Source organism: Schistocerca americana, chromosome 6 (assembly GCF_021461395.2).
Source record: "Schistocerca americana isolate TAMUIC-IGC-003095 chromosome 6, iqSchAmer2.1, whole genome shotgun sequence".
Lineage (NCBI taxonomy): Eukaryota > Metazoa > Arthropoda > Insecta > Orthoptera > Acrididae > Schistocerca > Schistocerca americana.
In genome coordinates, this window is record NC_060124.1 from 483,282,700 (window position 1) to 483,426,878 (window position 144,179).

A 144,179-nucleotide genomic window follows, 5' to 3' on the forward strand; every position below is an offset into this window, starting at 1 on the left:
CGGATGACACAAATCCCGGAATATTGGTTGCCTGGTGAAGAAACCAGTGACAAAACTGCTCCCGATGTGGAAAGTTCTGTCGCTAGTAAGCTCTGCACACGATGTAAGTGATAAGGGAAGTAACAGTCGTCATGGAGAATGTTCCACTCGGTCGTCTCGCTTACCCTGTACTGGCGGGTCAACTGCCTGGCACTCACACGACGGTCGACTTCCACAGTGTTCACCACATTTTGCTCCAAGTCTGGTGTCCGGACATACCGGATACGTCCTTCATAATTTCCTGTTTCCTGAAACGACCCTGTCTCAGACAAACGGCGAAACACTGTTGCAAACACTGAATACTGTGGTTGTTGTCGGTGGGATAGGTCTCCCGATACAACGCTGTTTCCATCGCCCGTTGCCATTTGCCTTACCGTAAGTAAATACCATGTCGGCAAGCTCTCGATTCGAATACGGAACAACTGTGTACAATTCTGTATCAATTCTGTATCACATCCACTACAAGGAGAGGGCGCTAGGACATGACGTATGAGGAATAATACCACCATCTAGCCGACCGTGGTGGCAGAGCGATTCTAGGTGCTAGAGTCTGGAACCGCGCGACCGCTACAGTCGCAGGTTCGAATCCTGCCTCTGGCATGGATGTGTGTGATGTCCTTAGGTTAGTTAGGTTTAAGTACTTCTGATGACCTCAGAAGTCAAGTCCCATAGTGTTTAGAGGCATTTGAACCATTTTTTTGAACCACCATCTAGGAGGAAACCATGCGTACTATAACTATGGCTGCATGACACAGCGCATATTAGACCGCAGTCTCTGCAACAAAGTATGGTTGAATAAGTGGTCTCTAGCATGGAAGCCACGCATTTCCGGACATAAGTTCATTAGAGATTTTTTTTAAACTGATGTCACAATCGAGTGCACCCGTAAATGTCCTGTGTAGATCTTCATCATCATCATCATCAGCCAATTCAATCATTAAATGATGTGGCCTCTTCGAGTCGTGGATTCAGGTAGGCTTTCAGCAGTCTTCTCCAAGTGGGACGGTCTTAGGCAGTTCTCTGCCAGGTGTTACCAGCGACCTTCTTGATGTCTTTGTCCCATCTGTCTGGTGGTTTTCCTCTAGGCCTCCGGTGCTCCCTCGGACTCCACTCCAGTACTAGCTTCCTCCATCTGTTGTCTTTTCTTCTTGCGACGTGGCCAGCCCACTGCCATTTCAAGGAACCTACTGTCTCTAAGATGTCATTAACCTTCGTCACAGACCGGATGTCATCTGCCCTTTTCCTGTCCTTTCTTGTATAGCCCAGCATTGATCTCTCCATGGCTCTCTGTGCTGTCCTAAGTTTCCCTTTTGTAAATGAGTTCAGTGTCCATGTCTCTCAGCCATACGTCATCAAAAGGAAGAATGCATTGATCAAATACTGCTTTCTTCAAATTTACTGGCGTTTTTGATCTGAATACTTTTGAATTCCTCCCACATGCTTGCCAGCCAAGCTTGATGCGTCGATAGGTTTCTGGCCTTATGTCTCCCTTCATATTTATAATCTGGCCAAGGTAGACATATTCACTGACCTCTTCTAGCAGACTGTAATTTAATTTATTACATTGTGGTGGTAAGTTCCCATGGGACCAAATTGCTGAGGTCATCGGTTCCTAGGCTTACACACTACTGAATCTAACTTAAACTAACTTACGCAAAGGACAACGCACACAGCCATGCCCGAGGGAGGACTCGAACCTGCGACGGGGGAAGCCGCGCGAACCGTGGTAAGGGCCGCGCGGCTACCCCGTACGGTGAATTTATTACGTATTATAACACCTGAGATGTGTCTTCTGTGAAATAATCTCATGATAAATGTGTTTACTTGAACTATTTTGACCTTATATTCATTGATGATGGTTTAAGACCGAAACCAGTTGCTTAATGTTTTCAATAAAACAGCTGATAGTCAAATATGCATTTCATGAATTACATACTGTTAACAGTCACCTAACAAAACTGTCTAAATATTTCTTTGCTTTATTGAGGCTTGATGTCATTCATGTTACATCAATATTTTCCATGCGTGGAAAATGGGTGACTTATAAACTAATGGTTTTAAGCATGCTGTTATTATGGTGACTTTTATAAATTATTGTAATGGAACTTTTTAGCTGCTGAGGAAGTTGTTGAGGTACATCCGTTTAGCTGTTTAAAACTATATGTTGTCTTAAACTGACTGGATGAGGGTTATGAACATTGTTGTTTTCTTTTAATGGGAGTTTTTAATGAAGCAGAAGTGTAATGTAATTTGTAGAAAAGTACTGCAGTCAACCTAGTCCTTCCTGTCACTTGTTACGTAGCAACAATGAAATTATCTTATTTAAAATAGCGCGACAGATTTCAAGAATAGAAAATATTCGAAGCCTAGCTTACAAAAGTTGTGATCTGAAGGGAGGCTCTACACTCGTAACTGGCCAACCGCCCACTATTTCCTTCTGAAGTATATCCGCAACGGATCAGAAACCCTAATTCTTTGATTTCTAGGAAAGTAAGAGGTTCCTGTCGTATGGGTGAACAAAATTTCCTTATTCCACGAGATCTTGAATTAGAATCGAGTGACGTCGACTTCTTGGCAGGATAGTTCGGCTGGCATGCCTTCTGTTTTCTTCATGTTAGCTATAGACAGGAGACTGTTGGTACCGGTAGATAAGTACCTAAGAACTGGCACTGTGGCGCATTCGCATAGGTCGTGGATGTATGTCGAGTTTAGCGCCCATCATCAAACATCGTTCCATGTGAGGCGTCCAGGTCCACGTGTAACGGCCTTATTACAAGCTCGCCCAGTGTCTAATTATGGTCGTCACAATTAAAATAAAGTGAAGTGGCAGTAATAATCATGCCATATAGCCAGCGGCATGATGGAAATCTTGCATTTGGTGGCCACTTCGACGACTTGAGTATCCCTGACCCAACGCCACCTGGCATATCCACACTGCCACCCATGCAATCACTAACTGGCCCGATTTCGCTTAATTTCGGAGATAGGGCGAGAACCGGTGTTTACAAAGTATCAATGCCGTTGGCTGATTCAGTTGCCAAACACGGAAACTTGTCAGTCACTAAAGATAACACTAGGCGTAAATTTGGCATTTGTGAATAAAGCAGTCATCCAGTATAACGCTTTATTTAAGCGAAAACGCTGTCAAGATTAATTAGATGATATGACAAAGAGCTAACGGAAGTTATTCCGTCTGACAAGTTTCTGAGAAATGCTTTGCACTGTTGAAAGAGTTCTTTATCGAGAGGCTAAATCACTCTATCAGTTTCGTATGAGATCCAAATTATATTAACAGTCTTCTCATCGTCCTCCCAAAGACAAAGATGTCGTTATATCCAAGCCAAGAGTCCAAAAAAAGCAATGAATTATTTTCTGCTACTGGTAAGAGGACGTTTGGTATCCAGTACTGAAAATTATTCTCCCCCGGTTCGCACGCAGTTCTTGCAAGAGACCTGACTGATTCGCTCTATATACAGTATTTTAAGGGATAACAAGATTTGTTTTCATGTCAGCTGCGAATTTCTCTACATATTACCGATTAATGAAATCTCCTTTACAGATTCACTTTAAGTTAATTTTGTAATTCTGTGCTTTTCTTTTCTGTGATATTTCCTAAATATTTTTAACCAGCTCTGAGAAGCGTGGAAATAGTAATGTTCATCTCACTGGTAATTCAGAATGACCAGTCTCGTAGGTCTCCGTCGGTAATGACGCACTGACTCCCCCGAGCAGTCATAATTATTTCGAAAACTACTTCTTTCACACTTTTACTAGTTTCATTTTGGCGTGTATCTTTTACTTCATGTAGATCTTTCTTTGCATTTATACAAATCACGTTCAGATTTTACGAAACGAAACCGACTTTGCACACCTTAACTTTAAGCGTTTTCTCCCTTCTTTGTTTACGAGGATACACACTTTGCGATGAAAGGTGGAAATGATGGCTGTCTACCATTTTTAATTTCTCAGTGACCCGATCAGTATCCAAAGATTTATACTAGTTCTTGCCTTTTTACCTATTTGATTCTCTGTTCATTGGCTGTGATTCCACGAACAGCAGATTTAACATTGACGAACGCGCCGAGAAATAGTACAGCTTTAGCAACGCTATATCTTGGGTTTTCTTAGTTGGTACTCTGTTCACAGGAGATTTTACCGATCCCTTGGTGCGGCAGCACTCTCGACGCTGAACTGTGTCGCTTTCCTGTCAAGCCCTTTCTGAGCTACAGGAGGGAGCTCAAAAAATGGCTGTGAGCACTATGGGACTTAACATCTGAGGTCATCTGTGTCCTAGAACTTAGAACTACTTAAACCTAACTGACCTAAGTACATCACACACATCCATGCCCGAGGCAGGATTCGAACATGCGACCGTAGCGGTCGCGCGGTTCCAGACTGAAGCTCCTAGAACCGCTCGGCCACACAGATCGGCACTAGAGGGAGCCAGTCTAACACACGAGCGCACGGATTCCGTCGCCGAATCCCAACACATAAACACGACAGCAGTATATGTGCCAGTCATTCGTCCTCAATTCCCATAAGTACGTCCCCCCCCCCTTTGATGCGCAAGAAAATCAGAACAGTAATGTCTATTTATCTGTGGAAAAAGAGAATGGATGATGGCTTAGTGAGTCTGCTTTTGGTTTTGAATGACAGAGCTATTATGATACAGTGGGAAGAGCACCCGTCCCTATTGACCTCGATGTCGATGGGACATTAAATCATAATCTCCCTTCCATCCTTTCGGAAGAACACGCCGTGTTGTATTGTAGGTATGTACATCCATACAAAATTTCAAACATGTCAATCGAAATAAATAAAATGCCCTTTTCTGCATTAAAAGAGAGGAAAAGAAGTGTGAAATTTCCAGGAGAGAGAAAATGTGCTCTACACGATTGGGACCTTTCCTAACTCTATGGATACGATTCAGCGACGCACTAAGTCGCAGAACTACGAGTTCTGCAGTCCATTTGGCATGCTGTACAATTATACCACAGGTTGAAGCGACGAGAATTATTTTGGTGGAGTCCTAGACTGCTAAAACATTTATTCTACCGGGAAATTTGAGGCCGGTTTTTGGAGGTGTCCAGCATTCATGTATTCGTATAATGCTCCTAGACTTCACTTTGAGGCACCATCCAAGATAAATAACTCTAAAAACAAGTTTTGTACAAATTACGTTGTGCCAGTCGACAGCCGGCCGCTGTGGCCGAGCGGTTCTAGGCTCTTCAGTCCGGAACCACGCTGCTGCTACGGTCGCAGGTTCGAATCCTGCCTCGGGCATGGATGTGTGTGATATTCTTAGGTTAGTTAGGTTTAAGTAGTTCTAAGTCAAGTGGACTGATGACCTCAGATGTAAAGTGCCATAGTGCTCAGAGCCATTTCAACCATTTGAGCCAGTCGACACTGAAAAATAGAAATCATGAAATTAATGCAATACTTGCATTTATGGGAACAGACGTGAAGTTCTATAAGCAACGGAAGTTCTACAGACGCCATCAACGTTGAGTAAGATTTTTAATGAGGGTTTACTCTCTGAATCTTGTCTTCGAGGATAATAATGTGACACTTTTGTTGATAGGCTGAAAGATTTCCTCAGTCACTGACTTCTTTCCCTATTTCAGATTTTTAATTTTCAGCTTCAAACTTACATTGAGCGAATATGAGAACATTGTTTCTGTGAATATTTTCTGGCTTTATTTCACAATTCGTTAGATATGCTAGATTTAACCATATGGGGATGTAATTTCTGATCGTTGTATCAAAAACATCGCATATTAGTAACACAAAGAGAAGTGCTTTGGATATATTCTTAAATATGCTTACCTTTTATGTACCAAAGTAATTTACCTTAAAAAGACAAAGTAGATAGATATCACTCTTTTGAGATATAATAAGTTTTGCGCACATCGTATCAAATTTAGTTCTTGGCCATAAAACATTTTCAAATTAATTGAATCAGTTATACAGAAAATGCAAAGTTTTAAATCTCGCATCCCTCCCCTCCCCCCCCCCCCCTCCTCCCCCGCCCGGTTTGAAGAATTTCTGTTGACGCCCACATACGTACTTCGTGCCAGGCTAGTATGGTACCCTTCTTTCTAGGCACTGAAATCTTGAACGCGTTACAGAAAACCATCTAGGATTACACTACGCAAGGTTACCATCAGAAATAATAAGCGTGTCATATTCAGAATCGTTCTCTGAATCATGACTCTGTATTTTACCAAATTACTCGTGATACATTTCTGCCGACTTTGATATTTCAAAATTTTCGCGTATCTCGCAAGAAGAAATCCATATTGCTGAAAGTGTGCAACACTATTTATTGTTGTGTAACTTCATTACGAATTCTGTCTCAGTAACAGAGTATTCATCATTCTATGAGCAATACGAAAATAAATTTAAAAGTTTGTGTCAATCCATACTCGAACTCGCAACCTACGCTTTCGTGGGCAATGATATTACCTGCTGATCTATCCCCCCTCTCTACCCCACGCAACACAGCTTTCTTACTTTTAGAATTTCACAAAGCGCTGCATTCCTAGTCGGGCTAGAACTGCTGGAAGCAAAGATATTCCGGAGAAATGGCTGAGCCACAGCGTAGGGTCCTTGCGTCGAGTCACCTTCTGACTCAGAGTTTCAATTTGTTAGGATGTCTGAAAACATCGCAGAGTTTGGGCGATTCGTTTTGAACCAGACAGACGGAAATAGTAAGTGCCACATCGTGAACCACCAGTCCGATACCTATCAAATCCTGTACATCATCAACACCGATATGCGATGTGACCCTCTTGGGCACGAATACGTCCTTTAATTCGCTGTGGCGTGGGAGCAGGGAGCCTCAAATGCGATCTTGAGGAAGCTGTTGTCATGCCTGAAACTGCTGTGTCAGTTGATTAAGACTGCTGACCAGAGGCTGCTATGAAGGTATAGACCAACATCTTCCCATCGAATCCCAGACAAGCTGTGTGGATGACAGACCAGGGGAGCAGGTAGGTCATTAGGGGATATATAGATTCCTCAAGGGGACTTTGTTGTGAACTGTAGTGCGGGGTCTTGCGTTATGCTGCTGGAAAATGCCGTCTGGTATCCTGCTCTTCGAGGATACGACAACAGGATTTACCGTTCTTGCCACGCAATGGTGAACGTTCAGCCTCCTTTCAATAAATACTAAACCAGTCCCGTAGTCACATCCAACAGTTCCTCCAACCACGATCTCAAGAGGTCTCGTGAATCACCTGACCATGTCGTCTCCACGTTAGTCTTTATCTGACTGCTGACACCGCTTAATATGATAGACTGCAGCAAAATGTCCCAGTTTGGCTCCAAGCCATTAGAAGACACTATTTGTTACGGCGTCAGCGCTAATTGACACATAGCAACGGAAGATCTCCAGTTTCCGGCAATCTGTTCACCGTGGTTCGTGATGACATTCTGCCTGTAATATCTGCCGAATGTCAACTGTTGTCATTCGTCTGTTCGTCATAACCACTCGAACAGACCTACAATCTCCTAGTGGCGTAGCCATGCTGAAAGGACCTGAGTCCTGACTCAATCTCGAACACGTCACCACTCGACGTGACTATTTACAGCCGTATTTTCGTTATACTACTCCTATTGATAATAAATTATATTTGGTCACGAGAGGTGTCAATGTATTCATCTTAGAAAGAGCTTACTGTTACAATATCCGCTATCTGTGCCACACCACTGAGACTATAAAAAGTATATTTTCTGAAGTCAACGACATTGTAGCGATATATCTTATTGCAGCTTGTTAAAAAAATTTGTGGTTGGTCTTCAAAGCTTCCACAAGATTTTCGAATATTTTCGTAACTTCAGCATTTCGGCGAAACACTCACTGTTCAATTATGAAGTTTGATCGAGTGAGTTATAATTAAATAACCAAGCAAATACTTAAAATAGTAAACATCTTGTAAGAACAACGTACGTAGAACAGAACTGCTCACAGTTTAGTTGCTAATGTTTGGCAGCACAAAACATACACATATAGTATCACAGAGGCAAACTACTGTACCGTATTTACAAAGTTCGCTCCACAGCGCAGGTTTTTTTCTTTCACTTTTTAAATGGAAATGGCTCCTCAGATGGAAATATGTCGCATAATTTTTTATTCTGCTCCCTTGTATAGCAACACGCCGTGCTCTTCAAGAGTGCAAAAATGTTTCCACATACCTTGCGTTAGATATATAGCGTAAACATTTCCCTTGTGTTTTTTCAGCATTCTTGTTTTGTCTCCTTGTAGCAACACTTACTACACGACGAAGCTTCCTCTACGTTTTGCAGCACACATTGTTGGAAGACAAAAGGTAAACTTATGTAGACTATGTAGCTTTCGCTTCGGTCTCTTGTTGTGCGTCGGTTGACCTTGTATGTGTGTGTGCGTGAGAGAGAGAGGGAGTGAGGAAGAAGGGAGGGGAGAGAGAGAGAGAGAGAGAGAGAGAGAGAGAGAATAGAGAGAGAGAGAAAGAGTTAATGAAAAATGAAAACATTTGTAGACAGTGGAGTATTAATATAAGTATTTTCGGACTATCCTCGTGTTTTCTGTCTTTATGGTGGATGCTTACTTTCATCATATCTTGTGCATATGTTTGCTGATCACTTATGGCTCTCACTGGCGTTAAACGCTCTTTCAACTCATACAGATACTTGCAGTTGTTTGCGCATCATAAGCTAAGGTACAATCCTGAGCTTTAGAGAGATAATAACAGCTTTGCCATGTTCTTCTTTAGTATCTTGCGAAAGGAACTAGAGCTATGCACACCATGTATTTATGTCAGTATCTCAGAAATAGCAATGCAGAGAAGTGGAACAGTTAACCTAGGCCTGTTAGAGGTCTATGAGTGAAAGTAAGTGCTATTAAATCTCTACGTCATTAGCAATGGAGCAGCACAACCAAGAGAAATCGCTCTAAGCGCTATGGGACTTAACATCTGAGGTCATCAGTCCCCTAGACTTAGAACTACTTAAACCTAACTAACCTAAGGACATCACACACATCCGTGCCCGAGGCAGGATTCGAACCTGCGACCGTAGCAGCAGCGCGGTTCCGGACGGAAGCGCCTAGAACCGCTCGGCCACAACGGCCCACAACCAAAAACTTAACGGTCTTTCACTAACTATGCGACACTGCTGATCAATATTCAACATGCGCATCACACAAATTTGTCGCCTATTGCGAATCGTTACCTTTAGGCTGGTATCAATTTTAAATACAGCTGCAAGACAGAACCCACATGTATCTTATCTGTCAAAGTCATCGTTGATTGTTCTTATTAATAAACTGGCCGCTATCTGACTGTACCTTAAAATATCAGCATTCATAGAGAGACACCGTTACATGAATTGGGACCACATATCTATGAACATCACAAGGCGTAATCCACAGCGTAGCATTTACGACCCGGTAAAAAATTCAGCGTTTTGAACAGCAATGAAAAATAACTGTCTCTGTTGCACCTTAGCATCATAACATGTATTCCATTTACATTCACAAACGGCAAATATTTTGTAATAAAAATTTATTTTACTTACGATACTTTGAATTGGTCACAAGCATGTAACTGTACGACGGCAAATAATGAAAAAAAAACTGCTTAAACACTGAGAAACAGGATCACTACATGAGGGAGCAAAAGTTCCGTATGCACTTTAAGAATATAGCTACATACTTAGTAGCTCATCTGCTTCACAGCATAAAAACACAATTTCGTATACTCCTTAGCCTCAACCACGTCTACGACCATTCTTTGCTCGTGTACTGTATACAGGATGTATCAAAGAGAATGGCACAAACTTGCACGGCTGAAAGTACACGATAATAGAAGCACACATATCAAGTAAACATGGGATCTAAAACGCATACCGTAAGAGCTATGAGATATTTTTTATTTTCAATAGTGTGAAACAAATCTCGTCTACTGCAAGCTCTTTGCTTTCGATATTTAGGGAAATGGTAGTATTGAACAAAATAAGAAAAAAATGTCCAGTAAATGCTCAAACATGCATACCTTAAAGGTTATGAGCACTTGTTCGTTAGAAGAGTTGTTTTCCAAAGTACCGAAGATGAACAGGTGCTCATAGCTGTTAAAGGTATGCATTTGAGAGCACATGTTTACTGGACATTTCTTTTCTTATTTTGGTCCATACTACCACTTCCCAAAATATGGAAAGCAAAGAGTTTGCAGTAGAAGAGATTTGTTTCACAATATTGAAAATCGAGAATACCTCATAGCTCTTACGGTATGCGTTTTAGAACCCATGTTTACTTGACATTTGTGCTTCCATTATCGTGTACCTTCAGCCGTTTAAGTTTGCGCAATCCTTTTTGATACACCCTGTATAAGAGTATTTATAGAAGATTGGGCGCCATTAGCAGATAATATCGTGCAAACTCCACAGTATAATTTGTCCAGTAGATTTATGTACGATTCTGCTGTTAGTATCTCGAAGAAGCACACAGTTCATGTTGTATACTGACGACCTGACTGACAATATTAATGGTAATCTCAGACGATAAAGTTATTTGCATCTGTCTAAAAAAGGCTGTACAAATATTCAGATTTCAGTGTGATGTACAGTTTGACAGCTTGCTATAAATGTCCAGAAACATAAAATTGTGCACTTCACAAAATGGAGAAACTTTGTATCCTATGACGCAAAATCAGTGACTCATAAGTGAAATCGGTTAACTCTTACAGAAAACTGGGTGTAATAATTTGCAAGGATATGAAACAGAACGATCAAGTAGGCTTAGTCGTAAGTGAAGCAGTTGGTAGACTTCAGTTCAGTGATAGGATACTGGGGTATTGTAGTCACTCTAGAAAGAGGGTGCGTGCAAAACCCTCGTGCGACACATTATAGAACATTGCTCAAATGTGTGAGTCCTATACCTCACAATTGGTCACAGGTTTGTTTGACCAGTGCTTAAGAATGACGAAGATGCTGGAAAATTGTACTGACAGACTCTGAAGACAGACGCAGGCTACCCGGTGAAAGCATACAGACAAATGTGGTGCATATATCCAGGCTGAAAATACAAATGGAAATTTGTACCAAGGCCAGGATTCGAACCTGGGACTCCCGTTTACTGGGCAGATGCTCTAACCACTTTTTTTTTAATCTCATTTTGTTCGCTTTCGTTCGTTGCATCTGCTCGGGGTGGACGTCGTGACATCCGTTTTAAGTTCGTTGTTGATCTATTAACTCAGTATTTTTTTATTACACAGGGCAACTAACCCTCTGACCGAACACGCTGAGCTACCGTGCCGGCTAAACACTAGGCCACCCTGGCACAGTGGCATGGCACAGTTGGACGGCCTACCCTAGAACGCCTCTCCCCTCAATCCAAATTTCCATTCATATCTCAACCAATTTGGTATTCCCCCGTAACTATTTACCTACTTACAGAGTTTCAAGCCTTCAGTGAAAAAACTAGGGATACCACCAAGGGATTACATTAGTTTCATCGCCTACAGACGCATATAAGAAACAGTTCTTCTGAGGCTCCATAAGTGAATGGCACGATAAGAAGCCCTATTAAGTCACACAATGGGAAGTGCTCTCTGCCAGGCATCTCACAGTGGTTCGCAAGGTATGGAACACATTTAGCTATACAATTAGATGCAGCGCTTTATAGTTTCTTCTACAGACTATAATGGTTCCCTCCCGGTTTTCTGTTACGTTAGAATCGTGATGACGAGAAAATTGCGCGTGTCATAAATCAGACCTCCACATTTGTTTCTGAAAATTGTCAAAGTAACAGCAGCTAGGCGCCACAGATAGCGGTGTGGTGATCAGCGACATACGGCTTTTACGCGCAATGCCGTGCGCATGTTTATCGCAACAAAAGTTAGCGCCATAATTGTTTCATTTTTCGTTGACAACCAGCGTTTCAGTTAGTCTGTAGTTGGTATAGTAATGTTTGCGCTAGCCAGCTGCATGCACGCAAGGCGCCTGACACCTACGCTACATTATTTTCCATTTGCTCCGGACAACAAATCTGTTCCATTAACAACAGAAGCAGCTGCTCGACTGTCGTCTGAAAAATTTCTATTTTAGCAGTAGTATTTTTCATGATCTAAAAACGTATTCTGGCGCATTTGTATCAAAAATGCAGAACACTACTGCTAATACAACAGGACTTTCCTTTATCTTGTTACTTTCAGGTCAAAAATATGCTAGTAAGATTAGGATTTAGCACAAGATTATCGCCTTAGTCACTGTAGATCGGGTGCTAGTTCTGTTTCCATAAGGATAACGAACTGATTTCTCATGAAATGATTCAAGAAAATTTTCTTTAATTTCATAATTCACTTCTCTTTATTCATGAATCATCGCCATGAATTCTAATATGGTAGTACTATTTCACGTAACATTTCTTGCAATCAACCAGGAGGGCAATATTCATACATACTATAAAAACTGATAAACACACACACACATGCTTGTTCATGTGTATGTATACAGGATGAGTCACAAACTATTGCCACCTAGAATAACTCCGAAAGTACGATAGTAGATGAAAAGTTTGTGTCACAAATGTTGCATGGGACAACGGGTGCCATAATATGACGCTAGTTTTTTGATGCTATGTTGGGTTGCGCCGTAGATATAAAGTTCTTTTTTTTTTACATAATGGGATGCTACATTTTGGTACTTATTTTCAGGTAGCGGCTATCGAGACGAATCCAATGATGTGTAACAGTAAGGTCTTTGTAGGTCAGCGAAGGTCACAAAAATGACATGAACGTCCATATACAGAAGGTGTTCGAAGTGATGACCATTGGTATCAATGCAGTGCTGCAATCTTCTTATCATAGATTGAGTGGTATTCAAATGGTTCAAATGGCTCTGAGCACTATGGGACATAACATCTATGGTCATCAGTCCCCTAGAACTTACAACTACTTAAACCTAACTAACCTAAGGACAGCACACAACACCCAGCCATCACGAGGCAGAGAAAATCCCTGACCCCGCCGGGAATCGAACCCGGGAACCCGGGCGTGGGAAGCGAGAACGCTACCGCACGACCACGAGATGCGGGCTGAGTGGTATTCCTTAGCACTTCGGCACTTATCGAAGCACATGCTCTGACAATTTTCTCTCGTATATCGTGAAAATAGTAAATATACGCCGAATACGGCGTATCCATCTAACGTGCTATTGACATATAAACACCATTCGATGGTTTCGCAATACATCATCGAATCAAGCGAATGTGAATGATGCACTCCTGTGGAGGACAAGTCGATATGCTTCTCATTTGCGGAGAACGCCACAGAGTGATGACACATTTATTTATTTTATTTTATCTACTGACGAGGCTACATTCACGAACCATAGAAATGTTAATTATTGGGCAACTGAAAATCCGTGTTGGCTGCGGCAAGTTTCACTCCAAAAACCGTGGTTGGTGACTGTATGGTGTGGGATTCTGGAGGACAGAATTATAGGCCCCTGCTTCATCGAAAGAAATCTTAATGGTAGGAAGTACACCACATTCCTGCAAGAAACGTTAGGTCTGTTATTGGAAGAAATACCTTTAGCAACAAGGAACAGAATTGGTGCCAGGCACATTTTTCGCTGATGGATAGAAATTAGTTGCAGAGACAATTTCCATATCGTTGGATTGGGCACGGAGAAGATGTGTCGTGGCCGGCTCGTTCGCCAGACTTGACGCCTCTGGATTTTTTCTTGTGGGGTTTCATAAAAGACAATGTTTCAACTACACCTGAAGATATGTGAGAGAGAATTGTCAGAACATGTGCTTCGATAAAGGCCGATGTGATAAGGAATACCACTTAATCCATGATAAGAAGTTTGCAAAACTGCATTGATACCAATGGTCATCACTTCGAACACCTTCTGTAAATGGACGTTCATGCCACCTTTTTGACCTTCGTTGACCTTCAAAGTCCTTACAGTTACACATCATAGGATTTTCTCGGCAGTCGCTATTAGAAAATAAGTACCAAACTGTAGCACCCCATTTAAAACAAAACGAAGTTGACCTTCATATCTCTGCAGCGACCCCACCTTATAACAAAGAGCCAACGTCACATTATGGCCTCCGCTGTCCCATGCAACTTTTGTCCCACAAACTTTTCAGCTCCTATCATACTTTCGCAGTTATTCTTGGTGGCAATAGTTAGTGACTCACCCTGTATATATGTATGTATTTACATTTCACATCCACTCCAAAACCACTGGACCGAGTTCAACACCATTTGTCTGCAAACAATCGCTGTGGTAGTAAGAACCATCTACCTACAAAAGGGATGAGGTGAAAAAGTACTGCAGCGAACGACGCGCGAATAGCCACGTTTTTGTCCTCCAGTATTTGAGAATGAGAGCACTCACTAAATTGCAACAAACTTTACACGTAATTTCAAACCATTACGAACCTTTTACTCGCCGACAACCACACAAAATTATGAAAGGGAAAAAGTTTATCGCTTTCTACATTTTCGCTGTTTATGCAGTGGAACTGCCGCACCAGGCATGATGTTTTAATTTTTACATCTCTACTACTGACTATTTTCGCGATCCATTTTGCAGATAGTATTCACTTATACCACTGAATGTACGTGCAAAATTATATCATTGTGCAATACATAGCGAAAGAGACAAGATGTCGTAAACACTGAGATGCGTGAAAAGCTGCCACACAATACACGACATTAAAATTTATTACTTCTTTCTACTGACTCCATTCACAACACATTTCGCAGACAGTATCCACATATGCCGCTGGATGTACCAACAAAATTATGTAACTGTACGTTGCATAGTTCTAGAGATACGACATCATAAACATTGAGCTGCGTGAAAACGAAAGTGCATGGCGTAATTCGCTGTGTGTACAAGTATGTGTGAAATATGTTACATACATGTGAAATTTATGTGACGTGTTTACGGGAGCAAAGCCACGAGTAGGAGGCTCCTTCTAAACTCCTGGATGGATGTCGGTCAAACATGGTACACATACTACTTTCTATCTGGAAAGAAATACTGTGGGGTAAGAACCAGCAACCTCCTATTGGGGTAGGGTGATAAAGTGGAAAGAGAAAGAGGTAGGAGGACATGGACAGAGAGAGGCGGTGAAGTAGAAGTTGGGCACCAATGTGGGGGAGGGGGAGGTGGACAGAGAAAGGAGGAGGGAAATATGGACAGCAAGGAGAGGACCTGGGCAGACAGAAGGAAGAGGGGGAGATGGACAGAGAAAGAAAAGATGAGGAGATAGAGGGTGGAGGAAGAGATGGACAAAGAGAGAGAAGGGGGAAGTTGATGGGGAAAGAGAGGGGAGAGGAATAGATGGGCTTAGAGGGGAAAAGAGGAGACGGACAGGGGTGAAAGGAGCAGATACACAGAGGAGAATGAAGCAGATGAAGAAAAGAGCAGAAGATGGACAGAGAGGGAGGGGGGGGGGGGGGCGGGGCAGAAGATGGACTAACAGAAGATGGACTAACAGAAGATTTAAATAAATACATACCAGGGTACTCAGTTAGGGTATAAATATTTTTTTCTGCGGTTTCTTTAAATATCGTAATGATCAGCGTAGTGTGATGATAAAACTATCGCGAAAGGATTATTTTTGGCATTTAAGTCCACGACCTGTTGGGAGAGGAAAGCAAAGGGAAGTCAGGTATGCTGGCCACCGAGTCGCTCGCTAGTGAAGCTAGAAGTCGAAGGGTTGGACGTAGTCAGACAATTCATTTACGCTGGATGAGCTAGGTACAACCGGACAATAAAAAAAACTGCCGTTGTTTCCACCTAGGGTCCTGGGATTCATTATTTTATAAGGGGTCTGTTTCGCTTGGCCTTCTCTATTCCACTGTGGAGAGTTTCACTTATACATAGACATCGCATTTTAATGATTATATTCTACAGACTTAAAATATTTTAGGGATTGAATTTCTTCTCCAAGAGGTTTCATTTCGAATGGAAATATTTTAGATGCCCTGGAACATGCTTTTTTGTCTCTTCATGCAGTATTTCGCTTCAACTACTTAAGTGATAATAATAATAATAATAATAATAAATTAACTAACGAGCATGGACAAAAAAGGAATAAAGAGATTTTTTCACCATTATCAAAATATCTAGCGGCGGAGGACACTTACATGCTTAATTACGCTGACTTCATCTTGGCCATTGGTTGTGAAAGTGCGCTAAATAGAGGTAACTTTCAACAGGGTGGAAAAAACAAAAGTGGCTCAGAAAATACGAGGGTTGTAACTTCAACAGTGACAACAATTTATTTACACCTCGTAAAAAATAGATACCTGTTTCAAAGATTTACTGACCTTCAAAGTAGTCATGAGCATTGTGTATAACCCGTTGCCAGCGATGTGGAAGTCGTTAGTTCAAATGGCTCTGAGCACTATAGGACTTAACTTCTGAGGTCATCAGTCCGCTAGAACTTTGCACTACTTAAACCTAACTAACCTAAGGACATCACACACATCCATGCACGGGGCAGGAGTGGAGCCTGCGACTGTAGCGGTCGCACGGTTCCAGACTGTAGCGCCTAGAACCGCTCGGCCACTCCAGCCGGCTGTGCATGTCGTAGGATACTCTTAGCAGTGCCAGTTGTACTGACAGTTCGAGCGGCGCCGTTTATTGCCCGACGAATTTGTAGCAGTTCTGAAGCGAATTCTGTGAAGTGTTTCCTTCAGTTCAGAAATCGAGTTGACCTTACGAGGGTTTAAATCACGGGAGTGCAGTAGGTGTTACAGCCCTTAGCAGCCCCATCAGTCAAACAAATCGGTAACAGCTTGCATTGCACGTGCTTGAGCATTGTCCTGCAAAATGGTGGTCAGGTCCTGCATAATGTGTCATCACTTCTACCTGTATGCTATTCATTTTTGGAACACAACCTTCGACCAGCTTAGAGACAGAAGTGATGACACTTTCTGCAAGACCCGACTATCATTTTGCAGGACAATGCTCAAGCACGTACAGCGCAAGCTGTTACTGATTTATTTGTCTGATGGGGCTGCTAAGTGCTATACCACATACTGCACTCCCCTGACATGAGCCCTCGTGAGGTCAACTCGATTTCTAAACTGAAGGAAACACTTCACAGCATTCGCTTCAGAACTGCTTCAAATTCGTCCGGCAATGGACCGCGCCGCTCCAACTGTCAACACGACTGGCACAGCTAAGAATATCCTACGACTTCCACATCGCTGGCAGCAGGTTACACAATCCTGGTGACTACTCTGAAGGTCAATAAAATTTTGAAACCCGTAGCTATTTTGCTGTAAATAAATAGTTGCCACTATTAAAGTTCCAACCCTCGTATTTCGTTCACCTTAACACAGGCACCCCCCTTCTCCCCCCCCCCCTCCAGCACCCATGAACCATGGACCACAGCGATACAGTTAGCCGTACCGTAGGGTAGGTGCAGCCACTGTAGCCACAACGGAGGGGTATCTGTCGAGAGACCAGACAAACGTGTGGTTCCTGAAGAGGGGCAGCAGCCTTTTCAGTAGTTGCAGGGAACAATTGACAGGAATGGGGAAAAGAAATACAGTAGTAGAAGAATGGGTATCTTTGAGGGATGAAGTAGTGAAGGCAGCAGCGGATCAAGTAGGTAAAAACACGAGGGCTAGTAGAAATCATTGGGTAACAGAAGAGATATTGAATTGATGAAAGGAGAAAATATAAAAATGCAGTAAATGAAGGAGGCACAAAAAAGTACGAACGTCTCAAAAATGAGATCGACAGGAAATGCAAAATGGCTATGCAGGGTAGAGGCCAAATGTAAGGATGTAGAGGCTTATCTCACTAGGGGTAAGATAGATACTACCTACAGGAAAATTAAAGACACCTTTGGAGAAAAGAGAACCACTTGCATGAATATCAAGAGCTCAGATGGAAACCCAGTTCTAAGCACATAAGGGAAAGCAGAAAGGTGCAAGGAGTATATAGAGGGTCTATACAAGGTCGATGTTCTTGAGTACAATACTATAGACGTGGAAGAGAATGTAGATGACGATGAAATAGGAGATATGACACTACGTGAAGAGTTTGACAGATCACTGAAAGACCTAAGTCGAAACAAGGCCCCGGGAGTAGACAACATTCCATCAGAGCTACTGACAGTCTTGGGATAGCCAGGCCTAACAAAACTCTACCATCTAGTGAGCAAGATGTACGAGACAGGCGAAATGCCCTCAGACTTCAAGAAGAATATAATAATTCCAATGCCAAAGAAGGCATGTGTTCACAGATGTGAATATTACAGAACTATCAGTTTAATAAGCCACGGTTGCAAAATACTAACACGAAGATCATTTTGGATTCCGTAGAAAGGTTGGAACACGTGAGGCAATACTGACCCTACGACTTTCAACGTTGTGTACAGTTCTGCCACTGGGCACAAGAGAAATTACGGGACGATTACAGTTTTTCTGCATGCGTTCTATTCAGCGACGAAGCATCATTCACCAACAGCGGTAACGTAAACCGGCATAATATGCACTATTGGGCAACGGAAAATCCACAATGGCTGCGACAAGTGGAGCATCAGTGACCTTGGCGGGTTAATGTATGGTGCAGCATTATGGGAGGAAGGATAATTGGCCCCCATTTTATCGATGGAAATCTAAATGGTGCAATCTATGCTAAGTTCCTACATAATGCTCTACCGATGTTACTACAAGATATTTCACTGCATGACAGAATGGCGATGTACTTTCAACATGATTGATGTCCGGCACATAGCTCGCGTGCAGTTTAAGCGGTACTGAATAGTATGTTTCATGACAGGTAGATTGGTGGTCGAAGCACCATACCACGGCCCGCACGTTCACCGGATCTGACGTTCCCGGATTTTTTTCTGCGGGAATAGGGTTCAAATGGCTCTGAGCACTATAGGACTTAACATCTGAGATCATCAGTCCCCTAGAACTTAGAACTACTTAAACCTAACTAACCTAAGGACATCACACACATCCATGCCCGAGGCAGGATTCGAACCTGCGACCGTAGCGGTCGCGCTGTTCCAAACTGAAGCGCCTAGAACCGCTCGGCTACAACGGCCGGCTCTCTGCGGTAAAAGTTGAAGGATATTTGCTATCGTGATCCACCGACAACGCCTGACAACATGCGTCAGCGGATTGTCAATGCATGTGTGAATATTGCGGAAAACGAAGTACTCGCTGTTGAGAGGAATGTCGTTACACGTATTGCCAGATGCATTGAGGCTGACGACATCATTTGGAGCATTTATTGCATTAATGTGGTATTTACAGATAATCACGCTATAACGGCATGCGTTCTCAGAAATAATAAGTTCACAAAGGTACATGTATCACACTGGAACAACCGAAATAAAATGTTCAAACGCTCCTACGTTCTGTACTTCAATTTAAAAAAACCTACCTGTTACCAACTGTTCGTCTAAAATTGTAAGCCATATGAGTAGGCAAAATGCAACAGGGAAAAACAATATTAATGTGCTAATAGTAAACTGCGGGAGCGTCTACAGAAAGGTCCCAGAACTGCTCTCATTAATAAACGGTCACAACGCCCATATAGTACTAGGGACAGAAAGTTGGCTGAAACCAGACGTAAACAGTAATGAAATCCTAAACTCAGATTGGAATGTATACTGCAGAGACAGGCTGGACAGTGAAGGGGGAGGCGTGTTTATAGCGATAAGAAGTGCAATAGTATCGAAGGAAATTGACGGAGATCCGAAACGTGAAATGATTTGGGTGAAGGTCACGGTTAAAGCAGGCTCAGACATAGTAATTGGATGTCTCTATAGGCCCCCTGGCTCAGCAGCTGTTGTGGCTGAGCACCTAAAGGATAATTTGGAAAATATTTCGAGTAGATTTCCCCACCATGTTATAGTTCTGGGTGGAGATTTTAATTTGCCGGATATAGACTGGGAGACTCAGACGTTCATAAAGGGGGGCAGGGACAAAGAATCCAGTGAAATTTTTTAAAGTGCATTATCTGAAAACTGCGTTGAGCAGTTAAACAGAGAACCGACTCGTGGCGATAACATATTAGACCTTCTGGTGACAAACAGACCCGAACTATTTGAAAAAGTTAACGCAGAACAGGGAATCAGCGATCATAAAGCGGTTACGGCATCGATGATTTCAGCCGTAAATAGGAATATTAAAAAGGGTAGGAAGATTTTTCTGTTTAGAAAAAGTGACAAAAAGGAGATTTCAGAGTACCTGTTGGCTCAACACAAAAGTTTTGTCTCAAGTACAGATAGTGTTGAGGATCAGTGGACAAAGTTCAAAACCGTCGTACATAATGCGTTAGATGAGTATGTGCCAAGCAAGATCGTAATAGATGGAAAAGAGCCACCGTGGTACAACAACCGAGTTAGAAAACTGCTGCGGAAGCAAAGGGAACTTCACAGCAAACATAAACATAGCCAAAGCCTTGCAGACAAACAAAAATTACGCGAAGCGAAATGTAGTGTGAGGAGGGCTATGCGAGAGGCGTTCAATGAATTCGAAAGTAAAGTTCTATGTACTGACTTGGCAGAAAATCCTAAGAAATTTTGGTCTTATGTCAAAGCGGTAGGTGGGCCAAAACAAAATGTCCAGACACTCTGTGACCAAAATGGTACTGAAACAGAGGATGACAGACTAAAGGCCGAAATACTAAATGTCTTTTTCCAAAGTTGTTTCACAGAGGAAGATTGCACTGTAGTTCCTTCTCTAGATTGTCGCACAGATGACAAAATGGCAGATATCGAAATAGACGACAGAGGGATAGAGAAACAATTAAAATCGCTCAAAAGAGGAAAGGCCTCTGGACCTGATGGGATACCAGTTCAATTTTACACAGAGTACGCGAAGGAACTTGCCCCCCTTCTTGCAGCGGTGTACCGTAGGTCTATAGAAGAGCGTAGCGTTCCAAAGGATTGGAAAAGGGCACAGGTCATCCCCGTTTTCAAGAAAGGACGTCGGGCAGAACGTCGGGCAGATGTGCAGAACTATAGACCTATATCTCTAACGTCGATCAGTTGTAGAATTTTGGAACACGTATTGTGTTCGAGTATAATGACTTTTCTGGAGACAAGAAATCTACTCTGTAGGAATCAGCATGGGTTTCGAAAAAGACGATCATGTGAAACCCAGCTCGCGCTATTCGTCCACGAGACTCAGAGGGCCATAGACATGGGTTCACAGGTAGATGCAGTGTTTCTTGACTTCCGCAAGGCGCTCGATACAGTTCCCCACAGTCGTTTAATGAACAAAGTAAGAGCATATGGACTATCAGACCAATTGTGTGATTGGATTGAGGAGTGCCTAGATAACAGAACGCAGCATGTCATTCTCAATGGAGAGAAGTCTTCCGAAGCAAGAGTGATTTCAGGTGTGCCGCAGGGGAGTGTCATAGGACCGTTGCTATTCACAATATACATAAATGACCTTGTGGATGACATCGGAAGTTCACTGAGGCTTTTTGCGGATGATGCTGTGGTGTATCGAGAGGTTGTAACAATGGAAAATTGTACTGAAATGCAGGAGGATCTGCAGCGAATTGACGCATGGTGCAGGGAATGGCAATTGAATCTCAATGTAGACAAGTGTAATGTGCTGCGAATACACAGAAAGATAGATCCTTTATCATTTAGCTACAAAATAGCACGTCAGCAACTGGAAGCAGTTAATACCATAAATTATCTGGGAGTACGCATTAGGAGTGATTTAAAATGGAATGATCATATAATGTTGATCGTCGGTAAAGCAGATGCCAGACTGAGATTCATTGGAAGAATCCTAAGGAAATGCAATCCGAAAACAAAGGAAGTAGGTTACAGTACGCTTGTTCGCCCAATGCTTGAATACTGCTCAGCAGTGTGGGATCCGTACCAGATAGGGTTGATAGAAGATATGGAGAAGATCCAACGGAGAGCAGCGCGCTTCGTTACACGATCATTTAGTAATCGCGAAAGCGTTACGGAGATGATAGATAAACTCCAGTGGAAGACTCTGCAGGAGAGACGCTCAGTAGCTCGGTACGGGCTTTTGTCAAAGTTTCGAGAACATACCTTCACCGAAGAGCAAAGCAGTATATTGCTCCCTCCTACGTATATCTCGCGAAGAGACCATGAGGATAAAATCAGAGAGATTAGAGCCCACACAGAGGCATACCGACAATCCTTCTTTCCACGAACAATACGAGACTGGAATAAAAGGGAGAACCGATAGAGGTACCCAAGGTACCCTCCGCCACACACCGTCAGGTGGCTTGCGGAGTATGGATGTAGATGTAGATGTAGAGTGTGACTATTACAGCGCCATCTATCACAAAGCGAAAAAAGTGTTCCAGCTAAAACATTCACATTTGTTTTCGTACTACACGAATATGTAATAAAAATTGGGGTTCCTCTTTAAAAAAACGCAGTTAATATCCGTTTGACCTGCGGCAGCGCCATCTAGCGTGCCAACCATAACGCCATCTTGTTTCACCCTTCAAGCTAGACAAGTTTCGTTCTTTGCAGTTTTTTTCGTTTTATGCTTATTTCGCGAGATATTTGGCCCGGTCACGATCAATGGACCACCCTGTATATGTATCAGATGGCGTTTCTATAGGCACATAAGGGCACTTGAGTATTCGAATGCAACGATTTGTCAAAATTTCAAATCAGTCCACGTAGTAATTTCGGAGCTTTGAGATTTTGAAGAAACGAACATCTACGTTTATAGTACGAATACAGAATAATACAGAAGTAATACAGGAGATGTAGGCGTTCCTAATCGCAATCCTACAAAATTTTTTCGCTGATTGCTTTGAAATTTTTCAACACGTTCCACTGCTATAGGCGCGTGTTTTTATTTACCTATTTTAAAATATATGTAATATATATATTTATACAAATTTAATAATAGGGAAACGTTGTTACAAAAAAACTCAAAAAGTGACATATACAGATATTGTACACCATGTATTAAACAATTAGGTACCTAAAAGAACGTCCATATTAGAATTCAACATTGTGTTAAAATTTCAAAGCAATCGGTAAAGAACTTTCGGAAATTAACGATTTTGATCAAAGCAACATTTACATTTTTATGTATACAGATTTAGAAAAAAATTTCTTATTATTAATGAATCTAAGCGGCATAACTGAATTGCCTGAATTTGATGGTGGCGGTGTCCGTGTGTGAGATTATCCTCCTGCGTACGTAAATCCCAAGTATTAAGTTTATGCAGTCCTACATTCGTCAACCAGAAGATGGCTGGTTGTGCCTAGCACGCAGATAAACAATCAGGATCCGAAACGCATCCTGAAGTTTTTCACTTGACGCAGCTTATACAGCGGAGAAACACAGTGGTGCTTCACTCTGCACCCGTACTACGTATTTCATTCCATTCCATAGACACTACGATTTTTATATGGTAGTCTGTAGTCTCTTCCTCCACAATAAGTGTCTTGGTTCTTAATCACAGCACCACTTCGTTTGGTACTTTTGGAACAGTCTCCAAAGGTAGCAACTAACGAATTCAGCGAACGAAACCTAGGAAAGCAGCTGCATGGTCCTGACAAGAGGGAACATCAGTATCAGAGCAAATTTCTCTGGACATAATATATGCCTCCAATTAATAAAGAGGAAGGACATTAACACCTGCTGTACTGCTAACAGTTTCAGATTTGCTTTTATGACGCATCTACAAATTGTATTTATTTTGTAGCAGGACTTAATGCGATGGTGCGCTGTCGAAATGAGCACTCCCTTAATTAGACTGCACAGTTTCATTGGTTGTGACATCACTGTCCGGTGGACAATTTCTCGTGGCGTAGTTTACAGTGGGACGAAAGTTAATTCATTTATACGGCACGGTAACGAGTTTCCGGGCGCTGTAGGCATGATTATTGTCCTTCATTGTCCGTTTATGTTTCATCCGGAACGTAATGAGAGATTGAGATGAAATTGGGGGGAGGGGGGGGGGGGGGCACATGAATTAGGTCACCTCGTTGAAATTCGCTGCTGAATAATGTCCCGTAACAGCATCACTGAATTAGTACAACAAATCTAGTTACCCTCTACTGCTGTACAGAAACTGCACAAGGCAGAACAAGTGGTAGTTCAGCAAGAGGTATGTGTGTAAGTGCAAGCGTACTGGCGCCAGCTAACGCGCGAGCACGTGTGTGTGTGTGTGTGTGTGTGTGTGTGTGTGTGTGTGTGTGTGTGTCTATGCATCTGAATGAGCACTATGGGACTCAACTGCTGAGGTCATTAGTCCCCTAGAACTTAGAACTAGTTAAACCTAACTAACCTAAGGACATCACAAACATCCATGCCCGAGGCAGGATTCGAGCCTGCGACCGTAGCGGTATTGCGGTTCCAGACTGCAGCGCCTTTAACCGCACGGCCACTTCGGCCGGCAATTGGTCACAGGTTTGTTTGACCAGTGCTTAAGAATGACGAAGATGCTGGAAAATTGTACTGACAGACTCTGAAGACAGACGCAAGCTACCCGGTGAAAGCATACAGACAAATGTGGTGCATATATCCAGGCTGAAAGTACAAACGAAAATTTGTACCAAGGCAGGATTCGAACCTGGGACTCCCGTTTACTGGGCAGATGCTCTAACCATTCTTTTTTTTTTTTAATCTCATTTTGTTCGCTTTCGTTCGTTGCAGCTGCTCGGGGCGGACGTCGTGACATCCGTTTTAAGTTCGTTGTTGATCTGTTAACTCAGTTTTTTTTGTTACAGAGGGCAACTAACCCTATGACCGAACACGCTGAGCTACCGTGCCGGCTAACCACTAGGCCACCCTGGCACAGTGGCATGGCACAGTTGCACGGCCTACCCTAGAACGCCTCTCCCCTCGATCCAAATTTCCATTCATATCTCAACCCATTTGGTATTCCCCCGTAACTATTTACCTACTTACAGAGTTTCAAGCCTTCAGTGAAAAAACTAGGGATACCACCAAGGGATTACATTAGTTTCATCGCCTACAGACGCATATAAGAAACAGTTCTTCTGAGGCTCCATAAGTGAATGGCACGATAAGAGGCCCTATTAAGTCACACAATGGGAAGTGCTCTCTGCCAGGCATCTCACAGTGGTTCGCAAGGTATGGAACACATTTAGCTATACAATTAGATGCAGCGCTTTATAGTTTCTTCTACAGACTATAATGGTTCCCTCCCGGTTTTCTGTTACGTTAGAATCGTGATGACGAGAAAATTACACGTGTCATAAATCAGACCTCCAAATTTGTCTCTGAAAATTGTCAAAGTAACAGCAGCTAGGCGCCACAGATAGCGGTGTGGTGATCAGCGACATACGGCTTTTACGCGCAATGCCGTGCGCATGTTTATCGCAACAAAAGTTAGCGCCATAATTGTTTCATTTTTCGTTGACAACCAGCGTTTCAGTTAGTCTGTAGTTGGTATAGTAATGTTTGCGCTAGCCAGCTGCATGCACGCAAGGCGCCTGACGCCTACGCTACATTATTTTCCATTTGCTCCGGACAACAAATCTGTTCAATTAACAACAGAAGCAGCTGCTCGACTGTCGTCTGAAAAATTTCTAGCTTAGCAGCAGTATTTTTCATGATCTAAAAACGTATTCTGGCGCATTTGTATTAAAAATGCAGAACACTACTGCTAATACAACAGGACTTTCCTTTATCTTGTTACTTTCAGGTCAAAAATATGCTAGTAAGATTAGGATTTAGCACAAAATTATCGCCTTAGTCACTGTAGATCGGGTGCTAGTTCTGTTTCCATAAGGATAACGAACTGATTTCTCATGAAATGATTCAAGAAAATTTTCGTTAATTTCATAATTCACTTCTCTTTATTCATGAATCATCGCCATGAATTCTAATATGGTAGTACTATTTCACGTAACATTTCTTGCAATCAACCAGGAGGGCAATATTCATACATACTATAAAAACTGATAAACACACACACACACATGCTTGTTCATGTGTATGTATACAGGATGAGTCACAAACTATTGCCACCTAGAATAACTCCGAAAGTACGATAGTAGATGAAAAGTTTGTGTCACAAATGTTGCATGGGACAACGGGTGCCATAATATGACGCTAGTGTTTTGTTGCTATGTTGGGTTGCGCCGTAGACATAAAGTTCTTTTTTTTTTTACATAATGGGATGCTACATTTTGGTATTTTCTGGTAGCGGCTATCGAGACGAATCCAATGATGTGTAACAGTAAGGTCTTTGTAGGTCAGCGAAGGTCACAAAAATGACATGAACGTCCATATACAGAAGGTGTTCGAAGTGATGACCATTGGTATCAATGCAGTGCTGCAATCTTCTTATCATAGATTGAGTGGTATTCAAATGGTTCAAATGGCTCTGAGCACTATGGGACTTAACATCCATGGTCATCAGTCCCCTAGAACTTAGAACTACTTAAACCTAACTAACCTAAGGACAGCACACAACACCCAGCCATCACGAGGCAGAGAAAATCCCTGACCCCACCGGGAATCGAACCCGGGAACCCGAGCGTGGGAAGCGAGAACGCTACCGCACGACCACGAGATGCGGGCTGAGTGGTATTCCTTAGCACTTCGGCACTTATCGAAGCACATGCTCTGACAATTTTCTCTCGTATATCGTGAAAATAGTAAATATTCCCCGAATACGGCGTATCCATCTAACGTGCTATTGACATATAAACACCATTCGATGGTTTCGCAATACATCATCGAATCAAGCGAATGCGAATGATGCACTCCTGCGGAGAACAAGTCGATATGCTTCTCATTTGCGGAGAAAGCCACAGAGTGATGACACATTTATTTATTTTATTTTATTTACTGACGAGGCTACATTCACGAACCATAGAAATGTTAATTATTGGGCAACTGAAAATCCGTGTTGGCTGCGGCAAGTTGCACTCCAAAAACCGTGGTTGGTGACTGTATGATGTGGGATTCTGGAGGACAGAATTATAGGCCCCTGCTTCATCGAAAGAAATCTTAATGGTAGGAAGTACGCCACATTCCTGCAAGAAACGTTAGGTCTGTTATTGGAAGAAATACCTTTAGCAACAAGGAACAGAATTGGTGCCAGGCACATTTTTCGCTGATGAATAGAAATTAGTTGCAGAGACAATTTCCATATCGTTGGATTGGGCACGGAGAAGATGTGTCGTGGCCGGCTCGTTCGCCAGACTTGACGCCTCTGGATTTTTTCTTGTGGGGTTTCATAAAAGACAATGTTTCAACTACACCTGAAGATATGTGAGAGAGAATTGTCAGAACATGTGCTTCGATAAAGGCCGATGTGATAAGGAATACCACTTAATCCATGATAAGAAGTTTGCAAAACTGCATTGATACCAATGGTCATCACTTCGAACACCTTCTGTAAATGGACGTTCATGCCACCTTTTTGACCTTCGTTGACCTTCAAAGTCCTTACAGTTACACATCATAGGATTTTCTCGGCAGTCGCTATCAGAAAATAAGTACCAAACTGTAGCACCCCATTTAAAACAAAACGAAGTTGACCTTCATATCTCTGCAGCGACCCCACCTTATAACAAAGAGCGAACGTCACATTATGGCCTCCGCTGTCCCATGCAACTTTTGTCCCACAAACTTTTCAGCTCCTATCATACTTTCGCAGTTATTCTTGGTGGCAATAGTTAGTGACTCACCCTGTATATATGTATGTATTTACATTTCACATCCACTCCAAAACCACTGGGCCGAGTTCAACACCATTTGTTTGCAAACAATGGCTGTGGTCGTAAGAACCATCTACCTACAAAAGGGATGAGGTGAAAAAGTACTGCAGCGAACGACGCGCGAATAGCCACGTTTTAGTCCTCCAGTATTTGAGAATGAGACCACTCACTCACTAAATTGCAACAAACTTTACACGTAATTTCAAACCATTACGAACCTTTTACTCGCCGACAACCACACAAAATTACGAAAGGGAAAAAGTTTATCGCTTTCTACATTTTCGCTGTTTATGCAGTGGAACTGCCGCACCAGGCATGATGTTTTAATTTTTACATCTTTACTATTGACTATTTTCGCGATCCATTTTGCAGATAGTATTCACTTATACCACTGAATGTACGTGCAAAATTATATCATTGTGCAATACGTAGCGAAAGAGACAAGATGTCGTAAACACTGAGATGCGTGAAAAGCTGCCACACAATACACGTCATTTAAATTTATTACTTCTTTCTACTGACTCCATTCACAACACATTTCGGAGACAGTATCCACATATGCCGCTGGATGTACCAACAAAATTATGTAACTGTACGTTGCATAGTTCTAGAGATACGACATCATAAACATTGAGCTGCGTGAAAACGAAAGTGCATGGCGTAATTCGCTGTGTGTGCAAGTATGTGTGAAATATGTTACATACATGTGAAATTTATGTGACGTGTTTACGGGAGCAAAGCCACGAGTAGGAGGCTCCTTCTAAACTCCTGGATGGATGTCGGTCAAACATGGCACACATACTACTTTCTATCTGGAAAGAAATACTGTGGGGTAAGAACCAGCAACCTCCTATTGGGGTAGGGTGATAAAGTGGAAAGAGAAAGAGGTAGGAGGATATGGACAGAGAGAGGCGGTGAAGTAGAAGTTGGGCACCAATATGGGGGAGGGGGAGGTGGACAGAGAAAGGAGGAGGGAAATATGGACAGCAAGGAGAGGACCTGGGCAGACAGAAGGAAGAGGAGGAGATGGACAGAGAAAGAAAAGATGAGGAGATAGAGGGTGGAGGAAGAAATGGACAAAGAGAGAGAAGGGGGAAGTTGATGGGGAAAGAGAGGGGAGAGGAATAGATGGGCTTAGAGGGGAAAAGAGGAGACGGACAGGGGTGAAAGGAGCAGATACACAGAGGAGAATGAAGCAGATGAAGAGAAGAGCAGAAGATGAACAGAGAGGGAGGGGGGGGGGGGCGGGGCAGAAGATGGACTAACAGAAGATGGACTAACAGAAGATTTAAATAAATACATACCAGGGTACTCAGTTAGGGTATAAATATTTTTTTGCTGCGGTTTCTTTAAATATCGTAATGATCAGCGTAGTGTGATGATAAAACTATCGCGAAAGGATTATTTTTGGCATTTAAATCCACGACCTGTTGGGAGAGGAAAGCAAAGGGAAGTCAGGTATGCAGGCCACCGAGTCGCTCGCTAGTGAAGCTAGAAGTCGAAGGGTTGGACGTAGTCAGACAATTCATTTACGCTGGATGAGCTAGGTACAACCGGACAATAAAAAACACTGCCGTTGTTTCCACCTAGGGTCCTGGGATTCATTATTTTATAAGGGGTCTGTTTCGCTTGGCCTTCTCTATTCCACTATGGAGAGTTTCACTTATACATAGACATCGCATTTTAATGATTAATTTCTACAGACTTAAAATATTTTAGGGATTGAATTTCTTCTCCAAGAGGTTTCATTTCGAATGGAAATATTTTAGATGCCCTGGAACATGCTTTTTTTGTCTCTTCATGCAGTATTTCGCTTCAACTACTTAAGTGATAATAATAATAATAAATTAACTAACGAGCATGGACAAAAAAGGAATAAAGAAATTTTTTCACCATTATCAAAATATCTAGCGGCGGAGGACACTTACATGCTTAATTACGCTGACTTCATCTTGGCCATTGGTTGTGAAAGTGCGCTAAATAGAGGTAACTTTCAACAGGGTGGGGAAAACAAAAGTGGCTCAGAAAATACGAGGGTTGTAACTTCAACAGTGACAACAATTTATTTACACCTCGTAAAAAATAGATACCTGTTTCAAAGATTTACTGACCTTCAAAGTAGTCATGAGCATTGTGTATAACCCGTTGCCAGCGATGTGGAAGTCGTTAGTTCAAATGGCTCTGAGCACTATAGGACTTAACTTCTGAGGTCATCAGTCCGCTAGAACTTTGCACTACTTAAACCTAACTAACCTAAGGACATCACACACATCCACGCACGGGGCAGGATTGGAGCCTGCGACTGTAGCGGTCGCACGGTTCCAGACTGTAGCGCCTAGAACCGCTCGGCCACTCCAGCCGGCTGTGCATGTCGTAGGATACTCTTAGCAGTGCCAGTTGTATTGACAGTTCGAGCGGCGCCGTTTATTGCCCGACGAATTTGTAGCAGTTCTGAAGCGAATTCTGTGAAGTGTTTCCTTCAGTTTAGAAATCGAGTTGACCTTACGATGGTTTAAATCAGGGGAGTGCAGTAGGTGTTACAGCCCTTAGCAGCCCCATCAGTCAAACAAATCGGTAACAGCTTGCATTGCACGTGCTTGAGCATTGTCCTGCAAAATGGTGGTCAGGTCCTGCATAATGTGTCATCACTTCTACCTGTATGCTATTCATTTTTGGAACACAACCTTCGACCAGCTTAGAGACAGAAGTGATGACACTTTCTGCAAGACCCGACTATCATTTTGCAGGACAATGCTCAAGCACGTACAGCGCAAGCTGTTACTGATTTATTTGTCTGATGGGGCTGCTAAGTGCTATACCACATACTGCACTCCCCTGACATGAGCCCTCGTGAGGTCAACTCGATTTCTAAACTGAAGGAAACACTTCACAGCATTCGCTTCAGAACTGCTTCAAATTCGTCCGGCAATGGACCACGCCGCTCCAACTGTCAACACGACTGGCACAGCTAAGAATATCCTACGACTTCCACATCGCTGGCAGCAGGTTACACAATCCTGGTGACTACTCTGAAGGTCAATAAAACTTTGAAACCCGTAGCTATTTTGTACGTGCTGTAAATAAATAGTTGCCACTATTAAAGTTCCAACCCTCGTATTTCGTTCACCTTAACACAGGCACTCCCGTTCTCCCCCCCCCCCCCCTCCAGCACCCATGAACCATGGACCACAGCGATACAGTTAGCCGTACCGTAGGGTAGGTGCAGCCACTGTAGCCACAACGGAGGGGTATCTGTCGAGGGGCCAGACAAACGTGTGGTTCCTGAAGAGGGGCAGCAGCCTTTTCAGTAGTTGCAGGGAACAATTGACAGGAATGGGGAAAAGAAATACAGTAGAAGAAGAATGGGTAGCTTTGAGGGATGAAGTAGTGAAGGCAGCAGCGGATCAAGTAGGTAAAAACACGAGGGCTAGTAGAAATCATTGGGTAACAGAAGAGATATTGAATTGATGAAAGGAGAAAATATAAAAATGCAGTAAATGAAGGAGGCACAAAAAAATACAAACGTCTCAAAAATGAGATCGACAGGAAGTGCAAAATGGCTAAGCAGGGATGGCTAGAGGCCAAATGTAAGGATGTAGAGGCTTATCTCACTAGGGGTAAGATAGATACTACCTACAGGAAAATTTAAGACACCTTTGGAGAAAAGAGAACCACTTGCATGAATATCAAGAGCTCAGATGGAAACCCAGTTCTAAGCACATAAGGGAAAGCAGAAAGGTGCAAGGAGTATATAGAGGGTCTATACAAGGTCGATGTTCTTGAGTACAATACTATAGACGTGGAAGAGAATGTAGATGACGATGAAATAGGAGATATGACACTACGAGAAGAGTTTGACAGATCACTGAAAAACCTAAGTCGAAACAAGGCCCCGGGAGTAGACAACATTCCATTAGAGCTACTGACAGCCTTGGGATAGCCAGGCCTAACAAAACTCTACCATCTAGTGAGCAAGATGTACGAGACAGGCGAAATGCCCTCAGACTTCAAGAAGAATATAATAATTCCAATGCCAAAGAAGGCATGGGTTCACAGATGTGAATATTACAGAACTATCAGTTTAATAAGCCACGGCTGCAAAATACTAACACGAAGATCATTTTGGATTCCGCAGAAAGGTTGGAACACGTGAGGCAATACTGACCCTACGACTTTCAACGTCGTGTACAGTTCCGCCACTGGGCACAAGAGAAATTATGGGACGATGACAGCTTTTCTGCACGCGTTCTATTCAGCGACGAAGCGTCATTCACCAACAGCGGTAACGCAAACCGGCATAATATGCACTATTGGGCAACGGAAAATCCACAATGGCTGCGACAAGTGGAGCATCAGCGACCTTGGCGGGTTAATGTATGGTGCAGCATTATGGGAGGAAGGATAACTGGCCCCCATTTTATCGATGGAAATCTAAATGGTGCAATCTATGCTAAGTTCCTACATAATGCTCTCCCGATGTTACTACAAGATATTTCACTGCATGACAGAATGGCGATGTACTTTCAACATGATTGATGTCCGGCACATAGCTCGCGTGCGGTTGAAGCGGTACTGAATAGTATATTTCATGACAGGTAGATTGGTGGTCGAAGCACCATACCACGGCCCGCACGTTCACCGGATCTGACGTTCCCGGATTTTTTTCTGCGGGAAAAGGGTTCAAATGTCTCTGAGCACTATAGGACTTAACATCTGAGGTCATCAGTCCCCTAGAACTTAGAACTACTTAAAATTAACTAACCTAAGGACATCACACACATCCATGCCCGAGGCAGGATTCGAACCTGCGACCGTAGCGGTCGCGCTGTTCCAAATTGAAGCTCCTAGAACCGCTCGGCTACAACGGCCGGCTCTCTCCGGTAAAAGTTGAAGGATATTTGCTATCGTGATCCACCGACAACGCCTGACAACATGCGTCAGAGGATTGTCAATGCATGTGCGAATATTGTGGAAGACGAAGTACTCGCTGTTGAGGAATGTCGTTACACGTATTGCCAGATGCTTGAGGCTGACGACATCATTTGGAGCATTTATTGCATTAATGTGGTATTTACAGGTAATCACGCTGTAACGGCATGCGTTCTCAGAAATAATAAGTTCACAAAGGTACATGTATCACACTGGAACAACCGAAATAAAATGTTCAAACGCTCCTACGTTCTGTATTTTAATTTAAAAAAACCTACCTGTTACCAACGGTTCGTCTAAAATTGTAAGCCATATGTGTGTGACTATTACAGCGCCATCTATCACAAAGCGAAAAAAGTGGTCCAACTAAAACATTCACATTTGTTTACGTACTACACGAATATGTAACAAAAATTGGGGTTCCTCTTTAAAAAAACGCATTTGATATCCGTTTGACCTGCGGCAGCGCCATCTAGCGTGCCAACCATAACGCCATCTGGTTTCCCCCTTCAAGCTAGACAAGTTTCGTTCTTTGCAGTTTTTTTCGTTTTACGCTTATTTCGCGAGATATTTGGCCCGGTCACGATCAATGGACCACCCTGTATATGTATCAGATGGCGTTTCTATAGGCACATAAGGACACTTGAGTATTCGAATGCAACGCTTTGTCAAAATTTCAAATCAGTCCACGTAGTAATTTCGGAGCTTTGAGATTTTGAAGAAACGAACATCTACGTTTATAGTACGAATACAGAATAATATAGAAGTAATACAGAAGATGTAGGCGTTCCTAATCACAATTCTACAAAATTTTTTCGCTGATTGCTTTGAAATTTTTCAACACGTTCCACTGCTATAGGCGCGTGTTTTTATTTACCTATTTTAAAATATATGTAATATATGTATTTATACAAAATTCATAATATGGAAACGTTGTTACAAAAAAGCTCAAAAAGTGACGTATACAGATACTGTACACCATGTATTAAACAATTAGGTACCTAAAAGAACGTCCATATTAGAATTCAACATTGTGTTAAAATTTCAAAGCAATCGGTAAAGAACTTTCGGAAATTAACGATTTTGATCAAACCAACATTTACATTTTTATGTAAACAGATTTAGAAAAAAAATTTCTTCTTATTAATGAATGTAATCGGCATAACTGAATTGCCTGAATTTGATGGTGGCGGTGTCCGTGTGTGAGAGTATCCTCCTGCGTACGTAAATCCCAAGTATTAAGTTTATGCAGTCCTACATTCGTCAATCAGAAGATGGCTGGTTGTGCCTAGCACGCAGATAAACAATCAGGATCCGAAACGCATCCTGAAGTTTTTCACTTGACGCAGCTTATACAGCGGAGCAACACAGTGGTGTTTCACTCTGCACCCGTACTACGTATTTCATTCCATTCCATAGACACTACGATTTTTATATGGTAGTCTGTAGTCTCTTCCTCCACAATAAGTGTCTTGGTTCTTAATCACAGCACCACTTCGTTTGGTACTTTTGGAACAGTCTCCAAAGGTAGCAACTAACGAATTCAGCGAACGAAACCTAGGAAAGCAGTTGCATGGTCCTGACAGGAGGGAACATCGGTATCAGAACAAATTTCTCTGGACATAATATATGCCTCCAATTAATAAAGAGGAAGGACATTAACACCTGCTGTACTGCTAACAGTTTCAGATTTGCTTTTATGACGCATCTACAAATTGTATTTATTTTGTAGCAGGACTTAATGCGATGGTGCGCTGTCGAAATGAGCACTCCCTTAATTAGACTGCACAGTTTCATTGGTTGTGACCTCACTGTCCGGTGGACAATTTTTCGTGGCGTAGTTTACAGTGGGACGAAAGTTAATTCATTTATACGGCACGGTAACGAGTTTCCGGGCGCTGTAGGCATGATTATTGTCCTTAATTGTCCGTTTATGTTTCATCCGGAACGTAATGAGAGATTGAGATGAAATTGGGGGGAGGGGGGGGGCATATGAATTAGGTCACCTCGTTGAAATTCGCTGCTGAATAATGTCCCGTAACAGCATCACTGAATTAGTACAACAAATCTAGTTACCCTCTACTGCTGTACAGAAACTGCACAAGGCAGAACAAGTGGTAGTTCAGCAAGAGGTATGTGTGTAAGTGTAAGCGTACTGGCGAAAGCTAACGCGCGAGCACATGTGTGTGTGTGTGTGTGTGTGTGTGTGTGTGTGTGTGTATGCATTTGAATGACCAGAGAGCAGCATGTGACCTTAATGCTGCAGCTCGTTTCACTTAGAGGATGGAATCTAAACTCGCGCGTAAAGCAGTGTGACGGTAGAAGGCCTGAACTGCATCTCCTGACTTTTTGTTACGTTTAACATTTAGGAATAAAACATGTTTACACAATTTGAACTGTGATTATTGAACTGCTGTTGCCGAGTACAAAGGGCGATGTAACCGATTGCTTCAACAAAAATAAGTAATACGTTGATCGATACCTGGTTTGATATCAACAGGTACCGATGTTATGCAATTGAGCTACAATTTTGAGTCATGAGTCCTCTGCCTAGTTTTTATAAGGTCCGTCTCAAATTCCTCTTAAGTGCTAACCATCTCAGTCAATTGTACCTTCCGTCCTCAACTAGTTGTTGGATCTATTCCAGTCTCTGCTTTGCTGTATAGCTTTTACCTTCAACGGCTCCATCCAGTATCATGGTTCTTTTCTTTTTTGCGTTGACCCACAGTCCAGGATTCACTACCACATAATGCTGTTCTCCGATCGTCCATTCTCAGAAATTTCTTCCTCAAATTAAGGTCTATGTTTGAAGAAGATCTACGCTGAGGAATGTCCTCTAGCCCTGTGTTTGTCTCCTTTTTATGTCCTCGTTGACTCCTCCGCCACGTCTTACTTTCCTTCAAAGGTAGTACAACCCCTTCCCTTTACTTTGTGGTACCCAGTTTTCGTATTTTTACAGCTAATCTCATTTCCGCTACTCCTCATTATTTTCGTCTCTCTTCCTTTTACTCTCAAACCATATTCTGTAATCATCAGATTGTTCACTCCTTCAACACATTAAGTAATTCTTCTTTACCAGGGATGGCAACCTCCGTCATTCCGTTTTCGATGTATAAATTGAAGTACAGGCCAAGAACTGCACCTCTGTCTTACACGCTTTTTTAATAGGTGCACTCCTTTCTTGGTTTTCCATTCTTGTTGTTCCCTCTTGGTTCTCTTATATTACTGGTTTTTCCCTAAAACTGAGCCCTAATTTTCTCAGTATTACGAACATCTTGCACCATTTTACAATGTCGAACGGTTTTTCCAGGTTTACAAATTCTATGAACATGTCTTGACTCCGTTATCCGACAGTTCTGCTTGTCCCTCTGGCGTCTACATCTTCCCGAAAGCAAAACCCGATCGTCATCAGTGAATTATTCTCGTCAGCAATTAGATTCATGACCCGTTGAGCTGACTGTGTGAAAGTTCTCGCACCTATCTTCCCCTGCTGTCTTCGTGATTTTGTAGATGATAATATTTCGTATGTTTGTTCATATGTCTCCAGATTCACTGAACTGCCTAGAGTAGCCGTTTGGTTGCCACCTCCCCATGTGCTTTTAGAAATTCAGAAGAAATGTTATCTAAGCCTTCTGACCTGATCGCAAGTCTGAAAAAGACCTGTTGAAATATGACTGTACTGACTCTACCGTATATCCTGTGTCTTTCATGTCAACCCTCATTTCTTCTTTATCACGTCATTAGACAACTCCTTCTCACGCACAGGCCTTCAGTGTACTGTTTCCACCCACTCGCTCTATCCTCTTCGTTTAAAAATGGAAGCCGGCCGCTGGCGCTACAGTCTGGAACCGCGCGACCGCTACGGTCGCAGGTTCGAATCCTGCCTCTGGCATGGATGTGTGTGTTGTCCTTAGGTTAGTTAGGTTTAAGTAGTTCTAAGTCCTAGGGGACTTATGACCTCAGAAGTTGAGTCCCATAGTGCTCAGAGCCATTTGAACCATTTTTAAAAAAATGGAATTCCTCCTGCGCTCTTGGTTTCAATTTCACCTATGATTATTTTGACTCCATCCTACTATTATCTTATTTTCGATTTCTTCACAGTTTTAACGCAACAATTTTCCCATAGCTTCCCTGCACTTCGTATTTACTTCATTTCAATGTACTCTTTCCTCCTATACGCTTGCTCCTCTGCACTTACCAATTGAATTCCCATTGTATTTTTAATTCTACATGCTGACCCATTTCTTTTTCGATTTCTTCAAAATTTTTGCAGCCGTTACGACTTAGCTTCTCTATGACTTGGAGCTGGCTGGATCTAAATCCAAATAGAATGCTTTCATCATTACGTCACTTCACTTGGAGGGATAAAGCTACGAGGCTAGACACGTAGACACTCAGTCTTACGTGTAACGCTGTAGTTCCTAACTGGTTCCTCAAAGCATAACCATAGATATACTGTACTCATACAGTCGCTGGTTATCATTTCGAGTGACAGCAATTTATCATTATTCCAGTGCTATAGCCGTAAATGTGGCACGAAGAATCCTCAATACACTGTACCATGAAAACTACCAACTGCCACGGAATTTGCAAATTACAGATTAACAACAGTGACACATACATGGAACAGACGGTAGAAAACTTTCGAGGGTAATCCAGATAATTGTTGCATATTGTGATGGCCCAGAAACCATGTCGTCCTCCCTCCACGATGACCAAATTTGTGATTTAAAAAGCTGTTCCCCTCCTACTCCTGTCCTCCCTCCTGCACCTCCAAAGTCAAACAAATGAAAACGGTTACACCATGTCTGAGCGACAGCAAAGTGGCGCGAGGTCATTAGAGACGGAGCTGTAACTGGACAAAATTGTGAAAGAAAATCTGGGGTGCCGTTTCCAAGGATTCACCCAGCATTCGCAACTAGCTATTTGAAACATGGGAAATGACAAAAATGGATGGACGGAAGCGGATTTACACCATGATAGCCCAGAATAGGACTGCACTGTTCTTAATCACTGGGTCACCTCGCTCAGTGGCTGGTGTGGTGCAAATGGCGAATTCTGCTAGGTTCCTATCAGAATATGCCGACGAAATATGTCAATTACAGGAATCACAAACACCCTCTGCCCAGCACTGAGGCCTGTGTGTGAAACACAGAATAATCATGTAGGTGTAGATGTAGATGAAGGACAAATGAGCCACGTACCACACTTGTTATACTGACGTCGGATGCCAACGCGGCGCGAGTCTGTCCTTGCCCCCTCCCACATGCTCTGGGTGAATGAGCTGTCGCACAGTAGTGGGCGGGCGGCCTAGCAACTGTTTCGCGGGGAATCACCGCACAGTGATGTAACGTGATAACGCGGAAGAGGTCTCGTCCCGACGTGAGCAGCTTAGCTGTTTACCATCTGCTGGCGGTGAGGGAGTAGAAGCGGTAACAGCCGGCAGCGACGCGAAATACAGTCAGCAGGCGTCCCGGCGGCTTAGTGGGTTTTAAAGACCCTGCTGACACGTTCATTACGTATTCCACGCTCCGAGGAACACCTCTTAATCCTTAAACACCATGTGATATTTATTTGTCACGCACGTTCCACTCTTTACACACGCGCATGCATGCTAATATACCGCGAACATTCACAGCTATTCTCTGTTGATCCATTGTGAATATGGGACAACGGATGGTCAAGTACTTGACAATGAAATTCGCCAGTAGCCGTGCAGTTGAGAAGTTACTTTATTTTTACTACCAGTTTCGGCATCCATTATGCTATCTTCAGGCTCCATATACATCTATCAAAAATGAACGATATTGGTATACTGGGCCATATGTTCCTGGATGTCGTGGTTGCAATCAGGTCTTCGAAGGAAGCACGGCTTAGAACTCAGGAGCCGATCGGTGTGGCCGTGTGGTTCTAGGCTCTTCAAATGGTTCAAATGGCTCTGAGCACTATGGGACTTAACTACTGAGGTCATCAGTCCCCTAGAACTTAGAACTACTTAAACCTAACTAACCTAAGGATATCACACACATCCATGCCCGAGGCAGGATTCGAACCTGCGACCGTAGCGGTCACGCGGTTCCAAACTGACGCGCTTAGAACCGCACGGCCACACCGGCCGGCTCTAGGCTCTTCAGTCTGGAACCGTGTGACCGCTACGGTCGCAGGTTCGAATCCTGCCTCGGGCATGGATGTGTGTGATGTCCTTAGGTTAGTTAGGTTTAAGTAGTTCTAAATTCTAGGGGACTGATGACCACAGATGTTAAGTCCCATAGTGCTCAGAGCCATCTTCTTTTTTAGAACTCACGACAACCAGGAACACATACCCCAGTATGACAATATCGTTTATTTTTTAGAGATGCGTATGGGGCCTGAAGATGGCATAATGGAATGCCGAAACTGGTAGTAAAAATAAAGTAAAATAAGATCTCATCTGCACGGCTGTGGCGAAGTCATTTGTTAAATTCGCAGCTATTGGTTCAGAGTCATGAAAGTACGCCACAGTGCCTCCGAGTCTGGATACAAGATTACTGCTCAAATTCTGTAATCTGTCATATCCTTATCAAGGAGTAGTACTCCGAGGCGATGTGAAGCGGGACGAACACGTGAAACGCTACGTTTTGACAAATCGCAGCTCCATCCTGTAGCCGGTTTCTGGAAAACAAAGCGTTCTCCTGCGAGACGTCCGCAGCTCGTGGTCTTGCGGTAGCGTTCTCACTTCCCGCACAGGGGGTCCCGGGTTCGATTCCCGGTGGGGTTAGGGATTTTCTCTGTCTCTTGATGAGTGGGCGTTGTGTGTCCTTCATCATCATTGTCTCGCAAGTCGCCGAAGTGGCGTCAACTAAAAAGGACTTGCAATACGGCGGCCGAACTTCCCCGCATGGGGCCTCCCGCCCAACAATGCCATACGATCATTTCATTTCATTTCCTGCGAGACTGGGCCAGAAACCGGAACCCCTTCGGTCGTTGTTGCGTAAACCGCATGAACAACGACTCACTTGTCTGTTGAAATCCTACTTCCTTATAGTTTTTCAATTAAAAGATTCAGAGCATTTCTTTGATGAAAGCTGTTCCAGTTTAAGTTGGTTTCTTCGCCAGTCACCAACACTAACTTCGCCGACACCATGTTCGAGACTTTTTTTTATTGTTTCTCCTTTATCAAGTCGCTTCAATGCTTCTAATTTAACATTTAACAGCACAAAGAAAACGAAACACAACATTGTACTTTACCGACAGTAACAAACATAAAACTCCACTTTCAACAAAAGTATTGCTCGTATAAACGATTGAAAACCAGGGGAAGCGTATGGGTGGTGTCACTGATACATAAACAAGGAAGGGTATGTTTACGCTGCAACCTCGTTGCTTCCTGCTCAGCGTGATTAATTACAGTACCGTGCAGCTCGTCAACGTCAAACGCGACACTGCTGCAGTGACCTGATGTCGCCAATAACGGCTCGAATTTTGCGACATTCATAGATGGCCGCGCTGCGAAAGACACAACAGCCTAACATCGCCTGGCGAGAGTCGTAGCGAGCAGTGGGCGAGCAGGCGTTGGCGCAGGTCCAGTGGATCGGACTGATGCAGTGGGTTTGTTTTAACATCAACGGCATATTCCAGTGGCGAGCATCAAGGTGGCAGCATAAACGTTAACTAAGTACGCGTACCACAGATTTTTTGTTTATTTACCAGGTGCAGAAGTATGAAATCGGAATTTCCCTATAGATGGTGGTAGCCTTCGGTGTATGGCCCGTGAGACCGCATCTGCAGCGCCATCTGCTTCCTGTGACGGCAAAAAGGAACGTAGAGTATATCTGTTTAAAAAAGCTCATGAAAATATCTTCACGCCATTTTAAGAGACAGCCTTCACCCCAACCGGTTTCTGTGGCCGAGCGGTTCTAGGCGCTTCAGTCTGGAACCGGGCGACCGCTACGGTCGCAGGATCGAATCTTGCCTCGGGCATGGATGTGTGTGATGTCCTTAGGTTAGTTAGGTTTAAGTAGTTCCAAGTTCTAGGGGACCGATGACCTCGGATGTTAAGTCCCACAGTGCTCAGAGCCATTTGAACCATTTTTGAAGTCTTCACTCCTTCCGATCTGATCATGTAAGCGCAAAGAAGTTGTGCAATGATTTCAAAGAGATAGTATCGACAGCAATTGAGAGATATGTACCACAAAAACTAATAAGTGATGGTACTGATCCCTCGTGGTACACAAAACGGATCAGATTGCTGTTAGAGAAGCAACGAAAAAAACACGCCAAATTTAAAAGAGCGCAAAGTCCCCAAGAATGTGCAAAGTTTTACAGAAGTTCGAAATATGGCGCGTACTTCAATGCGACATGCTTTTAATAATTTCCACAACGAAATTCTGCCTCGAAATCTAGCAGAATACCCAAAGAGATTCTGGTTATAAATAAAGCACGTCAGCGCCAAGACGCAATCAATACCTTCACTGCGCGATAACAACGGTGAAGTCACTGACGACAGTGCCACTAAAGCAGAGTTATTAAACACGGTTTTCCGAAACTCCTTCACCAAAGAAGAAAAAGTAAATATTCCTGAATTCCAATCAAGAACAACTGACAAGAGACCGAGCGAGGTGGACTCGCATTCGGGAGGACGACGGTTCAATCCCGCGTTCGGCCATCATGATTTAGGTTTTCCGTGATTTACCTAGATCACTCCAGGCAAATGACGGGATGGTTCCTTTGCAAGGGCACGGCCGACTTCCTTCCCCGTCCTTCCCTCATCCGAGCTTGTGCTCCGTCTCTAATGACCTCGTTGTTGACGGGATGTTAAACACCAATGTCCTCCTCCAACTGACAAGATGAGAAACATAGAAATAGATACCCTCTGTGTCGCAAAGCAAAATGGTTCAAATGGCTCTGAGCACTATGGGACTTAACATCTGAGGTCATCACTCCCATTGAACTTAGAACTACTTAAACCTAACTAACCTAAGGACATCACACACATCCATGCCCGAGGCAGGATTCGAACCTGCGACCGTTGCGGTCGCGGGGTCCCAGACTGAAGTCCCTAGAACCGCTCGGCTACAGCGGCCGGCGCCGCTAGGCAGCTTAAATCTCTTAATAAAGGCAAGGCTTCTGGTCCAGATTGTATACCAGTCAGGTTTCTCTCAGAGTATGCTGATACAATAGCTCCATATTTAGAAATTGTATACAACCGCTCGCCCACAGAAAGATCCATACCTAAAAACTGGAAAATTGCTCAAGTCACACCAATACCCGAAAAGGGAAACAGGAGTAATCCGCTGAATTACAGACCCAAATCACTAACGTCGATTTGCAATAGGGTTTTGGAACATGTACTGTGTTTAACATTAAAAGTACCTCGAAGAAAACGACTTATTGACACAAAGTAAGCATGGATCAGAAAATATCGTTCTTGCGAAACACAACTAGCTCTTTATACTCATGAAGTAAAGAATGCTATCGGCAGAGGATGTCAAATTGATTCCATATTTTTAGATTTCCAGAAGGCTTTCGACACCGTTCCTCACAAGCGTCTTCTAACCTAATTGCGTGCCTACGGAATATAAGAATTTTTAGCATATTGCAGCCCCTTCAGCAACTGCGATTGACTAATGTTTTGAAGAATCAGCCTCAGTTGCTCAAATTTTCTGGTCTTTACCAGGTTAGGTTGCCAACGTATTTGCCGCTGCCAACCGACCGCGTAGTGAAGAGACGCCGGGGCTGGACTTCAGTTAAGTAGTTTTAATTCGACATGGTACCACGGTACTACAGGTTTTAATTTTAATGTTGACTGTGCCTTACTCTGGTAGGATATAGTAACTTTATAATTTAGCCGAAACCTGGTAAAGACCAGAAAATTTGAGCAACTGAGGCTGACTCTTCAAAACATTAACCTATGGAACATTGTGCGACTGGATTCGTAATTTCCTGTCAGAAAGGTCATCGTTCGTAGTAATACAAGAAAGTCATTGAGTAAAACAGAAGCAATATCCGGTGTTCCCCAAGGAAGTGTTATAGGTCCTCTATTGTTCCTGATCTATATTAACGACAAAGGAGACAATCTTAGTAGCTGTCTTAGATTATTTGCAGATGATTACCGTCTTGTAAAGTCATCAGATGACTAAAACGAATTGCAAAATGTATGGTCCGAAAAGTGTCAGTTGACCCTGAATAAAGTAAAGTGTGAAGTTAGTCTCATGAGTACTAAAGGAAATCCACGAAATTTCGATTACGCGATAAATCACACAAATCTGAGGGCTGTAAATTCAACTAAATACTTAGGGATTACAATCACAAATAACCTAAAGTGGAACGTTCACATAGATAATGTTGTGGGTAGAGCAAACCAAAGACTGCAATCAACTGTCAGAACACTTAGAAGGTGCAACAGGTCTACTAAAGTGACTGCCTACACCACGCTTGTCCGCCCTATTCCTGAGTATTGGTGTGCGGTGTGGGGTCCGCATTAGGTGGGACTGACGGATGACGTCGAAAAAGTACAAAGAAGTGCAGCTCGTTTTGTATTATCGCGAAATAGGGGAGATAGTGCCACAGACATGAATTAGAGTGGCAATCATTAAACAAGGCGTTTTTCGTTGCGACGGGATCTTCTCATGAAATTTCAATCACCAGTTATCTCTTCCAATTGCGAAAACATTCTGTTGGCACTCGCAGAAGGGAGAAATGATCATCACGATAAAATAACAGAAATTAGTTCTCGCACAGAAAAATTTAAGTGCTCGTTTTTCCCGCGCGCAGTTCGAGAGTGGAACGGTAGAGAGACAGCTTGAAGGTGCTTCATTGAACCCTCTGCCAAGCACTTAATTGTGAATAGCAGTTTAATCACGTAGATGTAGATGTAGATGTAGACAACGAATGTCAACACACAGTAACCCAAGTTCCATACATCGGTATTTGTTTCAAATCCATAAACATGTCGAGTTTTGTGCCTACGAACTACGATTTGCGGACAGCGTTGATTTTCTGTTATCATTTGACAAAACTGCTGCAGAATCGCATCGAATGCTTCTCGAACCTTTCGGTGAACATGCTCTTGGGAAAACACGGTGTTTCGAGTGGTTCTAAAAATTAAAAAAAATGCTGATTTTGACTTGAGAAACGACGAGCGCAGGAAACCACCGAAAAAGTTTGAAGACAGCGAATGCAGGCCTTTCTAGACGAAGATGGTACTCAAACTCAACAGAAACTCGCGGAATATTTGAACGTGACGCAGAAAGCCGTTTCTCTTCGGTTGTAAGTTATGGGAAACGTGCAGAAAGTGGGAAAATGGGTTCCGCATCAACTGAATGAAAGACAGCAAGCAAATTGAAAGACCACTTGTGAAATGCTGCTCACCAGATACAAAAGAAAGTCGTTTCTCCATAAAATAGAGACAGGTGATGAAAAATTGATATATTTTGAGAATCCTAAGCATCGTAAATCATGGATGAAGCCAGACGAACCATCGACATCCAGTGCAAGACCAAATCGTTTTGGAAAGAAGACGATGGTCTGCGTTTGGTGGGATCAGAAGAGTATCATCTATCATGAGCTGCTAAAACCTGGTGGAACCGTTAACACAGATAGCTACCAACAGCAAATTACCGATGTAAATCGGGCACTATGTGAAAAAGGACCGGAATATGGAAAAAGGCAACACAAAGTCATATTGCGCCATGATAACTCCCCATCACATACAGCAAAACGGGTCAGGGAAGCGATCGAGGCGTTCAGTTGGGACATACTAGGGCATGCGGCTTATTCCACAGACTCGGATCCGTCCCATTATCATCTATTTGCAATTTGCATCACTGGGACACGCTCTCGCTGAACAACGCTTGAATTCGTGACTGGTTCGCTTGAAAGAAGACCTTTTTTTTGTTTTTGATCTTTTTTTTGTGTTGCATCTTAGCCAGCCAGAGAGGTGGGAGAAACATATAAATAGCAATAGAGATTATTTTGATTGAAAAATTGTTTATCAGTTTCAAACAACAGACGTGTAATTATTGCAGCCAAAGTCCGGTTTCCTACTTCTACACCTAGTATTCGTTTACGAGGCTCAAATTTTCGGGATTCTTGAAATATCGACACTCTGCTCTACCGGTGTCTAGCGGCGAATCGTGACACTAAGGGTCGATGCATATTAGACAGCACGTAACATGCTTGGCAACACGGCTGAAACCAGCTATCGACACAATTATGGCCCTTCGCAAGCAGATGTTTATCGTACACCGCAGACACGTAGTATTTATTGTCGAAGGTGTCGTGGTATAACCATGGGAGCAAGCAAACAGAAAAAGGAGCGATCGTCCAACTTCTCTAAAGACGAAAACGATTTGCTGCTGGCAGTTATGTAGGGCCAATATAAAGACATAAGTGAGCGAAAAAAGTGGTTAGTTTACTTCAACATACCTTCTTATGTTCTGTTTATCAATGCATTTGGAATTGCAGTAGCAGTTTAAGGAGGCGATCGGTAGTTTAAAGTTTAACACGAATTGCGTAGTTACTGCAACCCGATCCCAAAGAGAACAAGTAAAAGTGATGTTGAATCGTTATTGGCTACAGTCAAAATTAATTGCAAATATTTCTAATTTTCCTTTCCTACTCTGGTGCTAGGTGTCTATAAAATGCCTTTGAACTAATCACATAAATTACGAGTCGTCTTCCAAGAGCTGTTATGAGATTGATCATTTAGTACAAACGGTAGCTGGTAATTTCCTTAACATAACGTCGCAGATCGAAAAAAAGCATTTTGAGCATGAGCGGCGCGGAAAGGCGTAGTAAAATATTTACTTTCCATTTTTTGTGTTAATAACAACTTTTTTCATTATTTGAGTTGGTATCTGCTAAAAACAAAAGCGATGAATCGCAGTTCCACTACACTATAAACTGACGATTAGAGTTGAGCCTGAATTTGAACCGTCAATTTTCGCCAGTCAAACATGATCCGATTTTACGACGATATGATCTAGCATTAACGTTATACATCAAAATTTCCAGGTTCAGTTTGATCTGAGGTCATTTTCTGTCTTAACCTAAGGTTAAATGCTTTATACAATCGGCTCTAAAACAGCACTAACGACACAAATCCTGCAGTGCACAGTCTGAACATTGTTCCTACAAGTTTGGTACCCATACAGTAAATACTTATCCGTCTACACTGGCTCAAGTATCGAAGGTTTAATTACAACCTCATCCTGTAGTCTCTACATAATGGAAGAGTTACAGCAGGACACTTATCCTAAGTTCCTTCACATGCTTTACAGTTTATCAGAACGCTGACAAACACAAACACACACATACACATACACGTTGTTAGCGATCAGCAATAGACATGTATCTAATCGCTATCCGTTGTATTGTTTATCCAGTATTTCTCGTTTTTTTCATTAGTTTGACACTTCTCACTACAGTCGCCTACGAACACCTAACAACGCCCTTATACTAGGCCGTCTCCTGCGGAAGGAGACAGGAACACTACCGTGTTTATGGGACTCACAAGTAATTAGGAGGGCCAGGAAAAGGACCCGGCTTCGTGACACGGTTTTTCTGACTGTAGCGCCGTCTGTCGGCTGCACTAATGCAGTAATGAGATGTACATGCTCCCGTAGCTACTCCTCATATATCCCACATAGCTGCCTACTGTGAGAATACAACGCCAGCGCGCTAACAGTCCGGTTTCAGCAGAAGGGAACTGCCGCCTTACGTGCTTTTAACGACCGAGCGAAATGGCCCGTCTGTTACCGCCCTCTGGTCGCATAAAGAAAGACGGTGGTTCAGAATAAGGTTTTCAATGGGTTCCTTAATCGTTTAAGGAAAATATCGGCTGGATCTTTTGAGCCAAGTATGCCATTCTTTTCTTTCTCCCGTCCTTACCCATTCCGACTTAGGGCTCCACTATAATATCCTCGTTGCAGTCGGGGACTTAAATCTTAAAGTTCTGTCATTTATTTTCGCTTTAAACGCCACCGTTTCCTGCCGTCGGTGTGTTTTAACAAGTTCTGCAATTCCTGATGAGTTTAATACGCATTAATCGGCACGAATATCAATGTTGTTGCATGCAGTTTGTACTTCATGTCGTTTGGTCAGCTGTGGAACTCGCACAGTACGGTGGATTCTCTCTCTTAGAGCAATTTATTTGACTATAAACGATAGGATTCCTCTTAGGTAACAGCACAGGCTTGCGTTATCGTGTCATCGTATTACCGTGGACAATTTGCTAAAATTAGATTCAGAAGGCGGCATTCCTTGTAGTCTCCTGTAGCGGACGCTCGGGTAGGTTTTCACAGTGTCCCACAATACTGTGGTCCGTACGGAATGATCTTCTCCTTGATACCGGAAGGGGATATAAGGATAAAAATACACATTTTAACACAGCACTACGCTCAAAATGATCTTTCCGCTCAACTGCTTCCCGCTCTTTTTCAGACATTACGTGTCCGCCGAAATACACTTGTGCCTGCGATATTCCTCCTATTGCCAACTTAAGAATCTTGATGTAACACCGCTCCAGATAGCTGCCCAATGGGACGTATTTTTAATATACGTCTCCAAGTACTAGAAACCGTTTAACTACTCAAATTATAATATTAATTGTCATGAGTCAGTAATATTGGTCAAACGTTACAAGTTTCAGTTGAACTGGGCAAGAGAGCCGAATTGTGTTCAACAAACGACTGAAAAAAAACTTTCTATGAATGAACAAAACATACGGATCATCCAATTTTATCTGTACCGTACCACCAGAAATTTTCATCTAACACTAATTACTGGGATTGGTGGCGGAAAATTTTCAGCGTGAATAGAAAAATTCAAGAGTATCACCGGAAATTAAATGCACCTTCAAGAAAATAATACGTAGTAATTATTATGTTGATTAAACGACGGTATCGATTATCAGTAAAGTCACTGAATCATCATCCGCTATTATAATTGACAACATTGAGAGGATAGAAGCTGAAAAAAGTAACAGAAGAATAAAAGTGCTTTGGATTTCGCTAAGAAATAAAGGAGTCGCAGTTAGCAATAAAGTGACAATGTAACTCGAAAGGGAGACCATTGTGTATTGCGCCGTCGTCCACTCCTGGGACGCTGTAGCATCTACGCTTGTACGATGGCGTGGTGAAAATTAATGACGAATTCATTTTTTTGTGTGAAAACTCTTAAAGCTTTTTGAATGACACAGATTCATTAACATTGCACATCTTTATTCCTCATGCCTAAATATTTATTTCTCAGGATTGTCACCCTGGCGATGAACACATTCCTCCCAAAGAGAGAGCAGGTTGTTGAGATCGTCACTGTAGAATGTTTGACATTGTTGACGGAGCCGCGAACACACCTCTGCTTGCACTACTCCTTACTGTCAAAGTAAAGTCCTCGAAATGTTCTTAAAGTTATGGAAATAGGTGAAGATTGGAGTACTCAAGTGACGACTGCATGGAGCGTGATCGATGACAACGAGCCCAAGGCGACGCACTGTTGCAGATGTCGCTGCGCTCGTATGTGTTCTGCCATTCTCCTGTTGAAGGAGATAGTATTCATTTGTGGACGAACACTTCCAGTTTGTGGTTTCAGTTTTATGAGAGTCTCGCCGTACGCTGCAGAGATTGTTAGTGCGTGTAAGCACACCTTGAACATCCTACAACATCGTGAGCAGGACTTAGCCTGCTGTGGTGGCATGGTGATCCTTTGTAGCCGAACTCCATTGATTCTCTCTTGTTTTCGCGGTCAAAATGGTGAACGCAGCTTTCATCACCAGTCACAGTGGTGTTAAGGAATCTATCACCTTCACGCTCAAAACGCAAAAGAAATTATTGACAGATGTCCAGTCTCGTCTGTTCCGTAACAGGAGTGAGCATTCGAGGCACCCAACTACACACAGTTTTCTGTACCGCAGTTTTTAAATGATGGCCTGTACACGTTCTCGTAATATGCCACAAAGCAGTGTGTGTCTTATCTGAAGATTTTCTCACAGGAGTTCATCATTCCGATTGCGATGAATCTCGTCGGTTGGCGTTAGGACTTCTGTTATTTTTGAAAATATCACGAATCCGATGTATCGATATTTAAATGAAATATCATTACTGGCTCCAGAAATATCGACAAGGTAAAAGCATCGACGTACCTGCCTGTAAAAATATCGGCTGCAGATTGTAAATATACTACTGGTATTGGATTTGTATATTTAACTACTGATTTATTATTAAATAGTCTGTACATCAACTACTAGCTGTCTGCTTATCCCCCCTAAGAGCAACAACTGAAAACGATGCACGTTCACGCATCCCGATAACCACTTTGCTAGTAATGGTAACCGCATGTAAGTGGCACAGTAAAAGGTGTCTGATGGGTCCATCGTTCGGTTTCGTCACATATCGGATTTGTCCGGGGAATACTTCAAGTCGACTTCCCTGTGTTTTTCATTTCCGCAAGCGCCGGCGACGTGGCAGTTGCAAAGTCAATATTGTGTGATGAAGTTAAACGATGCAGTTTCTGTTGGTAGCGCCGAGCGCCAATTACCTCGGTATTTCCCCTTTCAGGTCTCCGCCCTCCGCAACGACCAGTATTGTTGTTATAGAGTTTTGTTCATCATTTTCAGCGACTGTTTTTGAAGAATGTCAATTCAGCCTTACATTACTGGTCTCCGAGGTCACCAGACCTAACTGTGATTATTGCTTTTATAAAAGTCTCTGCTTACGTGCCTCCGTTACCAACAAGAATGAATGAACTGAGACATCGCCCAACAGCAGCTGTGGAAGCTGTCGCTCAAGACGTGCTCGCTGTAGTGTGGGAACAATTTGAATACTGCATTGACATATGCCGTGAATCTCAAGGGGAGCATATTGAACACCTATGAAATGGAATGAGAAAAAGTTTTTTGAGTTTCCCTTTCATCAAAAAACACAATTTACTGTATGTATTTATTAGTTTCAGAAATATAGATGTGCCAAATCGGATGTTTCTTTTTGATACAGCCTGTCCTTCGTGAGTTGTATGTGTGCTGTGTTTCATTTTTTCTTTCATGCGTCACTCGCTTCTCGATCTGTCTGTGTCGTGACAGTTGATTTATTGGCAATGTGGGTAACTGATTCAACTGAGATAAAGAAGGAAGGAAAGAAGAGTCATTATTTACGGAAATAGTTCTGAATGAACATTTCTTAAATACGTATCGTTACCCGTGTCGTAAGACATCCCTGTCAAAGTAATTTGAATTGAGAACGGCAGAATTCTCCTCAATACGCCTTGTGCGGTAATCTGGAGAAATCGCAACTCTCAACTGCGTTAACCCTGGTCGCCAGATGCAATAGAGAATGAGAACACGGTTCATGAATCACCTAGTACGTCAAAGAGTATGTAGAAAGTGCTTTTAACAATTCAATAAAATCTTTAATCATATATTATGGATTTTGTATTCCCAAAAGTATAGTTATATCTAATACCAATAAAAACTTCGCAGAAATCCGTATAAAAAGTTTCTACATATCATATTTTCATACTTCTAAACTGTGAAACGAAACTTGTAATCAATTAGATACTACAGGACGAAGTAATTAGCACGGTAAGCCGTCACAAGTTGAGCTTTTTTATCCCAAATAAATCATTTTTAACAAAAAGCGCGGTGGCGTTAACTGCTATCTGCAGAACATAAATCGCCCCACTGGTACTGTTGGGATATGTGTAAGATCAGAGTTGGCTATTCTAAGTCCGGATTATGTTCTATCAAATTATTTGCAGAACATATTTTTTTCTGTAATTGTAGTTTGCCTGCGGTAGAGTACATTACTGTTCAGAGACTTTATTACCTGACATAGGTTCTTATTATTCTGTTTAGTGTTTATATAAATCATATACGTTAATTGAAAGAAAATATCAAAGAAATAATACTGAGAAACTGAAATTTATTTTTCCTAATAGCTGCAAATATTAAACTTAAACGAACTTCGTTTAATTTCTCAAAAGGAACTGATTTCCAGTCTACTGTATCATTAAATAAAAAGCATTAAGGATCATTTACATCATAAAGCAAAATTCTTACGTTATTTTTTTGAATATCTGCGTATTTATATCACTGAATTTCGCTGTGTTGAGTTGTATTTGGTTTTTGGTAAGTGTATTTCATTCTTTCTTCTTAATATTGTATCGCCAAGCGTTTTCAAGCAATAATCTGAAGAGCGAAAAATTCTGCCTAGTGTAAATCTATTACGATAAGTGCTAATATGTTGGATCGTCAGAGCAATTCCGTACGCAAATCTGTTAAAATTTCGGTAATTATATTACGGGGTTTTTGTATGGGAGTTTTCCAAATTACTTGGCAACATGATTCACGGTAATTAAATTTGATTACTAGCAGGGTTTGTTTCTGTGCCGCAAAATTACCTAATTGTAGTGTATATGCTATCACGGAATACATACACCATGGCGACGAGTAATTTAATTTTTCTGTAGGGTTTGTCCAGTGAGACCAACTCCCGTTTCCACTCGGTAGGGTTCATGTTCTTTCATGCAAATTATTTTTATTAACACTTTGACTAGTTTCATCTTCGCTTTTGGTGACCACTATTACTAATCAAAAGATTAACAAACTTAACGGAAAAATTTTGATAACCGAGTATGGAGTCTTCAGTATTCTTAGCAGAGACTTGCAGTTATCCACATTTTGATTCGGCTTTAGGCTTATGCGGAATGGATTGCTTCTTCCAAAAATGGAGAGGCTCGTGATTGCACGATCAAGTGAATAACAGACTGACACAAAGAGATGATTGAATACATCAACACTGCTGTTATATAAACAGCAGAGGTTTGTCTTTGTAATTTTTTTTTCTCTTCTTCTTTCGCGAGGAATTTATACTGATGTGGTCAAATGCACAGGAAATGACTCGATAAAGCCGTCGTTCAAAGAGTGATACCAAATTTGGTATTAATTTTGTACTGACAATCGGCGTACCATTCGTGTGTAGGATGGATAAGGTGAACGATACCAGCGCACTTGGTCGCAGAGGGGTGGTGGGAGCCCGACGCATGAAACACTTAATTTATGCGGTCGTGCTGACGCGGCATTTTTCACGTGACGCTGTGCAGGCGGAGCGTAACGCGAGGACATCGCTTTGGGAAAACATCCGCCGTCAGAGTTAACGGCCGTGGGTCGGTGAGTGTTGGTGACAGGGACCGCGGTCGATAATCAGGGATGGTCTGGTAGAGAGTACTGCCTACGTTCACTTTCTTGCAAATGATTCGAGTCCCCATCTGTAATTCCTCAAATGCACAACTCCCGTGGACACACCTACTGTGCCGGCCGCGGTGGCCGTGCGGTTCTAGCGCTCCAGTCCGGAGCCGCGCTGTTGCTACGGTCGCAGGTTCGAATCCTGCCTCGGGCATGGGTGTATGTGATATCTTTATGTTAGTTAGGTTTAAGTAGTTCTAAGTTCTAGGGGTCTGATGACCACAGCAGTTGAGTCCCATAGTGCTCAGAGCCATTTGAACCATTTTTGAACACCTACTGTAGTTATTTTGTACAGGGGGACACGAACTGTGCTTCATATGATTACTGAGGTGGATAACAGGCATAAACTTTATGAAGTGTATTTTTATTCTTATAATTAGCCTCCACCACAAATAAAAGCAAGTAACCTTTCAGCAGCGCTTCTCGCTCCGGCCTCAGTTAGTACCACAAACCGACAGACTAATTAATTTGACGCATCACACACAGAGTCAACAAGCCGATTTGTCTGGTTCTCCTAAAACTCGTATCCACTGTAGCATACACTGTAGACATACGATAAGTGTTTATACTGAAGTCAACATTTCGTGGTAGGGATGGTGCACTGTGAGCGGTACATTAAATGTTCGTAGCTTACAGTGTAATTGATGACGGAAATTAATTTGTGTATTTTTTGTAATCCGCACCCCTAAAACCTTCACAGAGATCACAGCTGAAAAGGAATCCTCTTTGCTTCTGTCTCCGGCTCTTCGGCCAGCGTTCGTCTGATGATTTAACTGACGTTTCGACAGCGCGAGTGGCTGGCATTGTCAACGCTTCACCCTCCATTGCCTGTGGTGAACTGGAGCCGAGTTCGCGGCCGCAGACTATATGTAATTGGCGCGCCAACGTCCGAGGGCTTCTCCGCAGTCATTTCCGGTGCAGTCCTACTCTTGTTACCTGTGACGGTCGTTCGCTGCAGTACGGGAAGCCAGGATCCATTTACCTGAAAGCTTTCTTCTTTCTTGTTCAAGCTATTCCCGTCTTTGTGTATTTCTACAGCTTCTCTGAACAAGAAGGTGTGATTGTGCTTCACCGACACGGCAGTTCTGGCTGTAGAGAAGCACTATCACATCCGCTTCTTCAGAGAAGCTGTAGTAATACACAAACACGGCAATAGCTTCAACAAGAAAGAAGAAAGCCTTAAGGTAAACTGATCCTGGCTTGCTGTACTGCAGTGAACGACCGTCGCAGGTAGCAAGAGGAGAACCGCACCGGAAATGATCGCGGAGAAGCCAAAAATGGTTCAAATGGCTCTGAGCACTATGGGACTTAACATATGAGGTCATCAGTCCCCTAGAACTGAGAACTACTTAAACCTAACTAACCTAAGGACATCACACACATCCATGCCCGAGGCAGGATTCGAACCTGCGATCATACCGGTCGCGCGGTTCCAGACTGAAGCGCCTAGAACCGCTCGGCCACGTACGGAGAAGCCCTCGGACGATGGCGCGCCAGGTACATATAGTCTGCGGCCGCGAGCTCGGCTCCAGTTCACCACCGGCAATGGAAGGTGAGGCTTTGATAATGCCAGCCACTCGTGCTGGCGAAACGTCAGTAAAATCATCAGATGAACGTTGGCCGAAGAACCCGAGACAGAAGCAAATAGGCAGTTTGTCAACAAGTGGCCACGAAGGTCTAAACAATTTTGAAAAGAGTCGCCAAATTCCTAGTCAAATTTATTAAAAAGGTGGAAAGTGCAACAAAACTTCATCGCTGTATCAGTGTCATATTGCTGTAAATAAGTCTCCCATTCAATACTGCGTTACAATAACTTGTGAACAGCTATGCCTTCCAACTCGTCATTACGGGAGGTAGGTATCACGAGCCCGTATGAGCAAGTCTGCTCATTAAACGTAGCAGGGCACAGATATTAGTGATGAAATAAGGACTACATCACTGGACGTTCGAATATGGAGACGTGTGCAGGTAAGAAACACACTGTGGCCAGGCTACAATAGATGCGAAAAGCACATGGAGCGACGCTACAAGCATGTCAGTAATGGCACGGTTCAGGCAATCGGTTACACTATTCTCGTGTTCACGTAGGCTGTAATGTTCTTGATACGTCGTCCGCCGTTGTGCCTCAAAAGCGATCCATGGAGGATCTCCTGTCCGATAGCGTGTAATCGTTCGTTGGCCAACAGGCGACCCGTAACTTTCTACAATACAATGCACGACGCTATCACTTCCGTATCATGTCAGTCACAACAAATTCGTAACCTTTCCCACACAAACAATGGTGCAGACTGCTTCGGTTTTTGCGAAAGTGAAACGCACCTTCCCTTTGCAAGACAGAAGTCCTGTTTCGATATGTTTTGCTTTAGTTCTGCTATTGCACTACTCGCGTTGACATGTTCATGGTATAAAATGTAGTGAACTGTTAGTCAGTGATCATTCCCGTCGTATCGATTTTCTAGAACTTGGTTTGGATGACGTTTGTATACTTTTGGCTTTATGGAGGTGCCTAACACATTTTTAACAGAAGTCTCCTTTTCTTGTCAAAAAAGGTCATTGTAGCCTCTGCCACAGACATCCTGACAAGTAGGTCCATAATATTCTTTTTCGGTGTCTGGTGCTCACAGCACTGCTCTTTGTAGAATCTACAAAGCGCAGTAAACTCTGGCAAAATGCCATTCAAATCAGAATCTTCTATCAGAGAACGACTCTGATCCTCTGAAAGTAACAAAGCCATTGTGCATAAAAGTTTTCCCATAAAAATTGTACAGAAAATAGAACGAACACACTCCCGTGTTCTTTCAAGGATACAGTTACGCGGTAAACATCTTAGGTCTCCAGTCGTGCTAGTACTACTTTAACGCAAAATTGTGTTGTTTGGACATGAGACTACCAATATACTGTATGTCAATCATACAGCACCACGTAGAACAGATACCATCTTCCTCACGGGAGGCGTGCCAGAGATAAGTCCCTGCAGTCACAGTATCCTCTGTGTCCTCGGTGGCTCAGACGGATAGAGCGTCTGCCACGTAAGCAGGAGATCCCGGGTTCGAGTCCCGGTCGGGGCACACATTTTCAACTGTAGCCATTGAGTTATATCAACGCATGTATGCAGCCAGGGGGTTTTCATTTCATTGTAATTTCACTTACATATGCCACTATCTGTGAGCTACTAGTGCCAGCATAGTCAACAGAAGTACATAGCGGAAAAACTTTCACGATCGTTGTATGTGGGTTGGAAGCAAGGCACCGAGACTGAGGACGGCGAAAGAGAATAAAAACCTAACTCGAACGATCGTCGGAGTTCGGGTGGAAACGATTATCAGCCGAGAACGTTGTTCAATAAGAAATCCTTTCCAAAAACCAATAAATGAAGACAGGGAGAAAGAGGCTTCTGCTGTTTTCAATATATCGCTAGTGAATAACGCACAGTCACAGTTTTACACAGAGTACGTGAAGGAACTTGCTCCCCTTCTTTCAGTGGTGTACCGTAGGTCTGTAGAAGAGCGTAGCGTTCCAAAACATTGGAAAAGGGCACAGGTCATCCCCATTTTCAAGAAGGTACGTCGAACAGATGTGCAGAACTGTAACCTATATCTCTAACGTCGATCAGTTGTAGAATTTTGGAACACGTATTATGTTCGAGTATAATGACTTTTCTGGAGACTAGAAATCTACTCTGTAGGAATCAGCATGGGTTTTGAAAAAGACGATCGTGTGAAACCCAGCTCGCGCTACTCGTCCACGAGACTCAGAGGGTCATAGACACGGGTTCACAGTTAGATGCCGTGTTTTTTGACTTCCGCAAGGCGTTAGATACAGTTCCCCGCAGTCATTAAATGAACAAAGTAAGAGCATACGGACTGTCAGACCAATTGTGCGATTGGAATGAAGAGTTCTTATATAACAGAACGCAGCATATTATTCTCAATGGGGAGAAGTCTTCCGAAGTAAGAGTGATTTCAGGTGTGCCGCAGGGGAGTGCCGTAGGACCGTTGCTATTCACAATATACATAAATAATCTTGTGGATAACATCGGAAGTTCACTGAGGCTTTTTGCGGATGATGGTCTGGTATATCGAGAGGTTGTAACAATGGAAAATTGTACTGAAATGCAGGAGGATCTGCAACGAATTGACGCATGGTGCAGGGAATGGCAATTCAATCTAAATGTAGACAAGTGTAATGTGCTGCGAATACATAAAATGAAAGACCCTTCATCATTTAGCTACAATATAGCAGGTCAACAACTGGAAGCAGTTAATTCCATAAATTATCTAGGAGTAGGCATTAGGAGTGATTTAAAATGGAATGGTCATATAAAATTAATCGTCGGTAAAGCAGATGCCATACTGAGATTCATTGGAAGAATCCTAAGGAAATGCAGTCCGAAAACAAAGGAAGTAGGTTAAAGTACACTTGTTCGCCCACTGCTCGAATACTGCTTACCGGTGTGGGCTCTGTACCAGATAGGGTTGATAGAAGAGATAGAGAAGATCTAACGAATAGCAGCGCGCTTCATTACAGGATAATTTAGTAATGGCGAAAGCGTTTCGGAGATGATAGATAAACTCCAGTGGAAGACTCTGCAGGAGAGACGCCCAGTAGCTCGGTACGGGCTTTTGTTGAAGTTTCGAGAACATACCTCCTCCAAGGAGTCAAGCAGTATATTGCTCCCTCCTACGTATATCTCGCGAAGAGACCATGATGATAAAATCAGAGAGATTAGAGCCCACACAGAGGCATACCGGCAATCTCTCTTTCCACGAACTATACGAGAATGGAATAGAAGGGAAAACCGATAGAGGTACACAAGGTACCCTCCGCCACACACCGTCAGGTGGCTTGCGGAGTATGGATGTAGGTGTAGATGTAGAAGTGTTTCACATCAGCGATATGCAGCGAACCCGAGCTTATTCATCTAGAGGAGGCTCCTTTCTTCTGCGAACGCATACTGTTGGAGCTTACCAGAAGTTTAGAGATGCTTCAACAAACTGTTGCTATAGACAGGGGCTTGCAATTTGGGCTTTCCGCCCCCTTACAGTTTTTTTGTTAGCAAAGCAGACGAGCGCACCTTTCTAACCATGTTTCACAGTCCACTGCGTTAGAGAATCTACATAAATATGAGCTGGAAGGAGGCAAATTCCTCATGATGTTCGACATAACACCTAGTATGAGTTCCGAAGGTTCCCGCAGAATAGTTAACATCCACGAGATAAATTTTAGCTACAGTGCGACGAGAGGAAATTATGCCTCAAACAGTTATAAACATTATCGATCCGACATGTGGAAAAACAGTGAAATAAAACAAAACGATGATAAATATTAATTAGTTATATAATATTTTATGATGTAATTGGACATATCGATGTGTATCATACAAAGACAATGATAATTGTAAATTCCTTTTATGATCTGCGTTTGTCTTCCGTTGTTTTTACCGTTTTTTTGTTGGCTTTTGTAGGTTGCGGACGCAAGACGCATATCAAACTGAGGTCGTTTAAGAAATTGTAATTATTTGTTAATTATTACTTTCGAATGTAATTCATTATTATTATAAATATGAGTGAATAATTATTTGTAACTTTAATCTCTCTCTCAATAAGCATTATCTGTGTTAATTATTTCTTTCCGTTGCAAGAAGCGCAGCCATTGTTGATAGCGGTTTGTATCGCATTTTTATCTGTGTTTCTTACTGAAGTATCAAAGGTTTGCTTGATGAAAATTAACCTAAATAGTGCACAATATAAAAGTAAAGTTTAATAACCATTGTCAGCCGGTGCGGACGAAGGTTCTAGGCGCTACAGTCTGGAACCACGCAACCGCTACGGTCGCAGGTTCGAATCCTGCCTCGGGCATGGATGTGTGTGATGTCCTTAGGTTAGTTAGGTTTAAGTAGTTCTAAGTTCTAGGGGGCTGATGACCTCAGATGTTATGTCCCATAGTGCTCAGAGCCATTTGAACCACTTTTATTAATCATTAATTCAAATACTTAATCTGCTAAAAGGAAATTTGCTCTAACAATACAAAGTCTCTGTCAGTTGTCTGCCACCATATTAACAATTATCTCAGCGGCAAATTCAAATTACGCAACTCTGCAGACATAAATGCCGAAGGTAATAAAAATGTGTAAAAATAACTGTGCACCGGTAGTCCCGAACTCATTTTAATGAAAATAATTCGAATCAGATTGGCTCTTTAAAAACAGCGCTCATAGCACGATCCATATAAAAAACTTTTCTTGCTGATGCATGGAGCCGAAATTAATTACGCACGAGTTGCGAAGAACATTGTTTGAGGTAACATGCGTCAGTGTTGTGCGCGGCTGATATTCGGTGGTTTTAATGATCATTTTGCTGAAGATAACTGTTTCCGTCATAATCAATAGTTGTATAGAATCTGTTGTATGAACTGTGATTTAGTGACACTTACACAACTTACAGACAACACTTTAACACAACGTTAACTTGGATTTCTTTAACAACTTGACCAAATCTTTAGCCGGGAGAAAAAATTATTTTGTGATTACTCACTGTAATGAAATAACATTATCATTCTCATTTACAAATTAGTTAAATACCAAACCACTTAATAACACAGCGAACGCCACAATAGGTTGGTTAATTTGGATTAAAAAAATCGCCATCTTCTCACTTTCCACAAAGTGTACCTGGTGATCCGTCTGGAAGTAAAATCCCGGTCGACTTATCCTCCTTCCCAGAGCTCGTTTCACTGACGAGATACCTTCTAAGAAGCAAAACGATCATCGTTACCTCCTGTATGAATTCCAGTGAGGCGACTGATTTACTGAATACTGTTCGCATCTCCGATTTCGAAATTTTCAGCGGATTTCGGGAGTGTTATTTATAGCTGGTGTACCCAACGTCGCTGTCGGTGACTCCCCGCCGTGTCACGGCGTTGTGAAGTATATATGGTGTTTACCAGACGCTGAGGCGTCTGCGCGGAGTGGGAGTCAGTAGCAGCAGTCCACTTGGCGGGAGGAGCTCCTGCTCTGAGGCGAGCGGTGCTGAGGACCTACCTTACACCAAAACATCCGCCTCCCTCCCCCACCCCCACCCCTCCTTTCTTCTCGCTCGAAGCGACTCACGCTGTTTTCTGGTGCGGCGCCCGCGGGGCGAAGATCATGAGTGCGGGTCGCGGCGTCACTTATAAAAACGACGCCCGCGTCGGCGACGCCGCCACTTGCCGCCGACAAGCAACAAGACGACGCCTCCCACCATGTCCGTGCTACGACAGTTCGCAGCCACCGTCATAGGTGAGTAGTTGGAAGTACGTCTGTCAAGCACAACTTTTCCGTGACTGTGTCTCGTATTTAGCACGTGGTCTCTGGGGACGTCCCGTTCGGGGCAGGCAGGCATCGGGAGTTTCGGCTAAGGTTTTCGACATCATAAGAAAGGCCACCTGGTCGTTTAGTAGGAACCGACAGCTGTTTCTGCCGTCTTTGCAGTTTGCTCAAAGTAGTGCCCTTCCGCGGCGGTGATAGTCGTAATGATTGAAAGATCTTCTCAAGGTTTCAAACAAGTGCGTCGCATACCAGATGCGAAATAGCAGTCCCTGTGTTTTTAAGAAGGACGGTGTCGCGTTCCCTCGGACATGCGTTCGTGTTTATTCGCCAATTCCAGGCCATCGACTCCCAATAAAAATGTTCTTCCTGGATCTACATCTACATGGATACTCTGCAAATCACATGTAAGTGCCTGGCAGAGGTTTCATCGAGCCACCTTCACAATTCTCTATTATTCCCATCTCGTGCAGCGCGCGGAAAGAATGATCACCTATATCTTGCCGTACGAGCTCTGATTTCCCTTATTTTACCGTGGTGATCGTGCCGCCCTATGTAGGTCGGAGTCAACAAAATATTTTCGCGTTAGGAGGAGAAAGTTGGTGATTGGAATTTAATGAGAAGATTCCGTCGCAACGAAAAACGCCTTTCTTTTAATGATTTCCACCCCAAATCCTGTATCATTTCTGTGACACTCTCTCCCATATTTCGCGATAATACAAAACTTGCTGCCTTTCTTTCAACTTTTTCGATGTCCTCCTTCAGTCCTACCCGGCAAGGATCCCACACCGTGCAGGAGTATCCTAAAGGAGGACGGACAAGCGTATTGCAGGCAGCCTCCTTAATAGGTCTGTTACATAGTCTAAGTGTCCTGCCAATAAAACGCAGTCTTTTGTTAGCCTTCCCCACAACATTTTCTATGTGTTCTTTCCAATTTAAGTTGTTCGTAATTGTAATACCTAGGTATTTAGTTAAATTTACAGCTTTTAGATTAGACTGATTTATTGTGTAACCGAAGTTTAACGAGTTCCTTTTAGCACTCATGTGGATGACCTTACACTTTTCGTTATTTAGGGTCAACTGCCACTTTTGGCACCATTCAGATATTTTTTCTAAATCATTTTGCAGTTTGTTTTGATCTTCTGATGACTTTATTAGTCGATAAACGACAGCGTCACCTGCAAACAACCAAAGGCGGCTGCTCAGATTGTCTCCCAAATCGTTTATTTAGATAAGGAACAGCAAAGGGCCTATAACACTACCTTGGGGAACGCCTGAAATCGCTTCTGTTTTACTCGATGAAATTCTGTCTATTACTACGAACTGTGACCTCTCTGGCAGGAAATCGCAAATCCAGTCACATAACTGAGACGATATTCCATAACCACGCAATTTTACTACGAGCCGCTTGTGTGGTGTAGTGCCAAAAGCCTTCCGGAAATCCAGGAATACGGAATCGATCTGAAATCCCTTGTCAATTGCACTCAGCGCTTCATGTGAATAAAGACCTAGTTGTGTTTCACATTTCTAAACCCATGTTGACTGTGTGTCAATAGACCGTTTTCTTCGAGGTAATTCACAATGTTCGAACACAATATAATTTTAAAATCCTGCTGCATACCGACGTTAACGATATGGGCCTGTAATTTAGTCGATAACTCCTACTACCTTTCTTGAATATTGGTGTGACCTCTGCAACTTTCCAGTCTTTGGGTACGGATCTTACGTCGAGCGAACGGTTGTATATGATTGTTAAGTATGGAGCTAATGCATCAGCATACTCGGAAAGGAACCTAATTGGTATACAGTCTGGACCAGAAGAATTGCTTTTATTAAGTGATTTGAGTTGCTTCACTACTTCGAGTATATTTACTTCTACGTTACTCATGTTGGCAGCTGTTCTCGATATGCGAATTCTGGAATATTTACTTCGTCTTTTTTTGTGAAGGCATTTCGGAAGGTTGTGTTTAGTAAATCTGCTTTGGCAGCACTGTCTTCGATGGGAATATCTGTACCCTACGAGTGCATGTTGAGACACAGGGACGGCGAGCGACATATGGAAGTTTGGATCTAGCCGTGATTCGTGCATGGATAGCAGAAGCGGGAGACACGGGTTCGAGTTCCCATCCAGCACAAAATTCGTTATCGTCATTACAATCTACAGGCGATGCTGGTTCATATTTACAATTGCGAGTAAATTTCGCCGCTCGGAGTGGTTCAAATGGCTCTGAGGACTATGGGACTTAACTTCTGAGGTCATCAGTCCCCTAGAACTTAGAACTACTTAAACCTAACTAACATAAGGACATCACACACATCCATGCTCGAGGCAGGATTCGAACTTGCGACCGTAGCGGTCGCGCGGTTCCAGACTGTAGCGCCTAGAACCGCTCGTCCACCCCGGCCGGCTCAATGGCCGCGTGGTTTGAGGCGCCACGTCACGGACTGCGCCCCCCCCCCCCCCCCACCGGATGGTCGAGTCCTCCCTCGGGCGTGGATATGTGTGTTATTCTTACCGTAAGTTAGTTTAAGTAGTGTGTAAGTCTAGGGACTGACGACCTCTGCTGATTGGTCCCTTAGGTATTCACACACATTCCAACATTTTGAATAAATTTCCTGCTTTCTATAAGAATGCACAAAACTTCATGTTGCCTCGAGAACATAGTTTGTCGAACAAAATTCTGTATGTAGTGTAGTCTTCTGACGGAAAAATTTTGTTATTTCCAAGATCGCTAAGTTAGTACATTACTAGGTTGGTGCCTCTATCTTGTGCACATTGAATGTTGTTATTGTGGCAGAGTGGTGTAGATCATTGTATGATGTAAATGTCAATACTCGGTTTTATGCATCTGAAGAAGGCATTTTATTTTGCCGTACCGGTAATCCAGTATTGAATGAACATAGCCATGATGGCAACGAAACAAAATATTTTCATAAAAAGGATGCAGTACAAATTGCGGCCGCAGTGGCCGAGCGGTTCTAGGCGCTATAGTCAGGAACCGGGCGACCGCTACGGTCGCAGGTTCGAATCCTGCTTCGGGCATGGATGTGTGTGTTGTCCTTCGATTTGTTAGGTTTAATTAACTCTAGGTTCTAGGGGACTGATGACCTCAGCAGTTAAGTCCCATAGTGCTCAGAGCCATTTGAACCATTTTTACAGTACAAATTCATTGATCGACTATTGCACCGACTGACCCTGTCAGTTAACCAAAATTTCGTGTTGTATTTTATTTGAAGCCTCGTGTTTTTTTTCTGGGCATGATGAGAAAACTGGAAAATAATTGATATGCCCTGTTCACAAATGTAAATTAGATCTGAAAAACCATAACTCCTACAGTAACATGGGAACAAAATAGATATCAAGAGTTTTGATATCAGACAGTGCAACCTTCGGAAAAATTGAAAGACCCAAACTGAAATGGGAATTATTCTAGCTTTGCAAACCGGTAAGCTAGAAGAATACTTAACGAGAGTCTACTTACGAAACAGTCGCGCGCCTCATTTTTCTTAAGCGTTTGGAATCCATACCAAATAGCACTCACAAGGTATACTAATCTAACCTTAGAACAGGCTTATACATTGGACACGTGCCCCGCTGCAACTTGGCATTTTTATCGTTAGTAAATCATTGCCAGAGGTGAAAAAAATTTGCTGCACCCAACAACTGTGACTGAACCCCAATCGTTCAGAGCGCTAGTCAAGTACTTTTCGAACGAGCTACCATGCCTACTGAGCATTGTAACTTAACACATACAGTCTTCTACTAATGTGCAGGCGAACATTTCCTTTTATAAAACTCCAAACTATAATGATGTTGGCAGGTTCTCAGTTGCAGAGTAAGAAAAGGCGGCAATAGCTTTGAGAATTGCAATGAAAATTCCACCTGGAGATGAAAGGAGCTGCTGCAGAGTCATGATAATCTACAGCAGAGGCATCTATCGGTTCGTACATGACTAAGCCACCTTTCTTAAGAAATCATCTCTCTAGTACGCACCAGTATCCTTTCGAGACTGCGCCACTTCGTGAAGGGAAACGCATGATTTATACCTTCACTTATCTTCCTGTTTTTTTTTTACTTATTTAATTATTTTTGAAAATAGAACCATTTCAAATCGCAATAAATTATTTATTTTTAATTCTCGAGTTCGCGACAGGTACTAGTTGGTAATATACGGCGGCTCCGTGTAGTGCCTCATACTGTCATCTGGAGCCTATGATCTGAAGATGGTCTTATAGACCGAAACCTGTTACCCGATTGAATATAAATAATTCATTGTGGTTTGAACTGCTTTTTATTAAAATTATGCTATATCTATGGTTCCAAAAGATGTAAAAAAAGTATCTGCTTCTAGTGCCCAATACTATTTTAAGTCCTCAGTTTTTTGACAGCTATGATGCTGTCTTCAGTAATTTCGTGCCTTAGCCTAATCGTTTCATACTTACCGAATTACTACACCCTACATCTCCTATCGTAGCAGGCGTTCCTCTAACCTGTCTCTCAAAGTGGCAAAAAACCTTAACATATCCCTATAATGGCAAGTTACAGATATTATTACCGCATTACAGGATTTATGAAAGTGAACGTGCAACTAATGGATTTTAAGCAGTTGCGCTGTTGGTTTCGACTCCAAAACATAGCATTATTTTATATTCGAGTAAATAGGCTAGAGTTCCGGTTCTTGTACATGTATTCATTTACCAGCTGTAATTATTTGTAGCCAGATACAAATATGGTTGTCAGTCCAAGCTGGACATGTAACGTTCAAAAAAGTGTTAATAGCTTTAAACTTTAGAGATTCATTAGGTAAAATCGAGCCTTCCGGTATTTATCTCAGGTAGAGACAGATTCGCAAAATCCGTCCTATCAACAACTTCTACATACCTTTTTACAGTGAGATACGAACACGATAGCAAAACTGTCCCTCATAATAACGTGTCCTAACTGAACTGTCGAAATTTGGAAGAATATTCTCCTACGATATCTATACAAGCAATAAGCAAATGAACACTGAGAATATGGGGGCCTCTCAATACAACATAAGGCAACAAATTTTTGAAACACTCCTAAAGCAGAAATGATTCTCAAAAATTCAACTTTTGTATCAGTTACTTATGCCTTCGGAACAGAGTGGAAAATGATAATTTACTTCCTTAAAGCGTTCATTAATGGTTCTGTCAACAGTTGCAGGCTCAAAACTTCTCGCCTAATAAATACTGCAACTGTTGACAGAACCATTAATAAAAGATTTAAGAAATGTGTATGAATTTGCTGTTCCCTGTCAACGAAATGTTGAAATTGAAGAAAAATGCTGACTTATTGAAACTGAAATATTATTTTATTTCCTTCAACAAGCAAATCTTAGGTTCTGATAATGCAATTTAAGAAATAAAGTCTTTCATTAACTTTACTAACGACATTACTCCTGTATTTAGCATTAAGTTATTAATATTCAAAAAACCAAACAGCCCTTTTGTAAAACTTCTTTGAAGTTAGGAAGGTAGGAGATGAGGTACTGGCAGAAATAAACCTGTGAGGATGGAAGGTAAGTCGTGCCTGGGTAGCTCAGTTGATAAGGCACATGCACGAGAATGTTGAAGCTCTCCGGTATGAATCCCGATGCGACACACATATGGAGTCTCATATCAGCGCACATTCCACTTTAGAGTAAAAATTAATTCTGGAAATAGACTTCTTATAGCTATATTGAAAATTATTGACTCTCAAATAACTTTTGGGGTTAGGAACGGGATTCTAATACAGAATATGTGACTAAAGTCAATAACTATCAAATTTACACATTTCGAATGTGATTTGCGGAGTATCCATGTAGATGCAGATGAACTATCCTGGAACACACGAAGATTAAATTCCAACAAATGTATTAAATCGCAGCGGATGAGATACCGATTGTATACATTTACAAATGTAGTAAAACAGTACAAGCGCGGAGTCTGCGATAGGTTGAGCCGCAGTTGTGATCGTACTGGACGGTACTGCATAATCATTGTTCGCTTACAAATTGCTCTAATATAATTGTTCCTTCCAAGCAGAAACACTGTAAGGCACTGCTGAAACATGCCGTGCTGCAGTATGCCTACTACATGTCCGTCCGAGGCTTATTTCCAGTAACTTTTCAAAAGCTTATCCTCTCTTCCGCTCCAAGGCACTGACAATCTAAAAGCTAATGACTGACTGCCGGCCATTCCTCTCTTGGCTCGGTCACTTCACGCCCTTGAACCTCGTGCTTACGCGCGCTAACCACCTCCTATACACGTTAACCACCTACTTTACACGAGAGACGGCACTCCAGTTTTTTCTTCCCCAACAATAAATTTCCACCTATCGATCCCGATGCACGAATCAGTAGTAGGACTAACTTATTTTCTACACGAAAATCACACACACACAAATATTCACCATTATTAGAAACAGCGAAAAGATGTGAACATTTTCAAAATTCTTCTTCATTTCCGTATCAATATTTCACATCAGTAGCATATTTTGCTGAAGAAGTCTTTCTTCTCCTGTACCAGTCTATTCCTGATATCTTTTTCACCTAGGCCATCTAGTGCAGTTTTACTTCACCTGAAGATGACGAATAGCAACCTTGTCGGAATGTTGCTACAACAAGACGCCACTACTCTGCAGATAACCTGACAAGATTACATAAATGAAATTTGCCGACAAAGCCTACATTCCCACGTAATTCTTTCACTTTATCTACTATCGTGTCACTGAAGTTAAACACCTCACTGTTCTTCTTCTAGTATTCTACGTCACCTCCACCTTTGCCATTTATATCCCTGCTGTGCAGATAAAAAGCAGTGAATTACAAAAATTAAATGATACGATGAAAATGAAACATTCATTCGACAAAACTGTTACTACTAGCAGCGTTTCCATTATTATTTTAACATACAAGCAGCCATATCATAAGACTTTTTCCTTCGCTATACGCTACACAAGCGAGTGTTCCGCGTACTCCCTATAACGTGAAAGCATACCGCAGAGCGTAAAGATTAACAGGACTCCACAAGGGTCCAAATACGAACGTTAATCACGGGTAAATGTCTCCTCTTCAACCTCACGACTGGCCTTTTCCGTCCTTAGGCGCTGTGACAATCCTAACAGGACGCAGCTCATGTCTCAAACTCGCATCAGTTCTGCTAAACATCACAGCTATCGTATTCTTGTCAGTGGAGGCACAGCACGTGCACCCCATAGGCACATGGTACTGAGAGTCACGATCATAGGCTACACATAAGATGTAAACTCCTTTTTTATATCTGCAATCATTCTGTAGGTAATGATACACTACTAGCCATTAAAGTTGCTACACCAAGAAGAAATGCAGATGATGAACGGGTATTCATTGGACAAATATATTATACTGGAAATGACATGTGATTACATTTTCACGCAATTTGGGTGCATAGATCCTGAGAAATCAGTACCCAGAACAACCACCTCTGGCCGTAATAACGGCCTTGATACGCCTGGGCATTGAGTCAAACACAGCTTGGATGGCGTGTACAGGTACAGCTGCCCATGCAGCTTCAACACCATACCACAGTTCATCAAGAGCAGTGATTGGAGTATTGTGATGAGCCAGTTGCACGGCCACCGTTGACCAGACGTTTTCAATTGATGAGAGATCTGGAGAATGTGCTGGCCAGTGCAGCAGTCGAACATTTTCTGTATCCAGAAAGGCCCGTATAGGACCTGCAACATGCGGTCGTGCATTATCCTGCTGAAATGTAGGGTTTCGCAGGGCTCTAATGAAGGGTAGAGCTACTGGTCGTAACACATCTGAAATATAACGTCCACTGTTCAAAGTGCCTTCAATGCGAACAAGAGGTGAGCGAGACGTGTAATGGCACCCCATACCATCACGCCCGCTGATACGCCAGTATGGCGATGACGAATACACGCTTCCAATGTACGTTCACCGCGATGTCGCCAAACACGGATGCGACCATCATGATGCTGTAAACAGAACCTGGATTCATCCGAAAAACGACATGTCTGTAGCATGTCATCTTCATGGTGTAGAAATTTTAATGGCCAGTAGTGTACAATCAACTAGATATGGTTATGATTATAAGAATATCTGTCATGCGTTTGTTCCGAGGCAACAAAAATAATGTGCCCAGTCAAGACTGTTGATAGTAGACATGAAAGGGGGTATACGAAAACATATCTGTGTCGAGAAGTTTTCTACAACATCAGGAGTTTTTTTTTTCGCTCTGTAAATTCTGGGTATAACTGAGAGTGTGTCGCTTGGCTGTGCTAGCGTCGCTTCCTGAGCCCTTGATTAAGATCTGCATCTTTCGAAATAAGAGGGGCATTCAATAAGTAATGCAAAAAAAAAATCACTCCGTTTTCAGGCCACAAGTGGCCCATCGGGACCATCCGACGGCCGTGTCATCCTCAAATGAGGATGCGGATAGGAGGGGTGTATGGTCAGCACACCGCTCTCCCGGTCGTTACGATGGTATTCTTGAGCGACGCCGCCACCAATCGATCGAGTAGCTCCTCAGTTGGCATCACGAGGCTAAGTGCACCCCGAAAAATGGCAACAGCGTATGGCGGCCTGGATGGTCACCCATCTAAGTGCCGGCCAAATCCGACACCGCTTAACTTCGTTGATCTTACGGGAACCGGTGTATCCACTGCGGCAAGGCCGTTGCCCTAATAGGTAACGCAACACATTGTTTTTTTTTTAAATCTTGTTGGTTTTATTGAGGATTCCTATACTCCATGTTATTACCAACTCCTCTGGCTGTAAAACTCTATTTTTCAAAATAATCTCTGTTCAATATGACGGCCTTACGCCACCTTACTGGTAGGGCGTGTACGCCCAGATGGTACCATTCTACGGGTTAATGTCAGTGCCAACATCTTGCAGCATTCAGAATGAGATTTTCACTCTGCAGCGGAGTGTACGCTGATATGAAACTTCGTGGCAGATTAAAACTGTGTGCCTGACCGAGACTCGAACTCGGGTAGCTCAGTCGGTAGAGCACTTGCCCGCGGAAGGCAAAGGCCCCGAGTTCGAGTCTCGGTCCGGCACACAGTTTTAATCTGCCACGAAGTTTCATATCAGCGCACACTCCGCTGCAGAGTGAAAATCTCATTCTGGAAACATCCCCCAGGCTGTGGCTAAGCCATGTCTCCGCAATATCCTTTCTTTCAGGAGTGCTGGTTCTGCAAGTTTCGCAGGAGAGCTTCTGTAAAGTTTGGAAGGTAGGAGACGAGATACTGGCAGAAGTGAAGCTACGAGGACGGGGCGTGAGTCGTGCTTGGGTAACTCAGTTCGTAGAGCACTTGCCCGCGGAAGGCAAAGGTCCCGAGTTCGAGTCTCGGTCCGGCACACAGTTTTAATCTGCCAGGAAGTTTCATCTTGCTGCATTAATTATCTCCCAATCAATAATCTCCGCATCGTCCCTGTACTCATTCCCGTGGGAACAGACTTGTAACGTGCAAGCAATTCCACACAGATGATCCTTCGATGCTCGTTATGGTCTTTTGGTAGCTGGCGACGAACCCAGCGTGCACACAACTTTGAGTATTTCAACTGGTTCATGAGTGTGTCAGCAGTACTAACAGCGAAGTCCAGCTGTCTGGCGCGGTGTTTTATTGTGATCTGTCGATCACCTCGAATGAGAATGTCCGTACATTCTAATTCTGCAGGGGTCACAGGTGTGCCGGAGATAGGACAGGCTTGCGTGTCCTAGTTGCAATGATCCAACGAGTTCACGTTCTTTGTTCACTGCCATGGCACCAGTCGACATTCTGCAAGCGCCTATGAATGTCTGTGATGCTCTGGTATTCCTCCAAAAGAAACTCAGTTACAGCTCTCTGCTTGGATCGTACCTCTCTTACAGATGTCTCTCTCAAGGCTACATATAGCACTGTGACGTATCGGAACTTCATGAAACCTTAGGGGCTGTAGCGGTAATACACTACTGGCCATTAAAATTGTTACACCAGACGCGAAATTTAACCGGCAGGAAGAAGATGCTGTGATATGCAAATGATTATCTTTTCAGAGCATTCACACAAGTTTGGCGCCGGTGGCGACACCTACCAAGTGCCGACATGAGGACATCTTCCAACCGATTTCTCGTACACAAACAACAGTTGACCGGCGTTTCCTGGTGGAACGTTGTTGTGATGCTTCGCGTAAGGAGGAGAAATACGCACCATCACGTTTCCGAATTTGATAAAGGTCTGATTGTAGCCTATCGCGATTGCGGTTTATCGTATCGCGACATTGCTGCTCGCGTTGGTCGAGATCCAATGACTGTTAGCAGAATATGGAATCGGTGGGTTCAGGAGGGTAATACGGAACGCCGTGCTGGATCCCAACGACCTCGTATCACTAGCAGTCGAATGACAGGCATCTTATCCGCATGGTTGTAACGGATCGTGCAGCCACGTCTCGATCCCTGAGTCAACAGATGGGCACGTTTGCAAGACAACAACCATCTGCACGAACAGTTCGACGACGTTTGCAGCAGCATGGAGACCATGCCTGCGGATACCCCTGATGCTGCACCACAGACAGGAGCGCCTGCGATGGTGTACTCAACGACGAACCTGGGTGCACGAATGGCAAAATGTCATTTTTTCGGATGAATCCAGGTTCTGTTTACAGCATCATGATGGTCGCATCCGTGTTAGGCCAAATCGCGGTGAACGCACATTGGAAGCGGGCATTCGTCATCGCCATACTGGCGTATCACCTGGCGCGATGGTATGGGGTGCCATTGGTTACGCGGCTCGGTCACCTCTTGTTCGCATTGACGGCACTTTGAACAGTCGACCTTACATTTCAGATGTGTTACGACCCGTGAGTCTACCTTTTATTCGATCCCTGCGAAACCCTACATTTCGGGAGGATAATGTACGACCGCATGTTGCAGGTCCTGTACGGGCCTTTCTGGATACAGAAAATGTTCGACTGCTGGCCTGGCCAGCACATTCTTTAGATCTCTCACCAATTGAACACGTCTGGTCAATGGTGGCCGAGCAACTGGTTCGTCACAATACGCCAGTCACTACTCTTGATGAACTGTGGTATCGTATTGAAGGTGCATGGGCAGCTGTACCTGTACACTGCATACAAGCTCTGACTCAATGCCCAGGCGTATCAAGGCCGTTATTACGGCCAGAGGTGGTTGTTCTGGGTACTGATTTCTGAGGATCTATGCACCCAAACTGCGTGAAAATGAAATCACATGTCAGCTCTAGTATAATATATTTGTCGAATGAATACACGTTTATCATCTGCATTTCTTCTTGGTGTAACAATTTTAATGGACAGTAGTGTATTCCACGATGTTCCACAACAAATTCCACGTTTTTCAACCTAAACTGGCCGAAAAAAGTATTGCTTATTGAACGCCCCTCGTATATTGGCCGTAGAGTCCCCCATAGTTCACCATAGATGGGATCATTCACCTTTCGTCACAGTTTTACCGACGTATCTGGCTGTGTACGAAGGCAGAGTGGTCTCGTTGTACTGTGACGGTCTGAGACGTAGACGGACGAGTACAGAAGCCTTGCGGCGTGGTTTGCAGTGGACGTGTCGTGCTGCATGCTGTTCGGGGTGGTGGCCGGGTGGACGTCGTCGGCGCTGCCGCTGCTGCAGTCGGACGCCTCCCCGCTGGGGGTGCCGCTGACGGTGGAGGAGGGGTCGTGGGTGGGCGCCGTCAGCACGCTGATGGGCACCGTCGGCACGCCGCTCTTCGGGCTCTGCGTGGCGCGCTACGGCTGCAAGCCGTCCGCCTTCCTCGCCGCCGCACTCATGCTCGTCAGCTGGGTGCTCATCGTGAGTATCTATACCGCCCGCCGGTAACGTTACAACTGTGTGACGGCGGCACACTACAAATGTTAAACTGAAGTTAAAATCATCTGGGTTGCTGGGCTGCGACGTATTTCTTCAAACAATCGGCGTTTCGACCCCTCTGCTGGTGTCATCTTCAGGATCAAAAAATTGTTCAAATTTCTCTGAGCACTATGGGAATTAACATCTGAGGGCATCAGTCCCCTAGAACTTAGAACTACTTAAACCTAACTAACCTAACGACATCACACACATCCATGCCCGAGGCAGGATTCGAACCTGCGACCGTAGCGGTTGCGCTGTTCCAGACTGAAGCGCCTAGAAGCGCTCGCCCACAACGGCCGGCTCTTCAGGATCGTGTGGTGTCCACTGTAGACTGGGCACAGTCAGAGAGAGACGTGTCGCCTTCACTTATAATGGGAGTTTTCTACATCTACATCTGTACTCTACAAACCACCTGACAGTGTGTGGCGGAGGGTACTTTGAGTACCTCTATCGGTTCTCCCTTCTATTCCAGTCTCTCATTGATCGTGGAAAGAAAGATTGTCGGTGCGCCTCTGTGTGGCCTCTAATCTCTCTGATTTTATCCTCATGGTCTCTTCGCGAGATATACTTAGGAGGGAGCAATACAGGGTGTTACAAAAAGGTCGGCCAAACTTTCTGGAAATATTCCTCACACACAAAGAAAGAAATTATGTTATGTGGACATGTGTCCGGAAACGCTTACTTTCCATGTCAGAGCTCTTTTTATTACTTCTCTTCAAATCACATTAATCATGGAATGGAAACACACAGCAACAGAACGTACCAGCGTGATTTCAAACACTTTGTTACAGGAAAATTTCAAAATGTCCTCCGTTAGCGAGGATACATGCATCCGCCCTCCGGCGCATGGAATCCCGAATGCGCTGATGCAGCCCTGGAGAATGATGTGTTGTATCACAGCCGTCCACAATACGAGCACGAAGAGTCTCTACATTTGGTATCCGGGTTGCGTAGACAAGAGCTTTCAAATGCCCCCATAAATGAAAGTCAAGAGGGTTGAGGTCAGGAGGACGTGGAGGCCATGGAATTGGTCCGCCTCTACCAATCCATCGGTCACCGAATCTGTTACTGAGATGCGTTCGAACACTTCGACTGAAATGTGCAGGAGCTCCATCGCGCATGAACTACATGTTGCGTCGTACTTGTGAACGCACATGTTCTAGCAGCACAGGTAGAGTGTCCCGTATGAAATCATGATAACGTGCTCCATTGAGCGTAGGTGGACGAAACTAAAATGAGATCTAATATGGAAATTAAGCGTTCCCGGACACATGTCCACATAACATCTTTTCTTTATTTGTGAGTGAGGAATGTTTCCTGAAAGTTTGGTCGTACCTTTTTGTAACACCCTGTATACTGCTTGACTCCTCGGTGAAGGTATGTTCTCGAAACTTCAACAAAAGCCCCTACCGAGCTGCTGAGCGTCTCTCCTGCAGAGTCTCCCACTGGAGTTTATCTATCATCTCCGTAACTCTTTTGCGATTACCAAACGATCCTGTAACGAAGCGCACCGCTCTCCATTGCATCTTCTCTATGTCTTCTATCAACCCTATCCGGTACGGATCCCACACCGGTGAGCAGTATTCAAGCAGTGGGCGAACAAGTGTACTGTAACCTACTTCCTTTGTTTTCGGATTGCATTGCCTTACGATTCTTCCAATGAATCTCAGTCTGGCATCTGCTAAACCGACGATTAATTTTATAGTGTCATTCCATTTTAAATCACTCCTAATGCCTGCTCCCAGACAATTTATGGAATTAACTGCTTCCATTTGGTGACCTGCTATATTGCAGCTAAATAATAAAGGATCTTTCGTTCTATGTATTCGCAGCATATTACATTTGTCTACATTGAGATTCAATTGCCATTCCCTGTACCATGGCCGGCCAGAGTGGCCAAGCGGTTCTAGGCACTACAGTCTGGACCGCTGCGGTCGCAGGTTCGAATCCTGCCTCGGGCATGGATGTGTGTGCTGTCCTTAGGTTAGTTAGGTTTAAGTAGTTCCTAGTTCTAGGGGACTGATGACCTCAGCAGTTAAATCCCATAGTGCTCAGAGCCATTTGAACGATTTTGAACCTGCACCATGCGTCAAATCGTTGCTGATCCTCCTGCATTTCAGTACAATTTTCCATTGTTACAACCTCTCGATATACTACAGAATCATACTCAAAGAGCCTCAGAGAACCTCCGATGTTATCCACAAGGTCATTTACATATGTTGTGAATAGCAACGGTCCTACGACACTCCCCTGCTGCACACCTGAAATCACTCTTACATCGGAAGACTTATCTCCACTGAGAATGAAATGCTGCGTTCTGATATCTAGCAACTCTTCAATCCAATTACACAATTGTTCTGATAGTCCATATGCTCTTACTTTGTTCATTAAACGACTGTGGGGAACTGTATCATACACCTTGCGGAAGTCAAGAAACACGGCATCTACCTGGGAACCCGTGTCTATGGGCCTCTGAGTTTCCTATACTTGTGCCGGAGAATTGGGGTTATTGGCCAAAATTCTTGGGCTATCATTGCTAGCTGACCGTCACTGTGTAGTAGGAGAAGATTTCCCGCGCTAACGCCCAAGAATGGGGCTACTGGCTAAAACTCCTGTGCCAGCGTCATTAGTTAGAAATGGATTTTTCCCGCTTTTATGCTGGAAAACAGTTATTGGTTAAAATTCCTCCTGCTGCAGTTGGTGTGCACGTAACATTGGCTAGAACTGAAACAGACAGGGCACGAGAGGGAAAAAGTTTATCCAAAATGTTATTGTCCGCGGATGTGGCTTCAGGGCGCGGTTTGTGATCCTCGCACGCCGCTATGTGATGGATGGGAACAACAATGTCGGAAACCTACCCGTCCTTTCTATTGAAGGTACATGCGTTCTTGGAAATATCTATCGCTTCCTGGACTTTTCTTTGGTAAATGTTGATTTCCTTAGCCAGCACACGTATCTTATCGAAATCTGTGGCAAGGCCAGATTCCCTTGATGTTCCGCTACCACCGATTTCATGCTTCGTTTCAGCCGCGTGTGGCGTTCCTATTCCTTAATATGTTCTTTAACAGTCCTTCCCGTTTCATCTGTATACTCTTTGCTGCAACCACACATCACTTCACAGACGGCCACAGTGTGGAGGCAATTTAGTGCATCCGTTTTCTATCGGATAATTCTTTTAATTTGTTTTGACTGAAGACAGTGGTCTGAACACCAGATTTTCTTAGGATTCTGCTTTATATGATCTGTGAACGCAGAAACAAACGGTAACTTCCCCACTTCAAGCGCTAGAGAACTCCTCTTAATATGAGAACGCGACACTGGTCTCTGACAGTGCCCAGTTTACAGTCAACACCACAAGATCCTGAAGAGTATCAAAGCAGAGGGGTAGAAACGCCGATTACGGCACATCGTCCCAAAATAGCACTGTTAGCTTACCTAGTGTTCATTGATATTCAGTTCCGTAGTATTTATGTCTTTACTTATATGACTGGTTCTCATTCTTATTGGGCTATGCAGTCCTGTCAATTTTATGTTTTGTATGAGTCGGGCCTACAGTGTTTCTTACCCTATTTCAGCGTAATTCAAGATTTAGTTTGTTTGCCTCTGTATCGGCGCTATAGCTCAGTCCACGAATGTACATCTATATCTATACTCTCCTGTTCTTATATTCCTATTTATCTAGCATTCAGATAGTTCTACTCATGGACCAGTTTCCTCTTAGTTTGCCCTCCCATGTACAACTAAAACTGTCCTTTGTATCTATTCTTTTGCTATCTGAATAACAATACTGTGTATGCGATAAATGCTCCTAGGCTACGTCACGTAATTTCATTAATTTATTATATAGTAGTTCATCCTTAGTTACCTTCAGAAAGTTTTAACTTGGTGTATTTCAGATGTGACACATTTCTACTACGAGAAACTCTTGCCGTAAACTACGCACGTTTCCCAGACTGTTTGTTTTAACACATTGTGGTTGCTTATTTATAAAAGTTTCTAAATAATATTCTTGAAAATAACGCTTCTTAGCCCATGGTAATCTAACGCCATTTGCTGCGGTCAGCGCACACTTGCCACATGCCTGATGTGTCTTGGCGTTCAGTGTTGTGTTTGTGGCCGAAACATATAGTAGGAGGACGCTTTCAGCATGTTTACGATTTGACAGAGTGCACAGACCTGATCCGGCCTTGTATTCACTGGACCAGATTACACGTCCCGGTGAGGTAATTATTCCGCACATTTTTCCGTTTTTTCCTCCTTCACGACTACAGCTTTCAAGAAAATGAGCGGTTGCAGTTCTTGCTGTCAATTCATTCCTTTTATTTCAAGGTTACTGGATGTTATCTTTTTAATAGCATGACGGGAGCATATAGTACTATTTGCCTCGACTATATTTCTTGCACATGACGAGGGCAATTTATTTTTGTCGATGTTTTGTCATCGATAGCCATAATTTGCTTATCAACATTTATCGGTAAGTACAATTTCTAATATTTCTAATTTCGTCCAGTCCCAAAGTAAGGTCAAGCCTTTCTAATTCCAAAGTATTTTAATGCAGGCCAACCTGAAGATGCCTTGGGCTGAAAGTGCATCACTGATCAATAAATGAACAGCAATTTCAACAACGCAACCAACACTGTTTTCTTGTCCTCAACCACAGAGAGTATTTTGGTGGAGTGCCATCTGCACCCTGTAGACTGGGTGGGAGAAATAAAACCGCCAGAAAATACTTATAAGACTGGCACAGAACTGAAACCTGTTAGCCAATAGGAGAACTGCTCATCACAGAAAGAGCTGGAAACTGTAATTTCTGTGCCTAATCGGTTGCTGTCACATGTCTGCAAATGCACATCTGTATGCTCTGCCCCGAGTACTTCGCTGCGTCATTATGTTCGAGTCATTGAGAAGAGCGGACGTGTTTAGTGACCAGCCGATTGCAGTACGGATTGGTGTTTACAATAAAACGAATGTGTTCATTGTAGAGTATTATGCAAAACACAATATCCACGGAGAACGGGTTTGCAAGACTTTAAGACTGAAAGTAGTTTTATATTTTCAGAAGGTGGTGACCCATAGCTCTTATATATCTGAATAAGTCATTTACCACCTTGAGGTGCTGGTAAAATATTTATACCATCAGTTTCAGTCGTCTGACCTTCCTAAATACCAAATAAAATAATACCTAATTAACATTACAGACTTAAAACTGCCACGGATCTGTTATCTGTTTTAAATGTTAACAACAACACACATGTAATGGGGTCACTCACATAAAAGTATTCACAGCTTCATGTTAGGCGAAATACAAAATCTTTATTGTGAGGTGGTAAAATCATGAATAATACACTGAAAATGGAAGTATACCATTATACAGTGATGTGACTCATTACGAAAACCACACAAGATAAAGACGTAAGTGGTTCACAGTTGTACAGAGTTACCTGTTATCATATCGTAATATAAACTACGTCATCAATCTTCGTGTACCTGTAATCCATTACTTCTACGCATTTTGTTTTCAGTCACTGCAACTGTTATTGTAACATGCGCAGGTTGCTATTTGATGCAACATACAGAACACCTGTAAAGACTGTCACATGAACTTGTCGTAGCAGCTTAGTAATCGTAAAGTTCTAGTCACTATATCTTTGGCTCTACCAGTAAACAGCGACCAGATGCTTAGTCTCCCCTGAGTGGTATGAATCTCTTCACATCGTTACCGCCGATTACAGTTTTAGCACTGTTTTTATAGACTAACGACGCAGTTTACATTACTATATGATAACAGGTCACTCGGTACACACGTGAACCAGTTACGTCTCTATCTTATATGGTTTTTGTAATGGCTCTGAGCACTATGGGACTTAACTTCTGTGTCATCAGTCCCCTAGAACTTAGAACTACAGAAACCGAACGAACCTAAGGACATCACACACATCCGTGCCCGAGGCAGGATTCGAACCTGCGACCGTAGCAGTCCCGCGGTTCCGGACTGCGCGCCTAGAACCACTAGACCACCGCGGCCGGCTTTTTGTAATGAATCACATCACTGTGTTATGGTATATTTTTATTTTCAGTGTATTATTAACGATTTTCTCACCTGACAATAACGATTTTGTATTTCCCGTAACATGGTGCTGTGAATACTTTTGTGTGAGTACGTTACATTCCAGTACGTGTGTGTTGTTGCTGACAAATTCCTGACAGTTTCAGCCTGTAATGTGACTTAAGTATTATTTTATTTCGTATACAGGAACCTGACGATGTTCAGACCACTGAAACTGGTTGTATAAATAAAATATTTTACCAGGAGCTCAAGGTGGCAATATGAAATTTTTGAAGAGGAAGTGTTTTAGCAAAAGCCCAGCAAAGTCTGCTACGCAAAACTTAATGGAAAAATGGCGTGAAACGTGCTCTTTGACGAATGAACACGGTAACAATCTGAAATGAGTTGTAACACCAGGCAACACTGCTCTGGTGAAGGGAAGCCTGGCGATAAACCCAAGGAAACCTAATAACTGTTTATCTGTGCATCTCGAACTTAAGATGCCGTTTCGAAAAATTACCAAATAAGGACCTATATTCGTATCCTACAGACTTACTGTTCAGTAAGAGTTCAGGCGATCGCACGTAAACTTGCGTGTTGAGATCTGCCGGTGCCTTATGAGTGGAGTCAGGACACGAGGCAAATTAGATCCTCAGAACAGACGCCAGTATGCAGCAGAAAAATGCTACTTTTAAGAGCTTTTGTTGGTGTTTAGTGTGCAATATTGGTGTCAGCATCGTGACACGGTTCCTTCACAAGACTGAAGATGAACAATTGCTTGCATATTTTTGGCAAGGGGCAGCAACATCGTAACCTCTTTGACAACCTTGTTACGAGCATATGAAGTGCTCGGTCAGGACAAGACAGTTAGCAGAGACAGTGCAATCTTCTGGCCACCTCGATCGTATCACATCCCTCCCTCTGATTTGTAACTGTGGCATAAATTGAAAGCTCAGGTGTACCAAAATAATTCTCAAAGGCTGCAAGAGCCACAGCAGAATAATGAAAACGCTATTGCTGCCATCCCTCTGGTCAGACCTGCTACACATGTCTCACAGTCTGATAAATTGAGGAGAGTGCTGCATCGACGTGAAAGGAGGCCTTTTCCGCCATATTCCGTGATGTGCATAACCAAGGGCCAATCCCGCTTCAGTCTGTAAATATTTTCATTTATCTCACGCAGCATTACCTAAAGACTACACAGATTATTTCTCATGTAGATATCGCATTTATATGTTGTTTCTTTGTGAGAAGGATAAACGTGCCAGGACTCGTGACCTATCGAACTTCATTTTCACATCTAACGAAACGGATGCTCGTGTGGTTGGAGTCCCATAAATCTCACCAGAATGTGGAATCAGATGGTGGGAGCCAGTGAAGTTGAAATAGAAAGAAGACGCGGATTCTTCGTCAGGCTAGTATAGTGGAAATTCTACAGCAGCAGAAAACGGTGTAAAGGGGTAGGATTCGTTATGAACAGCAAGCTAGAACAGAGAGTGAGTTACTTTAAATGGTTCAGTGATAGATTTGCGCTCATCAAAATCGAAAGCAAACCAACATCAACCATTGTAGTTCAGGTCGAAAGGAGAGGATGAAGAGACAGCAAGTATGAGAGGACAGTAAACGGGAGATTCACCATGTAAAGGGAGATGAAAGTGTTATAGCCATTGGAGATTAGAGTGCGGTTCTAGGGGAAGGAATAGAAAGAAAGGCTACGCGGGAATATGGGCTTGGTAGTAGGAACGAGGGAGGAGAAACATTAACTGAGTTCTGCTATTAAATTCACCTAGCAACAGCGTACACTTTATTCAAAATATCTCAATAGAAGGAGGTATACTTAGAAAAGGCTGGAAGCCACAGGGAGATTTCAATTAGTCTACGTCAGTGACAGGCATACGTCCCGAAATCAGACAGTGGATTGAGAGAGGTACCCACGATTAGATATAGACTCAGATCACAATTTTGTGATGATGAACAGCCGGCTGGTGTGACCGAGCGGTTCTAAGCGCTACAGTCTGGAACCGCGCGACCAATACGGTCGCAGGTTCGAATCCTGCCTCGGGCATGGATGTGTGTGATATCCTTAGGTTAGTTAGGTTTAAGTAGTTCTAAGTTCTAGGGGACTGATGACCTCAGAAGTTAAGTCCGATAGTGCTCAGAGCCATTTGAACCATTTTTTTTAAATGATGAACAGCAGGCTGAAGTTTAATAGAGCGATTAGGAACAGACAATGGGCAAAGACATGAGATACGGAAGTACTAAGGAATGAAAAAATACGCTTGCCACTGAAGTTCTTTGCCACTATAGATACTGTGATAATGAATAGCCCAGTTCAGTTGAAGCGGACTGGACATCTTTAAAAAGGGCAATCACGGGAAGGAAAACGAACGTGCAGGGAAGGTAACTCCGAAGAAACCACGAATCGGAAGAAATACTTTAATTGGCCATCGCAAGAAGGCAGTACCAAAATGTTCATCGAAATTCAGGAATACAGAAATGCAAGTCACTTACGAATGAAACAAGTAGGAAGTTCAGGACAGAAAAGACGAAATGGGTGCATAAAAAATGTAAAGAAACTGAAGAAGAAATGATTGTCTGAAGGACTGACACAGCATAAAGAAAAGTCAAAAGAACCTTCGGTGATTCTAAAAGTACGTGCACATTAAGAACTCAGCGGGAAATGCATTGCTAACCGCAGAGGAGAGAGCGGATAGATGGAAAGAGTACGTTGAAGACCTCTATGAGGCGGGGACTTATCTGATCACGTGGTAGGAACGGGAGTCTACAGGGAAGATATAGGGCAGCCAGTACTATAACGGCTTTGGGCGCATAAGATCAAATAAAGCAGAACGGATATATAACATTTAATCTGAGTTTCTAAAATCATTGGCTGAGATGGAGACTATTCACGTTGGTGTGTAGGATGTATGAGTCTGGCGATATGCCTTCTGACTTTCGGGAAAACATCATCGACACAATTCCGAAGATTACAAGGGCTGACAAGTGCGAGAATAATCATACAGCGTATGAATGCATTCACAGAACTGAAGATGGTAATGAAAACCGGTAATTAGCAATAAAAATTGTTTACAAGTGATCATCGCTAAGAGGTTCTCCTTCTCTCAGGAATAAATTTAAGTATTAGGAAGTTTTTTTATTCTTTTCTGAAGGCATTTGTCTGGAATATATATAGTGTGCTGAAGAACAGTTGACGCAGCTGTGCGCCAGTGGTCCCGTCTACTGCCCGCAGCTGGTGGGCCAGCACGTGGCCGTGCTGATAGTGTCTCGGGCGCTGGCGGGCGTGAGCGGCGCGGGCGGCTTCGTCGTGTGCGGCGCCTACGTGCGTGACATCTCGGAGGACGCAGTCCGCGGGTCGCTCTGCTCCTTCCTCGTCATCGCCTACATAATCGGCCTCCTCTGCAGGTAGGCGTGCGTTCCCTTCCAGCTGTCTGCTCTCTCCTCTTATTCGCCTACACATTCGGCCTCCTCTGCAGGTGGCCATCCTTCCTCCACAACTCTGCTCTGCTCCGTCAGACCTGAACCCGCATAAGTGGCTAAATAAAGGAGTTCTTTATGTATACCGGGTGGTCATCAGTAAAGTGCAGTTACTCACAAAGGTACAATGTGGACTGATATTACGTACGGCAGCGAAACTTGGTAGATGTGCCAAAGTGTTAATGCGGGACCGATTTACTCTGCAATAAGATAATAGTTCCAATTTTGGCCGCCGGGTGCAAATCTGGCTCTGCGAATGCAAGAGAGAATTGTAGACATGTTTCCATATGTAATGGTTCAGGAGCGAGACGTGGGCAGAAGAGATCAACAAAGCGAATAAAGCGTAATATTGCTTGTATCATAACTCCCGCTTACACAATTTGTTCAGTGCAGTAGTGCAAGTCAATATATAGTCATGGATATTTGTTGGAAAATTAACATCGTCTCTTGAAGTAGTTGTGCACAGTGTATAGGCAATACTATGAGATCCAGTATACCGACAAATGCAGTCAAACGGTATCGCATCTGATATCAGTAGTGCAGTATACAGGGTGGTACATTCATAGTGACCGAGCCAAATATCTCATGAAATAAGCACCAAACGAAAAAACTACAAAAAACGAAACTTGTCTAACTAGAAGGGGGAAACCAGATGGTGCTATGGTGGGCCCGCTAGATGGCGCTGCCATAGGTCAAACGGATATCAACTGCGTTTTTTTTAAAATAGGAACCCACATTTTTTATTACATATTTGTGTAGTACGTAAAGAAATATGAATGTTTTAGTTGGCGTACTTTTTTCGCTTTGTGATAGATAGCGCTGTAACAGTCACAAAAACATGGCTCACAATTTTAGACGAACAGTTGGTAACAGGTAGGATTTTTAAATTAAAATACAGAACTTAGGTACGTTTGAACATTTTATTTCGCTTATTCCAGTGTGATACATGTAAGTTTGTGAACTTATCATTTCTGAGAACGCATGCTGTTACAGCATTATTACCTTTAAATACCACATTAATGCAATAAATTCTCAAAATGATGTCCGTCAACCTCAATGCATTTGGCAAAACGTGTAACGACATGGTGCTTCGAAGACCAATCCACTTGTCATGAAATATGCTATTCAATATCGCTTCAACCGCACGCGAGCTATGAGCCGGACATGCATCATGTTGGAAGTAGGCCTACATCGCCATTCTGTCATGCAGAGAAACATCTTGTAGTAACGGCGGTAGAACATTACGTAGGTAATCAGCATACGTTGCACCATTTAGATTGCCATCGGTAAAAGGGGGCCAATTATCCTTCCTCCCATAATGCCGCCAAGCAATTCCTGGTGCACAGAAATATGGTACGGGTGCAATCGATGTTGATGAGCATTCTCAAAACCGACGTTTTTGAGATTCACGATTCTCGTGCAATTTGTCTGCTACTGATGTACGGATTCGCCGCGACAGCAGCTAAAACACCTACTTGGGCATCATCATTTGTTGCAGGTCGTGATTGACGTTTCACATGTGGCTGAATTTCCTTAAATAACGTAACTATCCGGCGAACGGTCCGGACACTTGGATGATGTCGTCCAGGATACCGAGCAGCATACATAGCACACGCCCGTTGGGCATTTTGATCTCAGTAGCCATACATCAACACGATATCGACCTTTTCCGCAATTGGTAAACGGTCTATTTTAACTCGGGTTATGTATGACGAAGCAAATACCGTCCGCACTGGCGCAAGGTTACGTGATGCCACGTACTTATACGTTTGTGACTATTACAGCGCCATCTATCACAAAGCGAAAAAGTGGTCCAACTAAAACATTCATATTTCTTAACGTACTACCCCCCCCCCCCCTCCCCCCCGCCCATGAACCATGGACCTTGCCGTTAGTGAGGAGGCTTGCGTGCCTCAGCGATACAGATAGCAGTACTGTAAGTACAACCACAACGGAGGGGTATCTGTTGAGAGGCCAGACAAACGTGTGGTTCCTGAAGAGGGGCAGCAGCCTTTTCAGTAGTTGCAAGGGCAACAGTCTGGATGATTGACTGATCTGGCCTTGTAAGAATAACCAAAACGGCCTTGCTGTGCTGGTACTGCGAACGGCTGAAAGCAAGGGGAAACTACGGCCGTAATTTTTCCCGTGGGCATGCAGCTTTACTGTATGATTAAATGATGATGGCGTCCACTTGGGTAAAATATTCCGGAGGTAAAATAGTCCCCCATTCGGATCTCCGGGCGGGGACTACTCAGGAGGATGTCGTTATCAGGAGAAAGAAAACTGGCGTTCTACGGATCGGAGCGTGGAATGTCAGATCCCTTAATCGGGCAGATAGGTTAGAAAATTTAAAAAGGGAAACGGATAGGTTAAAGTTAGATATAGTGGGAATTAGTGAAGTTCGGTGGCAGGAGGAACAAGACTTTTGGTCAGGTGAATACAGGCTTATAAATACAAAATCAAATAGGGGTAATGCAGGAGTAGGTTTAATACCGAATAAAAAAAAAATAGGAATGTGGGTAAGCTACTACAAACAGCATAGTGAACGCATTATTGTGGCCAAGATAGACACAAACCCCCGCCTACTACAGTAGTACAAGTTTATATGCCAACTAGCTCTGCAGATGACGAAGAAATTGAAGAAATGTATGATGAAATAAAACGAATTATTCAGATAGTGAAGGGAGTCGAAAATTTAATAGTCATGGGTGACTGGAATTTGGTAGTAGGAAAAGGGAGAGAAGAAAACATAGTAGGTGAATATGGATTGGGGCTAAGAAATTAAAGAGGAAGCCGCATGGTAGAATTTTGCACAGAGCACAACTAAATCATAGCTAACACTTGGTTCAAGAATCATAAAAGAAGGTTGTATACATGGAAGAAGCCTGGAGATACTGACACGTTTCGGATAGATTATCTAATGGTAAGACAGAGATTTAGGAACCAGGTTTTAAATTGTAAGACATTTCCGGGGGCGGATGTGGACTCTGACCACAATCTATTGGTTATGACCTGTACATTAAAACTGAAGAAACTGCAAAAAGGTGGGAATTTAAGGGGATGGGACCTGGATAAACTGAAAGAACCAGAGGTTGTACAGAGTTTCAGGGAGAGCATAAGGGAACAATTGACAGGAATGGGGGAAAGAAATACACTAGAAGAAGAATGGGTAGCTTTGAGGGATGAAGTAGTGAAGGCAGCAGAGGATCAAGTAGGTAAAAAGACGAGGGCTAGTAGAAATCCTTGGGTAACAGAAGAAATATTGAATTTAATTGATGAAAAAAAAAATATAAAAATGCAGTAAATCAAGCAGACAAAAAGGAATACAAACGTCTCAAAAATGAGATCGACAGGAAGTGCAAAATGGCTAAGCAGGGATGGCTAGAGGACAAATGTAAGTACGTAGAGGCTTATCTCACTAGGGGTAAGATAGATACTGCCTACAGAAAAATTAAAGAGACGTTAAAAGAACCACTTGTATGAACATCAAGAGCTCAGATGGAAACCCAGTTCTAAGCAAAGAAGGGAAATCAGAAAGGTGGAAGGAGTATATAGAGGGTCTATACAAGGGCGATGTACTTGAGGACAATATTATGGAAATGGAAGAGGATGTAGATGAAGATGAAATGGGAGATACGATACTGCGTGAAGAGTTTGACAGAGCACTGAAAGACCTGACTGACGGCCTTGGGAGAGCCAGTCCTGACAAAACTCTACCATCTGGTAAGCAAGATGTATGAAACAGGCGAAATACCCTCAGACTTACAGAAGAATATAATAATTCCAGTCCCAAAGAAAGCAGGTGTTGACAGATGTGAAAATTACCGAACAATCAGTTTAATAAGCCACAGCTGCAAAATACTAACACGAATTCTTTACAGACGAATGGAAAAAACTAGTAGAAGCCGACCTCGGGGAAGATCAGTTTGGATTCCGTAGAAATACTGGAACACGTGAGGCAATACTGACCTTACGACTTATCTTAGAAGAAAGATAAAGGAAAGGCAAACCTACGTTTCTAGCATTTGTAGACTTAGAGAAAGCTTTTGACAATGTTGACTGGAATACTCTCTTTCAAATTCTAAAGGTAGCAGGGGTAAAATACAGGGTGCGAAAGGCTATTTACAATTTGTACAGATACCAGATGGCAGTTATAAGAGTCGAGGGACATGAAAGGGAAGCAGTGGTTGGGAAGGGGGTACGACAGGGTTGTAGCCTCTCCCCGATGTTATTCAATCTGTATACTGAGCAAGCAGTAAAGGAAACAAAAGAAAAATTCGGAGTAGGTATTAAAATCAATGGAGAAGAAATAAAAACTTTGAGGTTCGCCGATGACATTGTAATTCTGTCAGAGACAGCAACGGACTTGTAAGATCAGTTGAATGGAATAGACAGTGTCTTGAAAGGAGGATATAAGATGAACATCAACAAAAGCAAAACGAGGATAATGGAATGTAGTCGAATTAAGTCGGTGATACTGAGGGAGTTAGATTAGGAAATGAGACACTTAAAGTAGTAAAGGTGTTTTGCTATTTGGAGAGCAAAATAACTGTTGATGGTCGAAGTAGAGAGGATATAAAATGTAGACTGGCAGTGGGAAGGAAAGCGTTTCTGAAGAAGAGAAATTTGTTAACATCGAGTATAGATTTAAGTGTCAGGAAGTCGTTTCTGAAAGTATTTGTATGGAGTGTAACCATGTATGGAAGTGAAACATGGACGATAACTAGTTTGGACAAGAAGAGAATAGAAGCTTTCGAAATGTGGTGCTACAGAAGAATGCTGAAGATTATATGGGTAGATCACATAACTAATGAGGAAGTATTGAATAGGATTGGGGAGAAGAGAAGTTTGTGGCACAACTTGACTAGAAGAAGGGATCTGTTTGTAGGTCATGTTCTGAGGCATCAATGGGTCACCAATTTAGTATTGGAGGGCAGCGTGGAGGGTAAAAATCGTAGAGGGAGACCAAGAGATGAATACACTAAGCAGATTCAAAAGGATGTAGGTTGCAGTAGGTACTGGGAGATGAAGAAGCTTGCACAGGATAGAGTAGCATGGACAGCTGCATCAAACCAGTCTCAGGACTGAAGACCACAACAGCAACAACTACGTACTACACGAATATGTAATAAAAAATCGGGGTCCCTATTTTAAAAAAAACGCAGTTGATATCCGTTTGACCTATGGCAGTGCCATCTAGCGAGCTAACCATAGCGCCATCTGGTTTCCCCCTTCAAGCTAGACGAGTTTCGTTCTTTGTAGTTTTTTCGTTTGATGCTTATTTCGTGAGACATTTGGCCCGGTCACTATCAAAAGACCACACTGTATAACGAGACATCAACTACTGAGGTGGTAGAGGGTGTAGCTCGGTATGGAGGCAGTCAGCTAAATATGGTGTTAGTGTACTCATACATGCCTTTACTGCAGGCAGTAAAAATTGGTTCAAACGGCTCTGAGCACTATGGGACTTTACATCTGTGGTCATCAGTCCCCTAGAACTTAGAACTACTTAAACCTAACTAACCTAATGACATCACACACATCCAAGCCCGAGGCAGGATTCGAAGCTGCGACCGTAGCAGCCGCGCGGTTCCGGACTGCGCGCCTAGAACCGCTAGACCACCGCGGCCGGCTGCAGGCAGTAAACATACACCATTAGTGACAGTGCTTGTCGCGTACGTAAATCACGATTGTGACGATACCACGCTGAAAACAGTTATCACGTGTCCAGAAAGAAAACATTATTGCTTACAAGGAGATGGGTCTCTCCAGGATCAAATCATCGACAAATCGAACCGTTTAAGTAGAGTGATCGATAGTACATACAACTATTGCTGCCGGCGAATAAAGCATTTGAGCATACAACAGTGATCTTTCCTCAGACAAGGACCGACTTCCTGATCTTGAGTCTCTTCGGCAGTACTATTCTCAGCCGTCCAAGTATGACTTTTGTGAAATCATAGATGGTGAGCCACACATTTTTACAGAAAGCCTCGAGTTTCTGCACAGCTGCACTGTTAATTCTTGTTTTCATATCGGATTAATTCAAAGATTAGGTTGAGCAAGATTCATTCAGCTGTACAAAATACCCAGTACAACGCGTAATTGTTTGCCGAGGTATTTCAAGCAGTTCAAGACCGCGGCACTTGCGAAAAGCCTCACATAAAATACTGTGGAGCACAAACGAAAACAGCAGAGAGAAAGTCACCTAACTTCTGTTTACCGCGTTCACGGATTACTGCCGGCTTTGTGGCGTAACAGTGGACTCTCGATGTAGAAGAGCTCGGTGCGAACTGTGGTCTTGCACTCGCTTAACCAAATAAGGGCTCCTCATACGTCACGTGCGTCTTTGTTTCGTGTCGCGACTAGTCTTACTGCAAACACAGAAGCTCGAAACGGAAGCGACCCTTGTAGTTGCATTCTTTTCGCTTCTTTCGTGCAACTGTCGCTACTTACAACCAGGACAAGAATTGTCCGACCATATCTTAAATGGAAGATAAGGGCGCGTTTAGACTAGCCAGATTGAGTGACTGGTATGAAGGTTTAGATAGGAGAAATATCATGTGTTTTTAATGGCGAACCAAATCAAAATCTAGACACAAAGGGATTAATGACGTTGACTGGCAGTGGGCAATGATTTAAATCAATGGGGAAATTGGAAAATTTATGCCAGACTGGGATTCGAACCCAGGTGTCCTACTTGTTAGGCAGATGTGCTGATTACTGCGCCATCCAGACATAGTGGTCGTCGCAATTGCACGGACAACCCCAGCATGCCTCCTGTCAGACTCAAATTCGCACGTTATCCTCACACTACACATGCATTGCCAGTTGCCCATTATCCTTGTTACACGCGATATTTCGCCGATTCCCGTAAGTGTTCCAGTGTGGTGTGCATCTGCAGTGAACTGATAATTCGTCGTCCTCTCCTTAAGTATGTATGTGGTATCGGTTCTTTCTGACACGTTGAGAATTTGGGTCTGAAGGGAGGAGTGCTAGGATAGTAGGCGCAGTTGCACTGGTCGCTGTTTCCGAATGGAGCAGCTGTCAGCGCATCTCCCTAGAAAGCAGGAACCTGGGTTCGTATCCCGGTCTGATATATATTTTTCACCGTTCCCCACTGATTTAAATCGGTGCCCGTTGACAGCTAACATCATTAATTCATTTGTGTCTTGATTCATAGCGGCTACATTGGCTACATACAAAAACAAAAGCTGTCGAGTACAACTGCGGCCCATTATTAGGGATGTAACAATTGAGATAGACTGTGCCGCTCACATCTGGCAATCGCAACCCGTAAACATTTGTCCACCGTAACTGTGTCAAAAGCATTTTACGTAGTTGTAGCATAGCTTCATCAATTTTTAAATTTAATTTTTTATTAAGTATTTTAGTTTAGCATATAAAATTTAAAACGATAGTGTTTAACACCGGTTGATGTTTCTGCTTTATTTCTCAGTGGACTTTTGGCATATTGGAAGTATGATATTTCGAAATTACTTGACTAGCAACATGTTATTATAAGATTTAGCATCGTAAAATATCCGTTTTATGTGTAGAGCGCATTATGTCACACATTGCTTACCACTTTCCTCTCTTCATAAGTAACGTATCCAATGACTACGCTGTCGACGGGCCGTTAAACTCTCTCTCTCTCTCTCTCTCCCCCTCTCTCTCTCTCTCTCTCTCGTAAGTATATATTGTACGACATGTTGTTAGACGGACTCATTGCATTTACTGACTACATTTCATTAGCATACGTTTCAGGAAGTCATATGCAGTAACAATGAAAAAGAAAGCAATCACTGCTGGTTCATTCAATATAGCTACAGCCACATGACATGCCGAAAGGCGTCGTCTCCATTCAGCGGCTTAGAAGGGAATTCGCTTGCAATACATTCTGACTGGCTTCAGTGATCTGCATTATGAGCTGTAGACGCAAATTACGCTAATATGAAAGTAGCCTATACTCAGTTGGGGTTGGGTTGGTTTGTTTGGGGGAAGAGACCAAACATCGAGGTCATTGGTCTCATCGGATTAGGGAAGGATGGGGAAGGAAGTCGGCCGTGCCCTTTGAAAGGAACCATCCCGGCATTTGCCTGGAGCGATTTAGGGAAATCACGGAAAACCTAAATCAGGATGGCCGGACGCGGGATTGAGCCGTCGTCCTATACTCAGACAACGTAGACGTTCAGATATTGGACTCATATTTGTTGTAATCCGGCGTAAAATCTCAGCCCGGCTATGCTGGTCCCAAAATTTTGTCGTTTTTGGCTCCTCGAACAGCGACGTGATCTTTTCATTCTTAGTCTCACATACCTGAGTTAATGTGGGGTGTCAGCAGGAAGAAACATACAACAATGCAAAAGATGAAAATGGTTCAAATGGCTCTGAGCACTATGGGACTCAACTTCTGCGGTCATTAGTCCCCTAGAACTTAGAACTAGTTAAACCTAACTAACTTAAGGACATCACACACATCCATGCCCGAGGCAGGATTAGAACCTGCGACCGTAGCGGTCTCGCGGTGCCAGACTGCAGCGCCCAGAACCGCACGGCCACTTCGGCCGGCCTAAAGATGAAATCGCAACAGTATTTATATGCCCTGACTACGGAAGTCATCTGTCTTAACTGACTGGCGTGGCAAAAGAGATTCCGATTGTAGAATGCAGCACGTCATAACATCACAGACAACTGACTACCCAAATGAGGGATTGGTTGATTTGTTGTAAGCATAGGACGCTCAAACTGAGATTACCGGCACCCTCGCTAAAACAATTTGAGATGAATTTATTTACAATGTTTAAAACATTAATCTTCTTATCGTTCTCCTTCTTCTTCTTCTTATTCTTGCGGATTATCTTCGGCTGGCGCCGCTTCTCTGCTCCCAGCAGCCATCTCGTTCTGTCTTGCCTTTCCTCAACGTTCATAATCCTTGCTTCCACTGCCTCCTCCACATCATTTTGCCAGTTGCATCATGCGAGTTGGCAACCACTTTTCTTCCACTGGAATCGTATCCATCGCAGAATCCTATGTGGTGCACACCCCTATCTATTTCTTCAATTGTCGGCTTACGTCATTTCTTATCTTATCAATCCTAGTACAGCTTGAGTTGTGTCTTAATTAATCGCTCTGGACCACAGTATTATACATGTTTGAAAGTTTTACAGTGTGTAGATATATCCTTTAGGAACAATATTTTCATTTCTCCACATAATTTCCATTCCTCTCAGCTGCCTTAAGCGATCTTGGAACCTGCGCCTGTATACCCGCACGGTAAAATTCTGGACCAACCTGTTGGAGACTCTGTATGGCAGCGAGCACAAGGGAGTCATCATCTTCAAAAACTTGTTCCACGAAGAGAGTCTTTCAGTTTCCCAAAGAGATGACAATCACATGGAGCCAGGTCAGGACTGTAAGGCGGGTGTTTCAGTGTTGTCCATCCGAGTTTTGAGGTCGCTTCCATGGTTTTTTGACTGACTTGTGGCCGTGCATTGTCGTGCAACAGCAAAACATCCTGCTTTTGCTGATGTGGTCGAACGCAACTCAGTCGAGCTTGAAGTTTCTTCAGTGTCGTCACATATGCATCAGAATTTATGGTGGTTCCAGTTGGCATGAAGGCCACAAGCAAGAGTCCTTCGGAATCGAAAAACACCTTAGCCATAACTTTTCCAGCAGAAGGTGTGGTTTTGAATCTTTTTTTCTTGGGTGAATTTGCATGATGCCACTCCACTGATTGCCTCTTCGTCTCTGGTGAAAAATGATCTGCCACAATTCTTCCAAGAAATTCATCTCCACCATTCTCGTACTGTTCCAAAAGTTCGCTGCATACCGTTTTTCTTCTTTCTTTGTGAGCCACTGTCAACATACTAGGAATCCACCTGGCACAAACATTTTTTAACGCCAACACTTTCAGTTTTCTGCAAACACTTCCTTCCCCTATGCCAACGTAGCGTGACAATTCGTTTACTGTGATGCGCCTGTCAGCAGTACCAATTCGTTAACTCTCTGCACATTGTCTGGAGTGGTGCAGTACGAGGCCTGCCGCTGCGAGGACAATCCTCAATATTGCTGTGCCCGCTTTCATCACGTAACCTGCTTGCCCACCGACTAACTGTACTGCGATCGACAGCAGCATCTCCATACACCTTTTTCAACCTCTTGTGGATGTTTCCCACTGTCTCGTTCTTACAGTACAGGAGTTCTATGACAGCACGTTGCTTCTGACGAACGTCAAGTGTAGCAGCCATCTTGAAGACATGCTGTGACGCCGCCACTCACGGGAACAGGTTGAACTAAGTTTGAAAACAAGCGGGAAGGATGTATCTACACACTGTAAAACTTTCACAAGTGCATAATGAAAACTGTATTTTTACAAAAATAGTGTGCATTTCTTTATGAGTGACCCTCGCACATTCTTATTCATTATACACCTCGCCTACTGCAAGCTCTTTGGTTTGCATATTTTTGGAGGAGTTAGTACGGACACTAACATGAAAAAAGTCCAGTACATGCATCCATTAAAAGCTTTGTGTCCTTGTTCAGTGGAGGATGTGTGTTTCATAGTAGCAAAGATGAAAAATTGCTCATAGCTCTTAAGGTACGAATTTTAGAGCTCTTGCATCCTCGATACTGTTTTGGTTCACCCTAACACCTCTGATACTTGCCTAACCTACAATCTTCGCAACAAGACTACTGATACACGTATTCCACTCTCAGAAGTATCACAACGATTTTCGCTTATAACTTGCGACTCGGTGGTTTCCTGAAATTTTGTAACATCATCACCTCGTAAATATGAGCTACCACAGTATTCGTTCAGCAATAAGACGGACCAAGTTTCCTTTATAATTAGTTTGGAGGTAGAGACCCTCGTTTCTATATCTACATCTACATTTATACTCCGCAAGCCACCCAATGGTGTGCGGCGGAGGGCACTTTAACGTGCCACTGTCATTACCTCCCTTTCCTGTTCCAGTCGCGTATGGTTCACGGGAAGAACGACTGCCGGAAAGCCTCCGTGCGCGCTCGAATCTCTCTGATTTTACATTCGTGATCTCCTCGGGAGGTATAAGTAGGGGGAAGCAATATATTCGATACCTCATCCAGAAACGCACCCTCTCGAAACCTGGACAGCAAGCTACACCGCGATGCAGAGCGCCTCTCTTGCAGTGTCTGCCACTTGAGTTTGCTAAACATATCCGTAACGCTATCACTTTTACCAAATAACCCTGTGACGAAACGCGCCGCTCTTCTTTGGATCTTCTCTGCCTCCTCTGTCAACCCGACCTGGTACGGATCCCACACTGATGAGCAATACTCAAGTATAGGTCGAACGAGTGTTTTGTAAGCCACATCGTTTGTTGATGGATTACATTTTCTAAGGACTCTCCGAATGAATCTCAACCTGGCACCTGCCTTACCAACAATTAATTTTATATGATCATTCCACTTCAAATCGTTTCGCACGCATACTCCCAGATATTTTACAGAAGTAACTGCTACCAGTGTTTGTTCTGCTATCATATAATCATACAATAAAGGCTCGGTGTCGTGTTGCAGCTACGCGCTGCCCCTGGCGCTGTCTTACACGATGACGGCGGTGGTGTCTCTGGTGCTGTCCGCCGCCTCCCTGGCGGGCCTCTTCTGGTTGCCGGACACGCCCTGGTACTACTTCAGCAAGGGCCGCCCCGACGAAGCCAAGGCCTCTCTGCGCTGGTTCAGGGTCGGCAAGACCGTAAGTACACTCTGCTCTCTCCATGTACCAATCACACATCATTCTCTGTGTTACTGCGAACTAGATACTGGCAGAAGTAAAGCTGTGAGGACGGGGCGTGAGTCATGCTTGGGTAGCTCAGATGGTAGAGCACTTGCCCGCGAAAGGTAAAGGTCCCCAGTTCGAGTCTCGGTCCGGCACACAATCTGCCAGGAAGTTTCATATCAGCGCATACTCCGCCGCAGAGTGAAAATCTCATTCTGGAAACATCCCCCAGGCTGTGGCTAAGCCATGTCTCCACAGTATCCTTTCTTTCAGGAGTGCTAGTTATGCAAGGTTCGGAGGAGAGCTTCTGTAAAGTTAGGAAGGTAGGAGACGAGATACTGGCAGAAGTAAAGCTCTGAGGAAGGGGCGTGAGTCGCGCTTGGGTAGTTCAGATGGTAGGGCCCCTGCCCACGAAAGGCAAATGTCCCGAGTTCGAGTCTCGGTCCGGCCCACAGTATTAATCTGCCAGAAAGTTTCGTATCAGTGCACACTCCGCTGCAGAGTGAAATTCTCATTCTGGAAAATTATTTAATCTGTAAATTTCTAATGAAATGAACTTCGAACATTGACAGTATTAAATGAAATAAATCTTGTCGGGGAAAGGCTTACTGACAATGACTTAACTTTACGTGTCGAGAATGTGTTCGTATCTAGTTTACAACTGTCGTTTGACAAGTCCTGCATACTGTGCATGCGCGACCGTTACGATGGAGTGATAAACTTGAAATTCACGTCACTTGTGAGCGAGATTTATCTGTTTGTACAACTGCGTGGTGCCTCTTCTTTTGGACATGGCAGAAAGAACAGACACCACGAATTTATGTAACTAATTCGCGTACATGGGCAACGGATCCACCTTCTTCTGTGATAGGGATTGGGGGTAGATGGAGCTCTGTGGGAGTGTGGAAAGGACGTGAGGTGTGCTGAGACAGTCTGTGCAGGTGTGGCTATACAGTGTCCCAGTTGACGGAGTGGTTAAGGATCCTGCGTAATAAGCAGGAGATCGTGGGTTCGAATTCCGATCCGGTACACATTTTTACTCTTCGCCGCTATTTCCGTGTAACTTCTCAATGCAGTTGACATCAGTAATCCCTTTGTTTGTTTTCTTTTCTCAATGTACATGCAGTATACAGGGTAGTTCATTGATAGTAACCGGGCCAAATATCTCACGAAAAAGCATCAAATGAAAAAAACTACAAAGAACGAAACTCGTCTAGCTTGAAGGGGGAAACGAGATGGCACTATGGTTGGCCCGCTAGATGGCGCTGCCGTAGGTCAAACGGATATCAACTGCGTTTTTTTACATAAGAACCCCCATTTTTTACTACATATTCGTGTAGCACGTAAAGAAATATTAATGTTTTAGTTGGACCAATTTTTTCCCTTTGTGATAGATGGCGCTGTAACAGTCACAAACGTATAAGTACTTGGTGTCACGTAACATTGCTCCAGTGCGGACGGTATTTGCTTCATGATACATTACCTGTGTTAAAATGGACCGTTTACCTATGCGGAAAAGGTCGGTATCGTGTTGATGTATGGCTATTGTGATCAAAATGCCCAACGGGCGTGTGCTATGTATGCTGCTCGGTATCCTGGACGACATCATCCAAGTGTCAGGACCGTTCACCTGATAGTTAAGTTATTTAAGGAAACAGGAAGTAGCCGGCCAGTGTGGCCGAGCGGTGCTAGGCGCTTCAGTATGGAAGTAGGTTAGTTAGGTTTAAGCAGTTCTACGTTCTAGGGGACAGATGACCTCATAAGTTAAGTCCCATAGTACTCAGAGCCATTTGAACCATTTTTTTGAAACAGGGAGTGTACAGCCACATGGGAAACGTCAACCACGACCTGCAACAAATGATGATACCCAAGCAGGTGTTTTAGCTGCTGTAGCGGCTAATCCGCACATCAGTAGCAGACAAATTGCGCGAGAATCGGGAATCTCAAAAACGTCGGTGTTGAGAATGCTACATCAACATCGATTGCACCCATACCATATTTCTATGCACCAGGAATTGCATGTCGACGACTTTGAACGTCGTGTGCAGTTCTGCCACTGGGCACAACAGAAATTACGGGTCGATGACAGATTTTTTGCACGCGTTCTATTTAGCGACGAGGCGTCATTCACCAACAGCGGTAACGTAAACCGGCATGATATGCACTATTGGGCAACGGAAAATTCACGATGGCTGCGACAAGTGGAACATCAGCAACCTTGGCGGGTTAATGTATGGTGCTGCATTATGGGAGGAAGGATAATCGGCCCCCATTTAATCGATGGCCATCTAAATGGTGCAATGTGTGCTGATGTCGAACTTAATTTTCTACCGATGTTACTACAAGATGTTTCACTGCATGACACAATGGCGATGTACTTCCAACATGATGGATGTCCGGCACATAGCTCGCGTGCGGTTGAAGCGGTATTAAATAGCATATTTCATGACAGGTGGATTGGTCGTCGAAGCACCATACCATCACCAGCACTTTCACCGGATCTGACGTCCCCAGATTTCTTTCTGTGGGGAATGTTGAAGGATATTTGCCATCGTGATCCACCGACAACGCCTGACAACATGCGTCATCGCATTGTCAGTACATGTGCGAACATTACGGAAGGCGAACTACTCGCTGTTGAGAGGAATGTCGTTACACGTATTGCCAAATGCATTGAGGTTGACGGACATCATTTTGAACATTTATTGCATTAATGTGGTATTTACAGGTAATCACGCTGTAACAGCATGCGTTCTCAGAAATGATAAGTTCACAAAGGTACATGCGTCACATTGGAACAACCGAAATAAAATGTTCAAACGTACCTTCGTTCTGTATTTTAATTTAAAAAACCTACCTGTTAGCAACTGTTCGTCTATAATTGTGAGCCATGTGTTTGTGACTATTACAGCGCCATCTATCACAAAGCGAGAAAAGTGGTCCAATTAAAACCTTCATATTTCTTTACGTACTACACGAATATGTAATAATCCGTTTGTCCTATGGAAGCGCCATCTAGCTGGCCAACCATAGCGCCATCTGGTTTCCCCCTTCAAGCTAGACAAGTTTCGTTCTTTGTAGTTTTTTCGTGTGACGCTTATTTCGTGAGATATTTGTCCCGGTTGCGATAAATGGACGACCTTGTATAGACATGAAGAATAACAGTTTTCACATAAAAATTTCGGAGGCATTACTTTTCAGCAATCACTTCTAAATACTATATTTCTGAATTATTGGTATTTTCAAAATGTAGGTACACTAAGATGGGAAAAATGCGGGATACCTCCTAATATCGTGTCCGACCTCCTTTTGCCCGGCTTAGTGCAGGAACTCGACGTGTCGTGGACTCAGAAAGTCGTCGGAAGTCCTCTGCAGAAATATTGAACTGTGCTGTCCATAGCCGTCCAGAATTGCGAAAGCGTCGCCGGTGCAGGATTTTGTGCACGAACTGACAGCCCGAGTATGTCCCAGAAATGTTCGATAGGATTCATGTCAGGATGGCCGGCCGTTGTGGGAGAGCGGTTCTAGGCACTTCAGTCCGGTACCGCGTTGCGGCTGCGGTCGCAGGTTCGAATCCTGCCTCGGGCATGGATGTGTGTGTGCCATGTCCTTAGGTTAGTTAGGTTTAAGTAGTTCTAAGTCTAGGGGACTGATGACCTCAGATGTTAAGTCCCATAGTGCTCAGAGCCATCTGAACCATTCATGTCAGAAGATCTGTGTGACCAAATCATTCGTTCGAACTGTCCAGAATCTTCTTCCAACCAATCGCGAACAACTGTGACCCAACTACATGGCGCATTATCATCCACAAAAATTCCATAATTGTTCAGAAATATGATGTCAATGAATGGCTCCAAATGTTCTCCAACACAGCTCACACCATTCTGGGACCACCACCAGCTTGCAAAGTGCCTTGTCGACAACATGCGTCCGTGGCTCCTGGGGTCTGCGCCACACTCGAACCCTACCATAAGCTATTACCAGCTGAAATCAGGACTACGCTTTTCCAGTCGCCTAGGGTCGAACCGATATGGTCAGGAGCCCACGAGAGGCGCTGCAGGCGATGTCGTGCTGTCGCGACATTCTCGTCGGTTGCCTACAGCCACAGCCCATCAACACCAGATTTCGCGGCACGATCCTGACGCATACATTCATCGTACGTCCGACACTGATTTCTGCGTGTATTTCACTCAGTGTTGCTTGTCTGTTAGCACTGATAACTCCACGCAAACGCCGCTGCCCTCGATCGTTAAGGGAATGCCGTCATTCACTTCGTTGTCCGTGGTGAGAGGTAATGTCTGAAATTTGGTATTCTCGGCACACTATTGACACTTTGCATCTGTGAATACTGTATTCCCAAATTATTTCTCGAAATGGAATGTCCCCTGGCTCCAATAACCATTCCGCGTCGAGAGGCCATAATTACGTCAGAAACCTTTTCACATGAATCATCTGAGTAAAAATGACAGCTGGTGCTACATCACAAATTTATATTTCAATGAATGAACACTTACTTTTTCATTTAAAGTTACTGAAGCCCTCTCTCCCTCTTCCCGCCGGTTTACAACTATCACCAATATATCTTTTTCGGGAAATGCTGAGGTGACGCAAACAGAAAGCATACAACATAGAATTTTTTAATTCGTTAAGTGACAATGACTTGCTTTCTAAGAATATTCTGGAGCTTACCGAAAGCATTTTTTCGATCAGAAATGTTTGTCACCTTCCTTTAATTTTCTTTTAATTTCTTTCAATAATATAGTTTTGGAATGTGACTCATCCCTTCAGATACATTTGTCTAGAGGACCACTTTGTACCCACTCCCGCGCCAGGGAGCGTTTGGCATTTTGATTCAGTCCCGAAGTTGGCTATTAAGTAACCACTATCCCATAAACACGGATGAAAAACTGAACTATTGGTTGCGTATTTGGCACCCTGTAAAAAGTAGATATCGTAACGACAGTAACAACAACAACAATGACGACAACAAATAACAGATTTCAACGAACATCAATAATTCGAATATGCATAAACGATCGAATGTTCCCGCTCAGCGCCGAATGCGTCGAGAATCAGCTATGTAGACCGTTTTCATTCCGTTATTCCCACAGACTACTTTCAATCGGAAGAAATGAATGACTGATAATCCAATCAATACGTAAAATTACAACCAGTTCATCACTACACTGTCCCTTTGATGATGAAAAGTATGACACGATTAGGGCAAACACACAAGAAAACATCAAGAGTCATTTGCAGATGAATTCAATGAATTCAATCATTACTTTCCAGGATACAATTTAAACAGAAGCAAAAGTTGGCCAAAACCTGCTTCGCAACCCATTTACCAGCAATGCTGGATAACTTGCAGAAAAAATCCAAAAATAGCTCATTGAAATACCTAAGATTAAACAAGCTGTATGGTCGCATTTCAATCTGATTCTTTTGAGCAGTTTTGTTGTTAAAAAGCAATTTCAAATATTAAAATTCAAGAAATCACCTTGGGCCATCTTATGCTTGCCTCTACAACTTATTTGTGAGAACAAGGGTTTTCTGCTTCGCTGGTAATCAAAAACAAGTCCAGTAATCGCTTGGAAGTAGTGACAATATTTGTGTAACTCTGAGCAATAATATTAGCCCCAGTATTACCGAACATGTGCAGGACATGCAAGTTCAAAAACTGAATAGATACAAACCAAATTTCATTTTCTACTAAAGATGTTGTCTCCCGTCATAATAGATCTGTTAAAGTGTGTTAACATGTAGTTTAACGAGTATGTTATAAGTTTCAATTAAGGGGAGTCGTACCGCACAAAACAACAAAATCTGATATTCTTACTTTTATGCATATTATGAAAATGTAGATATCTATGCTTAGTTTGTTGTTTGCTGTTGTATAGCAACATTCGAATATTTACTGTTTTAAACAAATATTTGAAAATAATCATGCACTGGCATTTCTGAGCATTATGTTTTGCATCATTTGTGGAGAGAAAGCCCTATGGTGACTTGTCTATTACAAAACTAAAGTGCATTAATCATGTGCACAAGAGGATGAGCACGAGACAGTTCAGGCTTAAATGGGAATCGGGAAGTACTATGTTATCAGATTGTCTAAATATACAGCGTCGAGTGACTGATAAAGAAATTGATCAGATTGCACAATATTATCGCATGCGTGTTAGAAGTGACAGGGATAATTTAGATGGTATGAAGAGAGCTGTTTGGGCAATTCATTTCCACCAGCTATCTACAGATGCTGAACCAATCCTCAACCTCTGCTCCAGTGATTGGCGTAAATAGCTGAAGGCAAAAGACGAAGATAAACGGACAGTCTCTCACAACATTACTATACGATATGCTGCTGTGATTGCCATGAAACCCGTGTTTCAGCATCTTGTCGATCCACAGCTGTTGAAGCGATGTCTGAAGGGCAAAACACTAAATGCCAATGCATCTTTTAGTAATGTTTTTTTGGAAGGTCAGCCTTCGAACTTCGTGGTTTTGACGCTGCTTACTTTAAATGATGGTTACTCCGGGAGACTACAGCTTAAAACACCACTAAAAGTTTTGAGACTTGGGATCAACTGTGAGTCATGAAGGCAGAGATTGCAGCATCAGTACGCCTATAGAAGCCAGATCGAGGAAAGGAAGGCAGCATTGGCTGAGGAAGATGAAGAAGGAGATGAGAACTACCAGGCAGGAGGAGTCGAACATATTTTGTATATATCAGTTGGATGCGTGTTAATCTTTTTTTCTTTAAAATCCTACTTTCTCAAAATGACATTTTTCAGTAAAAATGCCTTTTGTTCTGAGAAGCTTCTAAATCTACTTCTCTGAATTATTTACACGTAACATAGATAATATCGTGATATTATTGCAGGTCTACTTTAGTAGCATTTAATTTAATAGTTAAAATTAAAGAATTTATAATTGTGAAAATGTACATAAAAAATTATATGTTTAGGAAATGAAATTGTAACTTTTTCCCTAATTGTCGTTTTAAAGTGATTGCAGAGCAATACAGAGGGGTTCAAAAAATGTATCCACTCTTTAAAAGTCCATAACTGGCAAAGTAATTGACTGACTTGTCTCATCCTTGGTATTGTAAAAGTTTGTAGTTCCGGCAATCGCCACACAAGCGTTGTATTGCGTTGTTTTGTTTTGTCAGATGACAGTCGCCAGATAGTCAGTGTTTTGTTCTTAGTTGCACCTAGTTACTCGAGTAAACATGGCTGGTGCAAGGCTTACGTTCGATGAAAGGAAGTCAGTTTTGAAGTGGTATTTTAAGTACGAAAACATTAATGAGGTTCAACGGCAATGGTGAAATGAGTATCAAACAGAGCCACCGACAGGTTTAACGATTCGTTGCATTCGAGACAAATTTGAAGCCGAAGGCTGTGTTAAAGATGTACGCAAACAACGATTTGGACGACCTGTAACAGTAACAAGTCCAGTTAACTCCCGTCGTGTGTTACAACAGTTCACTCGCTCACCACATAAGTCTGTGAGACAGTGTGCCCGTGAAACTGGAGTGAATCGCTCAAGTGTTCGGCGAATTTTGAAGACAGTAAAGTGGAAGTGCTACATCCCACGATTGCTAAACGCAATGAACGAGGACGACCCAGCTCGTATAATGGAGTGCTGCGAGTGGTTTACTAACATGGTGCGCAACGATGAAGAGTTTGCAGAGAAGATTGTGTGGTCTGATGAGGCACAGTTAAAAACCCAATGGTACAGTAAATCGCCACAATTGCATATACTGGGCCGCCGGAAATCCGAACGTCCATGTAGACAAAGCCGTGAATTTGCCAGGAGTAAATGTGTGGTGTGGTTTGTCTTACGGGGGCTTGATTGGGCCATTCTTCTTTGACGGCACTGTTACCGGTGAGGTGTACCTTCAGAAGCTTCCGACATCCATTTTACCTGCAATCCGAGACTTGTATGGAGACGGAAGAGTTTACTTTCAACGAGATGGCGCCCCAGCCCACTACCAAAATCGTGTTAGGGCGTATCTCGACGAAAATCTACCACGAAGATGGATAGGCCGTAGAGGTGCAGTGGAGTATCCACCACGTTCCCCAGACGTAACTCCTCTGGACTTTTACCTGTGGGGAACACTAAAGGACGTCGTTTATCGACAAAAGCCACGCACATTGGATGAACTTCGAGAATCCATCGTACATTCGTGTGCAAATATCCAACTGAACACGTTGCAAAGTCAGTAGTTCGTGCTGCGTTTCGGCGGCATCGTTTGTGTGTGGATGTTAATGGTGACCATTTCGAACACCTACAGTGATAGCTTTAAGTTGGACTTTAAGCTACACTTTGCCGGCCGTGGTGGCCGAGCGGTTCTAGGCGCTACAGTCTGAAACCGCGCTGCTGCTACGGTCGCAGATTCGAATCCTGCCTCGGGAATGGATGTGTGTGATGTTCTTAGGTTAGCTAGGTTTAAGTAGTTCTAAGTTCTAGGAGACTGATGACCTCAGAAGCTATGTTCCAGAGGGCTCAGAGCCATATGACCATTTTAAGCTACACTTTCACCAAAAATGAGAGAACTCCGTCAATTAGTTTGCAAGTTATGGACTTTTAAACAGTGGATACATTTTTTTGGACCCCTCTGTATATTCACAGAAAACATGTGGCAAAAAATCTCATATTTATATATTCTACAGTTCCTGAGAAAACGGGGCGTTCATATAGCCATTTTAAGATTGTCAAGATAGGGTGATACGACTCCCCTTAAAGTTTATTTTTAGATCGACACAGTTTTTTTTTCCTTGAACCTTTTGGTCCTTACTGACAAGAAAGAATACAAAGTGATCGCTGGTAAAAAAAAGAAAGAAAAAATAATTGGAGACCACTGCTCTATGGTGTTCACGATAGAGAGGGTGTTGATGCGAGGGGCGCTTTGCAGGAGGAGGAACTGGAGACGGAGTTCGCAATGAGGCAGGCGGCGGTCGAAAAGAAGCGGCTGGAAGACGCCGAGCGGCACGTGTCGCTGCGCGACCTGTTCGCCACCAAGGCCAACCGGCGCGCCTTCGCCATCGGGATGGTGGTGTGCGCCAACCAGCAGCTGAGCGGCATCATGGCGGTGGTGTCGTACGCCGAGGGCATCTTCTCGGCGGCGGGCGGCGCCATCGACCCCGCGCTCAGCGCCGTCGTGGTGGGCGCCTCCCTGCTGGGCGGCGTCGCCGTCTCCACGCTGCTGACGGACCGCGCGGGCCGCCGCGCGCTGCTGTTGCTTAGCAACGCGGGCATCGCCGTCTCGACGGCGGCGCTGGGCGCCCACTTCTACGTGACGCGCGCCGGCGGCTGGTCGCCCGGCTGGCTGCCCATCGCCTCCCTGTGCGTCTTCGTCGTGACCGTCTCGCTGGGCGTCTACCCGGTGCCCTACGTCGTGCTCGCCGAGATCTTCTCGCCGCGCATCCGCGAACTGGCCACCTCGCTCGGGCTGACGCTGATGTGGGGCGTGTGCTTCCTGGCCGCCAAGCTCTACCCGTCCGTGGCCGCTGCCTGGGGCGACCACGTCTGCTACTGGTTCTTCTGCGCCAGCTGCGTCGCCTGCGGGCTCTTCATCGCGCTGGTGATGCCCGAAACCAAGGGCCGCTCGCTCGAGGACATCCAGAACGACCTCGCGGCCGGCAGGCTCTGCGGCAGGAGGGTCAAGACCGAGGAGGCGATCTTCAGCTCGTCCAGAAGGCTCACGCTCAGCGGCCAGAATCTCAGCGTCAACAATCAGAAGAAAGAGATCGTCTGGTGACCGTCTCCATCCGTAAGGGGCGTGCCATGACCTCGCGCCATCGGATCCGAATCTTGATCCGTCCATGTGATTCGGAAAGGCTCTACTATTTGTTATGTTGTACCTTGCACTTCGAAGACGGGGTCGATGCAGCTCTCCAAGCTAGTCTATCGTGTGGAAATCTTTCGGTCTCCGCACGAGCACCGCAATGTGCGACCAATTGCAGAGGTTCAGTTGGTTCAAATGGATCTGAGCACTATGGGATCTAACATCTGAGGTCATCAGTCCCCTAGAACTTAGAACTACTTAAACCTAACTAACCTAAGGACATCACACATATTCATGCCCGAGGCAGGATTCGAACCTGCGAGTGTGGTGCCCAATTGCAGAGGTTTACTGTATTGTTTCCCACTACAATGTTCACCCTCAAAGTATCCCTCCACAGCCAAATTAACTATTCGTTGATGCCTCATGATGCGCCCGTTAGTCCATCATTGTTGAACTGTTATTTGGAAAAGTACTACTGTTTATGATGGTGCAGTATCCAGTTCGACATTACGTCAATCCTGCGCTCCACACTAATTTATCTCCAGCTAACCAGCTAACACTTACAACCTTCTTTACGTTCGCAAATGTTTTACTATAGTCAAACTCCAGTCTCCTTTGCACTGCTACTCCTAAGAAAGTCTTGCATAAGCCTTTACAGTCTCTTACCCATGTTGTACCATAAACTCACTACTCTCTCATTCGATAAAGAGCTTAATTTATTACCCATTCTACCCATCCCAACCTCTTCTCCAACGTCACAGTATCTTCCTGGGTGTTCTGTTTATCGTCCATGTTTCACTTACCGGTAGATGAATGGTATGCCGGCACGGCAGCTCAGCATGTTCGGTCAGAGGGTTTAGCTACCCTCTGTAATAAAAAAAAAACTGAGTGAATGGATCAAAGAACAACCTGAACGAGTGCCATCGGACATCCGCCACGAACAAAGTCAACGATCAATATAGAACAAAATGAGATTAAAAAAAAAAAAAAAAAAGTGGTCAGCGTGACATACTGTCAATCCTAAGGGCCCGGGTTCGATTCCTGGCTGGGTCGGAGATTTTCTCCGCTCAGGGACTGGGTGCTGTGTTGTCCCAATCATCATCATCATCTCATCCCCATCGACGCGCAAGTCGCCGAAGTGGCGTCAAATCGAAAGACTTGCACTAGGTGGGCGGTCTACCCGATTGAAGGCCCTCATCACACGCCATTATTATTACTTACGCGTTCTACAGTTAACACTACAATATACCTCAATTTATATTTGATGTTAACATTTTAGTCCTCTTCAGAAGTGTTTTTCCTACTGACATTCTACATTTTATATCCTCCCGTTATGATACACAACAGGCATCTGGGTAATTTCCAAGAATGATTGCCTATCGAAGTCGTGGGGTCCAAACGATACATATCGAGCGTGCGATCGTAAGTCGACCATGCGACCCTGGTGGCAGGAGTTATGAGTATGTTTACGTTGGTCACTACTGTAACAACAAAAGAAAAGCGTTACAAAAATACTTGTTACTGCAAAGGAGACAACTTACCTTGCTCGTCGTCGGTGTTGTCGTAATATGAAAGTCCATTACGGTGGTCTGATGGATAATTTGGATGAGTCGAGCTATGTATTCTTCCTGAAACTCGTTCGTTTTCCGCGCTGTCCACAATGAAAATGTAACGGTATTTCAGCATCGAAACTGTTCTTACGAAGTTTTACATATTTCGCACAACCACAGTCCACACAGTTCCTTCTATCCTCGCCTAGTAATACTCCATATTTGTGACAAAAAGTCGAACAATTTTCTGCGTTGGATAAACATGGAATTAGATTCTTCCATGTGAGAGAATCCTCCGAAGAAACGTCAAGTACACCAGACATCCAACTCACTAACGACATAAATCGTCTGGGTTTCCCTAGCAACTCACGAATAATTCGCGGAGATATGTAATTTAGAGAAACTAAGGGAACGATGCAGATAAAAATGACGATCACAAATAATTGATCAGGACGCCCGCCAGCGGAGTCGCATGATAGATTTACAATCGCACGCTCGATATGTATCGTTTGGACACCTTCACTTCGAGAGGCAATCATACTTGGAAATTACCGGTATCTGTGCCAGTCACACGTTTTACCAATATTTATGACGCGATTTGACGATTTGTACCCCGTGCTCAGGCGGATGTAGTTTATCGTGACATACGCATTTCTGGATGAGCCGGTCGCCTGCTTTAGATTTCATTCTAAAGCACCTATCTGGTGCTATCACATACACGCATTTCTGTGGTATAATCGTATATAAAACAAAAAAAATACAAAAAAGACAAACATATTGGCAGGCAAGTACACGAAACGTAATGTAGAGTGATTGTATGCATCCGAAAAACCAGCGAAAAGCTGTACAAGACCTGAATAATACAGATGTAGACAGATAGAACTATTTTCTTGGACTCAATGACAGCTTGGTCCCTTTCTTCCAAAATCATTTCCATGATTTTTTGAGACAATGGCTAGGTAAAATATTCATAGCCGTTATCCCACATAATTATTATTTCCTCTTCTAACCACTTTATTGAACCTAAAACCTGAGTGAAGGAGTTAATGGAGATACCGGATAACTCCAGTATCCTACATTATCGCGGTTTGAAAAGTATTGCTGATTTCTTGCGGAGTCTTCATGTACAATTCCGCACATACGAGATGCTATCGCTCTTAAGATAACGTCAGCTGGCCTTCAGAAAAATATGTCAACTGGCATTACAGCGAACGCATGAAATTATTTCTGAAGCGCCCAAAGAAATGAAAACTATGGTTAATATGTTCATTTATTAGCACAACCCTGGACAACTAAACTTTGAGCCAGTAACGTTTACTATCCTCCTCCACTACATCATTATCCCTGATTTATTCTGAATCGTGAATCAGACATCTTCAATAAAATTAGCTCAGTTCGATGAACCCAACGGTAAATTATATCGAGAACAAGGACATCGCGCGAATTCCTCATAGCATCAACTGAAGATTCCAGTTTCTGATGCAAATGTAACTGGTGATATGGTATTTACGTACAACCTTTCTTTCTTTTCTTTTCTTTCCAACCTCCAACCATTTCGTCTCAGAGAAGCACTTGCAACCTAAGTCCTCAATAATCTGCTGGATGTATTCCAATCGCCGGCAGTTGTGGCCGAGCGGTTCTAGGCACTTCAGTCTGGAACGGCGCTGCTGCTACGGTCGCAGGTTCGAATCCTGCCTCGGGCAAGGGTGTGTGTACTGTCCTTAGGTTGGTTGGGTTTAATTAGTTCTAAGTATAGGGGACCGTTGACCTCAGATGTTAAGTCCCATAGTTCTTAGAGACAATTGAACGAATTTTATATTCCAGTCTCTGCCCTCCTCTACAGTTTTAAACCTCTACAGCTCCATGAAGTACCATGGAAGTCATTCCCTGATGTCTTAAAAGATATCCTCTCATCTTGTTCCCTTTTTACTGAGACAAATAACCTAACGAGCAGTCGACCTTTCGATGAATTTTTTGTGTTACAGCAGATTTACTCCGACTTCAAAAGATCCTGTGAAACATGTGGGGATGTAAGACATCCATGGTATTCAACACATCGCATGGACTCGTTCTTCTACGTTGTAAAGAGCTCTCACATCACGTATCACTGAGGGTGCTAACTTTCAGATTTGATATCTGAATTCGACTGAAAATACGCAGAGTTTTAATCTGCAGCCAACGTTACCATGTAATACTCTAATAGCATCTAGCACTTATAGTCAGTGGTATGCAAATTTATGTGTGACTGAATAATTTTTGTATATGTACTACTTACAAACAAATCAAAATAATACAAGTAGATATCAAAAAATTAGTCTTGTTGTGAATTTTAGTATACTGTAAACCCTGGCAGGTAATCGACCTTGTTCGCCACATAATGCAATGGTCAATCTGCTTCGACGGATGCACACAGTTGTTAGTTCAACATGTATGGTAAGGTAAGCCAGAAGAGGTCGCGAAATTACAGGCACACACAGAAAGAAAGAAAGAAACACACACACACACACACACACACACACACACACACACACACACACCATTTTGACAATTATGGTGACTACAGCCGGAAAGTCATTTCATGTTTCAGCCCTGTATTAACGAAAGGAGTAGACGAGTGGGAGAAGAATTTAGCGTAGTATGGATGCCTGATTCGCAGAGGTGTGCGAGTGGTAAGTACTGCAGTCAGAATTTGACGCTGATTTTCAAGGTACACGCGGTAACTAAGCTATTGTGTTTGTGTACTGGAGGGGAAAGCCCTAACCAGACGCGTAGTATGTTCTCGATATACACTTGCTCGACACCAAGTGGATCCTACGACTCGACGGTAGCTTGTTGTAAGCAATGGGCATCTGACGATCCATTCATACCACATAGCCGTTTCGCTTAATTATATCTAACTCGCTCTTCGATCACAGGTCAAATTAACCGACACTAATCTGTTGGAGTAAAAATACACAACTTAAACACACCAGATGTGCGTTCGACTAGGCCAATAAGAAACGCTGAATACGCACCTCTCGTAAAGTTAGAAGATCGTAGATTATCAAATGTCAAGCCAAAAGTAACTGCTCATCTCCAAAGAGATTATAAACATTGCAATGTCGTACCATAATTATTTGAAATTCTTGCACCAGTTGCCCCTACAGATAATTTTTTAAGGTTCCACTGTTAAAACTCGGTCACTGAGAACTAGTTTAGGTGAATCTAGAATGAAAGTGAATAAATTAAAGGCGTTTTGTTTTTTGAACCCATGTCTACGTGCTATTATTTTGACAGATAAGAACGAAACTGTAGATTCAGCGAAGAATGTGTTCGAAAATTACAACAGCGGTGATGGTGCTGCTGTCGGCTGGCTTACTTGAGTTTCACTGAAGAGCCAAAGAAACTGGAAGACCTGCCCAATATCGTGTAGGGCCCACACGAGCGCGCAGAACTGCCGCAACACGACGTGGCATGGACTAGACTCATGTCTGAAGTAGTGCTGGAAGGAACTGACACCACGATCCTGCAGGGCTGTCTATAAATCCGTGAGAGTACGAAAGAGTTTGGGATCTATTCAGAATAGCACGTTGAAAGGCATCCGAGACATGCCCAATAATGTTCATGTCTGGGGATTTTGATGGCCAACGGATGTGTGTTTAAACTCAGAAGAGTGTTCCTGGAGCCACTCTGTAGCAATTCTGGACGTATGGGGTATCACATTGTCACGCTGGAAGTGCCCAGTTCCGTCGGAATGCATAATGAACATGAATGGATGCAGGTGAGCAGAGAGGATGCTTGCATACGTGGCACCTATCAGAGCTCTATCTAGACGCATCAGGGGTCCCATATCACTCCAACTGCACACGCCCCACACCATTACAGAGCTTTAACAACCATCTGGTGACATGCAGGGTCCGTGGATTCATGAGGTTGTCTCCCTACCCGTATGCGTCCATCCACTCGACACAATCAGATATGAGACTCACCCGACGTGTTTCCAGTCATAAAAAGATCAATTTTGGAGTTGACAGGCCCAGGAAAGACGTAAAACTTTGTGCCGTGCAGTCATCAAGGATACACGAGTGGGTGTTCGGCTCCAAAAATCCATATCGATGGCGTTTCGCTGAATGGTTCGCACGCTGACACTCGTTGATGGTCCAGCATTGAAATCTGCAGCAATTTTCGAAAGTGTTCCAATCATGTCACGTTGAACGAGTCTCTTCAGTCATCGTTGGTCCTGTTCTTGCAGGATCTTTTTCCGGCCGCAGCGATGTCGGAGATTTGATGTTTTACCGAATTCCTGATATTCACGGTACACTCGTGAAATGGTCGTACGGGAAAATCCCCACTTCATCGCTATCTCGGAGATACCATGTCCCATCGCTCGTGCGCCGACTATAACACCACGTTCAAACCGACTTAAATCTTGATAACCTGCCATTGTAACAGCAGTAACCGATCTAACAACTGCACCGGACATTTATTGTCTTACATAGGTGTTACCGACGGAAACGCAGCGCCGTATTCCACCTGTTTACATATCTCTGTATTTCAATACGCACGCCTATACCAGTTTCTTCGGCGCTTCAGTATATTTGTCACGTTATGATATATGAGTTCCGGTGTTAAAACAGACATTCGAAACACATTCTCACAGTCACTGGAGATCGCGTTGGTGCTACAGCAAACTGGAGCTACAGCATACAAAGATAATGTTGGACCTTCGGTAAGGGTACGCTCATCCCTCTCCAAAAATGACAATATTTCACATTTTTTTACCTCATATCTTGACTCTAGTGTAGCTATTACACTGCTAAGCTATAGAAAGAGGAGCGAAGAGACTTGTCGAAAAATTAGGTTGAAGAAATATGGAAAGTACAGCATCAGATGAATTTAGCTTCTAGATGATGATTTATTGCGGTCAATAACACGGTGTTAATAGTTCTTTCTGAATATCAACATAGACATACCGCTGTTCTCAAATAAGAAATTACTGCAGCGTTTTTTCTCCAGGAACTTTTAATAGAAGTTATATTCAAAATGTCGGGCTATGACGAGACAAATATATGATTCATCGCTGATAACACTACACACATCCAAGAAAGGTTTGCATCACCTCTGTCCCCAGAACTACTGAAGATAGATGTTGACTGTGGGTACTGTATCACAGACATTGTCGCTGTGACTGATCAGAGATGTCACTAAACCCGCCCAAAGATGTAAACGACAGTGCATGAGCAGCGCCTTTTAGACAGAGGAGGTGCTACAGCCGATCACTTCCAACCATTCTACCAGAAGGAGGTACACGGCTCGTACTGTCTTTAGTTCAAGCGTGCCGCGGTTCGATTTCGTTCGCATTGTTACTTTGTGGCAGGATGGTCTCTCAACATGGGAAGTGTCCAGGCGTCTCGGAGTGAACCAAAGCGATGTTGTTCGGACATGGAGGAGATACAGAGAGAGACAGAAACTGTAGATGACATGCCTCGTTCAGGCCGCGCAAGGGCTACTACAGCAATGGATGACCGCTACCTGCTGATTATGGCTCGGATGTACCCTGACAGCAACGCCACCATGTTGAATAATACTTTTTGTGGTGTCACCGCCAGACACCACACTTGCTAGGTGGTAGCCTTTAAATCGGCCGCGGTCCGTTAGTATACGTCGGACCCGCGTGTCGCCACTATCAGTGATTGCAGACCGAGCGCCGCCACACGGCAGGTCTAGAGAGACGTCCTAGCACTCGCCCCAGTTGTACAGCCGACTTTGCTAGCGATGGCTCACTGACAAATTACGCTCTCATTTGCCGAGACGATAGTTAGTATAGCCTTCAGCTACGTCATTTGCTACGACCTAGCAATGCGCCATTATCATTTGCTATTTACCTTGTGATGCATGTACCGTCAGACCGATGTTCACCAATTATGGATTAAAGTTAAGTATTCCAGAAGCTACGTACTTTTTTTACTAGAGTCAACTCCTTTAACTGTTCCAGACCTCACGCCAGCCTGCGTGAGCTTAAACGCGTGCCTTTCGGCTACCTCATAGTGGCTTGGCTGTCTCGCCAAGTCACAACACTTTTCGTGCAGCTAGAGGACGTCATGTTACGACGCAAACTGTGCGCAACAGGCTGCATGAGGCGCAACTTCACTCCCGACGTCCATGCCGAGGTCCATTTTTGCAACCACGACACCATGCAGCGCGGTACAGATGGGCCCAACAACATGCCGAATGGACCGCTCAGGTTTGGCATCATGTTATCTTCACCGATGAGTGCCGCATATGCCTTCAACCAGACAATGGTCGTAGGCGTGTTTGGAGGCAACCCGGTCAGGCTGAACGCCTTAAACACACTGTCCAACGAGTGCAGCATGGTGGAGGTTCCCTGCTGTTTTGGGGTGGCAATATGTGGGACCGACATACGCCGCTGGTGGTCTTGGAAGGCGCCGTAAGAGCTGTACGATACGTGAATGCCATCCTCCTACCGATAGTGCAACTATATCGGCAGCATATTGGCGAAACATTCCTCTTCATGGACAACCATTCGGCCCCCATAGTGCACATCTTGTGAATGACTTCTTTCAGGATAAAGGCATCGCTCGATTAGAGTGGCCAGCATGTTCTCCATACATGAACCCTATCGAACATGCCTGGGATCAATAGAAAAGGGGTGTTTGTGGACGACGTGACCCACGAACCACTCTGAGGGATCTATGCCGAATCGCCGTTGAGGAGTGGGACAATCTGGAGCAACAGTGCCTTGATGAACTTGTGGATAGTGCGAATCGATGCAAGAGGACTTGCTACTAGGTATTAAATGTACCGGTGTGTACAGCAATCTGGACCACCAGCCCTGAAGGTCTCGCTGTATGGTGGTACAGCCCATGCAATGTGTGGCTTTAATGAGCGGAAATGATGTTCATGGTGATCTCTGTTCCAATTTTCTGTACAGGTTCCGGAACTCTCGGAACCTAGGTGATGCAAAGCTTTTCTTTGATGTTTGTGTCTACTATCGGATAAACGTCGTAACGACACTCTAATCTGTGAGACTTAAGAAGGTCAACTTACTTTTACACACTGGGTGGCTCATTAGGGTCTTCGTGGTGGAAGAAATTGTACTAATACTGACTTGAGACGCTACTTAACGGAACAAGAATAAAATGAGCAGATAAATTAAAAGTATTTCGTGTGTATTTCAAGTGTATTAATAAAACAAGTGCCGATCCGTGCACTCAGAGCCCGGTGTATCATTTCCTGAACACTGCAGCTATGAGGTGCGACACAACAGAAAATTTGAAATGGGTTTTGTACTGAAGTCTTTTTCATTTATGGTGGTTGGTAGGTCTCCAGCCGAGACGATGGTTGACATTGTGTTACTATACAAAACACTTGTAGTTAAAATATGTTGTACCCAAAGTGGTATCCCTCATGCATCACATACATTATCTGATCGGAAGTACATGGACACCTAGTTGTAGATATGGAAAGGCCTGATAAAATCGGGGTGTTACTGTCCACAAACCTTTGTCTCACAGATGCTGCTGTATGATAGGGAAGAATGCAATTGTGATACAATGATCATCCTCGAACTGTTCCCCTACTGTAAGCAGCTCACAGTGCTGTAAAATGTTTCCATATCCTTCCACATTTAGCGTTTTCCCAACAGCAGTATGGGTACCACACCGTAACGTTGGAAGACCCCCAACAATAGTAACACCTCTTCCGTATGTCAGTTGTCAATATAAATGATGACAAGCATTTTCCAAACCCAAATTGTTCCATCGGATTGACGTGATGTACAGCGTGATTCAACACTCAAAAGCACTCGTTTCCAGTCATCCATTGTCTATTGCCGCTACTCCTTCAAGCGCCGCTTAACACTGAATAGGGAAATGTATGAGGAGCTGGTCGACCACCCTATCCAAGTCTTCTTAACTTCCTTCGCATAGTCATTTGTGCTAGTTCGACTACTGGCTTCCCTCTGGATGTAACAAGTGATTCCTCCCGCTGATTTCACGCTATTTTTTCCAACCACATTCCGCAATGCCCGAAGGTCCCTGTCCGTCAGTACACGAGGACTGCTTAGTCTCGGTTTAGCTGCGGTTATTCCTCCATATTTTCATTTCAGAATCACATCACTAACTTGGAATGCTTTACAACGCTGAGATGTCCCTGATGGATTTGTTTCTCAGGTGACACCCAATGACTAGTCAACATTCGAAGTCACACAACTCTTCCGACCGACCGCATACTCTGTGACTGCTTCCCTACTGATAATACTCCTCGCCACTTTTTATAGTGGTGGGTCCACCTCTCGTCTCGTCGAGCGGTCAATTCCTAACTACTTAGGGGTATCCGCCAACTTTTCATCAGATGGCGTATATGTGGATCATCCCGCCAGAGGAGGAAGCTGTTTGTCGTTAGACACTGTCCTAACCTTAATCTGGTGAGAACCAGTTCCTTGCTTCGATGTGGCTGGAATGTGGTTCCACCGTCTCTGAATGGGAAATTCGAATGGTTTGTGTACCAGTTTCAACCATTCGTCTTCCCACCGACGCCTGATTTTTCTGTCCGACGATGGCAGCTGCGGGACGCTGGCGCAGTACAGGGGACACTGTTGACTGCGCGTGTACGGTACGTCTTTCTTCTGTGACCTTGATTGCTTTCTGTAGGAATGAAGCGGTACACACTCATTAGAGTACCGACTGATTCTCGCCATTGTTTCTACGTGGAGGAATTTTATCGTTATTTTACGTGCTAAGCGCTGATCTACTGAATAAAACTTTAAAAAATGGTTCAAATGGCTCTGAGCACTATAGGACTTAACATCTATGGTCATCAGTCCCCTAGAACTTAGAACTACTTAAACCTAACTAACCTAAGGACAGCACACAGCACCCAGTTATCACGAGGCAGAGAAAATCCCTGACCCCGCCGGGAATCGAACCCGGGAACTAAAACTTAAACCTAAGCAGTTATGTGACTGGGTAGAGATCTGGATATTCCGAAATGCAAAATAATGTAGAAAAAAAGACGTAGATACTGAATGGTAGCTTCTTCTGATTAGCCGTGTAACGTCACCAATTACATCGTCAGAGCACACGTGACCTAATTACACCGACTGGGGTCTGCGTAGCGGGATAACTTCACTAATTACTCCACACGCCCCACCTGATCAAAGGCACTCGTCTCCCCCTTCTCCTTCTTCACCTGAACTCCCCTCATTCTCGAGTTTCTGTCCAAGGACCTCAGCCTGAGATATTGCCATTCTCTTTTTCAAACTTTACTACTTTTTCCGTTTTCCCAGTACTGATGGTGAGAAAAATATGACAGAAGTCTTAAAATGGTGAATACATGGTGGATACATTCCTGACACAGGGATTTGCATTTGGGAGGTCTGGTTACGGCCACCGGTGGATGCATTTAACATTAATTTCGATGTTTCCCTGTATGTCAGCACCTGCACCGCCACCTAATTATTTTTCATTAGCGGCGTTGTGTCCTATGTCAGGCTTTAGTGTCCCAGACACATTACTTTCGTCATTTTCGGGCTATCTAGGAATTAATATCATCGATCCCAAGCCCCTTATACTCCTCCATCCCGTGTTAATGATTCGACACTCAGCAATAGTACGAGGCGTATTTTTTAAGTAAGTACCGTTTTGCCACACCGAGGCTGCAGCGCTATGGTCTGCGTTTTGCGCATGCGCACTGGGTACCTACTCTGTTGTCTAAGCACTGAAACCATTACAGTCTGATTCTTCCTTGTTTACGTTGTGTACTGAGTGTTTAAGATGCCTCCGATAATTGTGAGTCCCGCCGACTGTGAAGTACGGGCTGTTATAAGATTTCTTAGCGCTAAAGGCCTAAAAGCGATCGATATTCATCGTGAGATCTGTGGAGTTTACAGAGAAAACATTATGAGTGTTGGAATGGTAAGAAATTGGGTGAGAGCATTTAAAGATGGTCGCACAAATGTGCATGATGAACAACGGAGTGGGCGTCCTTTGGTCGTTAATGAAAGTTCGATGCAGGAAGTGGACAATAAAGTGAGAGAAAACAGACGATTTACGATTTCCTCCTTGTGGGATGACTTTCCTAATGTTTCTGGTAGTGTTTTGTATGGCACTGTGACCGAGCCCTTGAATTACCGAAAATTGTGTGAACGTTGGGTACCGAAAATGTTGACCAATGTGCACGAAAATAAACGTTTAGACAGTGCATTGACTTTCCATGAGCAGTACCACAACGATGGTGATGATTTCTTAAGCCAAATTGTTTCGGGCAATGAAACATGGGTGGCCTACGTCACACCAGAATCAAAGCAACAGTCCATGGAATGACGGCATTCAGATTCACCCAGAAAATTGAAGTTTAAGCAAACAATTTCTGCCCCAAAAATCATGTGCACAGTTTTTTTGGGGCAGAAAAGGAGTATTTCTAGTGGAATTTCTGCCTCCTAATGATACAATCAATGCAGCAGCTTATTGTAAGATACTGCACAATATGCGCCGTTCAATTCAGAACAAACGACATGGCAAGTTGAGCAAGGGCATCGTTTTACTGCAAGACAATGCCTGTCCGCATGTGGCGAATCAGACCAAAGATCTCATCACATCTTTTCGATGGGAAACTCCTGATCATCCTCTGTACAGCTCTGATCTTGCGCCAAGTGACTACAGTCTGTTCCTGCACTTGAAGAAACACCTGGGCGGTCAGCGTCTTCAAGACGATGACGAAGTCAAAACAGTGGTGATGCAGTGTCTAACAAGTTAGGCGGCAGACTTCTATGAGGAGGGTATTTAAAAACTATTACAACGTTATGACAAGTGCCTCTATATTGACGAAAATTTTGTAGAAGAGTAGATTAAGATACAGGCTTTCATGTAAAAATAAAATTATTGAGATATCTTAACACGTTGTTTTTCACTTTCAAAACGGTTCTTACTTAAAAACACGCATCGTATTTTACAAAGTTAACCAAAATTTTATATTTTCTGCTACGCTCGTGCCTGTTCTCCCCATAAGTTAATGTCGGAGATATCGCGCGCTTAGAGTTAGGTAGCATAATTTTCTCACACATTACAAGTATTATATGGCAGGGAAATGTATACCATCCTCCCATACATATTCTTGACTCTAACATTGTTGCTTTTAGTACCAGACACTGCGGTAATTATTGGGCCTGATACTTGATATAGTGTGTTGCTGTGTACAAGTAATTGAGTATTTCTGAAATTCGTTGTAACTTGGTAGTTACAACGAATTTCAGAAATACTCAATTACTTGTACATAGCAACACACTATATCAAGTATCGGGCCCGATAACTACCGCACTTTTGAGAGATATTTCTAATTACAGCACACTCACACTGATGCGGTTTTAAGAAGCACTCTAGCCACATTTCAGTTATGTAAACCTGTATTTCAGCGTTTCTCAGCTAATAGTTACTATTCCAGAATTTGTTCATCAACAACAAGTTCCAGCTTTTCAAGCTTACGAAGAGGTAGAGGCAACAATATCACACGCCGTTCAAATTTCCCTGACGGATGGAATTTCTTTTCCTTTTAATATGTACTTAATGTACATGTCACCTGCGACGTGCAGGGGCTCTATCTCATTTAGTAAGGTACCTTACTGACATTAGTTCATTGACAGACCTATAGTAACGCGCTGATACCCTACCACGTGATGTGCAATTTCCTGACTTTTTTAAGACTGTACGATATCCGCCGTACCGAATAGGATTTTAATTGTCGCAGCAGAGATGCAGTGTCAAATACCTATATGTTTTTGGCTTCCTTATCTATGTTCTTAACCGGCTAGGCATCAAAATAATATCGGTTATTCACGAATTTCAAGTTCTTTCTAATTTACTAATATGCTGGTACTGCGAACTGCTCAAACCAATCGGGCACTGCAGCTGCTATTTATACAGAGGGCATGCAGGTCTACTATACCGTTAAATGGTGATGGCATCATCTTGGGTAAAATATTCCGGAGGTAAAAGAGCCCCTCGTTCGGATCTCCAGGCGAGGATTATTAGGACGTCGTCACTAGGTAAAATAAAACTCACCTCCTACGTGTCGGGGCGTGAAATTTTGGATCCCCTACTCAGGCTGGTAAGCTAGAGAATTTAAAAAAGGATGTAGCTATGTTGAAGTTAGATGTAGTGGACGATGAAAAGTGGTGGCAAGAAGAACAGAGCAACTGGTCATGTGTGTACATGGCTATAAATATCAAATAAAATACGGGAAATGCAGGTTTAGGTTTAATAATGAATCAGAAAATAGAAAACGGCTAAGCTTTTACAAAGGACACAGAGAACACACTATCGTAGCAAAGATAGACACAAAACCAACACCCATCACAATGGCAGAAGTTTACATACCAACCATAATTTATTGGTCATGAACTGTGGATCAAAAATGAAGAAATTTCAAAAAGGTAAGAAATTAAAGAGAAGGGGCCTGGGTTAATTGGAAGAAACGAGAGAAGGGGCCTAGATTAATTGGAAGAAGCAGAGGTTACACAGAGTTTCAAAGCGACCACTGCACAAATATTAACTGAAACAAGAGACAGGAACACAATATAAGACGAATGGGCAGCACTGAGAGATAAGATAGTGAAGTCAGTGGATGATCATATCAGGATGGACACAAAGTCCAGTAGATATCCTTGAATAACGCACGTGATAGCGAATGTAATTGACGTAAGAAGAAAATATACAAACAGAGCAAATGAAGGATGCAAAAGGATGTACGAACATCTTCAAAATTAGACTTACATGAAATGCTAAATGGCAAAGAAGAAATGGCTAGAAAAGAAATGTAACGATGTAGATGCGTGTAGATGCATGCATGACTAGATAAAATATAAATGCCGCCTTTAGGAAAATTAGAGAAACCTTTGGAGAAGAGAGGAAAGGCAGTATGAATATCAAGAGCCCATCTGGCAAGCCACTACCTAGCAAAGAAAGGAAACTGAAATGTGGAAGGAGTGTATAGAAGCATAAAGGTGTTATGCAAGAGTAAATAAGTTTGAAGGTAATATTATAGCTTTTATTTACATTGTAATATCGACTACCTAGGATCTTGTAAAACATCAAAATCTGTTCTTTATTGTCGATTCTTGTTTTTTCAGGGGGTTCTCATTTTCTCCTTATGTAGTCTTTTCTTTTCTTCTGTCCACGATGTCCCCGATTTCTTGTTTCTTCTGCTAAGGAAACCTTCTAAATTTACAATTTCATTCATAAAAAGTTTGTTTCTGTTATTCCCAATTATTTGATGTTTTTTTTTCTATTCCTTTCCATACTTCTGTAATCCATGCTGTTGTCGACATCAGTTCCAGAAATACAAGAACGTTTGTTTCATTAGCATGTTCTTATGCATTCTGTACAGGTGCCAAAACACAATTAATCTTCGCACAGTCACTACTTTTGCTCTATGTTTTTGCAGATCTCCTCATCACTTCGCATTTTCTAACCATCTGCATTTTATATTGCACTCGTTATTTTTTCTAATGATTCCTCTTTCAACCAACACTGTTCTGTCGAAGCTATGTTTCACTATTAGGCATTCACATCCATATAAACGTTCTGGTCGTACCACTATGTTCCAGTTTTTCTAGTTTTGTTTTTCTATGTAGGTATTTCCTGTTGAAAATGTTCTTTGTCGAAAAAGACGCTCTTTCCTTTTCGTTATTGCCTACATTTATTGCAAACTTTTCTAGTCCATTCTGCTGTTGCATGATTTCGGCACTGTATTTAAATTTGCTTACTTCCTGTATTTTATCTGTTTGTGTCCCTGTGAATTTTGGTGCCTTTTTTAATATTTGCCATGAATTTTGAGACCAGTTCTATTTGCTATTTTTTCAGAATTTTGTGATTTTAGCTTACAACTCCGAATCATTACATTTTTTCTAGAGCGCAGTTAAACAGTAAAGGTAATAAACAACCCCCTTGTCTAACACCAGTTTTTATTTCGAATATCTTACTTACTTCCCCCAATAATTTAACTTTAGATATCGCATTTGCTACAATTTTCACGAATTATATTTGTAAATTTTCCTTTAACACCAAATCCTCTAATGATTTGGCCTATAGTTTCTGTGTCTACCGAATCAATGCTTTCTTGAAGTCACTAAATGAGACTATTGTAGGTTTGATGGTTAACATTCGATGGGGAGTCATTGATTTTAAGTTAAAAATATTTTCTATCCACAATCTTCCCTTTCGAAAACCATCTTGATATTATCCCAATTGTTTGTGTGAAATTTGTACAACTCTGTCTAGGAGAAGCTTTTGTAATATTTCGTATAACACTGGCAGAAATGATTCCTCTGTAACAGCTGACATTTTGTTGTCTCCCTTTTTATGTAATGGGTGGATTAATTTATTATTATTATTATTATTATTATTATTATTACTTTTCCTGTAGAGCGGACATTTGAATACTAACCCATTGAAGAATGAGAAACGTACCACTCAAATATCAGGAGAATTTGTGGGGAAAGGGGGTTCTTAAATAGGAATAAATAAATGCGATCGGATATCCCTATACCTCGCAATCGAGTTAGACTTCGCGGAAACCTCGGACAGAACCGGGGCCATATGTCCCTCAATAAGAAATGTAACGTGTAATTGATATTGTTGGTGTGTATACAGATTAAACTCGATGATTTTCTTTATGTATGCACTGTGCCTAAGCGGATAAAAAAATGTAATGTTTAAGTGATTTTGTTGGTGTGGATAAAGAGTAAAGTCGATGATTTTTTCCGATGCATGCACTGTGCCTAAGCGGATGGTCGGTGTCACATTACAGATGGCAAACAAAGTAGATGAAGGCGATTCGCGAGGTATAATGCTGCGAGAAGAATTCGACAGAGCACTCAACCTGTTCTGGCCTAACGAAAAGCGCAGGCACGAAGATGACGAACGGAAGAACAGAGAAGGCGGTAAGACGTCGTCAGCTAATAGCTCGCTCACTAGGACCCCAACACGACAGGAGCGTCCTCTACAAGAAGAGAATATAAGTGCCGCTCCTGCCAGCCTCGGCAGCACAGTACTAGACCGCCACGAGGAGAGCACTACGATAGCAGTTATTAGTGATCCATATCCATTTCTTGTATGGACAGAGTTCATAGAGAAAGACACTGACTGTTTGCCTGTCGCGACAAGTTCTTGTGAATACGAAGTTAAGTATCGTCAACCTTCTTTATGGTAATAAAAACTATTAATGTGATTTGCTTGAATTATTGCGAAAGCAGCATCCTTTAGGCACCCTACAAGCGACGAGTTGGCAGGACCCCACACAACCTAAGTCGATAGATAAATGTAAATGTCGTGTGACCAGGGCCTCCCGTCAGGTAGGTCGCTCGTCGGGTGCAAGTCTTTCGATTTGACCCCACTTCGGTGACTTGCGCGTCGATGAGGATGAAATGATGATGATGATTAGGACAACACAACACCCAGTTCCTGAGCGGAGAAAATCCCGACCCAGCCGGGAATTGAACCCAGGCCCTTAGGATTGACGTTCTGTCGCGCTGACCACTCAGCTACCGGCGGTGGACACCTAAGTCGATAAAGGCCCCTGGATCAGACGACAATCCCTCAGAATTATTGAAATTCTTGAGACAGCCATCCATGACAGAACTATGCCACCTGGTGGAAAAGATATGTGAAACAGACTAAATATCTTCAGACTTCACGAAGAACTTAATCATGCAAATACGAAAGATGCCAGGTGCTGACAGGTGGGAATAATACCGAGCTACCAGTTTCATAGCTCATGAATACAAAACAATCGAATTATTTACAGAAGAACGGAAAATCTAGTAGAAGTCGATCTCGTACATTGCTATCTTTTCGATGGTTACTCAGCACTTTTATCAAGGTTACCATACCGCTGACAGTTCCTACCAGAGAACTGCAAATACGGATTCTTTTACCAACGGGGAGATCACCATGATACTTTCTGAACTACAGACCACATGTCGTTTAGATAACTGGTGTCTTTAATGTGTGGCGTCCATTGCCACTCCTTATATCCGGAATCTTTAGGTGTCATTGCTGATGAAGAAGTGGATGGGTTCCTACAGGAAACATTATTGATCACTTGTCATAAACGATACCCTTAGTCCACAGGTTAATGTTATTTTTGCAGTTTTACAGAACTCATGGTCCGCCCCGATAGCTGAGTGGTCAGCGTGACGGATTGCCGTCCTATGTGCCCGGGTTCGATTCCCGGCTGGGTCGGGGATTTCCTCCGCTCAGGAACTGGATGTTGTGCTGTCTTCATCATCATTTCATCCCCATCCAGCGCGCAGGTCGCCCAATGTGGCGTCGAATGTACACCACTGGCCATTAAAATTGCAACACCAAGAAGAAATGCAAGAGATAAAAGGGTATTCATTGGACAAATATATTATACTAGAACTGACATGTCACTACATTTTCACACAAATTGGGTGCATAGATCCTGAGAAATCGGTATCCAGAACAACCACCTCTGGCCGTAATAACGGCCTTGATACGCCTGGGCATTGAGTCAAACAGAGCTTGGATGGCGTGTACAGCTGCCCATGCAGCTTCAACACGATACCACAGTTCATCAAGAGTAATGACTGGCGTATTGTGACGAGCCAGTTGCTCGGCCACTATTGACCAGACGTTTTCAGTTGGTGAGAGATCTAGAGAATGTGCTGGCCAGGGCAGCAGTCGAACATTTTCTGTGTCCAGAAAGGCCCGTACAGGACCTGCAACGTGCGATCGTGCATTATCCTGCTGAAATGTAGGGTTTCGCAGGGATCGAATGAAGGGTAGAACCACGGGTCGTAAAAGATCTGAAATGTAACGTCCTCTGTTCAAAGGGCCGTCAATGGGAACAAGAGGAGACCGAGACGTGTAACCAATGGTACCCCATACCATCACGCCGGGTGATACGCCAGTATGGCGATGATTAATACTTGTCATAAACGATACCCTTAGTCCACAGGTTAATGTTATTTTTGCTGTTTTACAGAACTTATGGTCCGCGTTGCGCGATGCGCGGATGCGACCATCATGATGCCGTAAGCAGAACAAGGATTAATCCGGAAAAATGTCGTTTTGCCATTCGTGCACCCAGGTTCGTCGTTGAGTACACCATCGCAGGCGCTCCTGTCTGTGAAGCAGCGTCAAGGGTAACCGTAGCCATGGTCTCCAAGCTGATAGTCCATGCTGCTGCAAACGTCGTCGAACAGTTCGTGCAGATGGTTGTTGTCTTGCAAACGTCCTCATTTGTTGACTCAGGGATCAAGACGTGGCTGCAGGATCAACTACAGCCATGCGGATAAGATGCCTATCATCTCGACTGCTAGTCGTTCCGTATTACCCTCCTGGACCCACCGATTCCATATTCTGCAAACAGTCATTGGATCTCGACCAACGCAAGCAGCAATGTCGCGATACGATAAACCGCAATCGCGATAGGCTACAATCCGACCTTTATCAAAGGCGAAAACGTGATGGTACGCATCTCTCCTCCTTACACGAGGCATCTCAACGACGTTTCACCAGGCAACGCCGGTCAACTGCTGTTTGTGTATGAGAAACCGGTTGGAAACTTTCCTCATGTCAGCACGTTGTAGGTATCGCCACCGGCGCCAACCTTGTGTGAATGCTCTGAAAAGCTAATCATTTGCATATCAAAGCATCTTCTTCCTGTCGGTTAAATTTCGCGTCTGTAGCACGTCATCTTCGTGGTGTAGCAATTTGAAATGCCAGTAGTGTAATAAGACCTGTACCATGGCGGCCGGACCTGCTCTGCAATGGGCCTTCCGGATAATGATGCCAAACGCTAATTTCCATTTCCACAGAAATTATGGAAGAGATTTAATATATGATGTCAGACACTCACAGGGCAGAGTGTGAATGTCGCTGTCGTACGTATGGAGTAGTTTTAGCGAGAGAATTTTTGGAGAATAAACGAAATCTTACATTATGACAAGAACCGGTATGAAGAGCGACTGCAGCCCCTCATCATCAAATGACACTATGTCATCCGCATAAACAGGCAGAAAGATGCGGCGTTGTATTGATACTACACAAAGAAGCAAACACCGTCGGAACAGGCCTTGAAGACACAACGGTAGCGACGGGCCACCATGTCATCCTCAGCCCTTTGGCGTCACCGGTTGCTGATACGGATGGGCATACGGTCAGCAAAACGCTCTCCCGGCCGCTGTCAGCTTTCGTGATGTAGCCCTCAATTTCTCGGTCAGGTACCTCCTCTGGTGGCCTGAATGCACCGTGAGTCCACACGGAAGTCCCAGACGGTGACCATCCAATTGCTAGCCAAGCCCGACGGAGCTGAACGTTGGCGATCTGACTGGAACCGTTGCTACCACTGCGGCCGTTAGCCGTTAATATTACACAGGTGACAGATAACGACAGTCACAGCTGCAAGCGGCGTTTATACACATGTTACTTCGAAGGACTGAGTAAACTAACTGGTAGTGGAGAAAGATGAACCGAAGCATTATAAAAGTATACTACATTTATACGAGGGACGTCACCAACTAAACTCTGATCAGATCTACTGAACAATACTGACTAACTGCATAGGACTCTGACGAAGTAAAAGTGACTAATGAGCAAGTTCTACGAAAAACAGTTTGAAGTAGGCTATCACTAATATCGAATAATCTCTGTCGTAAATGTTGTAATAACAACGTTGCACATCAGGAGGGGCCTACATCTCAGTGTTTCATGAACCCATCTCCAAAGAGACTGAAACGTCCCCTTTGATTTTCAATCAGCTGAGCAAAACTGAACGTACTCAAACAGTTTTCTCTTTACTATTCTGATAATCACTAAACTGATACACAATATTTTTAGCGCAACGCAATCTGACTTTCAATAATCCCTACAAAAGAGTGGCCCCGACTAACAATAACCTATACCTTTCATGAATCACTTACCTCACAAAAATCTTCGTTACTCGAACTACTGCAATATAGCGAGCGCCAATACTGCCAGCTGAATAAAAGATTCTAACTACGGAAGGCACTAACTACTGATAGGCATAGTTAGCAAATGAAAGATTTTGATGGAGAACAAACAATGTTTTTACCTTAACAATGTTCAAAAGTCATCATATATGTATCAGTTCATGACATCCAGTTTACAAATTTACTGTGTCTGATGGACACATGTCCAGATCGTCCGCTCTCAAAATTCTGTCATTTCGCTCCCCACATCCACCAATGCTGGCGGCTAACCTCCAACTGCGCAACGCTACGCGCTGTTCACATCCAACTGCCCAACACTACAACAGCGAATATTTCAACAATGCCAACAAGCCACAGACTGCACACAGCACAGTCAGTGATTTTCATACAGAGCGCTACGTGGCGTTACCAACAAAAAAACCTAAACAGCCTACTTACAAGATAAAAAATAAGAAATAACATCTTGCATAAGCTTTTAAATGAGAAAGATTGCATTTCGTGTAAAACAATACTGGCCTTTGTTTTCCCGAAGAACTTTAGAGAAAGATAAACATATTACGTGAGCAGATCACCCACCAGCGACAAACTGCAAATCGAGAAACGTTCACTAAACTTACATAGGTTTGAAACCGTAAAGGAAAATGAGTGTATTGTATTGCTAGGAATATTCTCTCTACTGATACGTGCGAAGTTTAATACGTTTGTGTTACTTTACGCTGTTGTGCAACACACCTTGGAACCAGGAAGTCGTATCAAATAAAAAACAAGCGATAAAGTTAATGGTATACCTGTATCTCATCTTCTGCAATAACATAGCGTAAGAACATCGCGCTCGATTCGTGTTGTGCAACATTTTTTTTTTTTTTTTAAAGTGTTGTTACTATGTATGAGACGTTGAACTAATGTCTTTTGTTTACTGATACACTGCCGGTGAGACTCTATGAATAATGCACTAGGAAGAACGTCACAGGCTCGGAATTTGTGTGTTAAAGCTTATCGTCCGCCCCGGTAGCTTGGGGGGGGGGGGGGGGGTTGTTTTCGAGGAAGAGACCAAACAGCTAGGTTATTGGTCTCATCAGATTAGGGAAGGATGGGGAAGGAAGTCGGCCGTGCCCTTTCTAAGGAACCATCCCTGGAGCGATTTAGGGAAATTACGGAAAACCTAAATCAGGACGGCCGGACGCGGGACTGAACCGTCATCCTCCCGAATGCGAGTCCAGTGTGCTAACCACTGCACCACTTCCCTCGGTCGACGGTAGCTGCGAGGCAAGTGCCGTGGAATGCTTAGCGAAGGGACACTGTTTCGGAGGTTTTCTCCGCTCTGGGACTGGTTGTTGTGATTTCTTTTCGTTCGTATCACCATAACTGACATTACAGTACTGAGGTGGCTGTATGGGCAATCCTGAAAGCAACGAAAAAAATTATCCGATTGAATATTAACCTGCAAGCCAAACTTCGCTTAACCGTTTGCCACATAATTTTTTTCTACGGTTCACAGAGAAAACTGTCCATGATTTTTCTTCATAGTGAGCAATGATTTCGAAATGCTATTCCTAGCAGGACACAGGTATTTCTGAATACTTCGTTTAAAATTTTGCTGTATAGATTAGACTGCGTCGCACTGAAGTCTTCTACTTTTTCCTTCGTAAGAGGTTTATAATGCAAAGGCACTTTCACAGTAAACGGGTGAGAGACGGCATGACTATAATCTTCATGCCAAAAAATTTTCATTTTTCATTCCCATTGATCCACGTGAACATGCAGAAACGCGATGGTGTGGAGGAACAGAATTACGACGCCTGCAGTCGTCGTCATCCTTCATTGTTTAAAGCAACACAATCTTTATTCATGGACAATATGCAGGTTGAGCACTATCCCCCACGATTCACATTTTTAACTGTACTGTGTTCAGTGACATATAATGACATGTTGAAGTTTCGACGTCGGTGATGTAGCCGGAAGTGATTATCCCGCTATCTTTGTAAGCAGCCCAGAAGCATTGCAGCATACTTTATATGAGTTTGTATATGATGGTTGGAGACAAAATATCGTTGTTACGATCAGTCTGCGAAAACCAGTTCATAGATGTTGGTCACTAATGAATCTTGTATTCGACTGGAGGTAACGCTATCGCCTCTGTGGCCGAGCCGTTCAAGGCGCTTTAGTCTGAACCGCGCTGCTGCTACGATCGCCGGTTCGAATCCTGCCTCGGGCATGGGTGTGCGTGATGTCCTTAGGTTAGTTAGGTTTAAGTAGTTCTAAGTCTAGGCGACTGATGACCTCAGATGTTAAGTCCCGTAGTGCTCAGAGCCATTTGAACCACTTGAGTTAAAACTGTCGCCACTCATATTGGATCGAGAACCGATATTTTGTGCTTTCATCTCGAGAGAGCTACAGTACATCGTATATTTTTTCTCTTAGCTGTTTTGCTGTGGTGGGTTTTGAAGCTATAAGGTAAATATTTACATTAGTGATCTTGATTTACGTGCAGGCTCCGTTCATAAAAGGTGAAGTTTCACGTATGAAGAAGTCCTGCAAGTAAGAATTTCTGAACATTCCAAGTTGCTACATCACGTTTTGTAAATCAACTCGTGGGAGTTTTCAGAAGATCACGCCAATGAGTGTAGTACAGTACAGTCTGAAAAAGAACTGTGTAGTGGATATACTCAAAACAAAATTGTCATATTGACGAATGTAAGCCAGTATATCTAACAAAATTTTTGTTAACCAGACATTCGAACAGCGTAGTAACTTTTCTTTACTTATTCCTACTGTTTCCAGAATGAGAAATGTGAAACTCTGCAGCGGAGTGTGCGGTGTATGAAACTTCCTGCAGATTAGAACCGTGTGCCGGAATGAGACTCGAACTCTGGAACTTTACTTTTCGCGGGCAAGTCCTCTACCAACTGATCTACGCCAGCACGACTCAAGACCCCTCCACACAGTTTTAATTCCGCCAATACCTCGTCTCCTACATTCCAAACTTCGCAAAAGCTCTTCTGCGAACCTTGCAGAAGGAGGTACTAGCGGAATTACAGTTGTGAGGGCGGTTCGTGAGTCGTGCTTGGGTAGCTCAGTTGGTAGAGCACTTGCCCACGAAATGCAAAGGTCCCGAGTTCGAGTCTCGGTCCGGCTCACAGCTTTAACCTGCCAGGAAATTTCATATTCCTACTGTCCTCTCGTGGTCGTGCGGTAGCGTTCTCGCTTCCCACGCACGGGTTCCCGGGTTCGATTCCCGGCGGGGTCAGGGATTTTCTCTGCCTCGTGATGGCTGGGTGTTGTGTGCTGTCCTTAGGTTAGTTAGGTTTAAGTAGTTCTAAGTTCTAGGGGACTGATGACCATAGATGTTAAGTCCCATAGTGCTCAGAGCCATTTGAACCATTTTGAACCTACTGTCCTGCAAGTTGCCTGCCTATACCTACAACCACCAACAAACCATGCAAAAATTGCCTTTCAAAGGACTTATTTCACATCATTTCTATAGCAGTCTTGCAAATGATCAACAAAACTTATAACTTACTAAATAATGATATTTCTTGAGGCGATAAAGCATTATTACAGTCTTTAGATGGAATTATGCAAACACTGCACAGTAAGGAACAAAGCTAAGATAATTAAACTTCTGCATTAATTTAAAACTGTCGTCATTTACACGCTACAACGACGGAGACGTTTACACACTCATGGATGTCAAATAAACTGAAATTTTCGTATGCACTCTCGTTCGCGTGCTATAGATCTACATTAGGCGACTTACACTCCCCTGAGGGTATGCTGCAGTATGACGAACAAATAACGTTAACTAAGGTATAATGGAATTTGACACTACCGATACCAAAATCAGGATGAAAGTTAGTGGCATTCGTAAGCTGAGATGATGTGTCAGTCCTAAATTACGATCAAAGGATTCTCTAGTATCCTGCGAGGTAATACATCCTATCATAATGGGACCAAAGTACATTCTGAGTTGATAATGAATTCAAATGATGTGTGGCATTTTCTAACGAACATTACAGTGTAATAGATTCCTAATTAAATAATCAAGTTCGTTTTCTACAAAGCGGCGGCGACCACTAAAGCCTTAACAGATACAGCATGGAATCAGAAGTACCGTATCACTGTTACGCGCTGTAAATTCTACTCCCTGCGGCAGTCATAAGAAGTGATGTATTGGACAGCATTGTTAGGATTCAGACATGAATTTGTATATCCTCCTAACAATAAAGATATTATTTACCTATACCAAGAAACAGACGCCGGAAGTGTCCACATCACGGTGATCGAAAGTCTCTTGATTGCGAACTGAATGCACTGTTACAAGAGACTATGTGAGTGACAATAAAAGAGTTTTTCAATCTGGAGATAAGGAACTGTGTGGTCATAATTCTAACCATAGCGAAAGCATTGGAGCTGATTTCAATGGATATCACGCTTCTAATTGCTTAGCGAATATATGTACGCACGTCACGTGTGGCCCATATGTTCAGGACCGGGAAGATGACTCACGAACACAGATATGGGGACGCAGGTGTGAATATCAAACACGGGCGGAGGGCTAAGCGCATTCGCCGAACAGATCTGGCCGATCCGCTACAACCAGCCTACGGGCATCTGGAATGCCAATAACACGCGGAGCCAGCCCAATTACGGCTACAGACTGCCTAGCACCTATGTCCCGACCACAGAGATCATCTGAGCAGCAGCGTCGAAATTGTACAGTAGGTAAAATGCAGATACGGTAACAGATTTTTTCCAGTAAACATTATGATGATGAAAATGAAATGGCAAGATCATGAACTCTTACCTGCCTTAACCATTGAAAACACGTCGATGAAAATCCTTTGCTGTGACATACTTGACGACAGTAGTGATTAAACGCTAAGAAATATAAAACTGAGGCCATAATCCTGACAAAAATGTTAGAAGGGTTTTATACTAAGGCAAAACGTAATCACAAAATTTTTAAGATACATCAGAGCTCAATACATGTAATTAGAAAACTTCTGAAACAGAAGATAAGACATTAAAAAGTAATACACACATTAAAAAAAGTTCTGCATCACCTCGGTTCCGAGAGTTTCGCTACCTGTACATAAAATTAGTTTAGAGATCAACACAAACGTCATTCCGCCCTTTTTATTGCTCATGAAAACCACACACTGCATGTTGTACCACCATACAACGAGACCTTCAGAGGTAATGGTCCAGATTGCTGTACACACCGGTACCTCTAACACCCAGTAGCACGTCCTTTTGCATCGATGCATGCCTGTGTTCGTCGTGGCATACTATCCACAAGTTCATCAAGACGCTGTTGGGCCAGATTGTCCCACTCCTCAACGGCGATTCGGCGTAGATCCGTCAGAGTGGTTGGTGGGTCACGTCGTCCCAGCCCTTTTCAATCTATCCCAGGCATGTTCAATAGGGTTCATGTCTGGAGAACATGCTGGCCACTCACGTCGAGCGATGTCGTTATCCTGAAAGTCAATCACAAGATGTGTACGATGAGGGCGCGGATTATCATCCATGAAGACGAATGTCTTTCCAGTATGCCGGCGACATGGTTGCACTATTGATCGAAGGATGGCATTCACGTGTCGTACAGCCGTTTCGGCACCTTCCATGATCACCTGCTGCGTACTTCGGCCTCACATAATGCCACCCCAAAACAGCAGGGAACTTCCACCTTGCTGCACTCGCTGGACAGTGTGTCTAAGGCGTTCAGACTGACTGGGTTACCTCCATACACGTCTCCGACGATTTTCTGGTTGAAGGTATACGCGACATTCATCGATGAAGAGAACGTAATGCCAATCCTGAGCGGTCCGTTCGGCGTGTTGTTGGGCCTAACTGTACCGCGCGTCGTGGTTTGCAAAGATGGACCTCACCATGGACGTCGGAAGTGAAGTTGCATCATGCAACCTATTGCGCACAGTTTGAGTTGTAACACGACGTCCCGTGGCTGCATGAGAAGCATTCTTCAACATGGTGGCGTTGCTGCCAGGGTTACTCCGAGCCATAATCTTTAGGTAGTGGTCATCCCCTGCAGTAGTAGCCTTTGGGAGGCCTGAGCGAGGCATGAAATTTCCTCTCTCTCTGTATCTTCTCCATGTCCGAAGAACATCGCTTTGATTCACTCAGAGACGCCTGGACACTTCCCTTGTTGAGAGCCCTTCGTGGCACAAAGTAACAATGCGGACGCGATCGAACCGCGGTATTGACCGTCTAGGCATGGTTGAACTACAGTCAACACTAGCTGTGTACCTCCTTACTGGTGGAATGACCGGAACTGATCGGCTGTCGGGCCTCCTCCGTCTAATAGGTGCTGATCATGCATGGTTGTTTACATCTTTGGGTGTGTTTAGTGACATCTGTGAACGTCAAAGGGACTGTGTCTGTCTTACAATATCTATAGTCAACGTCTATCTTCAGGAGTTCAGAGAACTGGGGTGATGCAAAACTTTTTTGATGTCTAAAACGAGAAAAATTTCTTGGACAGAATCAGTGACTGAAATGTCTTCGCCTTCCTTTTGTTATCCTTCTAAGAGTATTTTTCTGAGTCGATATCTTGTAAGTAGCAACACAAAACTGTATATAGCTAGCCGGAGTGGCCGCGCGGTTCTAGGCGCTACAGTCTGGAGCCGAGCGACTGCTACGGTCGCAGGTTCGAATCCGGCCTCGAGCATGGATGTGTGTGATGTGCTTAGGTTAGTTAGGTTTTATTAGTTCTAAGTTCTAGGCGACTGATGGCCTTAGAAGTTAAGTCGCATAGTGCTCAGAGCCATTTTAACCATTTGAACTGTATGTATTACACGATCCATTCACACTAATGTGACAACCACCTACGTCCTGTATCAACGTTCAATAACCATTTCTAGACGACAGGTGGCAGCACTAGTAATAGAGGGTATTTGATGCTAGTCGGGAGGACGCGGAAAACAGTGCAGTCGTTGTCGTATCGCAGAAACGGAGCAATTTAACTGACGCCGAAAAGGCATGATCATTGCCTTTTGGGCCAAGGATGGACGCATTTCCGAAACGCCGAAGTTTGCAAACTGTTCGCGTGGCGCCATGGTTAAAGCAAACTTTGCTTGGCGAATTGGCTATCCAGTACGGGTGCCAAGCAACTGTATTGCACCATCGGCCGTTGGTGACAGGGATGAAAGACGGCTCTGAAGATGTGTGCAGGCGAATATACGGTCAAATATTGAGAAACTGCCCACCCAGATGAACAAAGGGGCTACACGGTCTCCTCGACGACCATGAATGAAAACTGTATGATGTGTACTACCATGTAATGAAAAAGTGGAAATTCATATTATTTTGAGTTGTAATATCATTAGAAAAGTATTTGTACATAACGTCTATGTATTTCTGGAAGTACAAAAAATCAAATCTGTGTAAAAGTTTTACCTTCACAAAGGAGACAATTGATGAGCGAGCTGGTTCAAGACGGGACAGCGGGTTGCAGATTTGAGAAAAGTCTGTTACTTTGTGAGAAAACAGTTATTTTAGTAGTGTGTAAACGAGGAAGAGTTCGGTGAATACTATTTCATCGTGATATATATTGGACAGCCAACTGAGCGTTTTCGTGATATAAAAGGCGAGCTAAAGACTGTGATCTTTGTTGGTTTGCAAAGTGGAAATTTAGCAGAACGTATTCTGAGAACAGAACTGTCACGTAATTCGTACAAAACTGTGTTTAGAAGTATGAGACCAAGCTTCTACCCTTTAGTTTTGAGTGGAATAAGAATCCGACGGCTAGTTATCTTAACACGTAGTTACGATGCCGTCATTGTTAAAGAGCAATATCTGTGTGCAGGTTTCTAACCCGATAAGATCTAGTCCCATACCCAGTCTGAAAACAGTTAAAGTTCGTTTCTTCTGTAAATTCTGCCGCTAAATGATGCGACTAGGCAGCCGTATATTTTTAATTCAGGTTTCGTCATTGTTTTAGTAATCATCATTGTTGCCACCGCCATCTTGCAGCACATCAGCGAGCTTCGAGAACAACGGCAGCGGAGACACAGGTTAGACCACAGTCTAATAAATACAGTCTTGACACGCTCTGGGTGAAAGTTTTTAGCGTTTGACAACTGGAGCGACACTAGCGCTCCATGCGGTGAGAAAGCACATAGTTAAGTGCCTCGTAATGACTACGTATGTTTCAAATTATTTTTCTACTTAATTAACGATATAGTTGTTATGTTTCATGTTCCATGCATAATTATCGTGAAGGAAAGGTAAAAGCACTGATTTAATCACATAAACTACAGCTTACTCATTAAGAAATGCTTTGGAATATCTGTACAGCTGCAGCTTATACCACCGGAAGCAAGAGAGTATAAACCCATATTTATGCTTGAGAAGCATATATTTCTGTCTGTTCGTATTGTGACAGGTACTTTGCTTGACACGTATGAACTTCTTGCGGGTTCTCACGATTCACTAAGTTTTACACATTACTCGACTTTTTAATTCATCACTATTTTCGTAACTGTAATTGCTTCTGCTTCAAAAGCGAATATATTGAAGATTCTTGCCGATTGTGGTTCAAATGTAGCAACTATTGTGGAAACGCTTTCTCGGTGTTGAGAAACAGTTTCATTTCTTTGACGTGTTGTTATCACGTCTGTGTGTCTTTTCCATCCGCTACGGCAGTGGTGTAAAGTGGCGTTTCAAACTTCCCAGGGTTGTTAGGAAACTGTAGAACGACATATCTGCTGTCATTTTCATTGTATTCGATTCTTATTGCACTACATACGCTCCCTAATGGATAAACTATGTTAAAAATCAATATAAACTATAGTATTCGTACTCATGCGATATTGCATTGAGAAGCTGGCCGCTTCTCGCTCTGCTATCGCAGTGAGTACCATAAAAACAGATGGAGTGTCACGACTATTATATTAGACTTTGGGTTAGATCTTGAGCTAAACGAGCGAATACATCTGTGACTTCAAACCCGACTCCCATCTTTGTTCACATCACGAGACAACAGAATCATTACCTAATAACAGATAAAGTGAAACGAATACCATAACTAGTGTTAGTGATCATATTAATACACTAGTAGCAGTGTTAATCAGAAAGTCGGTTACATCAATAGCGTATAATTTTCTCTCGCAGCGAGAACTTCACGATCAGTATAAATAATACGTATAATCGGGATTAGCGGTGCAGTTTATGCAACTGGTGAAGTATTTCTACTTCGTCTTTGTCTCACTGAAGGTGAAAAATCAGTAGTGATCAACGGCATGATGACGCAAGAAGGCAATTAACCATTGCATTAAAGACACATCACGTGTAGCCACGGGACATGTGGCCCGTAATTCAAAAAGTATCATGGTCATCTCTCCACTGGCAAAAGATTCCCGAATGGTTCCCCATTCGGATCTCCGGGACGGGACTGCCAAGGGGGAAGTGACCATGAGAAAAGACTGAATAACCAATGACAGCATAATCACGTGTAGCCACGGGACATGTGGCCCGTAATTCAAAAAGTATCATGGTCATCTCTCCACTGGCAAAAGATTCCCGAATGGTTCCCCATTCGGATCTCCGGGACGGGACTGCCAAGGGGGAAGTGACCATGAGAAAAGACTGAATAACCAATGACAGCATAACGTTCTAGGAATCGATATGTTGAATGTCAGAAGTTTGAGCGTGGTAGGGAACTAGAAAATCTGAAAAGGAAATGCAAAGGCTTAGTCTGGAGATTGTGTTATTGAAATGAAATGGAAAGAAGACAAAGATTTCTGGTCTGGTGAGTATAGGGTAATATCATCAGCAGCAGAAAATCGTATATCAGGAGTAGGATTCGTTATGGACAGGGGATAGGGCAGAGAGTGTGTTATTGTGAACATTTCAGTGATAGGGTTGTTCTTATCAGAATCGACAGCAAACCAACACCGACAACGATAGTTCAGGTTTACATACCGACGTCGCAAGCTGAAGACGAATAGATAGAGAAAGTATATGAGGAAAGGCTAATACATTACGTAAAGGAAGATGAAAATCTCATAGTTATGAGGGACTGGAATGCAGTTGTAGGGGAAGGAATGGAAGGAAGGGTTATAGAAGAATTTGGGAGTGGGACAAGGAACGAGAGATGAGAAAGACTAATTGAGTAATTTAATAAATTTCAGTTTGTAATAGCGAATACTCTGTTCAATAATCACAAGAAGAGACGGTATACTTGGAAAAAGCCGGGTGTTACTACATCATGATCCGACAGACACTCCGAAATCAGATACTAGATTGTAAGGCATACCCAGGAGCATATATAGATTAGATGACAGTGCAGTGGTGATGAAGAGTAGGCTGAAATTTAAGACATTATTCAGGAAGAATCAACACGCAAAGAAATGGGGTACGGAAGTACTAAGAAATGACGAGATACACTTGAATTGTCTAAGGCTATAGAAACAGCTATAAGCAATAGCTCAGCAAGGAGTACAGTTGAAGAGGAATGGACATCTCTAAAAAGGAAAATAACACAAGCTGGAAAGAGAAACATAGGTGCAAATAAAGTAACTGCGAAGAAACCATGGGTAACTGAAGAAATACTTCAGCTGATCGATGAAAGAAAGAATACAAAAATGTTCAGGGAAATGTAGGAATACAGAAATAGAAGTCGCTGAGGAATGAAACTGATAGGAAGTGCAGGGAAGCTAAGACGAAATGGCTGCATGAAAAATGTGAAGAAATCTGACGAGAAATGATTGTCGGAAGGACTGATTTAGCATATAGGAAACCTTCGCTGAAATTAAAAAAAGGATTGTAACGTTAAGAGCGCAACGAGCATTTCGCTGTTGAGTGCAGAGGAGAGAGCGGATAGATGGAAAGAGTACATTGAAGGTCTCTGTGAGGGGGAAGATTTGTCTGATGTGGCAGAAGAAGGAACAGGAGTCTTTATTTACAAGATATAATAATCAAGTATTAGAATCAGAATTTAAGAGAGCTTTTGAGGACCTAAGATCAAACAAGGCAAAAGGGATAGATAACATTCCATCAGAATTCCTAAAATCACTGGGGGAAGTGGCAAGAAAACGACTGTTCACGTTGGAATGTAGAATGTATTAGTCTGGCGACATACTATATGACTTTCGGAAAAATATCATCCACGCTACTGCGAAGGCTGTAAGAGCTAAAAAGTACGAGAACTATCGCACAATCAGCTTAACAGATGAATCACGCAACTTTCTGACAAAAATAATATGCAGAAGACTGGAAGAAAAAACTGAGGATGTGTTAGATAACGATCAGTTTGGCTTTAGGAAAGGTAAAGGCACAAGCAAGAATAAAGAAAAATCAAGACACATTCAAGGATTTGCCGACCTGGAAAAAGCTTTCGACAATGTAAATGTGAAGAATGGTGGGCTCCATGTGGTTCCCAAATCGCGCAGCGACCGCAAACCATAAAATTACCAAATGTGCAGTAAACTAATATTCAGTGCACATACTGGTTGAAAGCACCGATGATGGCTGTTAATCAGTTGAAATCGATTTGCAAAAGTGAATAAATAAAACATGATTTTGCGACTGCTTGCTACATATTTGGTAATTTAATGTAAAAGTATGCAAGATGTTCGAAATTCTTAAAAAAAATAGGGCTAAGCTATAGGGAGAGGCGAGTAATATACAAGAAGTACAAAGCCAAGAGGGAATAATAAGAGTGGACGACAAAGTACGAAGCGCTCGGATTGAAAGGGGTATAAGAGAGGGATGTAGTCTTTCGCCCCTACTGTTCAATCTGTAAATAGAAGAAGCAATGATGGAAATGAAAGAAATGTTCAGGAGCGGAATTAAAATTCAACGTGAAAGGATATCAATGATGCGGTTCGCTAATCACAATGCTATCCGAAGTGAATGTGAAGAAGTATTATAGGATCTGCTGAGTTGAATGAACGGTCTAATGAGTACAGAAAATGTGCTGAGAGTAAATCGAAGAAAGACGAAAGTAATGATAAGTAGGAGAAATGACAACAGCGAGAAACTTAACGTCAGGGTTGATGGTTACCAAGTAGATGAAGTTAATGAATTCTGCTACCTATGCAGCAAAATAACGAATGACGGACGGAGCAAGGACGACTCCAAAAACAGACTACCAGTGGCAAAAAGCACATTCCTGTCCAAGAGAAGTCTACTAGCATCAAACATTGGCCTTAATTTGAGGGAGAAATTTCTGTGAATGTACTTATGGAGCACAGCATTGTATGGTAGTGAAATATGGACTATCAGAAGACCAGAAAAGAAGACAATCGAAGCATTTGAGATGTGGTGTTACAGACAAATGTTGAAAATTAGGTGGCCTGTTAATCTGAGGAATGAGGAGGTTCTGCGCAGAATCGGAGAGGAAAGGAATGTGTGGAAAACTCTGACAAGGAGAAGTGAAAGGATAACAGGAGATCTGTTAAGACATCAGGGAATTACTTCCATTGTACTAGAGAGAGCTGTAGAGGGCAAAAACTGTAGGGGAAGGCAGGGATTGGAATACATGCGCCGAGTAACTGGGGACGTGTGCTGCAAGTGCTACTCTGAAATAAAGAGGTTGGCACGGTAGAGGAAATCGTGGCGGGCCGCATCAAACCAGTCAGAAGACTGATGTGTTGTCTGTATAATAATTCTTGAAAATGTGTTTGTGAAACTTTTCCACACATCTAGTTCGGCACCTTGGTATCAACTGACAACAATTATCCCTACAGCTGCAATATATAGTTCATCTGCTATATATTGTAAGTTTATGTGTGGGTGTAGCTGTGCATCGCGCGGAATATATCAGTCAGGTGTAAGGAGATACGCTAGCTGCCAGATATCTGAATGAACTCATCCGCTCAGGTCGGAAACGTTTTGTGTTAAGCGGAATTTCATGGAGCAAACGTGACATCTCGAGCTACATTTAGCCAGCAAGGTGTTGTGGAGTGTACATTCTGTGCCGAGCTATTACTAGTTAGTGGCAGTATAGTGTGTTCAGAGAATCAGATTTTATATCCTATATGGAAAGACTAGAGGCCACGTACGTATTAGTTGAATACAATGGAGGCAAACTGTAAAGCGCGCCAATTGTTTACAAGCTCTACTAAATTTCATGATATAGTCCTAACCCGATTCGTGGCAGCGAACAAAGAAGGCAGAAACCAAGTTCTATGTCCGGTTTGAAACGAATAGTTCATGAAAGCTGCTACACATGGTTGGCAGCTTTACTTCCATATAATGAGTTTCTACAGGCTACTGCCAGTCTTTTTGTGCAAACATGTATATGACACTGAAGGCTTAGAACTAAAATTCCAAGAGAAGCCAAGCTATGCAATACGACTATCAAGATTAGAAATCTTGCTGCCGTGTCCTTGCAATGTATATTCCGACGATGAGAAATTCGTCTATCAGCGCATCTTGATAAATGTGGGCTTTTATGATTTATTTGTGTTAAAAGCATTAACTTCACCATCATCACCATACATATGTATGGTGATGATGGTGATGAGGTCCCATTCTCCGAGGAGCGTAGGGGCGATGCGGGATACCCGCACCGCTGTACTAGGCAAGGTCCTAGCGGAGGTGGTTTGCCATTGCCTTCCTCCGACCGTAATGGGGATGAACGATGATGATGATGAAGACGACACAACAACACCCAGTCATCTTGAGGCAGTGAAAATCCCTGACCCCGCCGGGAATCGAACCCGGGACCCAGTGCGCGAGAAGCGAGAACGCTACCGCAAGATCACGAGCTGCGGACTAAAATATGTATAGCACTTATAAACTAATTGCTAATTTAAAGTTGAAGACAGTGGAACATCATGCAGGACATAATCTACATTCGTATAGTTCGTTGAACTCCTTAGTGACAATCGCTCACAAACTATTGATAATTTTGAATTTTAAGAATGCATTACAGGAATGTTGAAACGAAAGATTTTATATCTTTCCATAACAAACTAGGCAAATTCAGCCCAGTATTTGGCGATCACTACGGCTTCAGAGCTAGCGGACATCACAGTATCAATGGTACACCTTGGAGGACATCGTCTATGTTGGTATCAGTTCTCTGTAGATTACTGAACTGCACAGCCACAAAGGGCAGATGATGTGATATAACTCAATTTCTGCAAATTATGCGTTGATCTTGCAGTTTCCGTTCTGAGCCTGTTCAGAAGGTGGATGTGAGGGATGTCGCACTGTCCTGCTGGACATGAATGGCTGCAGGTGATCAGACAGGATGTTTACGAACGTGTCACCTGACAGAGTCTTATCTACATTTATCAAAGGTCCGATATCACTCCAACAGCATACGCCCTATACCATTACAGAGTCTCCACCAATTTGAACAGTCTCCTGCTGACATGATTCATACCCGTACACGTCCACTCACTCGATAAAATTTGAAACGAGACTTGTCCGACCAGGCAACATGTTTTCAGCCATCAACAGTCCAAGATCGGTGTTGACGGGCCCAGGCGAGGCGTAAAACTTTGTGATGTGCAGTCATCAAGGGTACATGAGTGGGCCTTCGGCTCCGAGAGTCCATATCGATGTTTCCTTGAATGTTTCACAAGCTGACACTTGTTAATGACCCAGCAGTGAAATCCGCAGCAATATGCGAATGGTTTGCACTTCTATCACATTGAACGATTCTCTTCAGTCGTCGTTGGTCCCGTTCTTTCAGGATCTTTTTCCGGTCGCGGAGATATCGGAGATTTGATGTTTTACCGGATTCCTGATATTCAGAATACACACATGAAATGGTCGTACGGCAAAATCCGCACTTCATCGCTACCGCGGAGATGCTGGTCCCATCACTTGTGCGCCGACTATAACACCACGTTCGAACTCACTTAAATGTGGATAACCAGCCATTGTAACATCAGTAACTGATCTAACAACTGCGCCAGGCACTTGTTGTCGTATATAGGCGTTGCCCACTGCAGCGCCGTATTCTGTCTGTTTACATATCTGTGTACTTGAATGCACATGTCCATACCAGTTTATTTAGAGCTTCAGTGTACTTGTCCAAATAAAGTGTACGTATCAATATGTATTGTGAAATGAAGATGATATTGTTTAATACATGTTCAGTCATATAACAGTATGTGGTTGTAAATATTTTCTCGTCATATGTTGTCGATACGCTTTCACAGCTTTGTAGCACCAAGCACAGTAAATTGCTGACTCACGTTTTCTGCAGTATGCGGGGGATTCATAAAACGTTATACATTCGTTGCTGTGTATTACGTATATGTGAGGCTGCCCCCCGTGCATCTGCATTAGCCCTACCATATATGAAATGCATATCCACATACTCTTCGTTATTTTAATGATCCGCGTTACTACCACAGCTAACGTTCCGCCAACAACTGACGCATGTGGCACCCGGACCGTGTACTGCACTGTTGTACACATTCTGTTCACAACTTTACGGCCCCAAAATGTAAACAAAGGTCACATTACGGACCATCATGCTGAGTTCACCCAGGATCACGTCAATAGTAGCTGGTAACAACGAAATTGTTGTGTTGGCTGAAGAGCCAATACCGTGTTAAATGGCTCTGAGCACTATGCGACTTAACTTCTGAGGTCATCAGTCCCCTAGAACTTAGAACTAATTAAACCTAACTAACCTAAGGACATCACACACATCCATGCCCGAGGCAGGATTCGAACCTGCGACCGGAGCGGTCGCTCGGCTCCAGACTGCAGCGCCTAGAAACGCACGGCCACTCTGGCCGGCCAATACCGTGTTACTAGAGGAGGCCGAAATGCACGCGTTTTAGCTCACGCAGGCTGCCGTGAGGAGGGAAGAACTACACTGACGTGAGGTCTGGAACATGACAAGGAATTAGAATTCAGAAAGCGGACGTAATTAGTTTGATACTTAACTTTAATCCATTAATGATGAAAGTCGCTCTTGACGGTGCATGATTCACAATATTATCTGTTCAGGATACATGGTAACTGAATTTGGCGCCTTGCTACGTCGTAGCAAATGACGTAGCTGAAGGCTATGCTAAACTGTCGTCTCTGCAAATGAGAGCGGATGCAGGCAGAGAACCATCGCTAGCAAAGTCGGCTGTACAACTGGGGCGAGTGCTAGGGAGTCTCTCTAGACTATACTTGCTGTGTGGCGGCGCTCGGTCTGCAATCACTGACAGTGGCGACACGCGGGTCCGACGTATACTAACGGACCGCGGCCGATTTAAAGGCTACCACCTAGCAAGTGTGGTGTCTGGCGGTGACACCACAGAAATCGCAATTATGCTACAAACGATTCGGTTTGCGAATCTGTGTTAACTCAGACTTTTTTCCATGTAGTACTCTGTGCACGCAACTGAAGCTTTTTACGTCAAAGTACCCCGTACATCGATGACTGCATGTTTGTGTGAGGAGTTAAGCGTTGCTGGAATACATACTCGGTTATTGCCTTTCCTCCTGGAATCGCTGCCAGGTGAAATGCAATGCGCTACTGTACCACTAAAACCTCCGAGATGCCGCGCATCCCTAGAATTCCCGGCAACGACTGAGTGAGCGAAACCCGGCTTTCGTTCCCTTTCCGCGGGCTGCTTGCTCTTGTCAAAACGCCGGCCGTGTGTGCGAATTTAATATCGCAGAGAAGCAAGGCTGCAGAGGGCGGAATGCCGTTTCTGCCTTTCGGGAACACAGGCCTGGAAATATGACGAGGTGCAGGCGGCGTGTTGTGTCGAGGCAGAGTAGCGAGACGTCACATCCTGACGGGAGCGCAGCGTAAACACAGAGGCGAGGTTCATTCCATGTTGTTCGTTTTTCTTCGTGAGTTCTGTTGGGGTCACTGAATCTTGTACGACGGTAGTCATAAGATCTGAATTGACAACTGCACAATTAAAGTTACGTGATTTCCGACAAGAATACTACACAGAACAATGCAAACGGAAATTGAAGGGGTGTTAGATCAGGGGTAGTCAACCTTTCTTATCTACTGCTCTTTTGTATCGTTCTTCGAAGAAAAAATTTCTAACCACCCACCGGCAGTCCAGTAATACTGATCTATAAAGCGGGGAAGAAGCTTTACTTTACAAAATTTATAAAAAGGGTTACAGCAATTTGTAAAAAAAGAGTTACAGCAAGCAAAAACATACAACAACAATTACTTACCAAATACTTTAAATAATAATTTCACATAAATCTAATGAAAATTTTGTATCCCGTCTGGCAGGCGGCGCGTGTGTCTGCTCCTGTAAACTGAATGGTTAGGCCGAATGTAGGAAGTGAGTAGCAGCAGGTTAGGTAAAATTCTCGGTAGAGCTTTTTACGTGAAATTACATTTAATGGAGAAAATTGGTCAGTGACATACGTACTTTGCACTGAGGAGGCCATAGGTGCGAAACTGTATAGGCACCGACGTTAATAGCCACTAGTAGTGGGACAAACTATCATTGAAGTAACAAAGTCAGTAATGGCCCCCTATGAAGTAGAAACAGGTAGTCTCCTCGGAATCAAATGGACTGAATCCGGAGCGACGCTCGTACATCTCCACAGAGCCGGCTAGAGGGCGCTGGCGTCGGTGTCGGTGTCGTAGTACCAACCTTGGCGTTGCATCGTAGCTATCGATAACACAGAAAATGTTTTTAAATCGCTAGCTTCTGCCGTCCACCGTGAAAGCTGGAGCTCCCATTACTGGGAGGTACGGTCAAGCTTGGCTACTCCAGTGTTAGATGATCAGATTGGACTACTGAAAGGCAAGGGTATCAGAGAACCAGTTATGACACTGCGTTTGATGATGGAAACAAGACTTTAAAAGAATCAAGACACATTCGTAGAATTTGTCGACATGGAAAAAGCGTTCGATAATGTAAAATGGTGCAAGACATTTGGAGTTCTAACAAAAAAAGGAGTAAGCTGAGGGGAAAGGAGGATAACATACAATGTATGCAAGGATAAGAACTGAAGATCAAGAACGATGTGCTCCGATTATAAAGGTTATAAGTCTGAGAAACGCACTTTCCCGCCTACTGCTCAAACAATACATCGAAGAAACAATGACGGACGGAAAAAAAGAAAGAATCAAGAGTCCCATAAAATTTACGCTGAATGGCAATGCTATCCTCAGTGAAGCTGAACAGAATTACAGCGTTCTGAATTAAATGGACGATCTAATGAGTATAGAAAATGAATTGAGAGCACGCCGAAGAAAGACGAAAGTAAAGAGAAGAAGTAGAAATGAGATAGTGATAAAATTACATAAAAATTGGGGACCGCGGAGTAGACGAAGTTAAGGAATTCAACTACCTTGGATATAGCACATCACGGATGAAGCAAGGGGGACATAAAAGCAGAGTAACACAGTCAATGTGGGCATTTCTGAACAAGGGACGTCTGCTAGTATCAAACATCGACCAAACCAGAGGAAGAAATTTATGAGAATGTACACTGAGCGGCCAAAGTTATGTGACACCTCTTAACTTCTGATCGGATCTCCTTTTGCCCTGGCCAGTGCAGCAGCTCGACATGGCATGGACTCAGCAAGTCGTTGATTGTACCACGCTGAAATACTGAGCCACGACGCCTCTATGGCCGTCCATAACTGCGGAAGTGTTGCCGGTGTAGGATTGACCCCTCGATTATGTCTCATGAAAGTTCAATGGGATTGATGTCGGGCGACCTGTGTGGCCAAGTCATGCGTTTGAGTTGTCCAGAATGTTCTTCAAACCAGTCGCGAACAACTGTGTCATCCGAAACGTTGTTAGGGTACATGAAGTCGATGAATGGCTGCAAATGGTCTCCAAGTAGCTGTACATAACCATTTTCAGTCAATGTTCGGTTTAAATGGACCTGAGGACCCAGTCCATTCCATGTAAACACAGTCAACATAACCTGTATTATGGAGCCACCAAAAATTTGCACATTGCGTTGATGACAATTTGGGTTTATGGCTTCGTGTGGTCTGCGCCACACTCGAACCCTACTATCAGCTCTTACCAGCTGCCGCCCCTGCTTTTAATTTCACCGAAGGTTGTTTTGACTTCGATTTCTTTAGATTTCTATGCACTCATTTTGCATTAGCTTCCCTGCATTTCCTATCTATTTCATTCTTAAGTGACTTGTATTTCTTCATTTCTGAATTTCCTTTGACATTTTTGTCCTTCCTTCTTTCATCGATCAACTGAATTATTTCTTCTATTACCCATCTTTTCTTTGCTGTTAGCTTTCTTGTACCTATGTTTTTCTTTCCAGCATCAGTGATTGCCCCTTTGGTGTTGTCCATTCCTCTTCAACTGAACTGCCTCCCGAGTTAGTCATTATTGCAGTATCTATGGCCTCAGAGATCTTAAAACATAACTCTTCACTCGTGGTCTAGGGGCGCCGGCACGGTAACTCAGCGTGTTCGGTCAGAGGGTTAGCTACCCTCTGTAATAAAAAAACTGAGTTAATGGGTCAACGACGAACTGAAACGGGTGTCTTGCGACGTCCGCCGCGAGCAGATATAACGAACAAAATGAGATTTTTTTTAAAAAAAGGGTAGCGTCTTTGATTAGTAATCAAAACTTCCTAGGTCCCGGGCTCGAATCCCGCCACTGTTTAAATTTCGATTAATAATCAGCATTGGCGGCCGAAGACTTCCGGCATAAGAAGCCACCATAGTTCTGCCAACGATCTTGTCAAAAAGTGCGGAGGACCGGACAGAGTTTTAGAACACTCTCTTGCCCTAGGGGTGGAAAACTGCCCCTAAAGGCCTAAGAATCAGCAGTGATCAACGGCATGAGGATGCAGAAGGCAATGGAAACCATTGCATTAAAGACACGTAACGTGTATCCACAGTGTATCGTGTCATTGAAAAGCGTAATGATGATCTCTCCATTGGCAAAAGATTCCGGAATAGTCCTCCAGTTGGATCTCCGGGGGGGGGGGGGGGGGGGGGACTGCCAACGGGGAGGTTACAATCAGAAAAAGATTGAATAATCAACGAAAGGATAACGTTCTACGAATCGGGGCATGGAATGTCAGAAGCTTGAACGTACAAGGGAAACTAGAAAATCTGAAGAGGGAAATGCAAAGGTTCAATCTAGATATAGTAGAGGTCAGTGAAGTGAAATGGAAATAAGACAAGGATTTCTGATCAGATGAGTATAGGGTAATAACAACAATACCAGAAAATGGTATAACGGGAGTAGGATTCGTTATGAATAGAAAGGTAGGGCAGAGAGTGTGTTACTGTGAACAGTTCAGTGATAGGATTGTTCTTATCAGAATCGACAGCAAACCAATACCAACAACGATAGTTCAGGTATAGATGCCGACGTCGCAAGCTGAAGACGAAGAGAGAGAGAAAGTATATGAGGATATTGAAAGGGTAATGCAGTACGTAAAGGGAGACGAAAATCTAATAGCCATGGGAGACTGGAATGTAGTTGTAGGGGAAGGATTAGAAGAAAAGGTTACAGGAGAATATGGGCTTGGGACAAGGAATGAGAGAGGAGAAAGACTAACTGAGTTCTGTAACAAGTTTAAGCTCGTAATAGCCACTACTCTGTTCAAGAATCACAAGAGGAGGAGGTATACTTGGAAATGGCTGGGTTCTACGGGAAGATTTCAGTTAGATTATATCATGGTCAATCAGAGATTCCGAAATCAGCTATTGGATTGCAAGGCGTAGCCAGGGGAAAGCATATAGACTCAGATAACAATATAGTTGTGATGAAGAATAGGCTGAAGTTTAAGACATTAGCAAGGAAGAATCAAAGCCCAAAGAACAGGGATACTGAAGTACTAAGGAATGACGAGCTGAACTTGAAGTTCTCTAAGGCTGTAGATACAGCAATAAGGAATAGCTCAGTAGGCAGTACACTTGAAGAGCAACGGCCATCTCTAAAAAGGACCATCACAGAAGTTGGAAAGCAAAACATAGGTACAAAGAAGGTCACTGCGACGAAACCGTGGGTAATAGAAGAAATACTTCATTTGATCGATGAATACAGATATATCAGTCGCAGAGGAATGAAACAAATAGGAAGTGCAGGGAAGCTAAGACGAGATGACTGCATGAAAAATGCGAAGAAATCGAAAAAGGGTTGTCGGAAGAACAGACTCAGCATACAGGAAAGTCAAAACATCCTGATATTAAAAGCCAGTGTGGTAACATTAAGAGTGCAACAAGGTTGTGCATATATGTTTCAAATTCTTCTAAAAGGAATTTGCCTTATTTAAAAAATGAATGAAAAAGGCGTGTACACTTCACAAGCACGTTCCTGCCCAAGTAGCTGCTTTCTCCATATAGTGATTCACTGACCTACAATGACCTATCTAGAGGCACGTTACATTTCTCTGCCCTCTAGCGCAGGTCCAGAAATATGCTACCAGAACCATCACAGTATCTATGGAACTTCCAGTTGTGAGTCTCCACTTAGCTCTAAAGGATCCCGATCGAATGCGGGTACGAGAACGAAAACTATAAGCTCTACTTGCACCCCACTGAGCGAAGTCAATAGTCTTCACCAACTACACCAGACGTCTGTA

At 43.3% G+C, this 144,179-nt stretch overlaps 1 protein-coding gene and 1 non-coding gene across 2 annotated transcripts; both read left to right on the forward strand.

Moving 5' to 3' along the window:
* The first annotated feature begins 54,878 nt into the window (after positions 1-54,878).
* On the forward strand, positions 54,879-54,952 carry Trnat-cgu. Its single transcript has one exon. It is a non-coding gene; the product is annotated as a tRNA-Thr (tRNA).
* A 4,146-nt stretch (positions 54,953-59,098) lies between these two features.
* LOC124620227 (facilitated trehalose transporter Tret1-like) lies at positions 59,099-102,149 on the forward strand. The gene is made up of 5 exons (XM_047146895.1): positions 59,099-59,160; positions 70,774-71,024; positions 80,381-80,553; positions 92,188-92,362; positions 101,304-102,149. Exons 1-5 carry the CDS (start codon positions 59,124-59,126, stop codon positions 102,147-102,149), a joined length of 1,482 nt encoding a protein of 493 aa, XP_047002851.1. The 5' UTR covers positions 59,099-59,123.
* The last annotated feature ends 42,030 nt before the right edge of the window (positions 102,150-144,179 follow it).

What these genes read in the sequence shown, in the direction of transcription:
- LOC124620227 (XM_047146895.1), top strand. Translation starts at nt 59,124, where the DNA reads ATGTCCGTGCTACGACAGTTCGCAGCCACCGTCATAG. An exon ending in TCGTCAGCTGGGTGCTCATC is followed by an intron (nt 71,025 to 80,380) that starts GTGAGTATCTAT and finishes TACTGCCCGCAG; the next exon opens with CTGGTGGGCCAGCACGTGGC. An exon ending in GGTTCAGGGTCGGCAAGACC is followed by an intron (nt 92,363 to 101,303) that starts GTAAGTACACTC and finishes GGCGCTTTGCAG; the next exon opens with GAGGAGGAACTGGAGACGGA.